The 144,179-nt window shown below is 50.4% G+C and overlaps 2 protein-coding genes and 1 long non-coding RNA gene across 17 annotated transcripts; 1 reads left to right on the forward strand and 2 right to left on the reverse strand.

Annotated features, from left to right (window-relative positions):
* Positions 1 to 3,269: 3,269 nt before the first annotated feature.
* On the reverse strand, positions 3,270 to 35,065 carry LOC130541816 (glycoprotein Xg-like). 12 transcript variants are annotated; one of them, XM_057315798.1, is made up of 12 exons: positions 34,972 to 35,065; positions 25,148 to 25,189; positions 23,269 to 23,292; positions 21,651 to 21,713; positions 18,334 to 18,396; positions 17,657 to 17,719; positions 14,985 to 15,047; positions 12,624 to 12,671; positions 9,738 to 9,779; positions 8,549 to 8,584; positions 7,047 to 7,163; positions 3,270 to 4,855 (listed from the first exon to the last, which is right to left on the reverse strand). In XM_057315798.1, exons 1-12 carry the CDS (start codon positions 35,030 to 35,032, stop codon positions 4,839 to 4,841), a joined length of 639 nt encoding a protein of 212 aa, XP_057171781.1. In that variant the 5' UTR covers positions 35,033 to 35,065; the 3' UTR covers positions 3,270 to 4,838. The 12 variants fall into 12 exon arrangements, with proteins under 12 accessions (XP_057171781.1, XP_057171779.1, XP_057171784.1 ...); XM_057315796.1 differs by having other exon boundaries at positions 12,624 to 12,674; XM_057315801.1 differs by lacking the exon at positions 9,738 to 9,779.
* Positions 35,066 to 35,095: 30 nt separating this feature from the next.
* Positions 35,096 to 55,437, forward strand: LOC130544373 (uncharacterized). Its single transcript, XR_008960598.1, has 2 exons — positions 35,096 to 35,514; positions 52,659 to 55,437. It is a non-coding gene; the product is annotated as an uncharacterized LOC130544373 (long non-coding RNA).
* LOC113240782 (CD99 antigen) lies at positions 43,250 to 79,360 on the reverse strand. 4 transcript variants are annotated; one of them, XM_026478199.4, is made up of 10 exons: positions 79,190 to 79,357; positions 61,598 to 61,630; positions 61,141 to 61,185; positions 59,979 to 60,026; positions 59,276 to 59,344; positions 55,977 to 56,021; positions 54,576 to 54,629; positions 53,551 to 53,664; positions 46,907 to 46,963; positions 43,250 to 45,467 (listed from the first exon to the last, which is right to left on the reverse strand). In XM_026478199.4, exons 1-10 carry the CDS (start codon positions 79,254 to 79,256, stop codon positions 45,442 to 45,444), a joined length of 558 nt encoding a protein of 185 aa, XP_026333984.2. In that variant the 5' UTR covers positions 79,257 to 79,357; the 3' UTR covers positions 43,250 to 45,441. The 4 variants fall into 4 exon arrangements, with proteins under 4 accessions (XP_026333984.2, XP_048069144.1, XP_048069145.1 ...); XM_048213187.2 differs by lacking the exon at positions 54,576 to 54,629 and having other exon boundaries at positions 79,190 to 79,349; XM_048213188.2 differs by lacking the exons at positions 43,250 to 45,467; positions 46,907 to 46,963 and adding an exon at positions 47,357 to 50,062.
* Between the last annotated feature and the right edge of the window lie 64,819 nt (positions 79,361 to 144,179).

The following is a 144,179-nucleotide window of genomic DNA, read 5'->3' on the forward strand; positions in this document are numbered from 1 at the left end:
TCGAGCCCCACATCGGGCTCCTCTGCTGGGAGCCTGCTTCTTCCTCTCCCACTCCCCCTGCTTGTGTTCCCTCTCTCACTGGCTGTCTCTCTCTGTGTCAAATAAATAAATAAAATCTTTAAAAAAAAAAAAAGTCTCCAAAACGGACAAGCTTCATTGCAGTCAGGGGGAAAAAAAAATGCAATTTGAAAGTCAGATTCCAGAACACGCATGGAATGCGTATGCATTCCACGCATAGCCAAATGTCAGCGCAAATGGAAAGCCGTTAGTGAACCGGATTCATGTGGATATAAAATTATATATAATGTATATATGTATTTATATACACACACGTGTTTTCTGTATATTCATTTTATACAGTTTATATTGTATCATGTATTCACATATAAATACATTGTGTATACATATCGTATACTGTATATATGTAATTCTATACATGTCGTGAATTATCACGGAATATTGCATTTATAGTGCATCCGCTATGCAAAGAAACAGGAGCATCTTTCCAAAGACACTACAAGCCAGATCTAGGCTTGGGGACCCCTGTACGCTCCCAGCAAAACTGCTTGCGGGAAGATGAGAACTGGTTTTTTTGGCGCGCACCGTGAGGATTCGACAGATTTCGACATGACAATGGGATTACCAACATCATGTTAGCCAACGCCTCCCTCCTGGCACGCAATTATCCGCTCTCTCGGCGACTTGCCCATGCACCGTGCAGAATAGTTACCTAAGTGACCATCCTGATGCCCCAGGACTTTTTGGTCTTATCCCTGGAAGCTTGTGCCCTTTTGTTTGGTAGGGTGTGGGGACCCACAGGAGAAGGGTCCCTCCATCAGGACAACCGGGTCGTGACACAGCAGCCCCTCCCCAAAACCAAACTCCTGATGGGCCTCAGGACGACAGGTGCTAGTCTGGGAGAAACAGGAGGGTCCTGCAGCCCCAGAAATCAAGGTGGCATGCCATTGGCCAGAGCTGTCACATGACCATAACGACCTGCAAAGGTTGCTGGGAAGTGTAGTTCAGCTGGGAAACCTTGCACCTAGCTGGAGTGTTATAGATTCAGAAAACAGAAAGAACAGGTTTGGGGGAGGGAAACCTGCATTCTCGAACACTCTGTGCTTTTAGTTAGTGTCTGTGGTTTTAATTTCATGGTCTCAACTTCTCACCTGACTCTAACAAATATCCTATTTATTGCAATGAGCCTAATTCTATTTATATTAAGAAAAAAAACTTCATTTGTGTTTTTTTTTCCTCCGTCCCACCTGCAGCCCTCGCTACCTACCAGGGCCGACTGCGAACGCCTGTCACATATGAGCTCATTGACCTTCACCATTTGGGGGAAGCAGAGCCCATTCTTAGGCTCATTCTTCAGATGACAAAACTGAAGCCCAGAGAGGTCGTTTAACTTGCCGAAAGTTGCACAGCTCGAAATGCAGAAGGCAGCCTGTGAACCCATGACTTGGGCTCGGCATCCGGAGATGAATCCTGACTGGCCTCACGGCTACACCCCAAGAGGAGCTCAGTGAGTTCCCCATCCTTTCCTCTAAATTAGGAACACATGTACCGAACATGTAGGGATGTAGAGATGAGTTTCTTCGGGCTGCCGTAACCAAGTCCTACAGACTCAGGGCTTCAACGACAGACGTTTATTCTCTCTCTCTCTCTCAGTTCTGTAGGTAAGATGCGTGGGATCTGGCCAGGGCTGGGATTATAGGGCCCCACCCCCAGCGTCTGGTGGGTCCTCGGCTAGTGGTCCCTCTGCTCTGAGCAATGCACGATATTCTCCCTGTGTGCGTGTCTGTGTCCACATTCCGCTCTCGCACGGACACCAGTCCTATGGGGTTAGAGCCCACCGTCCTCCGGGATGACCTGAGCTCATGACCTCTGCAAACACTACTTCCAAATAAGGTCACATTCTAGCAGCTTCGAGCTACAACTGCAACATATTAACTTGGGTCTGTGTGTGTGTGTGTGTGTGTGTGTGTGTGTGATTTCTTCTCCCCACTTTACAAGTCACACGGCAATCGGCGTAACCATGCCTCCCCCTGCTACTGCAAAGCGTTGCATCTCGCCATGGATACTGGGTTGGAGAAGGGAGCGGGAGTTCTTCCCAAGCGCATGCAGGAAAATGGAAATAAATCTACAGCTCCCGTGGGGGTCACCATCCCCTCGACCCGCCTAAAATTTGATTTCATGTTTCTCTCCATTGCAACGTGAAGATGTTCCTCCAGGCCTGGACCCCCCAGGCACACTCGATCTCCCAGGAAGAGGAGAGGAGTGTTGCTTTTTACACAATACAGTCAACACCATCCTTTCTTTCCTTCACGGGCACGCAGAGTGCAGCTAATTGCAATATTTGTCCTTTTTGTAGCAGGAAAGCATGCCATCCTGGTGGCCCTGGGTGAGTCCGTAAGAACGTATGCTCTCCACCTGAAACTAATGTAACACTCTGGGTCAACCATACTTCAGTCATCAGTCAATCAATCAATCAACTGCTTCTGCTGTGTAATCCCTACCCTCCAAAAAAGATATGCATCCCAGTGCCCATGATTCAAATATTCTTATTCTAACTAGGTTGAACATTAACCGGTTTCCACTTGTCGCTTACATGATTTCCTTTCCCTTTCCTCCCTCCCTTCCTTTCCCTTTCTCTTTCTTTCTTTCCCTTTGTTTTCTTTCTTTTCTTTCTTTCTTCCTTCCTCTTTGTTTTCTTTCTTTCTTCCTTTCTTTCTTTCTTTCTTTCTTTCTTTCCTTTCTTTCTTTTTCTTTCTTTAAGATTTCATTTATTTATTTGAGAGAGAATGCACAAGCTGGGGGAGGGAGAGGGAGAAGCAGACTCCCCACTGAGCAGGGAGCCCGATGCAGGACTCGATCCCAGGACCCTGGAATCATGACCGGAGCCGAAGGCAGACACTTAACCACCTGAGCCACCCAGGCGTCCCACACTTGAGTGATTTTCATCCCCAATTCTGTAACTACACTTCAGTGTCCCCCATCCACCATATTCCAAATGGTGCCAATGACAACACATCTTCCTCGGGAAGGCGACAGGTGCCCATGTGCTCCCCAAACACCTGCCATGACCCTCGGAACGGAGCAGACATCATGCCGGAGGCAAGCCCACACCCAACGGACACCCAAGCCCGCTCAGGACTGAATCTATTCGATGCCCGTAAAGCTTCATAGATAGCTTTGTCAGTCAGAGACCTATCCCATGATGCCTCCTCGTTTTAGGTGGAAACGACAGAAACCAAGAACACAGCAACTCAAGCCGGGTATTCTTTTCTCTTTTACACGTATTGGCAATGGTGGAAATTGATGTAGGACAGTGACAGAAAAAGAAAAAAACAACCAGATGGATGTATGTCTGTATACATGCTTCTGTTGTGTCCAGGTCTGTATGCAAAGGTGAAAATGCGTGTGTCCACGCACACGTGCACACACACATTCACACGCGCTTCTAACCAGAGTCAAAAGACACTCACGCGGAAACTCACACGCAGAAAACGTGCGGCCACCACGCGGCTTCGTCCCCCAGGGCCAACAGCTGAGACATGGCTAGAACATTTCCGTCCCAACAGGAACTGCGGCCGCCGTCTTGGAATGGCTCAAGTCGTACACGGATCCCTGACGTGAGACGCCCCATGGGGAGTCTCAGCTGCGACCTCCTTTTTGCATTTGGGGAGCTCTTTCTAGGGCTTTCTGCGTTCCGCATCCCCTGTTTGGAGACAGAGCTCTCCATCCATCACGGTGAGCATGAAGCATGCATATTTAGGACTTCTGCAGGTCCTCTTCATGAGTCCCACATGGCAATAATTGTCTCTATTCTGATATTTGGGGTGAAGTGCCAAAGTTCTATAAGCAGGTACCTAAGTCGAATGAAACTATACCAATAAACCCAAAGGGTCCTTTTTCCTTGCCCTGAAAATGATATGAACATAGAAGCAAATAGGTAGTATGCATTTCAGATGCGTGAGCATTTAAGGTTCTCTACTACGGGTCTAGAACAAAGCATCAACTAAGAAAAAGGATGGCATTGCTCGAACAGAGACCTACAGAGCATCAGATGGAAACTAATACGAGAACAGTCAAGAGACACACATCGCGATCGCCGTGCCCTAGTTTCCCAGAAATCCCCAAACCGTAAGATGTCACGGGGAAAGGAAAAGCATCCCCACGCTGCCTCCCCCCACTCCCACCCCACCCCCAAGACGGCTTGCATTCGAACGACTGTGCATGCACAATCCCAAAACCCAGCCTCCATGTGTGCAAGTTGGGGACAGGGGAGGGAGGGCTGGAGAAAGCCGGCCCCGAGTGGCAGGAATTCCTGTATCCGCCAGACCGGTGGGCACTGGCTCCCTGATGAACCCTCAGCCCGGGTCAAGCTTCTCCCCAGAGCTTGCTGCAAACCCCCCACCCCCAGTGGCATTCCCAATACCCCCAAAGAAGACAGCACCCCTGCCCACGACCCCATGCCCTGGGACCCCCACTGGGCTTTGGGGCGACACACCCAAGGGTCACCCAGGTGCACGTCCCAAACCGTGAGGTAGTGCTGGGAACCCAAGACACACTCGGCATCTATCCACATCCACGATCGAACCAACAGATGAAGCAATCATCTTTGTAGGACACAAGGAGGAGCCCAGTTATCCTCATGCACGCACCCCATGCAGTGGACGGGGGATGCTTTCGTTGACAGGTCATCTGTGCCAAACAGAAAAAACACTTCGGGGCGGCGGGGGACATCAGCAACGGAAGGAGGTGTCCCAGGAGCGGCCGAAGGGGTTCTGGTCCACACCGAGCTTCTCCCGCAGCGACTGCTGAATCTCGAACCCTCACACGTGCACTGGTTCTGGAAGGGAACATGGAGAACCACACGTCTTGACTACGAAAGAAAAAAAATCCTGTCTCGATGGATTTTAACCCATAAGTGTCCTTTCTGATGGTTTGCCATTTTTTTTAGGGCTTCGAACATCATCAGTGAATTGACCGACGACGTCTTTTTGGTCGCAGCTGATACTTGTGCAAACCCCCTTTTACGGATGTGGTTTCATTAACCCTCACACCCCCGAAAGCGGGAGCTTTTATGACTTGCAGTTTACAAAATAAAGCCGAAGCATCATGCTTTAACAGTCCACCTGTCACCCTGTAACAGGCTCCATCCCCAGAAGTGTGTCCCCAAGAAGGTGTGGCAGCTTCAAGGTGGGGCTGTTGCACCTGTCCAGTTCCGCAGGTTGCGCACTGCAAACTCATCCCCCTACCACTTCCCAAGATAGCGTTGTCAGCCGTCCTTCAGCAGACAGCTGACTTCCCGGACCCAACTGCACAGCCGGGCAGCGTCAGTGTGAGCGTGGAGCCAGGCTCGCTGCAATGCTGAGACCCCCACCCCCACCTCCTCCGCACCCTGGGTCTCGGATGAAACCCTACATGGGTTCACATGGTCCTACTTGTTAGATGGTTTGCAGATTTGGCAACGGACAAGACCAGGTAGCCCCAGGATGAGCCCTGCCCACCTTGGGAGGGTCCCCTCGTGCTGTGAGAGAGAGCGTGCCCTCTTGAGGTCTGAGGGCCCTAGCTTTAGCAGAAGGGCAGGCAAACGCGGTCCCCACTGGATCCGGTGACGTGATCCCTCAAGAATAGCTAACGGAGGGGCACCTGCGGGGCTTATTCCGTGAAGCATCAGGTCAGGATCTCAGGGACCTGGGATCGAGTCCTGCATCGAGCTCCTTGCTCAGCGGGGAGCCTGCTTCTCCCTCTGGCTGCCCCTCCCCCAGCTCACGCTCACTCTCTCTCTCTCAAATAAATAAAGAAAATCTTTAAAAAAAAAAAGAATAATTGAAAAACTAGTTGGGTTATTAAGTCTCCAAAAAACCAAAAGAGCTTCCAGGCAGGAAAACCCAACCCAAACCAAACAAAAAAAGGGCTTTGTCTCAGATAAACAGGGAGACCATGACCCACATTTAAAACAAAACAAAATTTTAAAAAAGATTCCATCTGTTGCAGAAAGAAAGTCAGGTAAGGTGAGGCTTTGGGTGCAAAATTCTGGCAGGCACTAGAAAAAAACCCAACTCAGGTCTACACCGATGGGTTCTGAAATGCCCATGTATCCACGCAGAAGGCGGAATCCAAAGTCACGGTCGGTGCGTCTGCAAGGATCATGGGAGCTGCCAGCCACAGGAGGGGTTTTTCAGAGACTCGGTTCCCCACCAAGCTTTTCCGGGGGCGGGGGGCAGGTGTGGTGTAGACCTGAGCTCCCGGGTGTCTGGATTTGGTCAGTACTGCCCGTCTGCCAGCAGAGGGAGGCCCCGGGCAGGTTTTGGGATTTTGCAATCCTACCTAAAACACCCTTCCTGCAGGCTTCCGTCCTTAGGGCCACAAAGGAGATGTGGGCACCCTGCAAAACCCAGATGGAGTCCAATGTGGGTGCTTGCTGTGTAGACCACCCCTCAACACACCCTCAGCTTGCTTGTGCAATAGAGCCCCCCTCTCTGTGCCCGGACCCTCCCTGCAGACAGGTCCTCAGGGTCGGCCACTGCCTAGCACCCACCACCTCTGCCCCCAAGAATAGCCAACCACACCCGAATTCTCCAAACCCAGGAGCCTACGCCCCCCCGGAAAAATCCTGAACTAGAAAGCCGCAGCAGCCCCGCACCCATTTCTCTGAGGTCCGTGCACAAATTCAACAGAAAACCTTCCGATTCTGTCCTTCCATACTTTTGTTTTTGGAGAGGAATACAAACACGGCAGGTTCAAACCCAAACGCTTTCCGAGTCTCTTATGATCCATCGACATGGTATCAGCCCAGCCGATTGCAACCCTGAGCTGATAAGGTTTTAGTCTATGTGAGTTACTGGCAGGAACACACACTTTTGCAGGTCACAAAGCTACTTAAAAATATGGAGAAAAAAAAAAAGGAAAAGCATCCTCCGTGAGGACCCAACTTAAAACCACTTCCTTAGGCAAGGCCGCTCGAGGGGACGTACCCAGAAAGAACCCTGCCCAGTGACAGACTCCAGGAAGTATTTTTAGAGCCAGAAACTTGCCATTTGCCCTGAAACAGTTTCTTCTTCTGTTCCGTTGGCAATAACCAGCCGCCGCCCCCACCAGCGTGACCACCAGCACAGACACGATGGGAGACACAATTTTCGCTACTGTGTTACCTGTGGGATCGAGAAACCAAAGAGGGTCTCAGAAAACAAACACATGGCCAGCAAGAACGCTGTTCGTTGTAAATCATCCCACAGTGTCACCTTGGGCCCTTCCCACCCTCAAATGCACGGAAAAATAAATAAATAAATAAAAAAAAGAGCAAATCAGAACAAGGAGCCAGAGGAAAGGATTCTGCTTCTATCCCACATTGAGATTATTGGTGACGTCTTACCCATTGAGGACATTCAAGGCAGAGTATTGCAAATAAATACTCGATTTGTTTTTTGTGCATATGTTGAATTTGAAGGATTTGTACCTTTTTCGAAGCACAATGTTTAAACCCATGCAAAAAATAACTATTCCACGCACACATGCTCTGATATGCTTGCCCACAGAGCTCTGGACACAGGCACACACCTGCCCCTTTGAGATGAACTCACTGCGAACGGTTTGACTTTTTCTGCGTGGGACCTTGCGGGACAAAAATCAACGCTTCCGAGAAACAAGAAACCATCGCTTCCATGGGCGAGAACCACCTGTGTCTCCTATCAGAGTGGGTCAGGCAGCTGGTGTGTTGTTGGGATGGATACGTGACCCCCATGGGACCCTGGCTTGGATACCGAAGCATCGCCTGCCCTCTCCCCACCCCAGTTTGGCATCAGTCCCTGTGTCTGGATGCAGGACCCCATACGTTCCATGCAACCACGTGTGTCCCACCTTGATTTTTTCTTGGGCTTCGCCCCTGCAGCCCCCGGATTGTGTCCCAGAGGAGAACAGAAGGGATGGATGTCCTAAGGGCACCAACACACCCACCCATCAAGCTGCAACCCCGAGGCTCTGCACACACATGGGGACGCAGGGGCTGGAAAGCCCTTCCATGCGTCCTTCTCCTGGAGTATCTATGACTCACAGAAGCCTGGCATGGGGGGTGGAGTGCATTCATCCTCAACGTGAATGCCGGATTGCTAAGAGGGGCACGACCAGCGTGGGCCTTCTGGACTCCACCCCTGCCTGGTCTGACCTGCTCTGGGGCGTGCAGTGCACTTCTAGGGGGCTTCTCTAGGGCAGAATGTCCACACCCTTCTTCCGGTTCTCCTTCTTGGCTTCCCGTTCCGGCGCTTGCTCAAAGACCCGGGAGCCATTCGTGGCCCTGGAACAGGTGCAGAGCCCTACCCCGCGGTCAAAACCACGAGACATCCTCCAGTCTGAGACCCACCCTCCTCCCTCCTTCTCTGAGCTCCCAGGGAGCTGAGCGCCCTGGAGAGGTAGACAGCGCTGCTCGGGAGCTTGTTTCCAAATGGAAGAGCTGCTTCTCCATGAAAGCCCAGGTGGGCCCTCCCACAATGCTACGCAAGAGCGTGTTTTTATTAAAGACGGGATGGCTCAGATCCATTACCCTGTGCGTTCCCGTAGGTCGAGTATCCGTCTCCGTCTGTAAAGAGGAAGGCACATGGTCATGGGTTTATTCAGCAGAGTTTCCACCGCCGGGCGCTGCAGAGACGCGGGGCGTGCAGCTGGAAGCACTGCGGCCGGGGATCTCCGTGTGCAGGGAGCTCACCTTCTCCCGGAGGACGGGGCGGACCCCCAGCCTCAGGAGGGGGTGTGGACGCTACATCCAATGCTGGAGAGTGCGAGGGGGCAAGGGATGGACACGGCAACGCGTCTTTCATTCCAGGCGCAGTGGATATACACACACATTTACAGGTGCGACACGCCTGTGCACGCAGCCACGTTCACGCATGGGCACACATGCACAGGTGCGTACACGCGCGCCACCCATACGCACGAGCACACACTCGCATTCATGCTCGTGCACACGTGAACGGATGCGTATATGCTCACCGCCACGCATGCGCACTCCGCCAGCCACACGCGCCCTGCCACCCACGTGCGCCCGCGTCCTCCCATGCCCACGAGCACACACTCACACTCATGCACACACACTCGTGGACAGGTGCATACCCAGGCCGCCACCCATGCGCACACAGCCGCGCATGCCCGCTTCTCTACCCATGCGTGCCCTCCACCCATGTCCATGCCTCCACACATGCGCGCGTGCACACGTCCACACAGAATACACGCTAACAGACCTGCAGGCACGCGCACACGCCACACCCATATACACGTGCACACCTCCACCTGCACACGCACTGTGCGCACACAGAGACACATGGACGTCTAGATGCAGATCCTTGTGCACAGACGCACGCCCCCAGAGGGACACGTGTGCACAGGCGAAATACAAACCCACGGGCATTAGCACCCTTCTGTACTCACTCACACACGCACACGCACAGGTGAACACTAACGCACACACACAAGCTTGTACACACACACACACACACACACACACACACAGAAATCAAACGTAAGCAGGGCTGACTTTCTTCCTTGCAAGAAAGTAAGGCTGTAACGCAGGCAAAGGAACTTTGCTGACCGCTGAGCACACAGATTAGTCCCAGCGGGTCAGTTAGTTTACACGCAGGGGACAATAGGACAAGCTTCCCGCCAGCGCCCGGACGGGGTGTTAGTTCTCCCCAAGGACAGTCTCTCTGCACACAGCTCATAAGAAATAATTCCTTTACCGTAATTATTTCCGTAAGAGTTGGGTCTAGAGCGCCCTCCTCCTGCAGGACAGAAAGACCACATGAAACGGAAGAGACCCCTCCAGAAGTTTCGGGGACACCGCTCAGAAAACCAGCACACCCGAAGCGAGATGCTGCGTGAGGCTGCGGAGATTTCCAGGCCACACTCCCCGTGCAAAGGGAAGGGGCACGGTCACCACGGGGTGGCCTCTGACCACACAGGGAGCGGCTGCTGACGTCAGCCTGCACAATGCACAGCTTCCCCTGACGCCCTCTGGAGCACATGGCGACGGGGGCACATGCCACGCTCATCCCCAAAGACCGGGGGCTTGCCTTAGCTCACGTGCAAACACGCTTTTTGTGAGGTCAACCTCTGGAGGGCCGTGGGCACAGACTCTAGCCATCCCAGCAGGTGGAACAGAAATATTTCTGGTAACTTCTTCTGATGTCTGGAGACCAATTTCTCAACCAAGGTATGAGATGACAAACGAACCGCTTGATGCTAATTTTGTTAATTTGGAACCGGGAGTGTTTTTGTGGGCGCTGTTTGCACACTGATGGGTCATTTGATCAACTGTCTCTTCCAACTGGGTGATGGGGGTTATAGGCTGAGCCATGTCCCCCTCCCCAAAATTCATATGTTGAAGTCCTAGCTCCCCAGGACCTCAGAACAGGACCGCACTTGGAGGTGGGGACTTTAAAGGTAGCAACGTTCAAAAGTAAGGTAAAACGAGGTCACTAGGAGGCGGTCACTAATCTGTTAGGACTGGTGCCATCTGTGCAGGAGGAAGGGACGGTGCCCAACGCGTTCTGCCACCTGCATGGAGAAGCTGGGTGGCCTGGTCCCCTGTTGCATGAACCCAATCCTCAGTGCTAATCGGAGAGCAGATTCACAGCCTGGTGCAGCTCAGTGCCATGAAACAGGGGTCCTCACATGGACGGGGCCGGATGCTCTTGCCAAGAGCCTCACACGCCGGTGACTGTGGCCCCCCGGAAAACTGTGAACGTCAGCCGGGCTTTGTCCTGCAGCTCTCTGCGCTTGACCCCGGCCCCGCCAGAGAGCACGGGCTGTTTTGCAGACATTTTGCCCGTGGGGTGAATAATCATCCTAATGAGTCTGCTTTTCTGCACGCAGCAGGGAGACAGGTCTCCAAGAAATGGTGGCCTGTGATCAGAGTCCTGACTAATTTCCTGGGGAAAAAATGTAGGCATCCTTAGGGCTCCCGAGAGCACTGCTAGATGAGCCATTTCTTTCCCGTTTATGAATCCGGCAAAGAATAAAACAAGAGGCTCTGGAAAGGATCCTCGTGGAGGGAGAACCTTCAGAGACACACGCATGGGGTAAACGCATCTCGGAATCGGGATACCTCCCTGGCCTGGAGGAATGTGGGGGCGTCATCTGACCCTACGACGTTCGACCCCTCTCAACTAGGACCCTTTACATGCCACCTGTCCCATATAAGCAATTTGTGCACCTTGGAGGGAGCGTTATGGGGATGGGGCCATCTATAGCATGACAGATATCTGTCCCTTAAAGCAGACTGTTTGAGCACCGTGCTTCACCTTTATGTTGGAAAACAGGATAGAAAAGAATAATTTGCCCTTCAGAGGTTAGGGACCTTACTGGGACCACATCTCCAAAAGGACCTTGCACACGCACCATACAAATATCCGTTTCAACCAGAAGATAAATCACTCAATTCACGTATGATGCAGAAAACCCTTAACAGGTGGCAAACAGAGAAGAAAAATAATGCTTTGAAATCAATCCATAAATCTATTGATGGGAGAAGGGGAGTCAAAGATAGAAACGAGACGTTACAGGATAAGTCCTGGGACATCACGTAGAGCATGGGGTCCGTAGTTAGCAATCCTGTAGCCTATATTTAAAAGTTGCTAAGGGATAATCTTTAAGGTTCTCAATTTACAATAAAAAAACAAAATGTGTGGGCTGCCTGGGTGGCTCCGTCGGTGAAGCGTCTGCCTTCAGCTCAGGTCATGATCCTGGGGTCCTGGGATCGAGCCCCGTGTAGGGGCTCGGCTTCTCCCTCTCCCTCTCCCTCTGCTGCTCTCCCTGCTTGTGCTTGCTCTCTCTCTGTCAAATAAGTAAATAAAATCTTTGAAAAAATTTTAAAAATAAAATTTATAACTACATGTGCCAATGTACAAAAAAAATTGTGCGTGGTGATGGGCACAAAAAATAAAATTTGTAACTGTGTGTGCCAACGGACACAAAAAAATAAAGTTTATAACTACGTATGTTGATGGACACTTCCCAGACTTAGAGCCGTGATTCCTTTGCGACATATAATAAACGTTGAATCACTGTGTCGCACACCGGAATGAATACAATGTTACAAGTCAATTGTATCTCAATCCAAAGAAAAAAAAAAAAATCAACCCGTAGCATTTTGTGTTCCCAGTGATGACGTTTTGTTCTCAGTCTTCCCTTGCGGAAGCAGAGAGCGTCTGAGGGCTTCAAGATCCGCTGATCCATTTACGAACAGCTCAGTGTAGACAAGAACCCCTCGAATCACCAGTGGACATTTCTATCCGTTCTTGGCGGAATCTGACACCCCGAAGCGTTTTCTGTTGGCACTAGGTCAGCCGCGTAAGAAAAAGTGCCCGATGTGTTGGATGGTCTCCCCCTGGAGACTGTGGCTACCTGCCTGTCTGTTTCCTGCTACCTGGACACCAGGACCGTGGACGGCAGGACGTGGCCAAGCCAGACGGGCAGTGCAGAGAAGGCTCGGAACCCCGGACGCCAGCAGACAGAGTGCCAACACCCAAGACCCCAGGAGGAGGCTGTTATAGGGATGCAAGGGGGAGCCCCTGCAAAGACGACCCCCACCCCACTGCCCACCGGGGTCCAGGTGCTGGGCGTACCGTGCGTGTTTCCGGACCCGTCATGGCTGGGGTAGTAACTGCCACCACCTGCTGCAAGAGAGAAGGTCCATGTCAGGGATGCTCTTCTGGGAAGTGCGGGGTTCCTGGCGACGGCACAAAGCCATGCCCAGGACTCACCCCAAAGAAAGCCCCACGTGCTGGCAAAGAGCGGGGGCCACCAGGGCACATCCAAGGCTGCCCCCCTAATGCCACAACTTTCTGGTAGGAACACTCACGCCAAGACAGACCCCCTATGGAAAGCTCGGTGACTTCAGAGAGCACACAGGGACCCTGAGAGCTCCCCGTGACGCAGGGGCATCCTCCTCCTGCAGAGACCTCTGAGCGGAACTGGACACCTTCATACAGAAGCACCTTTACGAGACGAGACGACTAGGAAAGCAAACCCCATCATGAACGTTCTTTATCAGGGGCCAGGCATGGTGACCGTTGGCCGATGGTGACCGTCACAACCTTGAAGACAAAGCTGTTTGCTCACGGTGCTGAACATCGCAGAAAGAAGGTGCACCTGTACCCTGCCTGCCCAGGAGACCCATGTGCCCCTTGGCAAAGTATCGGGGCGGAGGCCTTACCTCTTCCGAAACACATTGGACGATGAAACAGGGGAGAAACCTCGCCTACATGACTAAAGCCTCACGCCCTGCACCCTGGAGCCCAGGACTGTCTAGAGCTCTGTCCCCTACCGCCATGCTTTTGCGTCCATAGGAAAATTCTCTGCAGGTGTTCCCGTTGCAGTGATAGAGAGAGCATCACATAAAAGCTTTATATATACGTGTGTGTGTGTGAGTAAACTTATATCTCTATGCAAAGGTATATACACACATATGCACAAATAAAGGTACATATAGATCTGTAAAAGTACATATATAAAGACACATGTGCATATAAAAGCATAGATATATATATAAGTATATACATAAAGATATATCTACACATATAAATATGTAGAGATGCATATATAATGATATGTATACTCAAAATGTATGCACACATATAACGCTGTCTCAATGTGCATATATAAATGTATATATGCATATATAAAGATACATCTCTACATATATAAAGGTATATGGATGTGCAGTATCATGAACGTATATGTATAAACATGCAAATGGAGACATATATACATATTCAGAGGTGTGTATGCATATAAAAATATAGAAATATAAAGGTCCATCGAAATACACATATAAATATTTATATACACTATATATAAACATATATGTGTACATAATGGTATGTAATTCCTATGTCGAGAAATATATATATACACACATATATACACACACAGACGAACGAAGAGATACAGAGATTCATACTTATAAAAGGTTATATGTAAACAGAGACATGTAAATAAGTACAGACGTATATAAAGGGATATATACATAAATAAATATGGAGACTTATGTATATACAGGTGCATATGTAAATGAGTATAAAGGGATCCATACATAAATATAAAGATATATAAATATGTATATCCATATAAAAGGGATGAATACCTAAGTAAAGATCTATGGAGACGTATGCATATAAAGATGATTATATAAATGTGTATAAGGGACATATGCATAAGTAACGATGTCCAGAGACCTGTGTACAGAGACAGGTGCGTATGTAAATGTCTGTAAAGGGATCTGTGCATAAGTATAAACACATATAAATATGTACATCCATATAAAAGGTATAAATACCTAAGTAAAGATCTATGGAGACGTATGCATATAAAGATGTTTATATAAATGTGTATAAGGGACATAGGCATAAGTGAAGCTAGACAGAGACCTGCGTCCGTACAGGCGCATGTGTAAATGTCTGTAAAGGGATCCATACATAATATAAAGATATATAAATATATACATCTCTCTATAAGGGATATACGCATACGTGAAGTTGTCCAGAGACACGCGTACACACAGGTGCACATGTAAAGGTCTGTAAAGGGATCCACACGTGAACGTACAGATGCGTGCAGGGCTGCATGTCCGTAAAGCCATACACACATGAAGCCTTGCGGGATACCAACACGTACAGAAGTGTCGTGAGAAAGGCACGTGTACAGGTGTGAGCAGAGCTATAAAGGAACTGCACACACAGGTGCACACAGACACACACATGCACACACGTGTGCACAGGCACAACCACCCCTTGTACGTGCAATCTGCCCCGTGGCCAGTGTCGCCCACGACTCAAACCCCCAGGGGGGACAGGTGCACAGAGCACGGCCTGCATTGCGGCATGGGACGCGGACGGCCCGTGCACCGTATCTTACGCTCGGGGCCGACTCTGCACCCAGGCCTCCCCGACACCTCGCCAGCAGAGTGAGAGAAGCCACGGGCTTACCTGCGGGCGGCTTGGGTCTGGGCGGGTAGCGGCCGTCATCCCGGTCGGTGTTGCCGAAGTAACCTGAGGGGTGGAGCAGAGACCCTCCTTCAGACCCTATGCAGACGGCGCTCCATAAGCCCCAGCCCGTGGGTAGCTTATGGAGGGCACGACAGACCCCTTCCAGGATGCCAGGACACCGGGACCAAACCACAGGTGTTCCCATTGCTGTGCAGGTGGGACACCATCCTTCCTGCGGGGAGAGCGTACGGGGGACCCGGCAGCCCAGGGAAGGCACATGCTGGGACGGGCCCCTTATGATCTGAGAGCTGATGGAAACTGCAGAATGCACAGGAAGACAGTGATCCACCCTCTCTCAGACCCCCAGGCCCCAGGACCTTTGCACGTGTCCTCTGCACTGAATGCAAGCTTCCCTTCCCTTCCTGCCTCAGCCCCTGTGCTAAGACCACCTCCACCCTGGGTGGGACCCCAAAGGCCCCACACTGACCCATCCTTTAGTTCCATAGTGCGGGGGGGACACCGTATGCGTGGTCACTGCTGCACCCCCCTGCCCAGAACCAGCCTTGGCACTCAGTATACACTCCCATAAACACTTTGGGATTCCTCAAGCTCAAACTACTGAAACTCTTGGAATTTCCCAAGTCATAAGGTTGAGAAACACACCTGAGCTGACTTAAAGGAAGCCCCAAAAGACGGATGCTGGTTGCCAGGGAAACCAAGCCCCCCGTGATTGTGATGACCTGGTCATAAATTGCAATCCCGTCCCCTGACTTCAGGGGACGGGGAAGGCTCCACAGGTTGAGTTAATCCCCGGGATGACCCATGATTTAATCAGTCATGTTTATGTAATTGAAGCCTGCCTGAAACCCAAAAGGACGGGGTCCAGTGAGGTTCGAGGTTGGTGAACACATCCATATGCCGGAGGGGGACACAACGCCGCTCCCCGGGAACACGTGCTTCTGCACTTGGGACCCCTCCAGACCTCACCCCACGTACCTGTTCCCCCAATAGCTCGTGCGTATCCTTTATCACATCCTGTACGAAAAACTGGCCCCCGTATTTCCCCGCATCTGTCCGCCCCTCTAGAAAATTAACGGAGCCCAGGGAGAGGGTCCTGGGAACCTCCGATCTCTATAGCCAGATGTTCAGAAGCTCAGGGGACCACCTGCCTTTGCAACTCTTGTCTCAACTGGGGACGGTGTCCTCGGACGGAGCCCGTACCCTGTGGGATCCGGTGCTATTTTCGGGCAAGAGCATCCAAAGCGAGTTAACTGCTCGGTGGTGTTAGCAAACGGATACACCAAGCACGTTCCCGTGTGGGAACCTAGAATATGGTGATGCATGCCTTCCAAAATTTCCCTGCCCTCTTCTGAATAAACTTGCTTACTCCCAGAGCTGGGTTTTGTGGGTTTTTCTTTTCCTTTTCTGTTTTGCTCAAAATAGAATGAAATTTACTGTGCACTTGGGTCCCCACCGCTCACTTTGGGGTTCAGTGATTGCCTTTGTTAACATTCTCCTAGGCACCAAATGTCCCGACCGTTTTCTGGGGATGCTGATATATGAAGCCTGCTGAGGGGTTCTGAGCTGCCCCCTGGGGTCTTGGGGGGACCTTTGTGTTTGCAATCAGAATAAACCTGGGGGCCTTGAGAGGCGGGGGGCCCACCTGTCTGCAGAGCCTGGGTGCAGGATGTGAGTTGCATTGGGATGCCGGGATGCTAAGGGGGTGTCGGGAAACAGTAGTATCACCCGTGGGCACTGATCGCGTCCCAGATAGGAAAGCTGTGTGTATTGTCTACTGCCCTGGCCACAAGCCACAGGCTGCCCACCTCCAGCTGCCTCCTGCACCCACAGGGAGCTAGGTCCTAGCAGAGACCCCAGCCCTCACGTCGGAGCTGGCCAGTCGTCAATGCCATGCAGACACAGGCAGCCAACCTCACCGTTGGGAGATGTGCACGCAACAGAAAACCCCAGAGAAGGCGTCCCCTTGCTCTCTGCTCCCAGATGCCCGAAGCCTGCATGCTGCCTCCCCAAGAGCCAAAACATGGCCCCAAAGATGCATGTACAGGGGCTTAAGACGCCCTAAGCATCGTCAGCAAAATCCATCTGCGTAAAACTGCAAAATGCAAAATCAGTCAGTGACCTGATTTCTTTCAGCAAAAATTGCTCTGTCACAGACGCCTGCCCAGAGCCGCAGGGACGCCCGGAAAAGGAGTTTCCGAAACCTGTCCTGCCATGCAGTAAGGGTCAGCCGTCGAAGACATGGCGGCATCTTCAAGAGGCTGAGTCTCGACGCTCTGGAGAGCTCATGATTTCTCATTAATTTTGCTTCAAGGAGCGTCTCTGGAAACATCTCTGAGCCGTGACCAGCGTCAGTCAGGACCCCTCATTAACATTTTGGAGGACACTGAATGTCAAGGTGAGGGATTTTGGGGAGGGCACAGGGGGCTGTGTAGAGAGAGCACTGCAGGAAACGGAGCTGAGGGTGTGCACCCCAATGGAGGGATTTAGGGCTGGGTCCTCCAACCCTGACATTGGCGTGCGTGCCTCGTAAAACAGCCTCTGGGCTTTCGAAAACCACTGTCATTTCACCATCGAGGACTGAATTTCGAGAGGGTCACTGTGAACGGTGGATCCATCCCCCACGCTTCTGAATCCCGTCGTAATGGGCTTACCTCCCCCGCTGTCTGAACCACCGGGCTGCGGGCGAGGGGGTGGCCTCGGCCTGGGGTAGATACCTGTCGGAAAATAGCAGGGGGACTTTAGGAAAGTCACGGCGGCTTTCGGCCACGGGCCAGCCCCCAAAACGAAGCAAGCACAGACTTAGCCCAGCCTCACGGGGCTCTACCAGGTTTAGGGTTTTCAGGCTGTTGGATTGAGAAGGACGTTACTGACAATGTTTTCTTTTCCTTCTCTTTTTTGTTTTGTTTTGTTTTAAAGAATCTATGGGAACAGCGTCTGCCAGGTTTTTGAAGCCAAGGAGACCCAGAGGGTACATGACTTGCGATGCACAGGGCACGCAGGTGGGCTTTTTGAACGGGACGTGATTGGGAACCCTGCAAACGAGCGGGCAAGGAACTTGTCCTCAGCCTAATTAAAAATCCATCCCAAGAACGTACAATACCCCCTGAGCACGTGGTATCTTCCAGCGCTCAGAGCAACGGGAAATAAAGTGAGCCATGTCAGTTCAACCTTCTGGCTCCCCCTGCTTAGGACCGTGACTCAGTTTCCAGCAGAGGGAGCTGCTCCTTATTTCAAAAGCAGCCCGATGACAGCCCCCTCCCCCCAATAAAGACAAAGTGGGCTTCAGGAAACCAGGTTGGAAAGGAACCCAAAGGCGGAGAATTCTTACTTCCACTGTCGTCCGACATCCCGGGCTGGGGGCGGTACGGGGGTTTCGGCTTTGGGTAGATATCTGCGGGGAAATGACATTGCATTTTCAGCGGAGAGAAATAGCCTTCTGTCTCAAGCAGCCTAGGAAACAAGGACTATAGATTTTCTATCTCATTCACACTGGGCTGCTCGCGGTGGTACAGATGACCATCGACCCCCTGGACACGACTGAGTCCATAGACGTAAAATCTCAAAACTACAATTTAGAGAAAAAAACCCACAGGTGGGCGTGCACACACACACACACACACACACACACACACAGACACACAACCTGTTCCTAGAAGCTCGCTTTCCTGCAAGAGGGTGCTAGGACCCCAGGTTGCTGGCAGGTGCCAGCTTAATTAAGATGTCCAGCGTGCAACTAAAAAAAAAAAAGGCAAAGAATTCTCCTGGTGTATTTTTACATTGATGTCAATACTTTCTTACTAAACATTTCTTCTTCTGGTTGTTGGTTCTGTCTCTCTCCCTTTCTTTTATTTTAACTATATTATTTACGTATATATATCATATCATATGATATGATACCAAATAATATCACATCACATATCATATAATATCAAATAATATCACATCATATGATATAATATCAAATAATATATCAAATATCATACATGATACGTATTACATATGCTATATTATATATAACATGTTAAATTTTATGTTATATAAATATATTATCTATTTTATATATAATTTAATAATGTAGATGATACATATATATTACATGTGTATAATATATGTACTCTATGATATATAATTATATACCATTTAATATAAATATATCATTTATTTTATATATAGTATATATGGTACATACTATATTACATATGCTACATTATAAATAATTACATATCATATCTTACTGTTTAAATGTTATTTGCTTTACATGTATATTATATATGCCGTATTATATATCTTGTCTATTGTATATAATTCTATATTGTCTTTTATTATGTGGTGTATAAATATGTTAGTATTTCATATATAATTTAAGAATGTATATTGCATGTGACCTACATACGTGCTCTATAATTATAATACATATGTGGTATAAATCATGAGGTATAATTGACATATAAGATTATATGAGTTTCAGGTGTACAGCCTGATGACTGGGTATTTCTCCATATTTCAGAATCTAATTAATATCCATCATCATAGATACCAGCTACAAAATATTATTTTTTTCTTGTAGGGAGAACTTCTCAGATCTGCCCTCTGAGCAGTCTTCCAACACACAATGAGATGTTATTAACTGTGCCGTGAGCCGTCCTCATTGTGATGCACGTGGACTCTGCGTTCATACCCACGGCTCTGTGGCCCGCCTCTCACAACCACCCCACTGATGGACACTTAGGTGGTGTTTTGTATCTCAACGAAGAGGATTCTTTCTACCCTGAGCTCATGAGACATGTCCCTCTATTTTTCCAACACTTGCAAAGTGTTCCTTTGCACATTAAGGCTTGTAATCCACCTCGACTTTATTTTTAAATATTGCACGAGGTTGAGAGTGAATTAGCTATTATCCACGAGAACAGCCACTCGCCCTGGCCCTGCTTACGGGACGTGCTCCCTTCCCACTGTTTGCTGGCTCCGACCTCTCTCAGGTACCGAGACGTAATTTGGTCCCTGAGCTGCCACCCTACCCCTGGTCACGCCTCAGCCTTCCACCCTCCCTGGGCTCTGTGTCTGGGCTTTCTTGTCTAGACCCCTGGTCAAGAATGTGTCCACCCCTGTAGAAGTAACAGGCTGTCCTCATCCCTAAATCATCCTGGGCTTCATGAAGGTCTACTTCCGAGCTAGAAAGCTCAAACATAATAAAAACTAAAGAATATATTGTCATGGTGACATATCATCTTGCACCTGTTGGCTATCATGAAAAACACAAGAAACAACAGATGTTGGTGAGGATGTGGAGAAAAGGAACCCTCTTGGTGGGAATGCAAGCTGGTGCAGCCACTGTGCGAAACAGTAGGGAGGTTCCTCAACATATTAAAAGCAGAAATACCCTGTGATCCAGTAATTCCACTACCGGCTGTTTATCTAAAGGAAACAAAATTACTCTCTTGAAAAGATATCTGCACCCCCACGTTCACTAAGCATTATTCATAACAATCAACAGATAGAAGCACCCCAAGTGTCCATTGGTAGATGAACGGATAAAGAGAATGTAATATATATGTTGCAATATAATGGATATATATAAATATATTCTATCTATATGTAATAGGTATAAAAGAGAATGCAATATATATTGCAATGTAATACAAATATTATATTGTATCTATATGTAACAAGTATGTTGCAATGTAATGTATATATTGCAACATATACAGATAGAGATATATTGTATCTGTATGCAATATGTATATTGCAATGTAGTGTATATATTGCAACATATGCACATAGAGATATGTTATATCTGTATATAATATGTATATTACAATGTAATGTATATATTGCAACATATACAGATAGAAATATGTTGTATCTATATGTAATACGTCTATTGCAATGTAATGTATACATTACAATATACACGGGAAATCCAAATGACGCAAAGTGAGGGAACTAATGTATAGAAAATTCAGAATCATGTTGAACCCCGATGGGGAGACAGGGAGATAGGAAGGGAGCTCACAGGTAGACGTATCCTATCGCCAAGTGCCATTTCTTGAATTCAACATGAAATCACCTAAAATACAGAAGGCTCTCCTTGAACAGAGACAACAAAGGGACATAAAACAAGGATCACGATTCATTCAAATTCTGTGCAGGTTTAAGGTTTTGGGCACTGTTGGATTGCTAAGGACTTTATTGACAATGTTTCCTTTTATTTTATTTATTTATGTTTTTAAAGAAATCTATGGGAACCGCGTCTGCCAGGTTTTTGAAGCCAAGGAGACCCAGAGGGTAAATGACTTGCAACGCACAGGGCATGCAGGTGGGCTTTTTGAACGGGACGTGATCTGGAACTCTGCAAACGAGCGGGCAAGGAACTTGTCCTCAGCCTAATTAAAAATCCATCCCAAGAACGTACAATACCCCCTGAGCACGTGGTATCTTCCAGGGCTCAGAGCAACGGGAAATAAAGTGAGTGATGTCGGTTCAAACTTCTGGCTCCCCCTGCTTAGGACCGTGACTCAGTTTCCAGCAGAGGGAGCTGCTCCTTATTTCAAAAGCAGCCCGATGACAGCCCCCTCCCCCCAATAAAGACAAAGTGGGCTTCAGGAAACCAGGTTGGAAAGGAACCCAAAGGCGGAGAATTCTTACTTCCACTGTCGTCCGACATCCCGGGCTGGGGGCGGTACGGGGGTTTCGGCTTTGGGTAGATATCTGCGGGGAAAGTGACATTGCATTTTCAGTGGAGAGAAATAGCCTTCTGTCTCAAGCAGCCTAGGAAACAAGGACTATAGATTTTCTATCTCATTCACATGGGCTGCTCGCGGTGGTACAGATGACCATCGACCCCCTGGGCACGACTGAGTCCATAGACGTAAAATCTCAAAACTACAATTTAGAGAAAAAAACCCACAGGTGGGCGTGCACACACACACACACACACAGACACACAGACACACAACCTGTTCCTAGAAGCTCGCTTTCCTGCAAGAGGGTGCTATGACCCCAGGTTGCTGGCAGGTGCCAGCTTAATTAAGATGTCCAGCGTGCAACTAAAAAGAAAAAAGGCAGAAAAATTCTCCTGGTGTATTTTTAAATTGATGTCAGTGCTTTCTTACTAAACATATTCTTCTCTTGGCTGTTGGTTATCTCTCTCTTTCTTTCATTTTAACTATACTATTTATTTATATATAATATGTATCATACTATCATATATGTTATTATATACAAGTATAAATTTTATTGTTATAAAATATATGAAATATATTATTTATTTTATACATAATTTAATAATGTATATACTACATGTAATATATATTATGTGTGTTATACATGTACCATATACTATATAATTATATACCATATAATATAAATATATTATTTATTTATATAGTATATATGCTATATAATATATATGCTAAATTATATAAAATTACAGATTATATTTTATTATATATTATTTATTTTACATGTATATCATATGGCTATATTATATACTACATAATGTATATAATTATATATTTCATTATATGGTATATAAACATATTATTTATTTATATACAGTTTTTTTATGTTTGGAAAGATTTTACTTGCTTATTTATTTTAGACAGAGAGAGAGCGAGCAGGGGAGGAGCGGAGGGGGAGGGAGCGGAAGGGAGAAAGAATCTCAAGCCGACTCTGCACTGAGTGTGGACCCAGACGCTGGGCTCGACCTCACAACCCTGAGATCATGACCTGAGCCAAAACCAAGAGTCGGATGCTTAACCGACGGAGGCTCCCAGGCGCCCCTTATATATAATTTAATAATGTGCGTGCCGTGTATAACTTATGGTATGTGTGCTATATTTGTGCTACATAATATATATAATCCTATATTATATTTTATTACATGGTGTATATGTTATTTATTTTATATACAATTTAAGAATGCGTATTGCATGTGACCTACATATGTGCGATATAATTATATATTATATTATAATACACATGTGATAAAAATTATGCCTGTATTACTGAGGTATCATTGGCATAGAGGATGACATTCGTTTCAGGCATACATGGTGGCGATTGGGTATTTCTCCCCCTTTCTGAATCCAGTTATCACCCATCCCCATCGATACCGGTTACCACACATTCCTTTCTTCCTGTGGGGAGCACTCTCCACATCGACTCCCGGAGCACTCTTCCATTTGGCATTATTTACCCTGCCGCTCCTGCTGGCGGGCCGTCCTCATTGGGATGCCCGTGGACACCGTGCGTTCACACTCACCTGAGCTTGGCTTCTTGGTGGGTTCTGCGCACAAAGAGAGACAAGAAATCCGATCAGCATCAAAGACTTGTCCCCGGCTCACAGAAAGAACCGTGAACAGCCTTACAAAACGTGAAAATATCAAGGCACTGCGTAGAGCGTATTTCGAACACGCATCCCGTCGTGTATTTAGGGGGGAAAGAAAAGAAAGAAAACATGCTTGGAATGCATACCTACCAGTCTTCCCCGGCTGCTGTGCAGGGTTGGGGTGGGTTGGGGGAAATTCGGTGAGGTGGTCCCCTGGGCTCATGAGCACGTAAGTTAGAGCAAAGCCTTTCCAGAGGCGAGGAAGAGATACTTTGCACAAAGGTTGACCTAGCCGAGAGCATCCAGGGCAGGTGGGCGCGTGCCTGGTGCCAAGTGTACCAGGAAGGGGGCCGTGTGTCCGGTGGGAAGAGGTAGGAGAGGAAAAGACGAGCATACAGAGACACTCCCTGCTCCCACCATGCTGCTTCTTTCTGTATAGTTCACGTATGTGTTTATTCATTCAACAAACGCTGACTTTCCACAGATGCTGGGGGGGGTGTGTAACGGGGACGCACACGGCCCCCCAAGCGATTGCTCGAGGGCGTGGACATCAAGGGGACAGAGCTCAGGGTGCTGAGCACAGTCTGGGAGAGCCTGGGTGTGGGGTCTGGGAGGGCAGACGGGAGCAACAGGAGCTCAGCGGAGGGAGGATGGACAAGGCTGAGGGAGCATGGATGGGACGGCCTCGGTGCACAAAGCCCGGGGTCCTCCAAGCAGAGGAGACCACATGCTTGGACTCCCTTTCCGCAGTTAGCATCACGTGTCCTCACGGTCCATCCACAGGGTGACAGGTGTCAGCGCTCCTCCCTTTCCAGGGCTGAGTCAGATTCCTTCCGTGCATGGACCGTGTCCGTGCATCTTGTGGCTACTGTGAGGAGCCCTCTGTCCACGTGCATGCACACGTGGATGTTTGGGTCCTCGCGCGTCCTTGTCTTGTGCATCTCCCTGGGACGGGAACGGCTGGGTCCTCTGCCAGTGCTGTTTCCAACGAGCTACGGCCTCACCCCCTCCCCCAGCCTTGTGGCCCTTCCCCGTGCATCCCATCCCCTCGTGCCCACCGCTCAGACTGACTTTCGGAGGATGCCGCCCCATGGCCTCGACGGCGGGCCACAACCATCTGCCCTGGGGCTACCCTGACCTTGCAGCTGTGCAAAGCGGGGACCGTGAAGCCTGAGGACCCCCACTGCAGCCTGACGGGGGAAACGGAGTTTCCACGTCGACGTGCGTCCACCATTAGCTTCTCCAACTGCACGGACCGTCATCCCCTATCCGCTCTGCTGTGGTTCATATCCGCAAAAGCCTCCGTGCACGGGGAAAATCAGGACAGGTGCTTTTGTATCAGGGTGTCTGTCCTTTGTAGGGTAGGGGTCTCCCACCCCGTCTTCATTGCTTCTGCCCCTTGTCTGTCTGCATTGAGTGACTGCTGATTGCTGCTGCATCCAGAACCCGCTGACGGTCTTGCTCAGAGCAGAAATGCGTTTGTCTTTCTTTCCAAAGAAGACCCTCCATCCGGCCCTGTGTGCGTGCCGCCCACCACACCCCTTCCTCCCAGCTAGACCTGAACCCAGACCCTCCTGTGAGGTCCAGGAGCTGAATATTCAGGTTTTTGGCAGCACGAACGTCAAGCTGGGCTCAAGGCTGCTGCAGAGAGGGCGTGGGGGTCTCTCCAATCCCACGCCCTGTTTCCAGGGAAAGCGAGCAGCCCCATTCATGGATGTGGATGGAGAACCCGCCGGGAGGGAGGCACCCCAGACCCCCAAGCAACCACCAAGCCGGTACAGAAGCAAAGAGCCCACGAAATAAGGTCACTCACCGGGGTCATCAAGAGCATCCGCCAAGTCGAAGTCACGCTGACCTGTGGGGGGCACAGAGGGCGTCAGTGGCACGGACAGGAGGCGTCAGGGGTCCTGGCTCCTGGCTGCTCCCCTCTGCCCCGTCTGCCCGTGCTAAGCCAGGCGCAAAGGTCGGCCCACCGCAAGAGCTCAGCGCAGGGTCGGAGTGTCTCGACCTCCCCCTGTGTTTGTTAAACAAGTATCTCGTCTTTCCCAGCAGCCAGTGCCCCTCACCCAAGACGCATCTTACAGGAAGTTATACCGTATCGCTGTCTCAAAGGAGGAAGGAATCCCCCTAGGATCTCAACTCCTTCTAGCTCCCGAGCAGAACACGGGCATGTTTCCAAAACGCCAAGCATCCACGCATCCTGCAAGCACCGCTGGGAGCTGGGCGTGTGCCAGTGAACCCCCAAGCCCTGGTTCCCAGCTTTTTCAGGGGTCAGATGCATGAGCACCCCGCCTAGGGGACCAAAAACGAGGCAGCGTGCAATTGCTCCTCTTGTGTGAGCACACCTGGAGGTCTTCCCGGAGGAGTGTGAGCTGTTTCAAAGGTGCCCGTTTACTCAAGAGAACGAAACACCCCAATCATCAGACAGCAGCACCAAGAGACGAGATAAGTCCCCTCACGTCCAGCGAGAGAAACTAATATTTTTAATCGGGCTGAGTGGGCACAAAACCAGTCGGCAGAGCCCACACAGAAGGCAACGAGATTTGCACAAAGAGCTTTGCAACTTACTGTGCCAAGCGGCGGCCACGGCCTCAAGCTGACAGCAGGAATAGCGAGCTGCACCCTGCTTGTCCCTCTGCTCCCCAAGCCACCGTTGGGGACGTGTTTCTGCCCAACCATGGCTCTTTTCCCCTATTTAACCCCGGGCCCCAGCCTCCCCCTGCCGAGCAAGCCAGCCTGGTGTTACTTTCGTTTTGCAAACTGCTACTTTGGCTTTGCACACTGCGCCTGACAACAAAGCCTTCCCTGATCTCTGACCGAGTCCTTGCCCTGCAGGAATTTGGGGAAACACGCCCCAGGAGCCGGCCCCGACCCCCGTTTCTAGCTTTGGGAATGCTCCCGGGAAATGCATGTGCAGAATTCTGGGCTATTTTCCTTTCTGCGCTCAGACCCACGGGTGTGCCATGCCGGCTGGCCACACACCACCCCCTCGCTCTCTGCCATCGCCCTTCCCCCGGAAGCCTCCAGGCCCTCCTCCCTGAGCTCAGAAATGCCTGCGGCTTTCTGGCATCTGGGGAGGAGCTGAGACCCTAGTTCTGCTTTTTTGCTGGCTCATCTCAGAGACACTGTCCGTGCATCAACGTGCATGGGGGAGGCAGGGAGTGTGGGCTCTCCAGCTCTGGGGACCGGGTCCCCCTTGTCTGGGCAGACGGCTCAGAGGCTCTCCAATCCCAGGGTGCTGGTGCTTGGTACCCCCTCCCACATTTACCAAAATTTCTCCGTCTGATATGCTCCCCTGGAGACCCTTATCCATATGCATTTTCTCTAAAAAAACAAAAAACCCAAAATGTTTTAAATCAGCTGAGGGTGGCCAGGGCTGCCCCGAGTTTCTCTCCTGCTCGTTCAGACTCTCCTTCCCAAGCGGCTTTGCCCCTCTTGCTGCTTCCAAAATTACGAAACGTCCTCAAAGGATGCTTCCGAGTCTGCCCATTTGAATCCCCTCTTTGGCTAACTTTTTTTTTTTTTCCCAAACAGCTTCACGGAGATCGAATTCGCCATGCAGACGATTCGCCCACGTAATGCACACACTTGGGCGCCCAGAGCAAGTTCCCCCGGGGGGGGGGGGGGATTGCAACTCCCACCTGCCTCTGTTTCCAGAACATTCCCCTGTCTGCAAAGGAGAGCCACTCGCAACCCGTCTCCAGCCCCCTCCCCAGACGCTGGTGACCACGAATGGGCTTCTGCATCTGCAGAGTGGCCTGTGTGGAAATCACAGGGGTCTGGGATCTCCCACGGAGCACGCATCTGAGGTTTGTCTACGGAGTGGCATGGCCCAGTCTGCAGTTCCCCATTTGCACGGGGCAGGCCTTCCGCCCACGCCGGAATGGCTACCGTGCACAGACCAGGAGCGTGTTTCATGCACAGACCAGGAGCAGGTTTCGTGCACAGACCAGGAGCGCGTTTCCGGGGGCGTTACGGGCAGAGTCCGAATTCACGCTGGACCCTCAGGCAGCCTCCTTCGCAGCCCCGCGCTCCGGGAAGGAGTCTGGGCGTCGCGGAACAAGGTGATCCCTGGACGCTGGGTGGCTTCCCTTGCAGCAAGCTTAGCTGGCCAAGCACAGACCTGTGAGGGTGGGGGACACGGAGGCCAGGAAGCACGCAGCAACAGCCCTGCGGTCCACGCGGGAGGCCCCGGAGGACGCGCCCCCTTCCAGAGCCAATCGCAGAGAGCCGCTTCTGACTGTATGAGGCTCCACGTCGCTCGGGAAGCCTGCCTGCCTGGCCAGGGTCTGCGTTACTCCAGCCTCTGCCTGTTCCTGGTGCGGAAACAGCCTGGGCCTCGTGTGCTGCCCCAGGGGCTCTCTCTGGCCACCCTCCTCCAGGGCAGACGCATAGGACTCCGCGCAGCCTGGCTGCTCAGACGGGTCACGAGGCAGCCACATGTGCAAACGTGGGGTTTGCACTGCATGAGCTGGTGTGTGAGCAGGACACATGCGTGCAAGGAGGGGAGGGTCCCCGGGACCTCTGGCATCAGCTGGAGACTCTGGCCAGCATCAGGTGCCTGTGTGGGGACCGTCCAGTCCTGCAAGGCAGGTGGAATGGGCCAGGCGCCCAGTGCTCTCCGGAGAGGCAATGGTCCACCCGTGGCAGGGGTCCCCCTGCATTTCACATCCTGCTGGGCGGGGAGCTCTCTCGGGCTGCCGAGGCTGTTCCTGGGGCTCCGTCCCTGGAGACACCCAGGGAGGGAGGGTGCTCACGAGGCCAGTGCTGTCACCAGCATTATTTTCCACTCGGAGCACATGACGCGGCTCGTGTCCCAAGACCTGTTTCTGATCTGGTCTCTCCTTTTGCTTAGCGAGCTCGGGGACTTTTAATCAAACCCACATGTTTTGGATCCGTGACCCGGGGAGAAAGCAACGTCCTGCGTCCTGGGGTCGTGACACTGGCAATCCCACTGAGATCCCTGGGATGTCGGCTTACGGTGGCTCGTGCTGGTGCGGGGCTGACGGTCAGCATTATACACAAGACCCCCCTCCCTCCACCCAAGAAAAAAAAAAAAAAGAAGCTATTTGCGGTCTTGTTCTGTCATCTCTAGGAACCAAACCCAGAGCACTAGCCCCTCGACCCCCACGAGACTCCCATCGGCTTCCTACTGCACTTTTCACGCCCTGAATTTCTCAGCTACGGTGGGGACCCTCGAGTCGACGCGACACAGGGCAATCTGCAAACTACTGAATTACTGACTCTGATCTAAAGGAGAGAATCAGCCCCGGGTAACCTCGGAGTAAAGGAAAGAGAAAACAAAACAAAACAAAACAAACCCGAAAACCGAACCACAGCATGATTATTATGTGACCACGTCCATCACGAGACCCATCACTCACTCATGAATGCAGACAAGCTCTGAGTTGCTATTATTCCGACCAACATTGCCCTGTGCTCCATTGTTCTTAAAAAAAAAAATGTATATATATATATATATATACACATATATATATATATATATACACATATATAAATGTACAGAACGCATATTTTCAGGGCTCTTACCCAGGATAGAGAAAATTAACAGTGCACCAAGGTGAGCCGTTAAGCTTTGCACAGACAGTGACAAGGAGCCCCGGGGTGGCGTGCCCAGGTGGGTGTGGGTGCATGGCAGCTGGGCTCCGCATTCTTCCGCTGGAACAGCCGTGCATAAGTCGGTAAGAGTCTCGGGGTGCTCGTGAGGTTTCTGTTTCCAGCAGCAGCAAGGGTTATGCAAGAGGGCTGGGTTCTCATCTTGCACACCTCAGCATGCATGTATGGGGACACCACGAGGGACACTCTTCCCAGGGGCAGCAGTGCAGACCCTCCGTGGAGCCCAGCAGGTGGCCCCTGGGCACTGGCTGCTCCTGGAGCCCCACCCCATCCTGCTTGCCCAGCAGCAGACTGCCAGTGAGCCTCACCCTGCAAGGTCAACCAGTTGTCCCGGTTCCTAGCGTCCTCAGGTCCCCTTTCGATGAAAGCCCTCCCCCCTGATGACGTGCACAGTCCTGGGAGGGGAAGTACTTGGTCACAAAGGACTAAGGGATGGTCATTCATCATAAAAGCCAAGACACCTGTCATGAAATGCAGATCGTTCAACAAAGCAGGGTTGGAGTCTGTGTCCTAAACCTTCCCAGAGTGACATGTGCATTTGGACCCCCGGGGATGTGGGTGAAACACAGCCTGTGCCAAGATAGCTCTGGGTGTGCCCGAGAGGCTGTGTTTCTCTCCAGCTCCTGGGGGAGACTGAGGCTGTGGGCTGTGGACTTCACTTTGCAGGGGAAGGGCTTTGTATTCCCTCCTGGTCCTGGAGGCTGGGAGTCTGAGATCCAGGCGGGGCTGAGGCTGGTTCCTCCTGAGGCCTCTTTCCTTGGCGTGTAGACCCTGTGTCCTCCCTGTGTCCTCACATGTTCGTCCCTCCGTGCCTGTCCTCATCCCCTCTTCTTCTAAGGACTCCAGTCCTATGGGATCAGGGCCCACGCTCGTGACCTCATTTTCACCGTAATCCCGTCTCGAAAGACCCCCATCTTCAAACCCAGCCCCATTCTGAGATCTTGGGGTTAGGGCTTCATCCTGTGAATTTTGAAGGGACACATTCAGCCCACAACAGATTTACACCAGTAGGAGAAGCTGAACCACCAAGGAATCACCACCAGACACTCTGGTGGGAGAGAAGGGAGGCCCTCACCCGGCCCCAGGACTCGGAGGAAAGGGAAGGAGATTTTTGGCAGAGCTGCACGAGGACAAGCCACGCAGGGAGTGCTGGGTCCACACCAGCACTGTTCCTCAGCCTCAGGACTTCTGCCTCCGTGCCTCTCAGACCCTCGAGGGCTTGTGGATCAGCCCATAATCAGCTTATTAGCAGATTGTGGGTTGGCAGGTCTGGGTGAGGCCAAGACTGCCTTTCTCAGCTGCTCCCACGGGGTGTTGGTGCTGCTGTCCTGGGGACCCCACTCTACATGTTCACCGTGTGAACAGGAAAGACATCCTTCCTCCCTGCTCTATCCAGTTCACCGAACCCCTCAGGATCCAAGAGGTCCTCACCCCCTTCAAAATAAGAGCCAAAGAAGAACCCCAGCCTGCTTCCTCCCATGAGCAGGAGAGAAGACAGCTTTGCACCCACCGTGGGGACCTCCGTCCATGCAGAGTGCAAATATGCCAAGTCGATGCCCCTTGGACCACCTTCAGGGCAGCTCTGTCAGTAACTCTAGGAAACTCCAAGGGACGGTCATGGGTCTTGAGTAGAGACAGCTCTGTTCTCGTGCAAAAGGAAACCCACTGCCTTTCGGGTATGGCTTGCATGCATACGGGACATTGCTGCTTCCCCAGAGACCCCTGAATACGGTGAATCTGGCCTCATATTCACCCAGAGTCTTAACAACTAGAGAGGCTGATGGACGTCATCTGGGGCGGGGACACTAGATGCTTCCCACATGCCCTAGAAAAGAGGCAGGGGCTCCCCGAATTGTCGACATGGGAGGACCACCTGCAAAGTTCAGAAAGCACCCAGAGTGGGGCTCCAGGAATGGGCGGTGGAGCCCAGGACTGTGCATCTTGACCCTGTCCCCCAGCCATCCTGACGCCCACCGCCCAGAAAAGTTTCCCAACAACCTCCCCTGAGTATTAGCACTTTGTCCAGATCATATATTTTTTTTTGCAATCCACAAGAATAAAAACAAAATATTGGCAGAAAAGTTCTGAAAACTCTTGAGAATGGTCTGTTCCAGGGCTGCCTGGGAAAGCTGTCTGAATGCTCACAGCAGAAGTGCACAGCTTTGCACTCTTTGCACACTTTGCCCCTTCCATTCTCAAGAATATGACAATTTCTGCAGCAGCCGTGCTCCCCACAGAGACACCCCCTTCAAGGGCGTAGCTCAAGGTCATAGGGAAACTGGGGATGATGAAGGATTTAACAGCCCTGGCTCCACTCCAGACCTCCAGCAGAAACACACACAGGAGTATTTCTGACTATGCAGCCGTGGGAGCCCAGGTGCTGAGAACAGGCACAAAGACCGTGGAACCCTCCGGAAAACCTGCAGAATTGGCATCTCAAGCAGTGGAAGTGGAAACATAAACACATCCCAGACGGTTCATATTTTGTGTCAATGTGGCCAGGCTTCAGTGCCCAGGTGTTTGGTCAAATGCTAGTGTGCTGTCACTGTACCAGTCAATGGGATTGCCATCTGCAGTCACGTGCCGGGAAAGCACATCACCCTCGGTAATGTGGGTGGGCCTCCCCTGATCTGCTGAAGGCCTTAAATGTAATAAGTGACGTTTCCAGGAGAAGAAGGGAGTCAGACTCAACACAGCAGGCTTGCATCGTAGCTGAGTTTCTAGCTTGCCCTCAAGGTTTTGGACTTGCCAGCCCCATAGTACTGTGGGGCAATTACTTAAAATAAATTTGAGTCTATGGATTGACGATGATAATGACAATGATGATAGATAGATAGATAGATAGATAGATAGATAGATAGATGGATGGATAGATACATGATGGATGGATAGATGAATGGATGGATGGATGAATGCAGGAATGGATGGATAGATAGATATATGATGGATGGATAGATGGATGGATGGATGGATGGGTGGATGAATGGATGGATGGATAGATGGGTAGGTGGATGGGTGGATAGGTAGGTAGGTAGGTAGATAGATAAATGATGAATGGATGGATAGATGGATGGATGGATGGATGGATGGGTAAATAGATAAATGATGGATGGATTGATAGATGAATGGATGGATGGATGAATGGATGGATGGATAGATGGATGGGTGGATGGGTGGATAGGTAGGTAGGTAGTTAGGTAGATAAATGATGAATGGATGGATAGATAGATGGATGGATGACGGAAGGATGGATGGATGGGTGGGTGGATGGATGGATGGGTAAATAGATAAATGATGGATGGATTGATAGATGAATGGATGAATGGATGGATGGATGGATGGATGAATGGATGGATGGATAGATGGAAGGATGGTTAGATGGGTGGATAACTGGTTGGGTGGGTGGATGGATGGGTGAGTAGATAGATGAATGATGACTCGCTGGCTGGCTGGATGGATGGCTGGTTAGATGAATAGATGGATGGATAGATGGGTGGATGGATGGATGGATGGATGGAAGAATAGATGGATGAATACATAAATGATGGATGGATGGATAGATGGATAGATAGATGATGGATAGATGGACAGACAGATAGATGTACGTATGTATAGGTGGACAGATAGTAGATGGATAATATTTAGATACATAGGTCAGACACACAGGCAGATGGAGTCTCCCGTGCTAACATAAGTTTTCTCAAGCTGAGCGCCAGCAACATTTCGGGCTGGATCCCTCTCTGACATGTGCGGCAGACATTGCCCCTACCCATTTGAGGACACCCACCCACCTACTCACAGTTCTGACAGCCAAACACGACTCCAGTCCCCTGGGGGCAAAGTGGTCCCTAGTTGAGAATGGCGGACTGCAGCCTGTCTACCTAGACAATGTCCCTTCTGGCCTGGCCATGCTGGGTGATGATGCATCACTGAATGGGGAACCCCAGAGCACCCACCCCCTAGTGCCACGATGCATGAGTCTCCACCCAAGGATAAACCAGATGGCCCGATGCTTACTCATCATCCCTCTGAGGGAGCCCTGACTCTGCAGGGCATGACTCTGGGTGCTTCTGAACCTACAGGTCCCAAGCCCCACCCACATACCACACAAGCATCTCGAGGGGCGGGGTCTGGCGTGGCACCTTTAATCCAGCTCCCTCCCAGGTGACTCTGCATACCAAGGATTGAGAACCACTGCCCTACATAGCTGGGCAGGTTCAGCCCCACCGATGGGCATGGTGACAAAACAGGCTTAAATGACCCACCTGGGGCTTGGCCTTCACACCCACAGATTGGCTAGATCCAACGTGGTTTGGGGGCCACGAGGAAAGAGGCAGAATCAAGGGAGACTCTTGATTGGTTCTGGGGTGCTGCCAGTGTGGACTGGAGTCCCGTGGCCCAGCGTGGCCTGGCCTGTTGCGTTGGGCACATATCCCATCCTCCGCGCATCACCAAAGCACTATGCCCCGCACAGCCGAATGCAGCCCATGATTAAATAAGTAATAATACATTACAATAATATATATACACAAGATAATATATATCTGGGGGCATAAGGATAGATAGATATAGATATTTCCTTTTTTCTCAACAGACCCAAACCACACGCTGGCCTTGGCAAGTTTCATTTCTGCTTCTGCTTCCTCACTGTGACCTCAAGCACCTGATGGAACACCACCCCATGCCTCAGTTTACCCATCTATAAGGCGGCGGCCAGCACGGCACCATCATCGGGCTGCGTGAGAATCAGCTGGGAAGCTGATGTGTGCGTGGGGTGCAGGACGCATTGCCGTCGCAGAAAGAATTTGGTGCCTGTGGGCTGGGGCCGGGGCCTCGCCAAGGACACCTGCTAAACACCCAGGGGACGTTCCCATGGACGCCCGAGGAACCGTGTGGCTGCTGAAGGACTTTGCCTCTCTTGTCCCTAAAGCATCAAATGGACAGCACTGTGCGGGTCTGTTGTCCTGAGCGGGCATGCTCGACCTCCCGTTGTCCCTGCACGGTGACGAGAGTCAACTCTGGGACACGCTTTCCTGGAGGAGGGGCTGGGTTTGCAGCTGGACGTCTCTACGTGAAACCCGGAGCTCTGCCCTCTGGCTCCTGGGTGGGTCAATGTGGGGACTGGCCTCTCCCTGCACACAGGAGCTCCTGAATGCATTTCATGCTGGGTGAGATATCCAGGGGACCCTCCACATCCCATCGGCCCCGAGACAACCGACGCCTCGTCCCTGAACACACCTTGAACAGGACAAACAGGACGCACTTCTACAAGGACATCTGACCACCGTCCCGCCATTCCTAACCAACACCACTTCCCAAGCTTCCTTCCCACCCAGCCTACCATGCTTGCAATGAGAACGTTAAAATGACCAGAGGGGCTGTTTTGGTCCTGTATCTCATAGCCTCCTGCCCCACCCTCCAACAAACCAAACAACCCCCACCCCCACCCCACCCCAGCATCTGGGAGACAGCCCGTGAGCTCCAGCTGCAGCTTTGGGCATAAACAAGTCACACGATTTCCCTCTGCCACAGGGAAGGATGACATTTATCCAAAAAGTTGCTGAATCCAAACAAAGCCCACCCCCCTCAAGCAACACAGCCCCAGGAAGGCCGTCCCCCAGAAACAACCCGTGTGCCAACTCTGCGTTGCCCCCACGAAAACGGGCAGAACTCATGTTTTCCATCAGCAACAAGGAATGTAAAGGACCCGTCGTACCCTGTCGAGCTTAAAACACGGAGTAGGACAGGCCGTGTCGGACACGCAGAGCAGAAAAGCAGAGAAACCCTCTTGCTTCCAAATGCGGTTAGCCCGCGTTCTGCGGTTCCCGGTCCAGTTTCCGGGCTCTGAAGTGGCCCCCTGTCCCCTCTGCACCACTCCTGTCTCTCCTGACCCCGCCTGGCAACTTCTCGCCGTTTGTGTGGTTGAAGCTGCGTTGGAAGGAGTTTCGAGAGGGAACCAGACAGCACGCGGCTCCCCCTCGGGACCGAGACGCCTCTTACCTTGTACGTGCATCAGGAAGCCCAGCACCGTGACACAGAGGAGGCCCCACCGGCTCTCCATCCTTGGCAGCCGCAGGAAGGAGCCCCCGTGCAGGCCACAGCCCAGCGGCTCGTGAGATCCGGCCTCCCGGACCCCACCCTCCGTGTGTTGACTTCCTGTCTCCCAGCTGGGAAGGAAGGGAGGCGACGTTGCAAGCGGAAAGTATGAACCAAGCTGCAATCCCCTTGCCAAAAGCTAATGGGCCCCGTGCGCAGATTCCAAACCCCACAGCCTGGAGCCGATGAGGCAAGTGCATGCACGCTGAAGGCCGACCTGGGCCTCCCCCAGCGGTGCTCGCCGGCCAGCTCTCAGCACGGCAGGGAAACAGGCGTCACCTGGCATCAGTGGGCATCTTCCGCTTCGGGAAGCCGGCACACCTGCTCGGCTGCTCTGCTCCCTGCAGGCGTGGGAGGCGCCTCGAGATCAAAGCTTTGCCAACCCTGGGCGCAGGGAGGACACGCTCTCTGCCCACACATCTGGAGACTGCCGGCGTGCTGCTTCAGGTCAGTTCACATCTGTTCTGAGCCAGGCCCACGCTGGGTGCCGGGGTTGAAAAACGAGTCGTTGTTTACAAAGAGGAGGGGACCCCGAAAGTTAAACCAGACGATGGCAGTGTGACCTTGCATAACTCAGGGGCGCACACCGAGGTCTTGGGCAGGAGGGGGATACCTGGCAGAGTCTGAACTCAGCCGGGTGTCGGAAAGACCTTCTGGAGAGGGTTGTAGCCTCGAGATGATTTTAAAAGCTGAGTAGGAAGGACGCAAGATGGGAAGGACAGAGCGTTCGGGCAAGTTGTGGGGTAAAGGCACTCAGTAGGAAACAGGAAGCCCAGAGCCACTGTGGGGAACAACTCTAGGGGGCGCTGTGTACATGGCCAACTGTTACAGACTAAAGGTTTGGTCCCCCCAGATTCATACACTGCAGCCCTGTCTTCCAATGGGATGGAGTTGGAGGTGGGCCCTTTGGGACTGATTACGTTGAGATCAGGTCATGATGGTGGACACCATGATGGGATTCATGTCCTTATAAGAAGAGATAGAGACCTCATAGCTCTCTCCGTCCACCACGTGAGGACACAGAGAGAACATGGTGTCTACACCCCAAGGAGAGAGGCCTCGGGAGGAACCAGTCTTGGCCCCGCCTGGATCTCACACTCCAGCCTCAGCCCGGCCTGGATCTCAGACTCCCAGCCTCCAGGATAGTGAGAAATAAGTGTCTATTGTTTGAGCCGTCCCGTCCTTGGTATCTTGTCATACCAGCCCAAGCGGACAACCATGCCAACTAGGACGAATGATCGAGAGGTGAACAGTAGCCATTATTTGCCTCTTTCCGTATTGACCTAGAGTGTGACTTAGCTCATGTCCATGTGACAGCATCTGATAGAGAATTTATGAGATTCTGTACAACCTGGAGATGATACTTTCTCTGCTAAGCCATTCCTTGTCCATGTAGGTTTGGGGGTGTGGCATTCAGATATCAATGGTGTTGCACTGTTGACACTGGGACCTGACATTCATTGCTTTGTGGGCCATCAGAATAGAGAATGCATTTGCCCCCATATTTATGGACTTTGTCAGACTCGACGTTTATGGATAGCGCACATTCCAAATTATGTTGAAAGCAGCCCAAGTTCCATTGTCTATTGTGTCTCATTTTGTCCCGTAGCAAAGGGAGGTAATGACCATGTGAAATGGAGACACAGGACCTATTGAAAGTTATCTTATGGCTGTTCCTTCCTTCCCCCCAAAAATCAGGACCATGAAACATCTGAGTTGGGCCTTCAAGCGCAAGTACAAATCTGATGAAGGGAAAGGGAAGGGAGAACATTCTGGGCAAGCAAATCTGGAGGTGTGGACCTCTGTGCTCTTGAGTTTGGTCTTGATAATAAGGTCTGTGCTGGGTCCCTTGAGGATTAAAATGACGACCGGCCAGGTCTTGACTTTGCTAGTCCTGAATGCTATTTAAAGATCTCGGTTCTGCAGGCAGAGGGGACCACACTGCACTTGTGATCAGGGGAGGATGGAGATGGGGACCTCATGGGAAGAGAAGCCCACTAGTGGCCAGGAGATGAGTTACAGATGGGGCTGAATTTGACACAAGGAGGTCACAAAAGACATGGCTGTCATGCTGGGGGAGGTGACATCAGCAGAGGTGGGCAAACTTAATGGTCATGGGGGGCAGCGGGTTTCAAGCATTCTTTGGAGAGAGAACCAATGGAAACATGGCTCCCATATTCAATCACATATGGACCTTCAAAATACTCTTCTATGGATCTGGAGAAATTTCAGTCACTAGCATATGGCAGAGCTAGGATTCAAAACCAGGCAGCCTGGGGGCACCTGGGTGGCTCGGTCAGTTAAGCGTCTGACTCTTGATTTTGGCTCAGGTCATGCTCTCAGGGTCATCAGATTGAGCCCGGCGTGGGGCTTCCTTCTTCACTGGGAGTATACTAGAGAATCTTCTCTCCCTCTACACTTCCACCTGCTCATGCACTCTCTCCTCCCTCTCAAATAAATAAATCTTTAAAAAGCATGGCAACCTGAGTCCAAGGCTTGTCCGTGCTTAACCTGTCCTGATGATGGCTGGCCCAAAGCACACGTTCAAAAATCACCCGTTAAGTTACACTGAGGGGAATTCGGATGAAGGTGGCTGGTGAAGGGAATGGAGGTGACCATCCAGCCATCCGTCTTTGGTCCAGAGTGGGTCGGGTTGACCCCCAAATGAGGGAGCAAAGTCAAGAGTGACATTCAGTGCTTGCCATCAGGAGAGAACTCTTGCTCAAGATGGCTTGGCTTTTCGGTAAGGAGGGCGTCTGTTTCCCTGGTTTCATGAGTATTCTTCACATCTCAAAGACTCAAGTCTGTCACCCACCAACTATTTGGCAATTCCCTGCTCGGTGTCAAGCCCAGAGGTGGGATGTGACGCTGAGCTTACTCAAAAGATACCCTGCTCTCGGGAGATGCACAAATCCGTTTTTGGCTGAATTGTGTCTCTTCAAAAAGATGTGTTATGGTCCTAATGGCCAGGAACTCAAAATGGGACCTTATTTGGGAAGAGGTTCATTGCAAATGTAATTAATTAAGATGATCCAGGTGGGTTCAGAGACAGAGGAGGAGATACAGACACAGAGGAGAAGCCACGTGAAGACAGAGGCAGAGAAGGGAGGGACGCGACCACCAGCCAGGGACGCCTGGGGCTCCAGAAGCTGGAATAGGCAGGAAGGACCCTCCCTACAGCCTCCTGAGGGAGCACAGCCCTGCCCCGCCTGGATCTCAGCAGCCCCACCCCGCCTGGATCTCAGACATCTGGTCTCCAGAGCTGGGAGGAGATGAATCTCTGTGGTTTAAGCCACCTGATTGGTAATTCTTTGTCACAGTAGGAATGGGACATTCACAGATGTTCCTTTCTTTGAAAGAAAAGAACAAAAAAGTACTAAGCATTAGCATTTTTCTTCTAGCTCAGAAATAACCCCCCAAGCCCTCACATGCTATGCATCAGGGAACCATCACCACTGCCACGATGTCAATGCCACGTCATGTCAATCAGCACCGTTGCACGGAACGACACATGGACCTCTTCTGTGTTGAGGGGTTGTTTTTCTTTCTTTCCCCCTCCTTCCATCACCACTTGGATTCGGACGCAACGTCATAATTCCGAGAAAGGGTTGGAGCCGGACCGAATGCATTTCCAAAGTGCCCATCAGTCCTTCCTGACACGCTGACCCACGTGAAACACGCAGGCACTCACCTTAAGAGCAATTTTCGGGACACAGAGCCCAGCTTTTTCGTGGCCACCCCAAGCTGGAGAAGGCATGGGAGAAAAAAGCGGGGCTAGGGCTCCAGATAAATACCGCCATCAGTCGCTGTCATTACCACTGGAGAGGCTCTCAGTTGTCGGGAAGAGGGTCTGAGATGTTATTTGCAGTAATTACCTGCTCTGCCCCCTCTGGGACCCACGGTGCCATCCAGGATGGAAACCGAGGGCCGGAGCTTTCAAGCTCCATCTAACTTTGCAAAATTTCCCCTTTTGTCTCTCTCTCTTTTTTTTTTTACCTCGTTCCCCACAAAAGGCATATGGATCAGTGCACATCATGGATGTCGGAAGCATTTTATGGAAGCACCAAATTCTTTACATCTTGTGTTGGGAATCTGTCTGCAGAAGACATAAATATAGCCGGGTGGCAAATCCCCCCCCCCATTTCCCCAGAATTTATTAGGTTTACTCTGTAAGGCTCTGTGATTGTGTCTCTCTTATCCACACACACAGACGTTGACTGACCCTTGTTGGCTGCCTGCCTCCGTGTGCCGGGGAAAAATACAAACTCACCATCTCCAAAAGGCTTTGAACCCATCTGAGAAACGGCATTCGTGCACAAGAAAGAAAAAAAAAGTAATAAATCCTGGTGGTGAAAGTTGTTTCTATAGCACCCTCTCCCACCCCCAAAAGCTGGATTTAGGCTAAACAGATGTGAAAGGGGAAATGAATCCTGACTTTTTTTTCGGCACCTAGAAACGTGTCCTTTGAGTGTCTGCTGTTCGGTTCAGCTTCTCTCCACGGAGCATTGTTATAAAGCGACGTTAGATACTCAGATCCGATTGGGGTGCACGCAGGTGTTTCTTTCTAAAGAAACCTGCATTTGCAACCCCAGACTCTCCGTGGGACAGTCAAGAGCAGCACGTGACGCGTTCGGAAAGACATTTTCTCCCCGTTTCCGCGATGACGAAAAGGAACGGAGGTCTGGCACACACACGTACACACCGCGATGTGGATAAACTTTCAAGAGTGTACGTTCAGGGGCAGAAAACAGACACCGAAGGCCACGTCGTGGGTGAGTGAGTCCGTGTCCACCAACTGTCCAGAACGCAGCTGGGTGGTTGCCCCGGGGTATGCAATCGAATCGTGGCCCCCTTACCTCTCCCCCAAAATCCTACGTTGCAGTCGTCACTGGTCGTCCTGCAGAACACGACCTTTGTTGCACATCGGGTGGGTGTAAATGGAATTGCTTAGGATGGGGTCACCCTGGAGTCAGGTGGGACAGGACCATATGCCTATGTTTCTGCTTATGTCGTTGGCCGTCTGCAGCAGACGACGGGCTCCAACGACCCCCATCCTAACCTGCTGAGGCAGGGGGGCTCCCACGTGCATGAAGGGGTGTCCACAGCCTCCCTCGACCCCATACGGTTGCGTATAAAGATAAAAAGGTGCACAGAATATAAAACACCTGTTTCAATTGCCCCAGGTTAACTAGGAGAGAGCAAGGGATGCAGGGCTCAGGTGACGTGCCGACAGCCAGTAAAGAAAGCACAGGGAGGCAGAGAAGCCCACAGCTGTCTGGGGGGGATGCCGACCTCCAGAATGGGACCTCCGACCACGTTGCTCCTGCCTGCAGGTAATCATCCAGGATGCAGGGCACAGATGCCACGTTGGTTCCCAGGACCAGAGGGGGAGGGAGCCCATGCATTTGCTACCCCTGCAACCTGCCACGTGCCCGGGAAGGTGGGTATGACAACAGAAGGGGATGGGCAGAACAGGAAAGGAGCAGCCAGCCCCCGGAAAGCCGGCTTGAGCAAACCGGGCTGTATGCAGCAGTCATGTCTGGCCATACGTGGGCGTCCTCTGAGCAGCAGAGCGGTGCATGCCGATTCCCTTGTCAGGCACTCGTGGCCGGAGATGCTAGCAATGAACCGGGCACGGCCGAGCTCAGAAGTCCCTGCAGGTGCCGTAAAGCGGCGGACTCATAGCGGACCCGGGCATCATGCCCAAGGCAAGCAAGACACAGTTTCGAGCATTTCGCGTGAAGTCAGACAGCTGTCAGCAACTGTGTGCCCTACGGAGCCCGAGAGCCACTGTGTCCGTCTTTGCAAGCCACGCACACGGGCTCTGCGGAAACCACTCCATTTGGCCATTACAGGTGGGAGGCAGCCACGAGCAATCCGAAAACAGTAGGTCCGTGCGTCCATCACACGCGATCAATGGACACGAGATTTCGAATGCCACATTATCACGTGTCACAAAATACGCCTGTTCTTACGAGATTTTAAAACCGCCTAGAGTTGGGGGGCCTGGGGGGCTCCGTCGGTGAACTGTCTGCCTTCAGCTCAGGTTATGATCTCGGGGTCCCAGGATCGAGACCCGCGTCGGGCTCCCTGCTCGGCGGGGTGTCTGCTTCTCTCTCTCTGCCTGCCCGCCCCCCGCTCGTGCTCTCTGTCTCTCAAATAAATTAATTAACAAAATCTTTCTAAGACATAAATTAAAAATAACAAAACGACATAGAACGTTCGCATCGTCTAACGCCGGGAGACTGGTAACCACGTCCAAGAAAGCAGAGAACACAAAAATATCACGCGGTCATTAAAAAAACAAAACAAAAAACTCTCAAAATCCTTGAGTTGACGAGCAAGAAAAAACACCGGGAAATGGAGACTCTCTGGAAAATAGGAATCAGAATGATCTGGGTCTACCCTTGAGCTCCGTTGAAAAGCCGGAGCCTGGAATATTTATGATATTCAATACGAAACGTTGAGAAATCGTGGAAATTAGCGTTCGATTCAAGGCGCGTCTGCATGGACGGCAGGTAAACCCAAAGAACGCCAGTGACAGGGGTCACAAGCGCAAACCGCAGAAATGGCGAAGCTTATCATCCAACCATTATTCGAGAACCGAAACCGAAGTCATAAGGATGAAGGGTTCCCCGTGGACCCAGAGAATATGGAACAATTAGGAGGAACTTCTGTGTTCAAATTTATGCGGAGGTGTTTTGAACGCTCAGGAAACGTGGATGATTTTCCAATGAAAAAGTGGAAATAAAGCTTTTTTTTTTTTTTAATTTAAATCTCTGTTTCCCTAAGAGAGGAACGAAAGACAGGAATCAATTATCCCGTCTACACACACACACACACACACACACACACACACACACACACACCAGGCTCAGGTGGCTGCAGCCAAACCAATATCTCAGGATGAAAAGGAGAAAGTCCATCAGAATCTGCAGAAATTATGCAAACACAGAACACTGAGCGAGGTCACTCTCGGATACGGACACAAAAGCCCTACCCCAAGTGACCAGCCCACCACCAACGAAGACCCAGGTCAAGGACAAGAGGATGCTTCTGCATGGAATCGTATCGAATCCATCATATTAGCAGAATAAACTGGAAAACCCTACGACCATCCCCACAGACTCTGCAGAAGCACTTAATTCGATACCCACTCCTGACGAAAGCTCTAAAGAGGGATATTCTGTTTTTTTAGACATCAAGAGGGATATTCTTCCATGATTACACATATATATGGAATATTGGGTACACGGTTTGGGAATAATGGCATGATACCCTACACAGAGGGTGGAGGGGGGAAACCGCATAACAGAATCTCTTCCTCCTTCCTATACAAACATGCATTTCTAGGGGATCGAGTATTTTAATGTAAAATAACCCACATTAACGTGTTGGAACAGAGTTTGAGGTTTTGCGGGGTTTTTTTTGTTTTTTGTTTTTTTACAGATTTTATTTTTGAGTAAATGTCCACATCCAACATGGGACTTGAACTCACAACTCTGAGATCAAGAGTCTCGTGTTCCACCAACTAAACCACCTATTTGCCCCCGATGTTTAAAAGAAAAAAAAATGTTAGTAAGATTGATGTTTTTCTAACTCTAACAGCCTGCCCAGAAACCATTAAGTAATTTCACTACATAAAAATGATAACAATGAATGGAGAAAACATCACTTCAGTTAAAAGGCTAAAAATAAAGTGAAAAAAGTTTTTGGCTACCTATTTCAGGGTCAGAAACCAGCACTGTCTTTAATATGTAAAGAGTTCCCACAGATCACTAACAATAGGAACAAAGACACATGTAAAAATGGGCAAAGGGTGCGTTCAAATGGCTCCCCCACAAAGGGAGCACACATGGATTTTCCACACGCACATTCTCCATCCCACCTGTGTTGAGACAGACACAATGTAAACCATTGATTTGATACCATGTTTTCAACGGGTTGGCAAAGTCCATCATGTTTGCAGAGCTATTTGAGGACAGCTGAGACATCACGGGGAGCACCATGAATTTGCACAACCTTCTTGGAGGACGGTTAGGGAGTGCCCATCAACAATTACACACACACACACACACACACACACACACATCGTAACAAAGCTGACCTCAGACAATAAATACATTATGACCCAGGTTTAAACCCTCCAACTGTGTTTCCGTCTCCCGCCAGCCTACATAAATTTTCTTTCTTTTTTTTTTAAGGATTTTTAAAAAAGATTTTATTTACTTATTTGTCACAGAGAGAGAGGGAGCACAAGCAGGGGGAGAAGCAGAAGCCGAGGGAGAAGCAATCTCCCCGCTGAGCAGGGAGCCTGACGCAGGACTCGATCCCAGGACCCCGGGATCACGACCTGAGCCAAAGGCAGACGCTTCACCGACTGAGCCACCCGGGCGTCCCTCTACATAAATTTTCTAATCCTGATTTCAAAAACGTGACACTATGACGTCTTCATACAAAAGCTGAGAAATAATTAAACAAAGTCATTTTCGTCAAGAAGGAAGAGTATGCTTTCAGTTCATTTCAAGTTGTTAGGAAACACAGCAGGAGCTCCTCTGCCATAAAGCAGTTTTGCCCCAAAGTTAAAGCAAGCTCTCACACCAAAGCAGTTAAGACACTTTGTAAAGACATGACAGTCAACAAATTTCCACAAAAAACCGACATGGAGGAAGAGGGTAGTGTCTGAATGCAGGGCGATATCTGATGGAAGGGGGTATCTGAAATGAAAAGGAGTATCTGATTCAGGCGAGTAGCTGAACTGCAGAGGAGTATTTGATTCTGAGGAGTATCTGAAATGAAAAGGAGTATCTTATTCAGAGGAGTAGTTGAACTGCAGAGGAGTATCTGATTCTGGGGAGTATCTGAAATGCAAGGGAGTATCCGATTCAGGGGAGCAGCTGAACTGCAGAGGAGTATCTGATGCAGGGAAGTATCTGAATGCAAGGGAGTATCTCAATATAGAGAACTATCTAATGCAGGGGAGTATCTGAATATAGACAAGTATGTAATACAAGGGAGTACCCTCATGTACAGGAGTATCTGATGCAGGGGAGTATGTGAATGCAAGGGAGTATCTCAATATAAAGAAGTGTCTAATGCAGGGGTGTATCTGAATATAGAGAAGTATATAATACAGGGGAGTACCTGAATGTACAGGAGTATCTGATGCAGGGGAGTATGTGAATGCAAGGGAGTATCTCAGTATAGAGAAGTGTCTAATGCAGGGGTGTATCTGAATATAGAGAAGTATATAATACAGGGGAGTACCTGAATGTACAGGAGTATCTGAATGCAAGGGAGTATCTAAATGCAAGGGAGTATCTCAATATAGAGAAGTGTCTAATGCAGGGGAGTATCTGAATACAGAGAAGTATGTAATACAGGGGAGTACCCTCATGTACAGGAGTATCTGATGCAGGGGAGTATGTGAATGCAAGGGAGTATCTCAATATAGAGAAGTGTCTAATGCAGGGGAGTATCTGAATATAGAGAAGTATGTAATACAGAGGATTATTTGAATGTACAGAAGTATCTGGTGCAGGGGAGTATCTGAATGCAAGGGAGTATCTGAATGCAAGGGAGTATCTGGATGCAGGGGAGTATCTGGATACAGAGAAGTATGCAACACAGGGGAGTATCTGAATGCTGAGAAGTCCTTGTCCCCGATGTACCAAGGCCAGTGGAGGCAAGTAGGCAGAGAAAGAAAAATCCCGAAAATGCAGAGATACACTTGGGTTGAGCGTTTGTCTCAGAGCCCCAGAAAAGAGACCACGGGGTCCATTCCACTACTTTCCACAGCCTTTCTTAAACGTTACCCCATGGTAAAACATTTAAGTAAAAAGTACTTGGTTTCTTATTTCTTTTTTATTAGTCTGGTGTGAAAAAAAAAAAATCCTACCCAATGAAGGAAATTTTGAGGACACTAATGGAAGGCTTATCTCACTGTATCCGAGGGTCGTCGCCAGGGAAGGTTCGGTTTAATTCACACGTTAATGGGTCGACGGCCCAGAGTTCCGGGTGGGGGAACTTCAGTGGGGTCGGTGTTGGCACGACTTTGTGATGGACAATCGGCCTTTCACACCCCACAGGGAAACCCCTCACGGCCACGGGCAGGGTGAGCGCAATTCCCCTCTGGGTGCAAGACGCGGCGTTAGTATCCCTCGTCTACCCAGCATGGTGCAAACGGGCACAACGCATCTCAAGGTCAAAACAAAGAGTCTCATTTTGAGCAGAGGCGTGGTCAGGATGGGGCTGGATCCCGGCTTGGAGGTCGCTGCCCTGGTGCATGTGTTTTTCGGGAAGACACGGAAGGTGAGTCTTGTCTTCCTCCTGGGAACGTCGTTGCAGGAAGCTGCAAAAATTGCAGCGAAGCTGCTATTTTTCCAGAAGACTCCACTGAACTGGCAAGGACAAACAGACAAAGAAAGACGTCACAAGGCGTTCCCAGCTCCCCCCAAAACCCGCACGTCACGGTCTGGTTCTTAAAAATTTCAGACGCAGGTGACTCCCTTGCTATGGAAGATAAACGAGCACGAAACGCATCGTCCACAGAAAGCAAAAACCAACTCTACTGCTCGGGGGGGGGGGGGGGGTGGCGGGGAATTCAACAAATTTCAGAGTACGATCAACTCTAGCTAGAAAAAGAAAAATACATACTCTAGGAAAAACAAATAGGAGAAGGCATTTTCTCCTAGAAAAACAAAAACAAAAATAAAACCCAGAAAAATGCACTCCAGGAAAAATAGGAAAAAGAATACAGAAAGCATTATTTTCCCTAGGAAAAAAGTACATATTCTAGGAAAAATAGGAACAAGAAATAGGAGAAGGCATTTTCTCCTAGAAAAACAAAAACAAAAATAAAACCCAGAAAAACGTACTCCAAGAAAAATAGGAAAAAGAATATAGAAGGCATTTTTTTCCTAGGGAAAAAAGTACATACTCCAGGAAAAGAAGGAAAAAGAAATAGGAGAAGGCATTTTCTCCTAGAAAAAAAAAACCCAAAACTCCAGGAAAAATAGGAATGAAACACAGAAGGCATATTTTCCTAGGAAAAAAAAAATACCCAGGAAAAGTAGGGGAAAAAAATCCGAGCAGGCATTTTCTTCTAGTGACTTTTCTAACGCAGCCCAAAATGTCCGTGATCCCCCAAATCTCACCATACGTAATTTCCATAATCCGGTTCCGTGGTTTTTATTGCTTTAAAGTGATTTGGGGTTAAGATTTTGCTCACCGACTCATTTACGGATTAGAGGTCTCTTGTGCATTTTGGGCGCCTAAACACGCTAGCTCGTTTTACACACGTGTCCCCAATCTGAGGCAACAGCGAGACACACCCGTCCTCAAAGTGTCTATTTTTAGAATTCCGAGGACGTTACAATTTCATGAAACATTTCTGTCAATTCCATACGCGTCCCATTCAGCACAGGCTGCCTCTCTCTGGGCAAACAGGTAGCGGTCCCCATGGCACCTCGTCGAGTCTTGCTATTAATTTTTTTTTTAATAGCAGACGATTCCCCTCATTTAAAAAAACCCACCTTCTCCACGTGGTCGGAAGGACGTGGCACAAGGAACCACAAGATCACGATACAAAGTTGTGTCTCGGGAGAGATGCATTTCACCGTTCGCCGCACACCCACCGCCTGACCGCCCGGCCAGCTCAGTGTGCACGCGGGGGGTGCCGCTGGGAACGTACGGCCATTGACACGGAAAGAGGGACAAAAGTGGGTGTCGTTGGAAGCCTCAAGCCCTGGAGGGTTTATACGGCGTCCCCTGGACACGTCCCGTGGGAGGGACCTCATGCAGAGACATACATGGTGAGGGCCGGCGGCCCGTGGCTCACCTGTTTGGTCCGCGCTCGTGCTTTCCTGGTTCTTGGGGCTGGGCTCACCCTGGTCGGCTGAAAGGAAGCACAAAAGATTCCCCAAGGGGGTGAATACACAGAAGGCCCCCTAAGGTCACCGGCAAGCGGAATCTGCCCATCCTCCACCCTACCCGCCAAAATCAACGGGACCTGGAGGGATGGAGACAGAGACGCCCCCCCTACCCATCCTGCCCCAGGGCAACTCCGTGCACAGGGAATCGAAGGCTGAGGGGGTCTCGCGGGGTCCCATCAGCTTGATTTCGGGTTTTCTTGTTCTCGGTCAATTAAAATATTTTTGGGGGAAATCTCTATTTGGAAATGTGAGCACTATGCATCAGAGCAGACATGACCACGGCCCCCGCCGCCCCCACTCGCCCCCCTCCCGAGATACACGGCACACGTGGATGGAATTCAAGACAAGCGAGAGAGTCACAGGCAAAAGAGGTTTATTTCTTGACGATGTTGGTGTCTCAGGAGCGCCGGCCACAAAGGGGCCCCAGAGAACCACATCGAGACTGTGCACAGAGCTCGAAAGTTTATACAGAGTGCATTGCCAGGGCGAGAATACCGTCCCACGAGAACACGCCACGCGCATTCTGCTGCAGGTCACGGACGAACGGGTCCCGATGCAAGGAAGCCCAGCATCGGTCGCCCTGTCCCCCCAGCCCCAAACGCAGACCCCTGCCGGAGACCCAGAGTTGCAAGAGAACCGTCACCGCTCAAATGTCGCGTCTTCTGCAGGAAGGGGGCAGGTGGCTGTCGTGGGCGCATACGGGTTTTCGAGCAGATTGCAGCTGGACAGCTTATCCGGCCACACATAAGAGCAAAGTGCAACACAGCCACTTGGCGCAAGGAAGCATCGTCACGGCCACAGCCGTGTGGGGACAACACGCAGAAGGGCATCTTCCCTGCTGATGCTTTTTGACGTTACCGTCACACACTGCCGGCTTTTGGAGAACCTTCCAAAGGCAACGATGTCACGGCTGCACTTTGGACGAAGCAAGACCCCTGAATCTGCATGCACGGGGAGCACAGTGGACGCTGCATGGCCCAGGATAGGTGTCTGTCCTCTGGGGAACAGGACCCCAGAATCCCCATGCAAGGGGAGCAGAGTGGACGCTGCATGGCCCAGGATAGGTGTCTGTCCTCTGGGGAACAGGACCCCAGAATCCCCATGCAAGGGGAGCAGAGTGGACGCTGCATGGCCCAGGATAGGTGTTTGTCCTCTGGGGAGCAGGACCCCAGAATCCCCACGCACGGGGAGCAGAGTGGACGCTGCATGGCCCAGGATAGGTGTTTGTCCTCTGGGGAGCAGGACCCCAGAATCTGCATGCATGGGGAGCACAGTGGACGCTGCATGGCCCAGGACAGGTGTCTGTCCTCTGGGGAGCAGGACACAACCCCTGCTCCCCAGAATCCGCATGCACGGGGCATGCAGCACGAACACCAGCACCGTTGGTGCTGGCTGGCTGTGATTCCGACGGGGCTTTGTCCCCCGGCCGCTTCTCCCAGATCCTGCTGGCAACGTGTTTTGCAGGAGTTGCACACAGCCCTTGGCGGAGGCTGACACTTCAAAGGGAGGCCAAGCTTTGTGCGCACCAGGGACCCAACAGCCAGATTCCCCATCTCCCAAAGCGGCCTATGCGAGCCCCAGAGACACCATGCACCTGTGCCCCATCGTGCCACAGACCCCTCAGGGGACACCGTGTTCCACAGGACGCACCCTGACTCCCATCCACTTTGCCCTGCCTTCGAAACAGAAAAGGCCACGCACAGCACATCCCAAAATAAACAAAAGCAAGGCATATGCTTTTCGTCTGCACTAGGGACTGCTTGTCGCTGGTAGAACCGTCATGGAAATGGCAGCTTTAGCAGGTGTCTGTGCCTGGGGACTATTTACGTACACACACAACATGCATTTGGAGCCAGGACCACAGCCCTGGGGGACCACTGACCAGCAGTGCCTGACTTTAGGCTACACCGAGGACTTGCTTTTTGGGGGCACAGACACACTGGACTCAAACCCACCCCTTTGCTAACTGGGGAACAAGCTTCATTATTTATAAGAACCGAGAAACCTGCAGGGACCTCCTCCAACAGGCCAGGTGGGGGCCAAGGTGACCACGGAGGGGGGCCAGACCCATGAGAAAAGCATTTAGAGCGCCCACGACAGCTCCCCTCCCCATTAACCACCAATGCTAACTAACCCCACAACCCACCCGCGACCCAGCCCTCACATCACCACCACCCCGCCGCCCCACCCCCGGGGCCGGACATCCCGCGGCAGCTCGGCACGAGGTCCAAATGAGAAGAGCGATTTTTACGCTCAAGGAAAGGAGATGCCCGGACGTGCACAGGGGGAGGAAACATCCCCGGATGATTTCACGTTTGCGGGAAGATCCAGGACGTGCGGATTCTCGAGTGTTGGCGAGGACCACCCCGTGCTCCACGGACTTTAAAATGCTAAGATCATGAGATTTTCATTTTTCCTAAATAAGTGGGTGTTTTTTCCTTTCCCACCTGGAGAAGTGGGTCAAGTGGGACACACACCTATTTTTTAAAAATGTAACACTGGTCAGAGAGACAGCTAGGACCGGCTTCGTGGGACTTGGGGTGGGCAACCCATCAAAGAACTACAGAAGGGGGGAAATCGGACGTGGAAAATGGCACTGCGAGGCAAAACCATACGACCAGGTGGGCTTTGCCTCGGGACCCTCTGTCTAGCCCAATTCACCGGCAAACGTGAACCTGACAGACGGTCGTGAACGGGATGAATGCATACAAGCGCCCCCCACTCCCCCCACCTGCTACCCCTCCCACCGTGATTTGTTCCCCTCGGATTTCAGTTTACAAGAAAATATTTGCATTCCTCTCCATGTCCTGAAGCTTCCCGCCCGTTAATACGATATAATAGTATGAGCTTCGTGCATGTACAAGCGGGTGGGTAGGGGGGTGGGGGAAACACAGAATCCGGTCTGGGAGGCATGCCATCACCATGGCAACTGACTAGCCATAGGGAGCAGGGCACATGCCGGGCTTGGCTTTAGACTTTGCGTCTCTAGCGGACACGGATCGCACAGGGGCAGCTCCAGGCGCGCGCACGGTTTCCCGCTCGTCCCTACATCCTCGGCTCATCTGAAACGAAAGGTCGAGAAATGAGCACAAACAACAAAACCACGCAAAAACCAAAAAGGTACGGTTCGGAGACAGGTGCAGGCACGTCCGAGTGACAAAGACACTCATCGCGCTCAAGAGTAGACCAGGATTTTTTTTTTTTTTAAGCGATGCTTAAAGCCCAAGGTGCAATGGGAGGCGTGGCTCAGAGACCGAAGCAAAATCAAGGAGGAGAGGGAGGTGGAGGAGGGAGGACGAAAGCAGGGAGGGAGGGAAGGACAAGGGACACGCCAGCCGCTCAGCCCAGCAACGCCTCAAGCATCTGCTGGAAACGGCAGGCGGACACGCGTGTGAGCACACGAATCAGCCACCACGCCCACGGAAGGACAGCCTCGTGCATACCAAGTGACAGCCGCCTGAAGCTGCACTCTGTGCCAGCAGGTCACCTTCCATGCCATTTGCCGCTCAAACCCGTCCCTTGAAGCCAGCACAGCAAACCACGAAAATACACACCGGCCACGAGCCCACGCCCGAAACGGCTCTTACAAGACCAGCATGAGCCGTGTGCAAGAAAACCACATTAAACTCATCCAAACATGTCCCGATCTCCAGCAATGGAAAGGACCGATCTACCAAATTTCGTTGGCCACGGACACTGTTCCGCATCTCAGCTCAAAATATGACACTAAAAAGCACTTGAGTAAGACTAACCTTCATGCCCAACTCAACACACCCTACAACAGTCAACGCAATGACAAGATCCTGGGAAAAACCACCCACTACAAAAACAGCCACGCTTGTAGCGCAGTGGTTTTCCCCCCAGAAAATGGTCTCTTCAAGCGCTGGGACGCGCTGTGGCCACATGCTTCTTAGGAAACGTCCAAGCTCACAACTACACGTGGATATGTGCTTCTTTACACCACCGCCCCTACAAGAAAACCCATAAGCGGTAATGCAGACTCCCCAAATGTTCTAGGATGTTCATGAACCCAATGCCTGGACCCAACGCGTCAATTCTATGTCTGTTCATGAAAATGCGTCATGGAGGGGCGCCTGGGTGGCACAGCGGTTAAGCGTCTGCCTTCGGCTCAGGGCGTGATCCCGGCGTTATGGGATCGAGCCCCACATCAGGCTCTTCCGCTATGAGCCTGCTTCTTCCTCTCCTACTCCCCCTGCTTGTGTCCCCTCTCTCACTGGCTGTCTCTATCTCTGTCGAATAAATAAATAAAATCTTTAAAAAAAAAAAAAAAGAAAATGCGTCATGGAGACAAACACGGAGTTCACCTGCCAATGTAGGTCGAAAACACCAAAATGTCTCTTCACAGACTCGGAAGAGATACTCACTCTCCTGTGTTAGCGTCCTGGGATTTAGAGAAAAAGAGCACCTAATTTTCTTTGACTTAGCACTGGGCATTTTATGGCCCCAGACAAAGGCACGTCGTGACTAAAATCGAAACCACCAGCTTCCTTCCCTTGTTGGCTTTTTTTTTTTTTTTTTTTTTTACATTTTCTTTGTGCATCTACACCAGCAAAGAGCATAAACCCCATAAAAACCAGAAAGCAAATCCAGATTGTGAAGTCGCCCCCAGTGTCCTCTTGGCTCATGCAGAATGAAGAACTGTACGAAATTCTGGATAAATGAATTTAGCTGGCTGCTCAGAGCATACGTTGAGTCCCAGGCTGTCCTCAGCCCACTCTTCAGGAAGGACGCTGTTATTTTTGAAATTTGTGACTTCAACAGTTCCTACCTGGGGAACTTTCTGTTTTCTACCCCTTTAGGAACGTAATGTTTCAAAGAAAGACCAAGACCCAGGAATGGCGTTCAGGGGGATGGAGACCATTGGTTTTCCAAGTTCATGAAACCATTCCAAGTACGAGACAATGTCAAGTCCACTAAGGTTCTTGGGTCCTTCCCCAAATCCCTGTGCCTCGGCATACGAATGTCCAATCGGCATCATAGCATCCAAGGGGGCCATATATCCCAAACACACGGTGACAGAAATGCTTTGCAACTCCAGAATCCGACTGGATTGGAAATCCAAATTGGATTCGAAAGTCACCTACAGATTTTCAGAAAATCGTTGTGCCCGGGCTTCCCAAGCATCCTTCCTTAGCGGGCATGCCTTCCTCCTCTCCTGGCTGGACGTCATGCTCTGAGCTCAGCATGTCTTCAGAGCGGGGGGCAGAAATGAAGTCCATTTGGGCACGTCCTTGACCTCGGTCATCTCTCCATTTGGGCACGTCCTTGACCTCAGTCATCTGTCCATTTGGGCGTGTCCTTGACCTTGGTCATCTGTGCATTTGGACGTGCTGGATGGTCAACATTCAGGCAACTGAGCACAGTTTCCTGAGCGCCCCTGATGGAAGGCGCCTGGTCACATATGGGAAATAGATATAATCAGGCACCCTTCCCCTTCACTGCAAAAAGAAGGATGCCAAACAGCAGCTTATGTTACATCTCTAAACCCACAAGCTGTTTGAGACTTTTAATTTTGGGCTCCAAACAGAATCTGTGAATCTAAAAATCTAGAATGATGAGAGATTAAGGGCAGACTCCCTCCCTATAGTCAAATTTTGTATCACCATCTATTCAAATCTTTTGTGAATTTCCCTACAGTCCTCAGTCGGTGGTCCTTGAGGATGGAGGTCAACGGCTAAGTGTGAATCTGGTCTTGAAACCACAGGTAGGTTGAGAAGTTCAGACATCATGAGGCTCCATCCACAGACCACGGGACCCCTAAAGACACATCAGAGTCCAACCCCCATGTTCATCTTGCAAGAGAGAAGCCAAGACTTAGAGCAACCCAGAGACGCATGAACATGAGTTATGTTCAAAAGACAATTTACGGACATCAGGGAAAATCCTATGTAATTCAAAGACTCTTGCCTAGGCAGTCCCCAAACACCCAAAACGATGGAGTTCCAATCCCTATGTGGGCAGGCATGACATCCTCCACATTCGCCTGTAAATTTTATATCCCACCCAAGAACCCTCCCAAGCACCTGTTGGTATGAGGTGGTACCAGAAAGGGAATCAGCCACCCTGTGTTTTGAGTTTAATTCCCTTGGTTGGAGAAAACAATATGGCGGCTCCCTCAGCCATCGCTCTTGTCCTAAAGGTTATGAGGATGACAGCAATTTTAAATAGGATGAATAAACATTTCCAAGAGCTAATATTTCTTCAACCAACCTGTCAAGACTTACACACACAGCCCTATAGATCCTCACAAAAGTCCTATGGTGTGCAGACGATCATTTCCCCCCTTTAGAGACAGAAAACCCAAAGACGGGGGTGGTTAGTGACTTGCAAACTTTGCACAACTCCACATGGGCAGTGCTGGAATGGAAGCTACAAAGTCCGATCCCACTATTCCAGCGATCTCTTGAACAATCATCCACCTCACACGTGTCTCATGCCAACGGGACTTCCGGTTTGTTTTAGTTTTGAGAAAGCACAGCTTTCAAGTTAGTAGGGCACGAAGGACAGGAAGCGGCCGCAAACACCTTACCGTTTTCTTTGAAGCACAACTTTTTCTTCTGGTAGGCGATGAAGCTGGAGATGGCTCCGGCCACGGCCACCACGACGGCCCCGATGATGCCAGGGACTACCCCAGGGGAGTCAGCTGAGGGAAGAAGCACACGGCACCGTGACTGGGAACACTCGTGGAGATCAGACCACGCCCAGGACATGTGGCTGGAGGCACTGCCCACAGGAACAAGGTGGGATTGAGCGTTAAGACACAGGGCCCCAGGGTGACCGTGGAGGAAACCCCACTCTAGAACCTTGCCCAACTCCAAACGCCGCCTCCAATCCATTTGCATGACACAAAGGACTGCTCCCCAAAAGTCCCACCTGGAATTGGAATTCATGTGACTACACATACCGCTTCCAATGCAAAACGGGTTTCCGGTGGACGACACACCCTCCCTCCTCCCATCCCTATGGCCAGCGCAGGGGTCCTAACAGTTGGAGGTCTTCGTCTGCCCTTGCACACGGGCACTCCTAGTTCTTGGGATCTGAGACTCAGGTGTGGACTTGCACGCCCAGCTTTCCTGTTCCCAGTCCTGGGGCCTAGGACTGAACCACACCAGTGCCTCTCCCGGGCCTCCAGCTCGCCGTCAACAGATCACAGGAATTCCCAGCCTCCGTAACCATGTGGGACAATTCCTTATAATCAATCTCTTTCTGGATATCTACACCTACATGTATATCTAGATAGATCCCAATGGTTCTGTTTCTAGGGGGGACCCCAGGGAATGTAGACGGTATTCCTTCCTACGGTGGGAAGATGAATGAACTTAACCTGTGGGCCCCATCAGTACCCCGTTGCTGAGTCTATTCAAGAACATCAACCAGCTACTTGAGCAGGGTGCTTGGGACACCCACAGCGCAAAGTACCGCACTTTGATGCTTTGCGCCATCAGCTTTAGGATGACACAGCGAACACGACACGTTTGGTCTTGACCGCTGCATTCCATTTCTCTCAACAGTGCACGTAAGAAACCCAAGATGTCAGAAACCATGTGTACATACCCTGCTCCCCTCCATCAGGCTTTTGGCCTCCTCCACCGCCACCACCACCGCCTCCTACAGGGGAGAAACAGGCTTGCAGACAAGTTGCATTGGGAAGATTTTTGGTAAAGAAAATCTCATCCCAAAGATCAACTCCTGGGACCTTGAGCTGTGAAGGAACTCACAGAGTCCTTTCCCTTTGTTGAGTCCTTGCTTTGCCCATTGTATCATCGGACTTGCTCCCATTTACCTGACACCCAGGCTCAGCTCCTGACTCAAAGCTCCCCTCCCATGGTGGGCTGGCTGCAGGAGAGCCAGTAAGTCCTGGGTGCCTCATGGATTCTGACCCCTCTTGCTGGGCTCGGGGAGAATCCCAGCCGGGGCTTTGGAGCCCGTCTGAGACCCGGCCCATGGCTACAGGGTGATCCAAGGCACATTCCTGTTGACTCCCAGGACATGTACCTGTGACCTTTGAATAACGCAAGATGATAAGGAGAGCCAAACCCCGGTACAGTCAAAAATCCACAAACAACTTCTGATTCCCCAAAAACTTAATTCCTTACTAATAGCCTACGGTTGAGTGGGACGCTTACTGATAACACAAATACTCGATAACACATATGTTGTACGTTCTATGTGTTATATACTGCACTCTTACGATAAAGAAAGCTAGGAAAAGAACACGTGATTAAGAAAATCATAAGAAAAAGAAAGAAAGAAAATCATCAGGGAGAGAAAATACATTTACAGGATTATACCGCATTTATTGAAATAAATGGACCCGGGCAGACCTAACTCGTGTTGTTTAAGGGAAACAGTGAGTGCATATTACGATGAGCTACCCGTAACTATAATAAATCAATATTAATATATTCAACTACTATGAACACATGTATTATTATATTTATTGTATACTTATATTTTTACTTATTTATACAAGACGTGTTATAGCTAAGTACTGCTTTGGACCCTACTCTAAAACATAAGATTTTAAAGAGAGAGGTAGATAATTGGCTTTTCCAGTTGTAACTCTACCAACAAGGGTCCCATGACTTCATTCTCAGGGCTTTCATTTCTACGTTCAATAATAGAACACACGTCATTGGTAACACCCAACAGTCACCAAAAAAACCAGGTGATTGGGAAATTCAGGAGATGTCTGAGAAATGCCCAATATGCTGGCCTCGAGCCCCATGCATATGGCGGGGAGCTCCCCGACCCATTAACCCAGCTCCCAGGGACCAGCCTCTGTGCGGCAGGCCCGACAGTCTACGTCTTTGATGCATCTACAAATGGAGGAGATGGGAAGAGATCTCCAAGCAGCCGACTGTGATTTCGCCGAGGGCTAGGACTGTAGACCCTGGTGTCGTTGTGTGCAGCAGGTGGGTGATAGGGGGAAAAGAGAAGAAGTAGTAAGAATACCTCCATCTGCAGCCCCGTCGATGAGATCGGAATCTGAAAACCCACCTAGGAGACAAAAACACAGTGTCAGCTCCCATATTGGGACTGTCAGGAGGGTCTCGATGTCTTGGAATGAAGGAAAACACCATCAGACTCAAAAGCAGATCTGGGGCAGGCAGGGGCAATCCAACAAGGGCTCTCCTTTATCGGAGAACCCCTTCAAATATGCAATGACAATTGAATTCCCAATTCTGTTTTTCTACGATTAGTCTCACCAAACATTCTGCTGGGAATTCTGAAAAAGACACCAAAAGAAATGGAAAGCATACACCAACCTTTTGGATGAATGTAAATTGGTCGGGTATAGATTCAACCCACGAACGGCCCTAAGTTTTCACTCTCCCCATTACACGTGGCACGTTCTGCTCACTTCTCGACTCTGCACCCGGCCACGAGACGTACTTTGGACAACGGTAAGTTGGCAAAATGGGAGCCAGGTCAATATTTTAAGATAGTCTCCGTTGGGGCTGATGCTCTTGCCCCTTGAAAGGGGCTCATCAAAGCTAGTGGCAGGGTGTGGGAGACACATAAGAGAACCCTTAGTCATCCCAGCTGAGGTCATCCGGACAAGCCAACCCCATAAGACCCACCAGCTGACCACAGACTCGTGACAGCCGTGCCTGGTCCAGACTCATGACACACAACACATCTTTTAAACAAGATTTTATTTATGTATTTTGGAGACCGAGAGAGCAAGAGAGAGTGGGCAGGGAGAGGTGCAGAGGGCGAGGGAGGAGAGTGTCAAGCAGACTCCATGTTGAGTGCAAGCCTGATGTGAGGCTTGCTCTCGTGACCCTGAGATCAGAACCTGAACCGAAACCAAGAGTCAGACGCTCAACAGACTGAGCCACCCCGGTGCCCCAAAACATAACAATTTTAAAAATTTTAAACCACATTGGGTTTGGGTATATTTTGTTTTTCAGCAATAGCTAGGTGATAATATCAGATTTAACCCATCGATTTAACAACACCTATCATGACTCAGTACAGTTTATTCCAGAAAGTCAAGGATGAATTTTGCAGAAAGACAGGCTTCATTATACCTTGTCATATTCACGGGTTAAAAGAAAAAAAAATATGCTCGTATGCATTGATAAGGACATGCACCTGATGAAATGTAATATGGGTTTTCCAGCCAAGGCAAAATGATTCAAATACAAGAAAACTGGAAAGACGAAACATAAGCATAAAAAGATATACAGATTTGATTTAAAAATCATTTTGCAAATAATGTGATAACTACACAACGAAGGGAAACGTATTAACAGGTAGCAAGGATTCATCGTGACGTGGCTGGTGAGGAAAGAGGCACGGAATTCGCTTCCGTATCACGGAAATAAGCAGAAAAATAATGGGCGTGCAATGTATTCACAGACACGAATACCAACAGGCAAAAGCCATTGAGGAATGATGTTTATAGGAACAACAATGAGAAAGCAGGACAGAACACTGAATCCGAAGCAAAAAAGCTCAATTTTGCAAACGGTCAGCACTCTCCAAATCGATTCCTCGTTGGAAAGCATTCAAATGACAATACAAGGAGGGTTGTCTTTCTCCCGAGAGGGATCAGAGACAATGACTAAGTGAGTGTTAAATTAAAAGGAAAAACCGGAGAGCCGCAAAGACGCAGGGAAACCGTGCAAACATAAAAGACCTCACGGGGAAACACACACACGCACACACACACACACACACACATTTAAAGACTCACTTACCAAAAAAGCAGTGTGAAAAATACCCAAAGGCTAAAATAAGGGGGGGGGAATGTTTTCATCATAAATGATGGCAAAGAGCATCTGTACGTGAATGAAGCAAGCTTCTCGATCCGGAAGGAGATGCCGGTTATCCTCGAATGTAACCCAGAACCAGAGACACCAGCGAGCAATGCCCAAAAGAGAAACCAGACATGTCCAACTGACACGTCGAATTAACTTCCTGTAATTTCCGAACTAAAGACGTGAAATTAGGGCCGAGGACCGTGCAACCTTTCACTCCATATGTCTGGCAAATGTTTCCAGGTGATAACAACGAGTCCCGGAGACGGTGTGCAGGAGAGACACACACTTGCACCAACAGGTGGACTGGGGTGCACTGGTATAATTTTGACGGCAATTTAAAAAAAAAAAGTCAAAAACAGTAGCACACACGGACCTAAACTGTTTGACTCCCACCATCTCTTTTAAGAAATAAGAAAGGGAAGGTATGAAGGTTTCTTATTTTTTTTTAAAGATTTTACTTATTTATTTGACAGAGAGAGACAGCCACCGAGAGAGGGAACACAAGCAGGGGGAGTGGGAGAGGAAGAAGCAGGCTCCCAGCGGAGGAGCCTGATGTGGGGCTCGATCCCAGAACGCCGGGATCACGCCCTGAGCCGAAGGCAGATGCCTAACAACTGCGCCACCCAGGAGCCCCTGAAGGTTTCTTAAGTTTGCTTTGCAAATCAGACTTCTCCAGCGTCAGAAGAAACACAGCATTTTTGACATTAAGACGCACGATGAAAACGACCAAATGGACTAAAAAAGGTTTATGAAATATTAATAAGCTCGACATGAGGTTAGGACAGTAGGAATGAAAGACCGCCATCGGCTCTTAGGGATTCTGCTCATTTCAATTTACGTCTAAAACACTGGGGAACATAACCGCCGAAATGTTGACGGTGGCATAATATGGAGACATTTATGTTTTCATGTGTAAAAAATTAAACCAATCTAAAGCAAGAAACCCACTCACTAAGCATCTAAAGGCTTCACACAGCCGTGCAATTCAGAAAACAGGTGCCAGTTGGGTTATTCTAAATATACTGGAATGTGTCGGAAAAAGGAAAAAGGCTGAAAATCCAACAGCTTCCCTCGAGGGAAACCACAAGCTGATACTTTTCTCCAAATCCGTTCTATACATTTAGGGATGCCTGGGTGGCTCAGTCGGTTGGGTGTCTCTTGATTCTGGCTCAGGTCACGAGCTGGGGGTCGTGGGATCGTGCCCTGTGTCGGACTCTGTGCTCAGCACAGACTCTGCTTGGGATTCTCCCTGTCCTTCTGCCCCACCCCTGCTCACGCTCTCTCTCTCCGTCAAAAAAAAAAAATTAATAAAAAAGAAATACGTAAACTATTCCATTGCATTTTTGGAAGGATTATGTAAAACCTTGGAATGGAACCCCAGCAAATCAAAAAGTCAATTCCAAACCAAAAATATCTTTTAGAAAACCTGTACTACCATACTCTCAGAAATGCACAGAACACCTACAGGGTAGGGGGTCTTACCAGAAGATCCAGGCTGGTTGGGGTTTGGATGCGGCTTTGGTTTGGGTGGATTGGGTGGTACTGGGTCGTCTGTTGGTAAAACATAAGCGTTGCGTTGGTGAGCACTCAGCAAAAAACTCCCCAAAAAACAAAACCCATCAGTTTGCCTACAGATAGTTTCCCAAACTGCTAGAAAGTGGAGCATAGCTTCCCAAACACAGCCACCTGCCCATTCCTTTCCGTCATCATCCAGCTGCCCTACTTACCTTCGAGAGAACTGAACACTTCAAATACTTCCATAAATTTCCGTTAGAAACTAAGGCAGGTGTCTGGACCAGCTGCAGAATGTGTGGGATCCAGTGCGAAACGAAGATGCAGGGCCCCTCATTCAAACCACATTGAGAATTTCAATATGGCGGCATCAAACCATCCCAGCAAGGCTGGGGCTCCTGGTGAGTGCGTGAGTGCGGGTTACTGGCCCAGGCAAGGGTGTTCACATTGACCTTATGCCATTCCAAAGGCTGCAAGCCCGTTTTTAAAAATAAAAGCAAAAGCAGACAGGTGACAATGAGAAACCCAACAAGGGTCAACGACAACACACCATTCCCTACGTGTTTGTGGTAACAGCTCGTTCTGACTTCAGAGGGACAAGACTCTTGGGAACGATGATAATTTGGAGATCATAGCAAGTCAGCCAGCCAGCAGACTTCTCAAAGGTACTTACTGTTTCCTCCCCCGCCGAGGGCATCTTCTAGACTGAACCCATCATCGTCTGCAAGGGAAACAGGCTGTTAACACCGAGGATCCAGGAAGGAGTTCAGCTCCCTAAACAAACAGAGGAATCCCTGCATCCCCGCCTCCCCAAACACATCTCCGAATACCAGTCTGATCCAGGTCCAGACAGAAGAGCCAAATTCCTGACCTCTCGGAGGAAAGAAGCAAGAGAGAAAACAAAACCCACAAAATGGAGCTCTCCAATCCATGGCGCTACAGGGACCGAGCTGAGATGCCAACTCTGCCCGCCGAGAATCCCTTGCTGTCGCCCTTCCATTCGAAACCACCCCTCCCGCGTGGCCAGGGCCCTCTGTAAGGCAGACACGACGTGGTGGGTGAAGCAATGAGGCACCAGATTCGGGCTGGTGTGCACCGACACTGGGGTTCCCTCAATGAAATGATGGGACCCCTGCTGGTGGCATCGCGGGTTGCCTGGGTTTTATGAACCCTTTTCAAGGTCCAGCTACGTCTGGGGACGTTGGCAAATCTGCCCGATGCAAGGCACTGAACTACCATAAACATTCAGGTTCTCAACAATCTCTTATCCAGCGTCCCCTGCACGCCCGTGCTGCGCAAGGATGTGGATTTGAATGCAACAGGTGCCATCCCTTCACCCCTGACGGGACATTCTGGCCGGGAAGCCCTATCCTTAAACCTATTCAGTTAAACACAAATTTAAAAAACAACAGCGGTAAGACCTCCATGATTTTCGCATCATTTTTTTGTCTGGGTGGCTTAGGAGCAATGGATGAGACCCTGTTCCTGATTCCTGACTTTCATTCGAAAGGAATCCCTCCAAGAATGGGCGGGTGTGTCCCAGCGGCTGGCGACTGGGTTCGCTCATGGGTTCTACCGGCATCTCAGCCCCAAAACTTGCTTCTCCTACACAACGCATATCCAAAACCAGAGCAAAAGCGTCTGGATGCGCTGTCCCAGAAAGCATCCCCCAGACCCATCAGCCCAGAGTCTTGCCCAAAAAACATGGCGCCCTGTGGCCGACGTCCCAACATCGCTCCAGTAGGAACCAGTCTGCGTGCAGAGCCTCCGAAACCACTCGTGTCTATGCTAGTCTGTGTCTCCACCAGTTCTTGGGGTGAACAGGAGCTTCTTACCAGCGCTGGGTCTCTTGGGCGGTGCCGTGGGCTTCTTGTCATTGTCTAGAGAGAAAAGACATCAAATCAGCAAGACCTGCGGTGAGAAACCGTGCCAACTCTTGGGGATGCCTTATGCGCTTTTTAAAAAAGTCGGAGAATGTCCAAAGCACCTGGTCGCTCAGGTGGCAGTGGCCAAGGGTTCGAGCGTGAATTCTGAGCCCACCAGGATTCCCACGGACAGGTGCACAGGCTCATGTTGGCCATGGTTTCTGGTGAGACCAAGAGCATGGAGGTCTCGGTTTACGTCCCCTACCCAGAGCGTCTGGCTGTTCCTCCTCCCGCGTGAGTCCCTTTACCCCCATACACGCTTCGATATCCTTACTACGTTCAGACAAAACACTCATCATCCGTTTCACGTCAACATTCTAATATTCCATCTTTCACCTTACAAATATTAAATCTTAAGAGTACTCACCACCAAGGGCATCTGACAAATCGAAATCTTGACCTACGGGGACAAAGAGACCAGTTAGAAATTGGGGAGATAAAAATGTAAGCATTAAGAAGACAATACAAAAAAGGGGGGGAGGCTGAAATTTTTCTGGATTTCACGATGTCTGTGGCAGTTAGCCGCTTTCTAAAACGTATAACGAGCCAGAACTTCTCATTTCTTCCACCTGCTCACGTTTACGCCGAAAAGTAAGATGATAGTTAACGTTCGAAGCAGCTGGTGATCCTAAAATTTAGTTGCAGTTACGGCAGTAGGAAAACAGGGTAATTTCGCCCGTGCATCATTCATGAACAGCAGACCCTTTGCGATAATGACTAACGATGTCCCGTACGTGATGGAAAACACGCACAGACAGAAAAATCCCCTTTCACGACCAACCTCTCTGACTACGCACCCAACCTACATTTCTTGCAGAATTTCTAGACAAGCGAGAAACACACAGAAATTGTTTTTCAGTCTCCTGGGATTGCAGAGGACGGGGCATCTGCTGAGCTGTTCCTTGTTCTTCTCTCCGGTCCGGCTGTTTTCACTGAAACCGTGTCCATGCCGCTGCTGACTGCCCATTTCCGATGGGCTGCAGAGAAGGCACCGTAAGGAAACTCTGGAGAAGCCAGCGTGGACTGCGTGGTCAGCGGTGAGGAGACTGACCGCAGGTGGGACAGGACTGTAAGGTCCAGAAACTACGGGGACACCTGCCCCACCTCGGAAAGTGCTGGGTGATCAACGGTCCATGAACACGCGTGGGAGCTGCCTCAGTGAAGGCATGAGCTCAGCGTACGAACGTCTCACACAGGCGACGCTCTGTAATTGTGTCCTCCCTCCTGTGTGCGTGGGGCATGCGTGTGCGTGTGCGCATAGATATAAGTGTGTGTGTGCGGTATGTGGGTGTGGTTGTGCACACGTGTGCACGGTTTGCATGTGGGCCCGTGTGTAAGTGTGTGTAGCCTGTGTGTGCATATCTGTGTAGGTCTGTGTGTGGTCTCTGTATGTGCATAGGTCTGTATGTCTCTATGTCTAGTTTGGGTGTATTTGTCTCTGTGTGTGCACATGTCTGTATGCGTGTGTCTGTGTGTGCGTGTTTGTACGTGTGTACTAAGAACAGGTGCAGAAGCAGGTGCTCTCAGGCACAGCGTGCATGGGGCCCCCAGCAGCACCACAATGGGGCTGCATTCATGATCTCAAACCCTGGAGTGACCATGTCTACACCGCGTGGTCCAGACACAACAAATGCAGTAATACCTAGTCCCGTGTGCAGCAGGTTTCGCTGAGGGAGCAGGTGGGGATTTTACCAACACCAAAGACCCCACTGGGCGCGTGCATAAACCTGCATGTCTATACACACCTGCCGTCGTGTGTATTTACAGAAACCCGCACCTGTCCACTCCCCTCACATACGCTTCGCCTGACATCACCGTGCAGAGAGCTTTCTCAGACGTCCATCTCCCCTCGCATGAGAATGTGTGCACGTGGGCGTGTTAGCCGTGTGTAAGCATGAACATGGGTGTGTGATAGGCGTGTGTATGCACTGCACGTGGGCACGTGTCTGTGTGCACCAGAACCACTGACCGAGAACTCACTCTCCCGCTGCCTCTTGCCCTGCCCAACCTGCCCCGCCACTGCTGTGAGGAGATCACGGGTCCCCTGCATGCCCCTTCCGCTGACCCCCACGTGGTCCCCACAGAAACCGAGTAGGAGCAGACTGAGCAGGGGTGGGGGAGGACTCTCCAACCACCCTCCAGCCCCCCACACCCCCAGACTGCCCCTGTCTGCTGTTGATCTCATCCAGGGCTCTCTGCTTCAGATCACGGCAATGCCCCCATCCAGTCACCAAAATCAACCTGGAGCTTACTGCTCCCAGGACCCCAAGGTCAACCACAGGCAGGTCTGACAGTGGACGGGCAAAGGAAGAATGTCCCCTTCCCAGCCTCCTTCCCAACCCCCCAGCGTGCCCCAGGAGAATGCACTTGGCCCCAGAGCGAGAGCTTGGCTTCCAGTTTGACCTCTAGGCTGGGACCCCTGCAAGATTGCCACGGGCTGAGGACAACACGCAAGACCTGCAAGCATTCAGCTGAGACCATTTCACCCTGGATCCCATGTCTCAGGGCTCTCCCTGCCTTCTGTACCCTGGGGACCTCCTGTCTCCTGGTCACAAAGCCACACCCTCACCATGGGTGACAGAATGCAAAGGACTGCCCCCCGGGAGTCCTTCCCATACACAGCTGCACAGAAATTCAGGGGCACAGAGGGGCCAGCTCCCATGGAAATCCCCCCTTAACTCAATCATGAACACGCCAGCTGTTCCAAGATTGTGCCGATGTTTGCAAAAAGGATGCACACACATTATAACCAGCTGGAACCCCCACGGGAACGGTCAGGAAATGCAATGATTCAACACCCAGCAGCACTGACCAGCAGTAACCCCTCCCAACCTCCTTCTAACCTAATCTATCCCTCTACACCACGGGTCTACCAGTTCCAAGCCAACACTGCTGACTCTGTGTCATCACGGGCGGCCACGTCAGGGGGCTCCCGGCTCCCGGCAGAAATTCTCGTCTGCTGGCTACTCTCTGGGGCCAACTGCCGATCGGGGCTGCCAGACCAGGAGTCTAGACTCCATGTCCAACATTCAAGGTAGGCAGCCCTTGGTCCCGGCTGCAAGTGGACCACTGTGCATGGAAGCCTGTCCAGCCCTGTAGGCTCCAACCCCCCTCAAAGCTGCAGATGTTCAGGGGAAGTCAGGGGTGAGTCACGCAGGGCGAGGCTGCCCCTGGCCAGAGGGAGAGACACATGAGTCACACTGATGGCACCATGCCTCCAGCAGCCCCTCCCACCCTGTATCAGCTAGTCATGCCGGGACACAGGAAGAGCCATGTGCATTCCCCAAAACCCCTGGGCAGGCAGGCGGGTGGGTGGGCGGCTCCTCCTGAGTGTGGATGCCGCCCTGCCCAGATCTCCATGCCCTCCTGGATCTCCATCCCCTCCTGGATCTCCAAACCCCTGGATCTCCATCCCCCCCGGGTCTCCATCCCCACCGGGTCTCCATCCCCCCCGGGTCTCCATCCCCACCGGGTCTCTATCCCCCCTGGGTCTCCATCCCCCCTTGGATCTCCATCCCTGCCTAAGTCTCCATCCCCTCCCAGATCTCCAAACCCCTGGATCTCCATCCCCCCCAGGTCTCCATCCCCCCTGGGTCTCCATCCCCCCTGAGTCTCCATCCCCGCCTGAGTCTCCATCCCCGCCTGGATCTCCAAACCCCTGGATCTCCATCCCCCCCGGGTCTCCATCCCCATCGGGTCTCTATCCCCCCTGGGTCTCCATCCCCCCCGGGTCTCCATCCCACCTGGGTCTCCATCCCCCCTTGGGTCTCCATCCCCACCTGGGTCTCCATCCCCCTGGACCTCCAAACCCCCTGGGTCTCCATCCCCCCCGGGTCTCCATCCCACCTGGGTCTCCATCCCCCCCGGGTCTCCATCCCACCTGGGTCTCCATCCTGCCAACCCAGGCAGAATCGGGTTTCTCTGAAATGCTAACACGACGCTGGACCATTGCAGAAATACAAAGCAGGACAGAGATAGCATAATACTAAATGACAGAAAGGACAAATGACAGGATTCATACGGGGAACATAACTTATATGAACACACAATAGAAATAAATTATAGATGTATATTCAGAATTACTTATGTATATTTACGTCTATAGAATATAGAATTCTATATAGAATATGGAATAAATCATAGATATATAATTAAAATAACATATATTTACATATATAGAATGTAGAATTCTATATAGTATACGGAATAAATTATAGATATATATTTAGAATAAGTAATATATATTTACATATATAGAATATAGTATTCTACATAGAATATGGAACAAATTATACATACATGGAATAAAATATATTTTTTCATACATAGAGAATATAAAATTCTATATAGAATATGGAATAAATTACAGATATATATGGAATACATTATACACATTTCCATATATACAGAATATAGAATTCTATACAGAATATGGAATAAATATAGACATATATTTAGAATAAATTATATATTTAAATATATAGAATATAGAATTGTACATAGACTATGGAATAAATTATAGACATATATTCGGAATAAATTATATATATTACACACATATGTAGAATATGGAATAAATTGTAATATAAATTTAGACTAAATTACATATGTAATACTGTTATATAAGTTATATAATGTTATAATAAAGATGATAGAAATTGCAAATCATATAACTTATACACAGACTTTATAAAATCAACAGATAAATTATATTAAAAGTAAAAGTAAGTTATATAAATTAAATTAGAATAGGAACCAAATATATTGATGAATTATAGAAACTGTAAATTACGTAATTTATAATTACACACAGAACTTATAAATTATATAAATAAACACATAAGATAAAACACAAATGAGTTATGGAAATAAAACCGGAATGGGGGTGCCTGGGTGGCACAGCGGTTAAGCGTCTGCCTTCGGCTCAGGGCGTGATCCCGGCGTTATGGGATCGAGCCCCACATCAGGCTCCTTCGCTAGGAGCCTGCTTCTTCCTCTCCCACTCCCCCTGCTTGTGTTCCCTCTCTCGCTGGCTGTCTCTAACACTGTCAAATAAATAAATAAAATCTTAAAAAAAAATAAAGAAATAAAACTAGAATGGAAATGAAATGTAATCATAACAAATTATGGAAATTACAAATTATGTAATGCATAATTTATACACACATAAACTTATAAACCCTATAAACAAAAGTCGTAAGTCACAGGACTTAAGAAATAAGTCACAGGACTAAAATAGGATTATTTGTGATAATGTATAGATGTTTGTTATACATACTTACACATCACAATTTATACAGAGCTTATAAACTATATAAACATATGAATAGAATTACAGAAATACAATGAGAATAGAAAGAAATGACACCTATTCCCAATAAATTACACAAATTGCCCATCTTATAATTTGTACCCGTAAATCACAGAGACAAATACATACATAAGTAAAATAAATTGGGGAACGATGAGAAGAGAGAAATGCCAAGGAGGCAGTGAAGGCACTGCACAGAAGACAGGAGGAGTGCAGACCCCCAAGGCGCCCGGGGTCCCCCCCAGCAGAACCACCTGCACATGACACGGAGCCCTGGGGGCCGTGCATGCTCTGTGCCACGTCTGCTGCCACCAGGCAAAGGCTTTTCGTGAAAGAGACCCCCGGTCACATCGCATGCCTTGAGCACCCAGCGTCTAGCTTCCTGGGGGCCGGGAGGCAGGGTCCCCTCCACCCAACGGGGCTCCCCGGCACAAAGCCCGGGGCACGGAGACCCACACAGGTGTCGACGACACCCCGAGCTCTGCAGGTCAGGGGGACGCTGGACGTGGTGACCATGAGTGGCATTCGACTGCATTTTATGTTTCCATATTGAGAACGTCCTGTGTTTCCTGCCGCGAGACGTGCATTGCTTAGAAATACCTCTCTGCGTCCTGCAGACGTGTCATTGAACAGTCGGCCCTACAGATGGTAAGATTTATTTTTGTGAGACAGAGAGGGAGCGTGCATGAGCGAGAGGGGTGGACAAGACAGAGAGAGAGAGAATCTCAAGCAGACGCGGGACTCGACCCTGAGATCGCAACTTGTGCTGAAACCAAGAGTCTGAGGCTAAAAGGACTTTGCCACCCAGGCGCCCCTGCCCATCAGATTTTTTGAGTCCTGGTCCCGGGTCCAGCTTCCCAAAGACACACGACGTCCTAACAACAGGTGAGGAGCTGTGCACAAAAATGCAGTCAGCGGCTTGGGGACAGGCGAGCAACAAAGACCAAGCCGGCGGAATTTCACCACCACTCCAGCAGCGGGAGCCAAGCTGGCGAGCTGCACACGCGTGGCCGTGAGCACATGGCACGGCGGTCCCCCCAGGGAACACTCTTGGCTACAAAAAGGAACCAAGCTCAGGGGCACGGCAGTCTAGGGTGTCGTGAAGACCCCAACGGCTCACGTCAACTCTGGTCCATGTTTCCATCCCACGTGGATTGTCGACCTGACCCCGATTCTGTGTGTGGCTGCAGGTGAAAAGCAGCCAGTCCGGTTCATCATCCCCGGGACGAAAGCGCTCCGGGGCTGGGATGAGCCGGGTCCTTTTATGTAAGTTTACAACACGCTGGAGGAGGAGGGGAAAGGTCTTTCTCGAGTCATTCTGGGGACAGCCCTGGCAGGTATCCCAAGTTGTGCACAAAACCCAGGAATCTGGTGAGGCCGTGGGTGGGGTGTTGGGGACCGTCATGGTCCCCGGGGGTGCCTGTGCCAATGCATTCCTGATAGACCAAGCTGCCATCTGTGCACCTTTCTATCACCCTCTAGCCAGGACCCTCTGCTCTGTGCCCGCTGCTGCATGGGGCTCCTTCCAGGCCCCCCAGGGACATCCGGTCTCTCCCCTGCAGGAAGCAAAGGCATTACTCCCTGCAGGGCGAGCTCCAAAACCAGACTAGCAGCCCACACTCCAACCCCAGCCACCTCCCCAACTGTGCTCCTTTCACACAGGACCCCACCCTGCCCACCTGGGCTGGCCCCAAAAGACCCATTAGACGGCCCCACACTTTGTCAGCTCACGGAGCCCTTTGCGGCTCTGGAAACTGGCCCAAGGTCCCCAAACAGACTCGACCATTTTGTTTATTAATTACAGTCAATTCTCATGCGTCATGGAAGTTACATTCTATGAACTGTCGGGAATGCTGAATGCACGGATACTCCGTCTTCCCTCCTAGGGACGTATGGGCTTAGGACCCCACAGCCTGGGGCCAACGAGTCAACGCATGCCCTTGTGTTCTGCGTGTTTCTGCCTAAGCAGAGCTTACTGGATCTGTGCTGTTTATTTGTCAGCATTGCCAAGCACGGGACACAAAAATGCACGGCTTGTGTGCCTGGACAGACCATGAAAAGGACACTTGTTGACAACCTGGAGGCTGGACGGTGACTCAGACACTTTGCACTTTTGCGCCCTCCCTGAACACGGGCGCTATTCACCCAGGAGTTCCAAGGAAATGTTAGCAGGGGGCGAATGCACAAATATGGAAACTGACTGTGGAGAGTGCACCACACTTCGGTTCAAACAACGTACCCCCAGGAGTTCCTGCGGTGTCTAACACATGTGGCTGTGTGTTCCTACAATCTTCATTCGGATCCTCTCCTTGCCCATACATGGGAATCCCTTCTTTCCATACCAAGAGCACTCCTATTCATACCTCAAAGCCCCGAGAAAAGGCTGCCTCCTCTGAGAAGCCCTCTGTCACTCCTTTTGGGCACAATGAAGCATTTCCTCACCAACGCTTGCAAAGATTGCTTCTCAACTCTAGCCATGGCTGATTTCTTAAGTCTGGAGGCTCAGCTCATGCTCCCGGCGAATTAAATCAGAAATTTTGAGGGCTGGGATTAAGGGACCAGTGTCTGCAAGCCTTACCGACATGATGCCGATGTGTGGCCAGCATTGCAGGTTTTTAATTCGCTGATCCAGGCTCTACCAACCACCTCTGCCCCTCCAACCTGCTCCCCGTGCTGTTTACCTCTCTTGCAGGTAAGTGCGAACACATACCTTGCTGCTCAAAACCCCCCAGGTGAGTTTCAAAACCACATCCTGGCAACCGGGGCCACCCATCACGTATCCCCTTGCAGGTAAGTCTGCAGCTAGAAATAAACTACTTTCTTTCAGCATTAATCACTGCTTCTGCCTTCTCTTCTCATCCTCCAGAGACTCACAATCTCACACACTTAGGTTTGCCTTTTGCAAGCCCCGCCCCCAGCCTGAAAAGCCCTCTCCCTGCTTTGTCAGGCTTCCACCGCTATGAAGTTCTGTCTATTCATGAAAACTCGGTGTCCACAGAGGTTCCCATCTGTGAGGAGCTCCCTCTGACCCCTGGGGGAGAGTGGTCTCTGCTCCCCTTCACTGCACCCCTTCTACACACTGCACCAGAAGGGATACCTTGCTTGTCTCTCTCCTGGCAGAGAAGAGAGGATGGGGGTCAGGTATTTCTTGTCTGGACCCCCAGCACACAGCAGGGAGAGAATACAGATACCACTGGGAATTCAATCTATGCTGGCCGAAGGCATGCATGAGAGCCAGTGGCTGGGTGTGTGGGTAAAAGCACAGATGGATAGGTGAGTTGGTATGTGGGTAGATAGATGAGTGGATGGATGGACAGACAGTAGACAGATACACAAACCTAGATAAAAGAAAAAAGTGGTGTTAGTTATAAACAAATGATGGGGGATAGATGCAGTATGAGTGGACAGATAAACCAATGGATGGACAGATAGATGGGTGGATGGTTGGATGAAGGGACAGATAGATGGCTGGACAGATAGATGGGTGCATGTATGGATGGATGGATGAATACATATAAGGGTGGGTGGGTGGGTGGATGGATGGATGGATGGATGGATAGGTAGGTAGGTTGGTTGATGAAGAATTGGACAAGAGGACAGATGGACAGGTAGACGGGTGGATTAATGGATGTGTAGATGGATGAACTTATGGATAAATGGATGGATGGATGGATGGATGGATGGATGGATGGATGGATGGATGGACGGATGGATGGATAGATGGATGGATGGATGGACGGACGGATGGATGGATGGATGGATGGATGGATGGATGGATAGATGTGTGGATGGATAGATGGATGGATGGATGGATGGATGGATGGATGGATGGATGGATGCATAGATGTGTGGATGGGTGGATGGATAGATGGATGGATGGATGGATGGATGGATGGATAGATGGATGGGTGGATGGATAGATGGATGGATGGATGGATGGACGGACGGACGGACGGACGGATGGATGGATGGATGAACTGATGGATAGATGGGTGGATGCATGCATGCATAGGGAGTTGGAAAGTGGGTAGATGAACAGATGGACGGGTGGACAGAACATGGAATCCATGAGGAGTTGAAGAGGCCTCAGTGACTGATCTTGGATATGTTTGCTATCAGGATTCAGTGGAGTTCTCGTCCATGTGGAGTTAAGTTTCACTAAATGTAGGGCAATCCCCTGTATTTCCCTGTCAAGCCACATTACTGAGAGAGGCATCTCCCTCTGTGGTCTACACAGCGACACCTGGAGAGCTTGGTGCAACTGTCAAATGACTGAGCCCAGTGGCCCCAAGGCCCAGGTCTTGTAATCCAACATAAATCTGATGACACAGGTAAGCCTGGGCAAGAGTGATTTCTCCAAGCTCCTGGGGGACCCTGTTGTGGGGCCAGGCCCAAGAATCTTGGATCTGGACCTCCACTGGCCACTGAGGGTTCCTGAGCAGCTGTGCAATTACAATCATCACTCAGACATCAGGACAGAGAGCAGAGAAGGCAAGCAAGTGGAAGAATGAACAGCCCTGAGCCTGGGATCTTCTCCACCCAAACAGCAAATAATTGGTTTAATATAACCTCTGCAGTGTTACATGTTTTATCTTGTGCATTAAAGCATGAAGTACTCTGAGAAGCAGTCCTCACCGAGCCTCCTAAAAAAGCCTCAGAAGTCCAGGGAAGAAGTCCAGTTAAGGGCTCTTCCATCCATCTGAGAAAAATGTCAGGGTTAGGGGTGCAAGTCTGAAAAAGAAAAGAAGAGAGAAGAGAAGAGAAGAGAAGAGGAGAGGAGAGGAGAGGAGAGGAGAGGAGAGGAGAGGAGAAGAGAAGAGAAGAGAAGAGAAGAGAAGAGAAGAGAAGAGAAGAGAAGAGAAGAGAAAAAAGAAAAGAAAAAAAAGAAAGGAGGGAGGGAAGGAAGGAAGGAAAGAAGGAAGAAAGGAAATAAAAGGAAAGACCAAAAAAAGGCAGAAATAGATAAAGGAGCATGAGTCAAGAAAGAATCAGAAGATCCAGTGAACAGAATTTGGTAATAGATGAAATATGGGAGGAAGGAGCCGGCAGGAATGAAGGGTGGTTCTTCTGTCTAAGAGTCTGGGCAAATGGCCATATCACAAAAGATAGGAATGAAGGAGGAGACGTAAGCTGAGGAGAAAATAATGAGAAGTTCCAGATACAGAGCATTGGAGACACCATGGGTGCAACCAGATGGACTTCGTTTAGAAGCTGTTACCTACATTAAGCTTAACTTGGAGATATATTCAGGGCTGGTACCTCAGGGGAGGGAGAACGGGCATCCCAAGAGTTGCACAGAGAAGCTTCCTGCCCTGTGGCCAGACACAGGGTGCCAGGCTAAGGCTCCTCTTCCTCTCTGTCATCCCACTCCCCAGTCCTTTCCCCAACTCCATACCAGCTTCCTCTTGTCAGAATCCAGAGATTCTGACCCATTTGTCACCTGGTGATATGCTTATGATGCTCTGTGATGAGTCCAGCAGCTTTCCGAGCAAGGAGACATGTACACCCCACCTGGAAGCCACTTGGGACAGGTTGGGGTGTCTCTCTCAGCTACATGCCTATCACCTGGATAGCTACCTGTCCATCCATTCTGTCTGCTTTCCTGTCTATGTATCTATGTAGCTACGTGTCTATGTGTCTACCTATTTATCACCCATCCATTCTTTCTATCTATCTATCTATCTATCTATCTATCTATCTATCTATCTATCTATATCTATCTATATCTATCTATCTATCTATCTATCTATCTATCTATCTATCTAATTAATCTATCCATCCATCCATCTAAACATCCATCTGTCATATCTATCTATCCATCCATCCATCTGTACATCTATCTATGTATCTATCCAACCATCCATCCATCATATCTACTGTATATCTATCTATCTATCTATCTATCTATCTATCTATCTATCTATCTACCTATCCATCCTCCAACCATCCATCCACCCATCTACCCAAACATCCATCCATCCATCTCTACATCTATGTACCTATCTATCCATCCATCCATGATATCTATCTATCTATCTATCTATCTATCTATCTATCTATCTATCTTTCTGTCATTCGTCCATCCATCCATCATTCCATCCATCCATCATATCTACTGTGTATCTATCTATCCATCTATCCATCCTCCATCCATCCATCCATCCACCCATCTACCCAAACATCCATCCATCCATCCATCTCTGCATCTATCTCTGTAGCTATCTATCCATCCACCCATCCATCCATCATATCTATCTAGCCATCCAGCCAGCCATTCTATCTATCTATCTATCTATCTATCTATCTATCTATCTATCTATCTAATATATCCATTCATCCTCCATCTAAACATCCATCCATCATATCTATCCATCCATCCATCTGTACATCTATCTATGTATCTATCCATCCGTCCATCCATCATATCTACTGTGTATCTATCTATCTATCTATCTATCTATCTATCTATCTATCATTCGTCCATCCATCCATCCATCCATCCATCCATCATTCAATCCATTCATCATATCTATCTACCTATTTATCTATCTACGCATCCATCCATCTTTATAACTGTTTATCCATTCCTCTATCTATCTATCTATCTATCATCTATCATCATCTATGTATTATCAACGTATCCATCCATCCATCATGTGTACTATATCTATCATTTATCATCTACCTGTCAGTCATCAATCAATCAACACTTTATCTCACCCTCCAAGTGCTACCTCAGTCTAGCAGGCCATGAGTCCTCAAGCAAGCTCCCCAGCAGGAAGGGGCCACGGCCCCGTCTTTCATGCAGCATCCAGCCGGGATCTGAGCAAGAGTCAGCTGTTCTCATCCACGTCCTGCTCAGTGAAACCCCACCACGTCCTTCCTTTCCTGCGACACCGTGTTGCTCTGCCTCAGATAGCTGGCGGTTCCCCTTCCCGTCTCCTTTCATCCTGCTGGAGTACACTGGGGTACACTCTGTGCTGAGTTTGGGGCAAACGCCACAGTTTCCGTTCACGTTGAGCACAGAACCCACGTCCTCCTCTAAGAGAAGACAGCTAACAGTCTCAGAAGGAAACTGGCAATAGAAGGGTTCTTGCACTATTTACAAAATCGACGTGTCTCCAAGACCCTGTGCCCCCCAGACAGCATCACCTATTACCTTGTCTGCATATAACACCAGTCCACGGTGCATCCCAGTGCACTCTGCAACCCTTACGCTTACCAGGGAGCAATCAGACCAGCACACAGGGGCCGTGGCAAAGGCAGCCGTGAACAGAAGCAGCCAGAAATCTCTGGCCCCGATGTCTCGGGATGAGTAATGCCTTCCAAAGCCTCGGAATGCAGCCACTCTGCTACTTCAGCCGCCTTCTCTGGGACAGCAGTTCATTTAAGGACTTAAAATTATTATGTTGTTTCCAAAAGCACTCTCTTGGAGCAATTATGTGGCTCTTTGCAAAGTTCCTGATACAATGCAATGTGAAGGCACCTCTCCAAAACCAAGGGGACCCATCCAAAACTTCCAAAACAAAGGGGACCTATGCAAAACTTTCAAACCAAGAGGACCTATCCAAAACTTCCAAAACCAAGGGGACGTATCCAAAACTTGCAAAACCAAGGGGACCTCTGCAAAACTTCCAAAACCAAGGGAACCCATCCAAAACTTGCAAAACCAAGGGGACCTCTGCAAAATTTGGAAAAACAAGGGGACCTCTGCAAAACTTCCAAAACCAAGGGGACCTCTGCAAAACTTCCAAAACCAAGGGGACCCATCCAAAACTTGCAAAACCAAGGGGACCTCTGCAAAATTTGGAAAACCAAGGGGACCTCTGCAAAACTTCCAAAACCAAGAGGACCTATCCAAAGCTTTCACGTGGAGAAAGGAACGTGATTTGCTGGGGCTTTGGAGCTGCAAGTGTGTTGAAACCCTCTGCCTGCCACCCGGGGCAACAGATCCATTTTATATCCTGGCCCAGCCCACCGCGACGCGCAGAAACAGAACAAAAGCCTCACGGGTGCTCACTCCGCCAGGCTCCTGGCGGAACACACGGCTGCTTAAACCTCTAGTGAATTTTCTACTTGTCAACGCTGCCGGCCGCACACGGAACTCTCAGCCCATCAGTGGGTCCCAAGCTGCCGTTGGAGAAACACACCGGTTTGCAGGCTTGCGACTGACGCGGGGGCGGGGGGAGGAAAAAGGAAGTGTCTGGTTTCCTGTTTAAGGGATTTTAATAACACGGCTAGCGAGCGAGAGCGCACGAGGGGTAGTGGCAGCGTTGAGTCATTCGAGAATCACACCCATGTGTTATCTCCCCAAACTGGTCTAACAACCAGGCCGGCAGCGAAGAGCAAGAAATTCGAGAAAGGGAGGTGTTGTGTCTCTGGATGGGTGGGACATAATACGAATCCCCCAATACAACTAGGACTGGGTGAGTCACCATCGCTCACCCCCAGACATTGGCACACACAGCAAAGAGCAGCAGGGGTTGGACGGTGGGCCATGCGGCCAAGCGACATGGTGGCACCAAGACCGCCGAGGGTCCCTGTGGCCTCCCCCACCGCGGGGCGCATCACCAATCCTCACAGCTGCTAACTGGGTGGAAACGCGCCGTGTTGACGCGGGTCCCTGGACTGCAAGGTTTCAGGGCGACTATTAATTAAAAGGAAGAGTCCTCGTTGAAAATATGGGAGAAACATTAGGGAAGGCCTGCCCTTCCTTGCAGACGCTCTCCGCGTTTGTCCAACGTAGGGAAATGATTGCAACAGCTCAACACGTCACTCGCGTATATGACGGGCTGTCTGCACACAGCCACGTGCACGCGGGAGGCCTTGCTGTGTCCCCCACCCCAGCGGATGGGACGCGGCATTGGGGTTTCGTGCATATTCCGTCCTAGCACCGCGTTCTGCCCCTTCTACGTCTGCAGAAAAGCCGTCTGCGTGGGGAGAAGAGGTTGCGTGTGATTACCACCCCCAACAACACCCTTCCTGTCCCCATGCAGATGTCCCCGCTAAATAACACCACCGGGAAATAATCGGCTGGACCGGGTTCCGTAAGTTCCGAGTGGATGATGACGCTTGCTGGAGGCAATCCCGCTCGTTCTCCAGGGTGTGTCCTTCTCAGATGTTTAGAAAATGCGCCTCTATCTGGAGACAGCATTTCCCGAACCACTGTATCCCCCGTGCCCCTAAAAGGACTTTTGGAGATCCCTCCCTAAGCACACGCTGCGTCATCCATCACAAGAATCGGCAAAGGACCAAAGCATGTCCCAGAGCGGTCTCTGCTGATTCACTTGGGACGGACGCCCAGGCGTTAAAACAAAGCACGTGAAGACACACGGACATGTCCCGTGTGCCGTGTGTCTCTCCGACCCCCGCAAAGCCTGGGCATCCTATAAAACACTCCTCCAGTCTCTGGGCATCCGAATGAATCCACATAGAGCGACAATGTTGACGAATTTTTTTTTAAGGGGGGAGGGGGCTCCAACTCACGATCCCGAAATCAAGATGTGATTTGAGATCAAGAGTCAGACGCTTCATAGACTGAGCCCCCCAGGCGCCCCCGCCCCCGGAATGCTGAGTAATTCTGAGCCTCCAAATACAGCATCCGTCTTAGAGCCCTACCCTGTCTGTAAGTCACAAGACACGTACCGATTCTTCCCCCTAAAAGAGGCCACCGCGCGCTGGAAAATCTCAGGAGGTGGAAATAGCATGACGGCCACGTGTGGGCTGCTCGGGGTCCCGCGGGGAAGACATCCACCAGACAAAAAGCCAGATTCTGTCCACGAAGTCCTGCCGGGGCCCCTCCACGTTCAATTGGGTAAAACGCTCTATTAGCTACATTCTTTTCTAAATGAGACCAGGCAGCCAAGATGTCATCCAGATGGAAGGAAAAAAGTCTACCAAAATCAAGCATTTTCCTATCTCGTCATGCACAAAAAACAAAGCATTAGCCTCATAAACTGAGAACAGAAAAAAAAAGCTCCAAAGCACAGAGGTCAACAAGGCGCAATTAAGTTTTATCAGAGCCCAAAGGGCAGGCGGTCCATGCAGACAAACAGGCGGAAGCTGTTTCCTCTGCCAGAGGGAGGCAGAGAACGAGACGCCTGCCCGGGGCAGAGACCAGAGCCACTGTCAGGAAACTGGAGACCCCAAGCCCACACTCGCGTGTGACATTTGGGGCTGGATGACTGTCTGGGGTGGGGCGTCCTGTGCAAGGTGCGGTGTCGAGCAGAGTCTCTGGTCTCCACCCACCACCTGCCTGTGGCACCCCTTTCCCCAGGCGTCACAGCTCAAAAAAAAAAAAAAAAAAAAATCCCCAGGCATTTCCCAAGTGTCCCCAGGGTAGGGAAAACCCAACTCTTGGAAAGGTGAAATGCATCTTTACTACCTCTCCTCCATCCATCCCTCCATTCCCACGGGAATCTCAGAAGAAAGCCAGGAAACGGGGGTGGGGGGGGGGGTGGGGGGGTGGCTGGGTCCTGAGCACTTTAAAATGCGCCCCATGCTATTAAAAGCAAAGGTCTGTCCCCAGGCTCAATGGGGTTTTATAGCCATTGTGCAAACCACAGCAAACACATATTTCTATAGGAAAGTGTGTTCTGACCTTGGCCAACTGGAAAGCACTTTCCTGATTAAAAAAACCCATTTGTATCTTTGGAACAGCTGGTTCCTGCCCCCCCACCCCCACCCCAGAAGGATCAAGTACGGACGGGTGTGGGGGGGGGGGCGTGCATTCTTAAAAAGATGAACACTTACTAAAGCTCCATCCTTCCAACCTTTCTGGGCTGTTTTGGGGCGAGGCCAGCTCCCCTCGCCTCCCTGCCCCCACCCCACTGCCACCAGTAATTTTCGTAAAATCATCCCCCGTGTTCGAGTTGCCCGGCACCATCTGTACAGAAATCGGATAATTCCCGGAGAATTGCACTGTGGGGTTCTCTAAGAAAAAAAAAACAACAACATCACAACAGGACTTGTGTGGGGTCCCAAGAACAGAAGGCTGTCCCAGCTCTGTGAGCAGAACTGGGAGCAGAGGGAGCCCCCCATGCGGCTCGCCACGATGTCCCACGTCACCGCACTGAGTTCTTGAATGATAAGACGGTCACCGTTCTGGCAGCCCCCATTCCCCAGAGGACAGTCCCGTCGTGAGGGACCAGAACCACTCCTCATCCATTTCCCTGGACCCCAGCCCTGGGGAGGTGCTGAAGGCAAAGTGCAGAAACACACCCACAGGGATCTACAGAAAGCCCTCCAAGCAGGTATGCAAGCAAACTCAGGAAGACAACCCCAGGGGGGGACAAACCCATAGAAATGGAGCAGCCTGAGCCGAAAGAAAAAGGACCTTTATTCCGGAAGAAAGAGAAAACCTGGAAAGCCATGCCAGGCCCTCTCCGGCAGGCTCTAAAATGTTCCAACAGGTTCCCCCATAGACCAGGCTTAATGTCCCCTGAAGCCACCAGAGGCCACGGGGCCCCATTTACAAGGCGCCCACAGCAATTCACAAATCCTCCCCTAAAACAACCGGGGTGCCAAGGACTCTAAAGTCAAGCGCTTAGCCCGGAACTGGAGGTCCTCCAACAACAGGGAAAACGCCCAGCACCGTGCAGGCCTTGGGGTCATGATTCCTGTTTGCAAAATGTATCCACCTCGGAGCACCCGGGTCCTGAAACTCTGCAGCCGTGGGCCCCGCTGCCCCCTTACCAGTCTCGCCACAGTCCCCGCGTGGGTCCCGGAGGCCGAGGGCAATAACCGTGAGGTAGGGGGAAGCTTTCAAAACGCCATGCCCAGCAAAAAATCCGAGCTTTGGAAAGGACGGAGAGAGGGAAACAGGATGGCAAGTTTCCCTTGAAACGGAGAGGGACAGCAAAACAGGCCACAGCCAGAAACAGGCCTGGGCTGCGAGGGCGGAACGGGGGGTGCGGGGGTGGGCTCCCCGGCCTCCCCTTCTCCTGACACCTTTTCTGTGTTTTCTGAATTCTCCACTGGAGCACACGAGCAGTCTGCTGCGAACACCGTTCTTTTCAGCGCGCTCAGCGAGCGCCCCAGTCCCCAGGCGTGGGCGCTCGGTGCTTCTGAACGTGCCCAGCTCTCCAAGTTGTTCAGGACTACCCCCACCCCCGCTCCGCCGGCTCGCAGGCGGCACAGCCCAGGCCAAATTTAGGCCCCGGGACGCAGGGCGTGGCTCCGCGCGCACCAACAAAGACAGGGGCCCCGGGGCGCGCCAGGGGGGGACCCCGACCGCTGCGGGGGTGCACACGCGGATGGGGGCATCTAAGAAGTCTCCCGCGTGCCGGCACCCAGGGCCGGCGGCTCGCGCGAGTGCCTCCAGCTATCGGAGTTTGTGATTTTGAAAACACACGGTGCATTTCCCCTCTGGAGTAAGTCCAAACCCGCCCAGGAAAAAAGTTGGAGGGCCGTGCGGCCGCCTCCTTGGGGCGTTGGCTACCCGCTGGCAAGGCGCGTCCTGCCCGGCGGGGAGGAGGGCCCGGGGGTCCTCGCTGCCCCCTCCCAGGCCCGCCTCCTGCAGGACGTCCCCGCGGCCCTCCCTGGGGTCCCGGCGCGCGCGTCCCCATGCGGGTCCCCGGGTGGGCCCGTGCCCCCGGGTCACTCCGCCCGCCCCGCCCTCCAAGCCCCCCAAATCCCCATATCGCTCACCGTGGGCGGGCACCAGGGTGCTGAGCAGGCCGACCAGCAGCAGCGCGAGGGCGGCCCGGCGAGCCATGGTGCTCGGGGCGCCGCGCAGGAAGCGTCCCGGGAGTGGGGCCCGCGGGTGGCGGTGGCGGCTGCGGCGGCTGGAGTGCCCACGGGGCGGGGCCCAGGGCGGGAGAGGTGGAGGGGCGCCCCGTGGCCCCGCCCTGGCCTCAGCTCGCCCCGCCCGCTGCCCGGGACACCCCAGCGCGGGCCTGGCGCAGGGGAGGGGACGAGCGGGGGAGGCCTGGTTACTCACTGCGGCCAGAAGGGAGCAAGTGGCCCCCTCTATTTGGAAAGTGGGGGCCTTCTACGCGCCCTTAATGACCCCAGGGCGGCCCAGACGGGAGCAAGTGACCCCCTTCTCCCTGCTCGGAAAGTGGGGGCCGCTTACCCTCCCCTAACGACCCCAGGGCGGCCCGGAAGGGAGCAAATAACCCCCTCCCCACCCAGAAAGTGGGGCCCCTCCTTGTGTCCACAGCCCCTAACGGGGTCCACGCCCCCAAGAACGCCCAAGTGACTAACGCGAAACCACCCGCGGAGCCCCTTCCCTGCTCCTATCTCCTAACGGGGACACGAGCAACCCGAAGTGGGGGCAAAGGGAAATGCTCTCCTTTCCCGGAACTGTATGTAGTTCCCTGGCCCCGGGGCAGCCCCCAGTCCCATCCCAAAGTCCATTCTGAACGGACAGAGCTTGCAGCAGGGGTGGGAGCTTTGGGGATGCACAGCAGCCCCCTACTCCCCAGCCTCAACCAGGACCTCCCTGGGAGGGGCTTCCGGAAGCCTCACCCCACCCCAGGCTGGGCGGTGGGCGCTCACACAGAGGGGGAGAGGCAGGAAACCCCTCCTGTTCCCCTTGGGAGGTGGCTGGCGCCCTGGTGGGTCTCTGGCTACGGCGGTGCAGACCCCCGTCTTGGGGCTGGTCTCCGTCCCAGACTATCAATATTTTTTTTTTTTTTTGAAATGTTAGCTTAATATTCTCTCCGTGTTCCTTCAGGGTACAGAACGTCTCAGAAGGGGAAAAAATCCCTGAGTCAGATTCCTGCATTGCACCCTGCACACCCTACCTCCCTACTGGCCAGCTCCAGTCCAGGGCGCTCTCCTCACCCCTGCAGGAGTTAGGGCCCCTCCTCCCAGGGCATCTGGACATCTGTCCAGGTGCTCTTACCTACCTCCACCTACCAGGCTCAGACAGACACAAGGCAGGCCAGGCGCACTGGACTACACCCCTGGGGCCCAGCCAGAGACCACCTGCCCTCAGTCCCCGTGCACCTGCTGTATACATCTTTCTCTACTCGTCCCCCGTGCAGCCTTGACTCATCCCCCATGCAGCCCATTTGCACTTCCCCTTTCCCCAGCCACAGCCTCAGGGCCAGTGCAGCATGTGGACCCTGGGCCTGGGCACACAGGAGGTTCTTCTTGGGCAGCAAAGGGATGTTGGTGCTGCTGCAGCCATTCTGGCACCTTGAGGTTAAGTCAGCAGTGTGAAAGAAACCAAGTGTACTTTGGGCCAGACTCAAAATGCAAAGGCCCCTCTCCCACCCACGGACTGTTCCGGTTCAGCCCTGTCACCCCTTCAAAATCAAACCTCAACCTGGACAATCTTTAACTTCGGTCCCTTGGGCTGCCCCGCGGTTGAAACTTCCCTGTCCACGCCACCCTAAGCGTTCCAGCCCATTCTACAGGCTAGGCTCGCATTTTTATCCCCGAGGGGCTAGGTTCCCCATCGTCAGCTATCATCAGTATGTATTGTCACTTGCACCAAAAGCCAGGCTTTCCCTTTTATTTATTTTTTAAAATGTATCTTCCTACCGGCAGGCATATTGAACACCTCTCTTAACTAATCTGTGAAGTTGACTTTGCCTTTTTCTTTCCTTTTTTTTTTTTTTTTAACTGCCACCTTCCTTGGCCCAAAGTGAACATTTCCCTCATATTTTGCAGATGCTGTGGCGTTGAGACGTTCTAAGCTCCAGAATAAAAATTAAATTAATTGAAGAAGGCTCCTGAGTTGTATCCAAGCGCCACTGGAAAGAGCTTTGAAGGGCATACGTTAAGACCTAGAGAGGGAGGAGGGAGGAAGGTCCTTTTGGAGCAGGATTCTAGCTCTGCGTGCATTATCCCGGTTGGAACGCAGGACGGGAGGGAGGTCTGGGCGTGTTTGACAGTCCCTGTAACGCACACATGCGTGCACACACCTACGGACTAGTCCTTCTCCCACCTTTCAGAGAGCATCCTTTGTTGACCACTGGGCTTTGTCTGTTGACCTGGAAAATGGGTCTCAACATGGGCCCCAAGAACCCAAAGGACAGAGAAAAAAGTAAACTTATAAGGCAGAAGAGAAAAGACCGTAGCCATGGGGGGCACTGGGGTGGCAGACAACCTCAGCTTTTGGAAGAAAAGTTTGCAGAACAGAAAATCTGTATGGGGGGACATTCCAAGAGGCTTTCCAGGTTGCAGCAGATGGGGGACTGTCCCCATCTCCTGGGGAAAATTCTGTCCCCAGTGCAACCCAACGCTGGGGTCGCCTCTTTGTGGCCCTGGAGCCCAAAGACACAACCAAACCAAAGAACGGGAAAAGGAAGGGTTTTCCTTGCAATTTCCCAAAGCAGTGTCTTCTCCGAACCACAAAACGGGGGGGAGTTTGAAGCTCGGGGTGCACGCATGATCACAAGGGGGCTTGCAAGGTGGGGGACCCGGGGCAGAAGTCCTCTTAAGGTGACAGAGTCCAGATCCTAGCTGATGGACCTCACAAGGGTCAGCGAGGCTCAGTGTTGTCAATACTCTGGCTCCGGCCGGTCTGCTGTTTGGGGAGCTCACAGGGGTTTGCAGTCCTGCCGAAGGGACTCCGGAATGTGCACCAGGTCCACCTCGAGCCTTCACGCAGTGAGGGGAGTTGTACGCCTGGTTTCCTGTGTCTGATTCCGTCAGGCTGGCCCCGGGCTGGGTAGAGACTGTTTGTTTTTCCATCCCTTCGTTCTCCTAAAAAAAAAAGAAAAAAATCATTAACTGCTGAGCTTTGTGTATATTTTTGTCATGATGACGTCGTAGGAAGTTCTGCAAGAAGTGTGCAGGGGCGAGTAGAGGCGATCGGCGGTAGATCACAAAATGCTTGGGGGGGACCTAAAATGACCTGTCTTCTGTTTCTTTGGGGTGGTTTTTTTTTTTAAGATTTTATGTATTTGTTTGAGAGGGAGACAGAGAGTGCACAAGCAGGGGCAGCAGCAGAGGGAGAAGCAGGCTCCCCGCTGAGCAGGGAGCCCCACGCAGGACTCGATCCCAGGACCCTGAGATCGTGACTTGAGCTGAAGGCAGATGCTCCACCGACTGAGCCCCCCAGGTGCCCTATGATGTGTCTTCTGTCCAGAAAGCTGTGCCTGGTATTTCTTTCCCGGGGGACCCCTCACCAGGAAACGGATCAGGGAAGCAGCGGGGAGCCCAGCACGAGACCAGGTGCTTGGAATCGGATGCACAGCCCTGCCCCGGCTGGCCCAGGACTTTGGCATCCACCCCCATGACCCCAGGCCCTGTTTACCCAGCTGGAGAGAGCTGAGAACAAGACTCCGTTCTGGTTCTGGGTAGGGGCACAGTCAAGCTGGCACAGGCTGCCATTATTCCAAAACACCACAGACATCCGTCCTGTCACCTGTCACGTTCCCCACCCGCTGATACCCTCCCACTGGGCTCAGGGCTTCTGCACTTGAATTTCTGGAGGGATGCAAACATTCACTCCCTAGCAACCTCCGCTTACAAGGGTATTATTTACGACAGCAGAAGAGCAGAAATGCACAAACATCCCACAACACAAGCGTCAAGGCACAGACGCAACAGGTAATCCACATACGCCAGGAAACAGCAGCGTTTTGAAAGCATTACGGGGGGCGCCTGGGTGGCACAGCAGTTAAGCATCTGCCTTCAGCTCAGGGCGTGATCCCAGCGTTATGGGATCGAGCCCCACGTCAGGCTCCTCCTCTATGAGCCTGCTTCTTCCTCTCCCACTCCCCCTGCTTGTGTTCCCTCTCTCGCTGGCTGTCTCTATCTCTGTCGAATAAATAAATAAAATCTTTAAAAAAAAAAAAAAGAAAAAAAAAAAAGAAAAAGAAAAAGAAAGCATTACGGTACGTTGAAGGATTTGCAAGTCCTCGTAAATGAAAAAAGCACAGCCTAAACCCATACACATTGCCTAGAAACGCTCTCCGGGGTCTAAGAGAACGTCGCGGGATACACGCCAAACCTGTGGCCCTGATTATTTCTTGTAACGCAAGGGATGTCTTTGTCATCTGTACTTGCTAAACTCTCCGTGCTGAATCTGCCTTATTTTCTAACTCAGAGGTGAACGTGTTTTAAAACTGTAAGAGTGAAAATGTGGGGGAATGTCCCCAGAGTGTGGCCCTAACTTCAAGAAGGAGCTAGCTCCTGGAATATGATGATGGCCACTGGATAAGATGGAGGCTGATTACCCTCTCAGCTCGCCTCTGGACAAGTAAGCAGGGAGATGGATGATGGATGCATAGTTAGTGGGTGGATGGATGGATGAGGGATGGGTGGGTGGATGGATGTTCTTAGCTCCTGGTCACACCAAATCTTGTTAGCCAGACTTTCTCCTGATGCCTGAATTATTCTTGGATCGTCAGTGAAAACTGACACATTTGCGATCTGTATATATAACCAGTGCGTTACCCTGACTCAGATCAGCTCCACTGCTCTTTCAAGGTTCAGGTTTTGTTCTTTAAGCCTGGGCAGCACTAGACCTTTTGGCCAGGATGTCTTCACCAGGGCAAAGCCCCCCAGCACTTCCCTCCTCTGAGTCCCCACCTACCCAGCTCCTGCTCCCTCTCCTCAGCCTTGTCTTCCTCAAGTTCCTTGGGATCCCTCTTCTCCGTGACTACTCAGCATGCTCAGCCACTCAACAGCTGCCCGAGGGCCCACTCTGGAATACAGCAGTGAAATCAAGCAGCCATAGCCCTGCGTCGGAGAGCAGTGTTTAGTTTTAATAGCCCTAGATTTACATGTATTTATTTGTGTTTATCTGAGTCTCCCTGAAGTCTTTGAGCAGTCACATTTTTTATTCTATCTCAGCACCTGGCTGAGAGCCCAACACACAGAGACTGCCTTTCAGATGCTTAATTAATCCACTGAATGCAAGCAAAACAAAAATAAGCTTGCCATGAAAAGCTGAGCATTTAGATAATGAAGCTTTCTTATCATTACCTTTGGCCTATAAGGGCACACACATGCACACGCAGAGACACGAACATAGATATACATGTATATAAATGTCCACACTTACCCTTACATGTAAATCTCCAACCATCCATCCATCCATCCAAACATCCATCCATCCATCCAACCATCCATCCATCCATCCAAACATCCATACATCCAAACATCCATCCATCCAAACATCCATCCATCCATCCATCCATCCATCCATCCATCCATCCAAACATCCATCCATCCATCCATCCATCCATCCATCCATCCATCCAAACATCCATCCATCCATCCATCCATCCATCCATCCATCCATCCATCCAAACATCCATCCAACCATCCATCTTGTGTACATGCAAGACTACACATTGTCCATCTCATATCCTTTCTACCTTCTTTCATACTAAGGGACTTTGATTTAATGGATGTTGGCAATATGACAGCTAAAAGACCATTTCCTCAGTCTCCCTTGCAGCAAGGTATAACCAAAAAGTAAGTTCTGGTCAATAAAATAAACGTAAGCAGAAATTGTTGGAGAAGACTTGTGAAGCATTCCTTAAAAGGTGGGTGGATGGACGGCAAGGGGCCCTTTGAGCCTTCTCCCTGCTTTGTCTTGTGCTTGCCTAGAATACCAAGGTGATGCCTGGAGCCCCAGCAGCCAGCCTGGAGAAGGAGGTAAACCAGAGGATGGGAGCTACTCTTGAAGGACGACTGAACATAGAGAGAAAACCAGTTTTGGTGTTGGTGGCATGGCAGAATGGCCATATCAGCCCTAATCTGACCCTCTGGACTTCGTTTATGGGAGAGGGAAGTAAAATTTTTATCTTATTTTTTTTAAAGTCAGATTTGCTTCAGTCTTATTTAAACCACTTTTCTTTCTGGTCTTTGTTAACAGAGGTGAGGTGCAGTTTATACTAGAGACCTGCTGTGAATTCCTTATGGGCAGTCCAAATAGCTAAGAGGCATCTGGCCATTATACATGGTGCCTGTTGAACAGATGTTGAAGAGAAATTTCCTGAGTCAGTAGAATGGTAGGTGGAAAGATGGGTAGATGGATGTGTCAGTGGATATGTGGGTGGATAGATGGGTGGGTGGATGGATGGATGGGTGGGTGGATGGATGGGTGGGTGGGTGGATGGATGGGTGGGTGGATGGATGGGTGGGTGGATGGATGGATGGATGGATGGATGGATGGATGGATGGATGGTAGGGTGGATGGATGGATAGGTAGATAGATAGATAGATGATTGATAGATGAGTGGATGGATGGATGGATGGATGGATGGATAGATACATAGAAAAATAGATAGATAGATAGATAGATAGATAGATAGATAGATAAGTGAATGAATGGACAAACAAACAAGTGAACGTTTTACCAGACATCGTTGTGCCATATTTAACTGATGCCCATGTTGGGAAACAGCTATAAAATAGGGGTATTGGACTGACTAGCCCATTCTGTTGATGAGGAAACTTCCTGAGCCCATGGAGCTCTTGAGTGGTGGGCTGGGATTAGAACCAAGACTTTCTTTATTCTGAGTCCAGGCTGTTTGTACCTCACTGCCTCTTGACTGCCTCCAAACCACCGGCATTTTCCTCAGAGCGCTCGCAGCAACCAAAGATAAAAAGTGTGTTGTAAACTAGAGTTTTTACATTGGAAACTTCATGGTCTGTGCCTGTCAGTGGTCCAGTGTATTTCAAAAACAGTAATTTAATTGATTTAGCAAAAAGTCCATGTGTGTGTATATATTTTTCCCCTCTTAAATGTAATGTGGGTTGGGTCCCCTGCAGAAATCAAAAGACGTCATGGAGGTGTGTAACATACAAACGACTACTTTGTTTAAGGAGCTAAAGTTCGTGGTTAGTCTGGCTTAGAATCAAGAGCAAATCAATTTTCCAGGGTACAGGAGTCCCCCTTTCATCCTTACGGAACATGTTCCAAGGCTCCAAGTGCATGCCTGAAACTACAGATGGTACCAAGCACTGTATATACTATATTTCCCCCTAAACACGCATACCTTTGGTAAAGTTTATTTTATCAACCGGGCTCAGCCTGAGATTAACAATAACTACTCAGGGGCACCTGGGTGACTCCGTCGGTTAAACATCCAACTCTTGATCTCAGCTCAGGTTTCACGGTCTTGATCGCAGGGTCTCGATCTCAGGGTCGTAAGTTCAAGCCCTGTGTTGGGCTCCACGCTCTGCATGCAGCCTACTTAAAAACAAACACGCGAAGGGAAAAAAACCCAATAACTAATCATAAAATAGAAAAATTAGAGCAATACACTGTAATAAAAGTTAAGAGAATGCGGTCTCTGTCTCCCTCAAAATATCTTATTGTTCTGCACTCATCCTTCTTCTTCTTGTGTTGACTTGAAATGATAAAATGTCCACGTGACGAGATGAAGTGAGGTGGGTGACGTAGGCATTGTGACCTCACGTTGGGCTACTGCTGACCTTCCGGTGATCCCTCAGGAGGATTATCTCTTTCCCATACTGCAGATAAGGGGAGCCAACGGAACTGTATTTGAAACATGAATCCTCTCTGTCTCTACGTCTGCAGTCTGTGTGGGCTGCTAGCACTGTGGCCAGGACCCAGAGTGGGGTCTTCTCCATGACAAACGTTGGCCATGATGGTCATGGTGATGGACCAGAGGGAGTTGTCCTATGGTTTCCCAAAACACAGAACATGGAACAAGATCTGTTTGAATTTATTTCTGTTTATTTGTGTGTAGCTAAGTCTGTGAGCAGTCTCAGTGCTGTTTCTAGTTCAGCGCCTGGGTGAAAGCCCAACACAGACACACACGTTGCACTTTGGAGGTGACGTTACTCCACTGAACGCATCAAACCAAAACTGAGCTCACCACAAACGGCTATGCATTGAGATGATGAAGCTCCTGGTCCTCTTCTTTATCCTACAGGGACACACACACAGACACACAGACACAGAGAACATGTGTGAATATATACATACGCAAAGGGTATATATTTGTAAAACTCCATGAAAATGGCAAAAGCTAACATACGTATTAATTCTAAGATGTGTCACGGTTCCAGTTTTGTGTCACATACTGCCCAAACCTTAGTGGTTTAAGGCAGCCACACATGCATTTTGCTAAAAAAAAAATCTGCAACCTGGCAGGGGCTAGGCCAACTTTGGCCCCTTGTCCAAACGTCATTAAGAATTTCAAGATGGCGGCAACGGAGCATTAAGCCAAGCACGGAGCCCCCTTCTGAGAGAAGGCCCAACTGCACAGATCGCCAGCCCATGAAGTCAGCCCCAGCTGAGACGTTTGGTGAAACAGAACACCTCCCAGCGGCTTGGGCTTCCTCACATCACGATGGCTGGATTCCCACAGTGACCTTCCAGAAGGAGAGAGAGAAAACCAAGTCAGCCCTTATGCAGTGTCTCTTCCTCAAAGCACCCACAAATATGCGGCCAATTTCAAGAGATGGGAATGGTAAGACTCTAGAAGTGGACATGACACAGAAATATCCACGGTATGTGAGGCACAGCTGTCCCAAGCATGTTCCGGCATGGGGCTCTAACGCAAGACCATGTGAAATTAGGTTCATATATCCAGCACACTTTTATTTAGCATATGGTATGCCCAGGATCTTGACCTAGGTACTGAGCATGGGAAGGTGAATAAATCATTTCACCTGTTAGCAAATAGCCCATTGGATCTCTTGAGGGATACTAGAAAACGCTCTACAGTCTACACACTATGATGGTGAGCAGAGAGCCATGGGGAGGAAGAGAAATCAGAGACCATGCCCGAGGGCTTGGAAATGTTTCACCAAGGACATTACATTTAAACCATGTCTTGGAAGACTCTTACGGGGTTTCCAGATAGAGAGAGGGTGGGGATGCATTCTAGAGGGTTTTCCTGCATGAGCAATGATGCGGACGCTGGGGAAAAACATCCTTGGCATGCAACGAGTAGGGGAAAGCGTAGGGAGGTCTGGCTGGGAAGGTAGCCTGGAACCGGATCGGGATGGAGTTGCATGTTTACCAAGTAGTGTCATCTCATCCAGAGACGAATGGAAACCCCAGAAACACTGTAAGGTGGATGACTGTAGGCTGAGATTTGGTTCAGACAGGTAGCTCACTGAAGGCTGACTAAAGGGATGGTTTCATGGGGCAGATGTGGGGGAACAAGAGGAAATCTGGGAAGCCCCCTGGTCTCTGCAGAGAGAGATTTTGAGAACCTTAACGTGCAGTGTGGAGAGAAGGGGATCCTTTCCAGAGAACTTGGGAAGGGAGGAATTTATTATTTCTTGTTCAGATCAGGGTTATTTATGAGCCAAGTAAAGAATATATTTCCAACTTTTTGGAACATTTACTTCCTCTCCCCAGACACTAAAATCCCCATTTCTTCCTGCCAGTGTTCCTGGCTTTTCCAGGGCTCACCAAAGCAATCTGCCTGGGATCGACGTATGTCCGGTTAGGGATGACGGCTGGCGGGAGCCGCCGGTTGTTGGTTGGAAGACCCTTCTACACCACAGGACGGCCATAAATCATTGACTTTTGGCCAAGAGTGGGCGGTTTCCTGTGATGTGCCTTGTGGGCAGGAAGGTTTCCATATGCGTGCACGGGGAAAAACACCCCATTCTCTCTCCTTCTAACGGTCCTCCTCTGAAGTGTTCCTGGCTCGGGGATACGAAGACCACACTGCATCCTCTTACCATCTCAGTAATAGGCTCAGAAGAGTAAAGCCAGTAGCTTACACGAGATAAAGTTCACGCCGCCACGGCAAAAGGCTGATCCCTGCACAGAGGGGTCTGACGCTATTTTAACAGAGCACTAAGAAATGCAAAGCACAGTTCATTTTGCAAATGCAAAGTAGGGCCCAGGCTGGGGAGTCCTCAACACACGCTGTGGGTGAGCGACATTCCCTCAGGCATTGACTGTTGCGAAGATTGTTTGCAAAAGTGAGTGCAATTAATTCCCTCCCCGTGTCAGCATTTTCTGCAGGGTGACTTTGCAGCTTGTGCTACGGACAGGTGGAGCCCATGCTCCCAGCACGGATGCTGTCACTTGCTTTGGTCAATGGAATGCAGCAGACGGAACAGCAACATTGCTGAGTGTCTGAGCTCCCTGCTTTGGAAACCTGCCTGGCCGCCATATGCTCACGTCCGAGAGGGTCCGTGGAGCCCAGGTGCGCTGTCCTGGCTGAGCCACAAATCGGCCCTGCCTCATCCACCAAGCAGCTGACCGCTGACTCATGAGTGAGTCCAGCTGACCCCAGGAGAACTGCCCAGCTGACCCCAGCCCCAAGTGCCAAGACACAGAATCATGAATGAAACCAATGTTGGTTGTTTTAAGACATCAGATTTTGGAGGGCTTCGTCCTGCTGCAAAAACTGACAGCTGCACACATTGGAGTTCCTCGGGCATCATCTCCTCCCAACAAGACGTCTGCACCTTCTTAACTATTCACCAAGGCCTCAACCTTCTTCCTATCACCTCCAGGGGCTCAAAATAACATCCTCAAGGAGTTTGCAATCCCTTTGGTTTTGGAGGAAGGGGAAGTATACAAGATGTTCCGTTCATAAATGGAAACCAGCTCTCCAGCTGTTGCTTTCCATAATTAATTCTTGCTGGAGGTCAAGGTCAAGTGAGTTGGTCTGTGGTTGATAGGTTCCTCCCAGATCTCCAGAGGATTCCTGTAGTTGGTCTACACTGGCTGTCTATGTGCAGAAGAAACCCAAAGGGATTCAGTAAACATTTACTTGAATATAAGCCACATATTCCTCTTTTCCTATTGTATTGGCCATACCAAGTGGGGTGATGGCCAGCTCTACATCTGGAGTGCTTTTGTGATCTTTTGAGGAAATTAACACCCTTATTATAAAATCAAGGAAACGGACCCAAGGCTGTTGACTTGTAACGTGACATTGAAAGACCTCATTTCTGCATGCACATCTCCTGGAGAGTCAGGGCGCCTGGACCTTCTGCTTCTGTGTTCTTTCCATCAGCGAGTCAATAAATGGCAATTCCATCCATGTGTTCTGCTGTGTGTGTGTGCGTCTGTGTTTACACACCCATTACTTTATTCTGATCTCATCAGGGATTCTGGTGAATGGTTAACCCTGCTTTCAAAGAAACAGGAAACTCACTGCGCTACACGTCACTCTGAAACTGCCTCTCTTCTACAACCAATCACGCCAAACCGACTTCAAAGATACACACGCGGTACTTTTTGGTGACGGACCCACTATTTCACGATTCCAAAGGGAATTTAGATTCTGCAGTACACCACAAAATATAAAACATACCACTTTTCCAAACTGTTTTCAGTGCGATTAAATACACACACACACACACACACACACACACACACACAAAACACAGTACTTCCCGTTTTTGAAATAATTATGGGCTCACGGAAAATGGCAGGGACTCAAGATTAGCACCGGTCGTCCTGTGTCAGCCAGCTGCCCGTCAATGGAACACTTTACCATGAAGCTACACCATGAAATCCAAACCAAGACATCAAGACTAGCGCACTCCTACTCAAGAAACAGCAGCCACGGCCAACTCAACACTCAGCCATTCAACCCACTGGGACGCGTTTGCGTTTCCACCAACTCCTATATCCATGAAGCGTGGCAGACAGGTTATCGTGTATCAGCCAACCAAGAGACATTTATGGAACGCCAGCTCTATACTAAGTTCTGGGAGAAATATGCAACAAATACTGGGTATGTTCATGGTCCCCAATTTCCCATGGTGCTGGTTGAATGAGCTCTTTCAGATTGATACCACAGCGTCTTCTTGCTTCATTACCACAGAGGGTGGGAATCCCCGCGCTGTCTTTCCAGGAATTCTTGAGGGAGGAGAAGGGCTTCCATTGCTTTGAGTTATGCCTGGCTGCTGGGTCCAGTTCATTTATAGGATCAGAAAATGAAAGTGGATGTGAAAGCACTGAAGGCATCAAGCTGGCCCCATCAGAAACACCACACACCTGAGGAACTGGTGTTAAGAATGCAGGTCCCCAGGAAGGAGACAGGCCAGACCAGGTAGCAGGAAACGCATGGTCTATCAGCTACCCTGGTGGGGATGAGATAGAGGGAACACAGCCAAGAGCCCCAGGTGTGAGCAGGGCTAGAAGAAGCCATGCAAGGATGGGGAAGCCAGGGATGGGCACCCCCCGGGCTGTTTCCTGGAGCTGTAGACCCCTGAGCCAGAGTGGCTGCAGGGGACTGGGCTCTGGGTCAGGAACTGTGGCTGATAGTGGGGAGAAGGCAGCAGCCTGAGGTCTCAGGGAAGAGAGCAGATTATAGTTGAACTTTCTCAGGCAGCTGTGACAATTATCACAAACTGGGGACTTACAATGACAGGAATTCATGCTCCTCCAGCTCTGGAGACCAGACGTCTGAGATCCAGACGGGGCAGGGCTGCTGAGATCCAGGTGGGGCAGGGCTGTGCTCCCTCCTGAGACTTCAGGGAAGGGTCCTTCCTGCCTCTTCCAGCTTCTGGGGCTCCAGGCGTCCCTGGGCTGGTGGCTGTGTCCCTCTCATCCCTGCCTCTGTCCTCATGTGGCTTCTCCTCTGTGTCTGTGTCTCCTCTCCTGTGTCTTACAGGGACACCTGTCATTGGATTTAGGGCCACTGTGATCCAGGATGAGCTCATCTCAGATCCTTCACTTATTATACCTGCAAAGACCCATTTTTAAACAAGATCCCATTCACAGGTGTTAGATATTTGACATATATATAAAGCACTTATTTCTTGTCCCAATTCATACAATGTTGCTATTTTTTCCTTAAAAAAAAAAAGTCAAACTAAAAGCATTCCTTCTGGAAGTCTTCTCAGATCCTTTGTGGAATCCATGGGGAAGGAAAAAATAAATAAAACATGATGCGAGCAGCGGGCGTACTACCCTTCAAGTTATGCTCAGGAGCAGTGAACACAAAACACGGACAAGAATTTGGGGAAGTATTTCCCGCTCCCCCCCCTCCACCCCGGTGAGGTTTCAGTGATTGAGCTATTTCCCAACGGCAAGGGAATTTGATGTAAAAACCCACAACTTGATTTGTTGAAGCTCAGTGCTTCCTGACGCTAGCAGTCCCTTCCTCCCCACCTCTCTGCGGTGGAGCTGGTGTAGTAAACGTTACTTCTGGAAAAATCGAGCTTTTAAAAAAACCCATGTGGATGAGTGTTCGAAATATTCTGTAATTATATCTGAAACATTTGGTTTCTCTCCGTGTGAAGACAGTGTTGTAGGAACTCATTTTGCTGGGGACGCCTGGGTGGCTCAGTCATTAAGCGTCTGCCTTTGGCTCAGGGCATGATCCCAGGGTCCTGGGATCGAGCCCCACATCAGTCTCCTCCGCTGGGAGCCTGCTTCTTCCTCTCCCACTCCCCCTGCTTGTGTTCCCTTTCTCCCTGGCTCTCTCTCTCTGTCAAATAAATAAATAAAAACTTTAAAAACAAAAAACAAAAAACCCCCCATAAAAAACCACACGGATGGGGCGCCTGGGTAGCGCAGTCGTTAAAGCGTCTGCCTTCGGCTCAGGGCGTGATCCTGGCGTACCGGGATCGAGTCCCACATCGGGCTCCTCTGCTGTGAGCCTCCTTCTTCCTCTCCCACTCCCCCTGCTGTGTTCCCTCTCTCTCTGGCTGTCTCTCTGTCACATAAATAAATAAAATCTTTAAAAAAAAAAAAAAAAAACCACACGGCCCACCTTGGCGTGGGTGGGCCTCACCTAATCAGGTGAGGGTCAGCATAGCTCCCCCCCCCCCCCCAAAGGCAGTGTAGGAACCGGGATTTGGCATCTCTCTGTGCTGCAACAGACATGTTAATCTTGTCCTGCCCTCGCGCATGGAGCTCCACGTTCTCAGGCCTCTGGACTCACAGCAAATAACACCACCAGCTTTCCGGATTTTCCGGATTCTGCGTACAGGTGGTTTCGCTGGTCGACCTCCATCATCACGTGAGCCGACTCCTATCGTCAACGCTCTCTTGGATGCAGTTAGATGCCGTCTTGGTGCTGTTTTCCGTGCAGAGCACTGACCTAGGGGTGCAGAACACCTCTCGGATCAGACAGGTGGTCTCTGAGCCCACATGAATGGAGCAGAGCCCGCCGGGTGGACGTATCCTCCCCGAGAACCTCCGGAGTGCCTCTGCCCAGCAGATTCCTCTATGTCAGACTCTGCTTGCCAGCCCTCAGGCAGAATAAATTTCCACTGTCTTGAGAGGCACCCCCAGCCCCAGTTTGTGATCCTGGGTAACAGACACAAGATACAAGTGGAAAACAACATCCCCTCTGCACCCACATCGTTTTCTTCCCGTCACGGATCCTTTTGTGCAAGGAGGTGGGGAGGCAGGGGTGGGCCAGCAGCACCGTCTAAGGGAGCACCCACGTTGTTTCCGCTCACCTTTCTGCAATGCGGAGTCCTTTGGCACCCATCACCTTTCGTACGTGCAAGCAACTACAGAATTCGGAATGAGTCTGCAAAACAAACAAAAAAACCCTATTCTCCGTTAAAAGGATATTCGGGTGGTGTCGGAATTGCGAAGACCTGGTGAGGTGCACCGAGATCAAGAGTGTGGGTGCCCTCTGCTCGCGGGCAGGACCCGACACCCGCGTCTGATCAACACAGCATGTGCGGGGACGGGAAGCCACGGCCACGCCTGCACGGGCGCCTCCCGGTTGGGCCGGTTCTCAGTTCTATAGCCCTGCGAGTGCAATTTCAGTGTCCCTTAACTAAAGTGTGCAAGGAGCTCGGCCACACCCGCCCGTTTCTGTGCTGGCCCCGGGGCGGCTTTGCTGAGTCATTGCAACAGATGGACCACACAGCCTAGCGGTCCCCTTGCACGCTGGACCGCTCCCTATATGCAGGACCGGATCCCGCCCTCTTGCCCACTGACCCGGGGGCAGGGGGCTGGCATTTACGGACTCTTTCCAAGGAAGAGAAGCAGACGTCTGCTGATCCCTTGTCCAACCACGACACCAACTTGTATCGTGTAAAAAGTGCATAGTGTTGGCGTGTCCTCACTCCAGCCTCGCAGCTGAGCTCGGAAAACCCTCCACGGTCCTAAGTGCTGACAGTCCTAACGCTCTTCTGCTGTGTGAATGGGGTGACTTTGGGGGAAACCCCATAAGGATGGGAGCTGGTTGGCCTGTGATGGGAGGGTTGCAACTTCCAGTCCCGCCCCCTGACTGGCTTGGTTGGATCCATCCCCAATGGGCAGTGATTTCACCCATTGTGCCTGTGCAATGAAGCCTCCCTAAAAAAATACCCAAAAGGAGGGTGTTCGGAGAGCATCGGGGTTGGCCTACATGTGGAGGCTTGGGGATAGGGGTGCGTGCTTCCCCACACCTGGCCCTCTGCATCTCATCATCTGGCTGTTCCCGAGCTACATCTTATTTTAATCGACCAGCGATCCAGTGCGTGACATGCTTCCCCGAGCTCTGTGAGCCGCTCTAGCAGATTAATGGGACCCAAGGAGGGGGATGTCGTGGGACCTCCCCTGATCTGCGGCTGTTGGCTCAGCAGCACAGGTGACCAGCTGGATTGGTGATTGGCGTCTGGAATTTCAAGAGGGACGTCTTGCAGGGCTGAGCCCCCGACCCTGTGGGATCTGCTCTACCAGCTGCTATGACCTCTGGCCCGTCCAGTCCCCGTGGATCCTTTCCAGGTTTCTGAGCTCCATGACATTGGGGTGCTTTCCTGGCCGGACCTGTGACTGTCCCCAGGGAGGTAGGTGTTACTGGACCCAGGATCACGTCACCTGCTCTGGGGGCAGCCCAATGCCGCCGCTGGGAGGAGGGTCTGACGAGCTCCAAGGTGTGACTCATCTTCCAGGGCTCACTATGGGTCAGTCCCCAGCTCACAGGATGGCCTCGCTTGAGGTCAGACCCCAAGTCTGCTTTGGGGGAACCACACCCAAAATACCTCCTCCCTTCTAGCTCTAGAGAGCTAGACCTTGTTGGGGTGTGTGCAGCCCTGCTGGGCCCCGGAGGACACGTCCGCATGGCCAACTCACCCAGCTCGCCCCCGTTTCCTTCCCCTCGTTCTGATGACTCACAGGGTGTGCACTCCCCAAAGAGCACACCCTCTCCAATTTCACACCCCGTTCCCCTTCCCATTTTCCTGTCTCTCCCTGTGCCCTCCCACAAAGTCCAGCCAGACATCCCACAACACAAAACTCCTTGGTTGAGTCCTCAAATCAGTGAGCGACTCTCCGGGGAAACCCTGTCCTTCCTCTTTCTTCTGCAACCTCAGGGGGGAGTGAGGATGCCGCATTGGTGGATATAGGACAAGCATCCTCCCGAAGGGGGTGGGGGTGGGTAGGACCAGGGGAGACAGGCTTGTGGGGGTTTTGCTGGTTTGCTGCACTACCTTCTGCTAAAACACACACGTCAGGCAGTGAAGTGACCCCCAAAGCAGGAGCACCCCCACCCGGGATGTGTCCCCAGTGGGCCCCCTCCAAGCCGCCCACTCCGCAGGGCTCACAGCTTTTCCGCTGGCTCTGGTTTCTGCGGCTTTTCTTTCCGCCTTCCCCATGGAGACATTAGTCTGCTGATGCTGTGCACCAGGCTTCTTCAACCACAAAGAACGAGGTGCTGACGACCAGTGAGACTGCAGCTTCTGTAAAAACAAACGGTCACGGAACTGAAACTCAAACAGGTGTTTTCTCTGCAATGCAGATTTTTAAAGGAACAAAGGCGACTCGCTGGGCAAAGAGAAGCCGTCTGCGTGTCTAAGCCCGAGCCAGCCGCAGCCGTGGAGACCGCTCTATGTCTACCGGACCATCTTTACCCCGTTGCCCCGCGTGAGGTCAGGATAAGCAATGCATAGTCCTAAGGGCACCGTCCTCCAATAGACAGGACACGCTCCAGATTGGAAGGGTCTCTGAGTCTTCACACCCACATCTCAAACAAAGAGGAGCCTCAACAAACCGAGACACACTCCAGGACCGTGTGGGGGATCAGGACAAATCACGGGGTGGCCAACTTTCATGGGTTCAGGAATCCCCGGGGACAGCGTGCTCACATGCAGCCTCCAGTGTAGACCATCTGGCAGGTGGGGCCGATGCGGCATCTTCAACAAGCCCCCGGGGGATGCAGAGGCTGCTGGAGCCAGGAGCACACCTGGGGGAGCAATGTCGAGAAGATGGAACCCAAGAGCCCAGGTGATGGGGGTCTGAACGTGCCCAGGAGCAGGGAGGCTGGATGAGTCAAAACACTGAGGATGGTAGAGTTACCCGCCTGGAACATTAGACAATGGCTTTCGCCTTCCTGCTCCTGCCTGTCTGCCAGTGGACGGGCTGGTCCTGCTGGCCACCTGTGCACACTATACTCACGTCAAAGCAGAACTGCATGTGCAAAGAAGAGAGATCATCGTGTTTGTTTGCCAGTGTCCTCACCGTGAATAAAGTCTTGCATCTCCAGATGAGCAGTGGGCTCTGCAAACCATGCACGCACAGATAGACCCGAAAAGTTGACTCCAGTGAGTTTGCTAGAAGGCCTCCGCTGAGCTGTTTGCATGGAGAGAGCATGGACAGAACCCAACTGGTTGGGTGTCGCGAGCTGGCCACCTGCACCCAGCTCCTATCTTGGTGGTGCCAGGAGCTCCCCTTGGCTCTGATGCCAAGATTTCGTCAGCCAGGTATCTGTCCCAGCAGGAGGCTCTGTGGTCCCCTCCCACATGAGGCTATGATTCAGTTGACAAACATGGCCCTTGGTGATTTCCATTGCCATGCACTGGGTCCTGCTATTTTGTGAGGATTGTGTCCCTTATCACTTCACACTCTCCAGTCCTCCAAAGAGGAACAGAAACCAGCTGCCTGAGAGGTTTGGAATCTTCCTCTGTGAGGTGGGTCTGGTCCCTGACCCTCGCTCTGTCAACCATGCTCATTCTGTCCCTCTCCTGCTCAGATCACGCACCATGACCAAAGTCAATAGGCGAAGGGAATTCCTTGTGAGCGTCTGCTGTAGATGCTCTTAGTTGCGTCCCATCCCTGCACCTTCCACGGACAAGATTTCTCTGCAGGTGTGCAGGGCTCCACCCCCGACACAGAGATAAGACCCTGGCTTCTCACTTGGGCTGAGAAATTGGGACCACCCACAGAGTTCCTGATTAACATACCCACAAGACACTATACCTGTGAGTGGTACCCCTGCAAAATGGGTGACTGGCAGCCTCCACCTGTGGGCGAAACGGAGCTGGACCATCCATCCCCGAAGCCCACAGTGCTTGACAACCATCCAGAGAACAACAGATCATCCTCACAATATAGAAAATCCCCATTTCCATCATGCATGGCTGCCAGATTAACGATAAACCACTGGGAGAATCAGAGATGCTCCGGGAAGGTGGGATGCCCGCATTCTGACCACGGAAGCGTACAGGTTAAGCTGAAGTGAGCTCAGCAATGCATTTCTGTCTTCTTCCAGTGATTTATCATTCCAGGTAAGGGGCGTGGATACGCAACTGTGGGCAGAGAGAAAAATCAAACAGATTTGGGGCAGGATTTAGGCCGTTCCTATTTTTTTGCATAGGGCTGTGTTTCTTTTAGTTGACACACGATGTTACATGAATTTCAGGCACACAACATAGTGATTCAACTTCTCTTATGTTAAGGCTAGGGTCAACACAAGTGTAACCACCATTTGTCACCAAACAACACAATTATATCATTGCCCACTTTCTCTATGCTGTGCCATACATTCCCGTGACTTACTCCGTAATTGGAAACCTGTGCCTCCCACTCCCTCCCACCCATTCTCCCCATTCCCCAATCTGTCTCCCCTCTGGCAACTATCACTTTGTTCTTTGCACTTAAGGGTCTGTTTCTGCTTGTTTGTTTATTCATTGTTTTTTTTTTTTTTTTTTTTTAGATTCCGCGTAAGAGTGAAATGATATGGTATTTGTCCTTCTCTGTCTGACTTATTTCACGTAGCATAATACCCTCTAGGTCCATCCATGTTGTCTCAAATGGCAAAATTTCATCCCTTTTTATGGCTGAGTAATATTCCATTGTGTATATATACACACCCCATTTTCTTTATCCATTCATCTATGGATGGACACTTAGGTTGCTTCCATATCTTGTATTTCTGATTCACAGGTAATCAATTGCATTTCTTAATCAAATGGGTATCCTTTATGAAGTAGAACGTAAGATGCTCAGATAGGTTTCTAATTTCTCAGAAGTGGTCCGTTTGCGAACACAGTTTCAAGAACACCATCTCCACGTTTGTGCTGAGGTAAAGCAGCTCTTCACAAAAGGCAATTCTGTTTTCAGTGTATTTTAATCAGTACTTGAATTCATGCTGGCTTGTCCCCCTCAGGCCCAGCTGGATAGTCCTGGGTCTGTTGAGACTTTGGGTCAGTGAAGAGTATTGATTCTTCAATTGTGAAACAGCACATTAGCGCCTCTTAGGAAATGATATAAGAATAAAGCAGAGGTGTAGAAATTGCAAAAGAAAGACCCAATACTTCAATTTTTCCTATAGTTTAACTGAATATAGCAAAGAATTGCAAATTTTCACCCATATCCACACAAATTTACACGAACTCCTTACCAAGACTATACATGTTCTGCCCCAACATAAGATCCGTCCACTGCTGGAAACCCACCTGGTGTGTTAAAACCAACCCTACAGCCGAAAATCTCCCACGGAAGTGCGTCCTCTAAAAACCCGATAGCAAATCCTACCGGATCAACTCCCACGTGTAAAACGACTTGTAAAAATCACGAATGACCTGTTCCAGCTGTCAGAAGTGATTCCATTCTCCTGGGCAATTGCTAAGTCATTACTTTATCTGGTGTCCGGCAAACAGTGCAATGCATGCAGATAGCCATCAAATCAAAGGATCCAGACGCAGGTCTCCTGGTGATTTCCGGTAACTTTTAGATGAGGAGGAGAACCTGTGGCGTTTTAAGATATTTGCAGGGTCATGAACAAAACTTCCAGCACCGAGTAGGCAAACAAGGGACAGGCTAGTAGCCATGTTCTTTTCGAACGAGTATTGAAAATGCCGTTAGTCCACATCGATGGTGGGATGATTCGCTCCATCTTAGAACTCCTGGTCCAGCTGAACTTGGCTTAGTTTCTTTCCCCTTTTTTTATTTTTTATTTTTATTTTTTTTCAATTTTTTCCTTGGAAGAGCACCGTTCTGTGTGCATCCAAGGGCAGGGGTGAAATAAAACTTATTGTAAGGAGCATGTGGCTGGGGCAACAAGAATGTGGCCGTATCTCTTGCTCCATTGGAATCAAAATCACATGGAAGAAACAGCTGTAGATGGATTGTTCTCTATGGAAAACGATTAAGATTATCACTCCAAATGTGGTCCATACCTCTTCTTTATGTTTTCTGAGTACCGATGTGTTACGGGTCAAGAGAGTCAACACCATGACGTCTGGGTTGGAACAAGAGCAAACCAGAGTACGAGTTGTGCGGAAAGTTAAGTTCCTACCATTGCAGCCCGCCAGTGGTTAGAGACAGCTTCTTCCAGAAGATTCCAGAAAGTTCTGGAAGGTAACGGGTGGCAGAGGAAGGTAGGGGCTTTAGGTCATGGATAATTCCCTGGAGAAGCTTCTAGGGAAGAGACGAGCAGAGAAAAGCCATGAATGGCTCTAGGGCGGTGGAGACTAAGGTGTGGGGCTGGGCACAGTGAGAATGACAGGCCAGCACCTTCAGGACAAAGCCTTCAATGTCCTGCAAGCAAATGGCCTTTACCAGGCATGTTGCTGATTACGAGCATGGCTCCACAGAGCTAGGGAGGGGCTGAGTCTGCCATGCATCTGACTTGTAAGTGGACATGTCCAGGTGTTAGGATCTCTTCTTTATTGGGATAAGATTCCCATAATGTGACATGCGTCCTTTTCAAGTGCACGATTGAGGGCCTTTAGCACATTCACCATGTCATGCAACCCCCACCTCTATCTGGTTCCAGAACATTCTCATCCTCCTAAAGAGAGACGCTGTCTCCATGAGCAGTCCCTCCCGTTCCCCTACAGCAGCCCCTGGGAACCACTAACCTGCTTTCTCTCTGTGGACTCACCTGTCCTGGATGAGTCATATAAACAGAGTCACATAGGTAGCAGATGTCAGAGCTCCATTCCTTCTCATGGATGAGTAATATTCCTCGCATGGGGGAAAAACACATTTTAGCTCATGCATTCATCCACTGATGGACACCTGTGTTGTTTCCACTTCTGTTTGTTATGAACAGTGCTGTGAACATGGATGTAGAGGTATTTATGTGAACACCTGTTTTTTGTTCCTTTGAGTTAACACATGTAGGAGTGGGATGATGGGATCGCAAGGATCATAAGGTAATTCTATGCTTCCCACAGTGGCTGCACCATAAGACCTGCCCACCAGCACAGCAGGAGGGCTCTGCTTTCTCCACAGCGTCGCCTACAACTCTTCCTTTCCCTCTTCTTTACACATTAAAGCCACCCTGGGGACACGTTAAAGTCTTAAAACTTGCTCGTGACTCTGGTCCTGTGCATCTGCAGGGGTAGAAAATGAAATTCAGCTTTTATTTCTATTTTTTAAATTGGTTATAGTGTAATGGCTGAAAACATTGCATTACCACCTAATGGTGGAAAGTATTTTTCTTGGCAAATTTATACACCATGTTAACGTGCAACCCAAAGCACTTGCCGGGCAGGACGAGACTGGTACCCCGGGTTCGCAGTTAGCCTGAAGAAAGGCTCGTTCGAACATAAAGAGAAAGACCCCACAGTTAGCAATCTACACTTTATCACACTTTTACGAGCATGTCCACAGATGGTGCATCCATAACCTTTGAAATTACAAGGCAGACAAGCAGACAAATCCAATAATGAGGGCATGATTTCTGCCACTACCTCTGTAGGGAGATCCTTATTGCCATTGATCCTACCGCTCTTATTATATTTCTTTCAACGATGGGCACCGTTGGGGAAAAGAACACACCTCTGGCCAAAACTGCTGGTTCTCCTAGTCCATGTACCGTCTTTGTCAGTGCGAGGTGGGGCGATGCCCTGGGGACCAGCTGGAGGCAAATACACCCCACTGCCCACCAGGAAAGGGAAAAGAACCAGGGTACTCCAGGAGAACCAGGTCATGAAAATGCCATCCACTGGGGCAGGAAGATGGCACCCAGTCCCCAACTATCCCCGTCCTTATTGCCTTGGGTGCCAGCTCAGCTTCCCTGCTGATCAGTCCAAGAATCAGCTGGCTGTGGCCCCGAGCGCCAACTATCTGGCTTCTAGGAGACACCAAAAACCTTGACCCTCTTGTTTGAGGGGGGGCATGTCTCCGGCTGCCCCGTAGAAAGCATACACAGCCTTCCCACTGTGGCAGTAAAAAGGTCAAGAAGGCATGTGCCCAATGGGGAGGAGGGAATGTGTGAATGCGTTTGCAGACAGGATGTAAAAGACCAAGAATTTGCATGACTTTTGGAAAAAATGCCCTATAGTCGTTTGTGCCCAGCTGGGTTCCCACTCAGGAGACAGTGCCTACTCAGCAAGCCCTGAACAAGGGCTCCTGTGTCAGGGAGTCACTGCTGCTGACCCGGGGTGGCTCACTGGGCAGGAAAGACAGAATGGTGAGGAAAGAATGGTGAGAGAAGGCATTTGTGGAGTGGGGGTTACCACAAATGGCCCCACCAGAGGAACCTGAGCACATTCTGAGGGTTCCAGCATGGCCCCAAGAGGCTTCGATTGCCAGCTGGATGCTGGAGGACCACATATCATAGAGAAGGAGAAGTCTGGAAGGTGCTGGTTGACAAAAGAGGGAACAGAGATCCAGGACAGTTCAAGGATTTGGTAAAGGTCACCTTGCCGAAGAGGCAGCTGGGCTCAATGCCTAGGACTGCCCTACATCTGCACTGGGGTTTTCTCTGGACACCAGGACACTGAGAGGAGGGCCCACCCTGACTGAAATGACACAGGGCTGGGGATATAATTCTCCCTTTCTGACCCAAAGAAGAAATCCTAGTTGTCATTTTCATAAACTTACCTTTCTCTCTCTATGTATCCATCCATGCATCCATCCAACCATCCACTCAAACATCTACCTACTCAAACAATCATCCAGCCACCCACCCATCCATCAATCTACCTACTCAGCCACCCACCCATCCACTCAAACAACCTCCATCCATTGATCCATCCATCCATCCATCCATCCATCCATCCATCCATCCACCTGTTCTTCCATCCATCCATCCATCCATCCATCCATCCATCCATCCATTTATGTGTCCGTCCATCCACCTACCCACCTACCCAGCCACCCATCCATCCACTCAAACATCCATCCATCTGTTGATCCATCCATCCATCCATCCATCCATCCATCCATCCATCCATCCACCTAGCCATCTATCCACCCACGCATCCATCCACTCAAATTATCCATCCATCCACTCAAACATGTATCCATCCATCCACCCATCCATCCATCCCTCCCTCCATCCATGTGCTTGCTGCTGCTTATTCTTTTTTGTAATTTAGAAAGCATGACAGTCCAAAGCAGACCAGCTGGAATGGTGCATGGGCTGTCCCCAGCACAACAGAGAGGCTGATGAAGCATGTCTCCTTCATTTCAGACCTAGGAGAGCAAGAGGTGGGAGGTCTTTAGATTCCACCAAGAAGAATCCAGTCACCCAAGAAAGGGAGCTTAGAGGGTATGAAGTCTATGCAAGGGTACCAGGAAGGTAAACTGAGGCTGGCTCACCACCAGGATATCCTGGTTGCAAGCACAGACTTTGGAAACATCAATGAGGAGAACCCTTGGTATTGATTCCTGCTTCTGCCTTCAAAAAAAAAAATCATGCCATTGGAGAAGCCCTGGGAATAACAAGCTACACACCCACTTTGCCCATGTCTCTGTCTGATAAACATCACACTCCAACAGTCTTAATCCGGATGAAATTCTCAGTAGGCTCGGCTCATGCCATTCACCCACAACAGACCCTGTAAGGCAGTTGGAGGTCTTGCATGATTTCAGGGTCCGTGATGAACGCTCCTGACATTCACACTGACAGGTCCTGGCACAACACCTTCAGGGCAGAGAAGAAGACGGACAAACATCCAGCTATAGCTCTCGGCTTCTCTCCACACCCCAGGTTGCTTCTGCTCCTTTTGCCAATGCTGAACCACGTTCCCTCCTCAAGAAACACACCTGGGTCACTTCTCTGTGCCACCTCAAGACCTCATCTGGTCACATATCCTTCGCCAACACCTGTCACACCTACGTGGTCCCCCAGCCTTTGGGGTCCCATTCTGGGGGGTCCTGAACACTGACTCAGAGCAGATCTCATCAAGAAGTCAACAGAGATGATTTGCAAAATTCAGCGGGCAGAGTTCCAGACACCTGTGGTAGGCAGGATAATGAAATCACAGTAATGACGGAAATAATAATGTTGACACAAACAACAGCTTGTTCTACCTAATTAAGGGGGTGGGAGAAAAGACACCCATTCACGGGACTGTAGCAGGCTGAATAATGCCCCCCTAGAGTGTGCCATGCGATGGAGTCAAGGTGAGCAGAACGAGGCCACGGCCAGTCCTCAATCCTGAGAATGTCCCTTCGGCTGTCCCCAGAGGCCATCCTTGCCTTCCATTATGATTGCCTTTCCCCCATGTCCTCCCTGGGAGCTCTTTCCTGCCCCCAGCTGCCCATCTCCCTCCCTCTGGCTTAGGCTCTCACACGGCTGCTCACGTCCCCATTGCTAACGCCCTTCCCTGGACCCTTGAAGAGCAAAGTTCATTTTCCCATCATGAAAGCAGTCTCTGCTCACTGCAGATGACCAGGACAACCAAAAGACGATGGTGGATGGAGAAATAACACTGCTATTTGCTCGTGGAAGGAATCCAGTGATGCTGCTGGCACCCAGCATCCTAAGGGTAACTTCTCCATCGTGATCCTACTGTAGATACAGGGCATACCTTTCCCTTCCCATGTGGACGTTGCCCTTGTTGGTTGGAAACTCCCAAGTCCTCTCCCCAATCTCCCCAGTGCCTTTTGAAGGCAGAAGAAGGGTCTACCAACCAAGGAAGGCAGGTGGCTTCTGGACACTTCAAAAGGCACAGCATGGCTTCTTTACCAGCATTCGCCCTGCCAACAACCTATTCTGACCTACTAAAACCTAGTCCCTACTTCTGGCCCCCAGAAATGCTGGACCATACATTCCCATCGTTTTACGCATTTAAGCAGGGCTGGGAGTGACCGTGGCCCAAGCTGACAAAAATTTACAGAATCTTTGTCAGATTTGCAAGAATAGTTGAAGTCGCCAAGGTCAGCCCTGACCTGGGAGCCTAAAATTATAGCAGCCCGCAATCACACCTGCTGATTTCCAGCTGTATGCATCGTTGGCTCCTTATAAAAGGTGGGACTCCTGGGGCAGGTAGGGTTTGGTTTTCATTTCAGTTCTGTTAGGAATTGACTGCCATGTCTGTTGAGCTCCTATGTGACCCCAGGATCCTCTAAGCTCCTGCAAGGAGCAGCAGGGAGGGTGCATGGTTCCTCCACAGTTAGACTTCCAGCAAGATTTCATTGGGACACAATGATAGATCCACCTCGGTTTGCTCACCGCTTCTGCTATTCCAAAGGGGAATGTGGGTTTCTTAAAAAGTGCAAAAGAGAAAGATGGAAGCAAGGATGGAAGGATGGAAGGGAGGGAAGGAAAGAAGGAAGGAAGGAAGGAAGGAAGGAAGGAAGGAAGGAAGGAAGGAGGGAAGGGAGGGAGGAAGGAAGGAAGAAAGAGAAAGAAAGAGGCAGGAAGGAAGGATAGATGGAAAGAAGGAAAAAGTTTAAATTAATGAAAAAAGTAAGACAAAGAAATGAGGTACATCAAGGTCCATCGGGACGAGGTGAGCTATGCAGTAAATGCCATGGGACCCTTCCACTCACACCCACGAGGGACCATGTCATGGAAAGCATTCCCAGTTTGCTCCCCTTAAGCTCACCATGTCCTCTATCGTGAGATTGCCCAGAGCAGTCTTCTACCATTGTATCTGCTATGGTCTCTCATCTCTCCAGAAATTGAAGTTTGGCCAACTCAAAGATGTGAATATTGGCTTTAAATGATTACAAATGAATATAGTGGGAGGGGTCTCATTTCAGCAAAGGATGCTAAGAAAAAAAAAATGTCTTCTCCAGCTGATGGGAGAAAATACCTTACAATAACACAAATGTGTCGTCAAGGAAATTTTGCACGTTTATATCAGCCTGGACTATGGTCACTCCCAGCCCTGTCTGCTTTTGACAGAATCATCTGGGGAGCTTGAAAAACGCCAAAGCTGGGGCCACTCCCTGCCCAGGGACGTAGATGTATTTGGTCTTGGGTGCAGCTTGTTTACAAAATCCCCAGGGATGGGATGTGTGAAACTTGGGAATGAAACTCTGCTTATAATCCGTGTCCTGAGTCAACTGACATTGGGGCTTGGTTGCCATGCAGGCCATTAAGGATCAAATATTGGCTAATGTCAGGGTGCAAAGAAATCTCTCCATTTTAGGGCCATGCTTCCTCCAGGAGCCTGTGTCCATACTGTTCACCAGTTGCATGTGGCTAAAGGAGTGGGAACGTTGCATCCAGAAGAAGGTGGTACTCAACCTTCATAATGAGCCGTCAGAGTCTAACATGTTGGTGGTGGGGACAGCTAAGCTAAGGGAAGTCCAACAAGATAGTGGTGGGGACAGTGGTCAGATTTGTCCGCTCACTGTCTTCATGTACCTGAATGACTTGACCAGGTAATTGCCCCTCCCAGTGGACCATGGATTCTGACTCGATGATTTTGAAAGACTTTGCTTAACCTCTTGAACTTTTGGTGTGTCTTACAAGGGACATAGCTGTGGCAATCTCGGGGCATTTGGGGAGGATTCCACGCAATCTGTGTGAAGAGCCTGGTACTCTGATGACTTGTTACGAACGCCAAGTATCACCCTTCCCTGCGTGCAGTATTCCCACTCCGTGAGCTGATGTCCTGAAGGTGAACCTGATTTATCTTCCTACTTACACAATGAGGATGCACCACCTTGATTCCCTTGCAAAGGACATGTCACAAACATCACATAATTCTGAAAATTCTTGACCACTGTCACAGTGTTGAGTGAGAGATGAGAAATATATATGTTCCCAATGCCCTCCTCCTTCTTTTACTGGGGACAGTACTAGTCCAGTCCTTGACATTTTCTGACGTGTACCCCCAAAATGTATCTCCTTAAGGATTCCCATTTAATTCCGCTGGGACCTGTGATCTACACTTTAATTTTAACCATTATTAAATCTACATATCTACCTATGTATTTATCTATTATCTATCATCCATCCATCCATCATCTATCCATCCATCCATCCATCCACCTATCCATTTATCTATCATCTATTTATCCATCCATCATCTATCTATCCATCTATTCATCCATTATCTATCTATATCTATATCTATCATCTTTCTATCAGTTTATCCATCCATCCACCCATCCATCTATCCATCCATCTACCCACTTATCTATCATCTACCTATCCATCTGTCCATCATCTAACTATTCATCCATCCTATCTGTAATATATTTATCATCTACCATCTTTCTATCATCTACCTATCCATCATATCTATCTATCTATCTATCTATCTATCTACCCAAACATCTATTGATATTTATTTATATATTGACCACAAATAACACAGGCAGGATTCACTCACACATTTTCTGAGGCACATCTCAAGTTGTTCCCTTGCAGGTGGCTGTCAGAAAAAAGAAAGAGGGTCTGAAGCAAAAATGAGGAAGAAAGAACTTCTCTCTTTTGATGAGAGACCACAGGGCAGGGCAAAGCATGTCAGAGCACAAGCACCACAGGGCAGGAGACAGTCCCTGTGGTCAAGGCAAGGAGGCAGCAAGAGCATTGGCTTACCAGGAGATCCTCAAGTCACTTCACTGAGCATGGCGTCTTTGTGGTCCAATGTTCTCCACACCTGCTGATCTTTGAAGGGTTACAGCCACAATCTCATCCCAGACAAATGGAATGAGCATGTTCCATGAAGTTCCTGTGTGTGAGCTGCCCATGGGACAGTTTAATTGGGTTCCTCCCCAGTAGACTACCCAACCACTCCAAACACTCAACTGCCCAAAGCCAGGGCTGAATATGAATTTCACCATTTACTTAATATATTACTTGAACACTTTAAAAATAAAATTCAATCAACCGCCAGCCATCCCGGCCAGAGGCAAGCCAAACCACCTTCTGTCTCGTTTGCTCCCCCAGATGCGTCTCTTCCAAGTTTGTGTTTTTAATATAATGGAAATTATAACCATATTTCTAGAGGCTAATGAGAAGTCAAGAGTTTCTTTATATTTTTCATTTAAAAAGGAACATTCTCTGCCCCTGGGAAGATATTTATGAGAGACGTAACTGAGTGAAGGATCAGCTTTCCGTTCTATTTTCCTTCCGCATCGCAGATTCTCCTGTTTGTTCGGAGAACTAATTAAATATTTAAAGCAGTCATCCCATGGAGATTCATCTTCATAACGCGTGTCCGTAGGCTTGGAAAAACTGGAGGTTGGGTTGCTACCTTCCACAAATCCATGGGGGAAGGACGTCTGCTCGGATTAGGGGTACTTTGATGTGGCTGGCTACACAGTAGTGAGAAAACACGTGAGTCTACAGGTGGATAACGTCCAGCTGCACCTGCTGCTGGCTTCCCTGGGAGAGCTCACCCGAGCAGGTCCTGATTCTTGCACGTGACCAAGGAGGCCCCTGCCATGCACCGAGGAAGGGAAGATGGCGCCACCTTCTTCACTGTCGACCACATGTTTCTCATCCACGTTTCCTTCAGGTGGCTCAGAATGTCGTGGACAGCTGACCCGAAAATGTTAAAGATTCTTCCCAGGAACACGGACAGTCGACTTCCATAGATCCCGACTCAAGAGTCACGTGCAGCACGGAGATGCAAGAGCACATCTCCCCCGCACAGCTTCCAAGAAGTGGCGGCCAGGCTCCCTGCAAAGCCTCCCTGCCCAGAGACGCCGGGAATGGCCAGCACTCCCCGGACCGATGGATGAAAGATGACTCCGGACTTTGCTGTGAAAGAGAGCAGGCAAGGGGGGTCCACGCTCAGAGACAAAGACCCTTTGCTCTTCTTTGCTCTCGCCTTGATTCGTCCTTCAGGACAATCATAAATCTTTATTACTCTGTTTTTCACGCATGTGATTGTGACAAGGGGTCTTACAGAAAATAGAATTCTGAGTCTGCTTACGGGAATGAAACCACGTGCGGATCAGCGTGGTCTTTGAGGTCCGCTAAACATAGCTTAGGGGACAATGCCTATATCTCTTAGATCACAGGGCAGCTGTTTGGGCTAAGAAAGCATCCGGGGAGGCAACTCCCCGTGCATTCCAACGGCAGGGTGCTCACGCAGGCCTCGGCATTCCAAAGGCCAAGCCCTTCCCCCAAACCTTCCCTGGCCTCCGGCAGCCTCCGCGTTACATTTCAGCAAGAGATGGTATGATGGGTGATTTCAGGCTCTACATTAACCCCAACACAGAGAAAACACGGAATTGCTTCTTCCAACGGATGAGGTTTAAAAATACAAAACTAAAAAACTAGAACGACTTATGTGACCTTCCTTCAAACCCCTATGGTAGGAAACACTCTTGCTTTGGGTGGTTGGTCGAGGCGTTCAGAGAGAGACTGGCGTTTCCCTCTTCCCCGAGGACACCTGGCTAGCACTGGGGACCTTCTGTGCGTCCTCAGGACAGAGAGCTGGAAATACAGGGACAGCCCAGATCAGAGCTGCCTGTCCTGCCCCGCTGACACCCACAAGAGGAGCAGGGATCTGACGGGTAGGTGGGCGTTTAGCCCATGGGGGAGGTTGCTTGGCGAAGTGCATCCCTGGGAGCCTTCCACCAAAGAACATTCCAGAATGCAGATCCTGTATACCAGAGACAAACCCCTCACCTCCTCCCCGAACAAAACCTGGTTCATTCCGTCCTTCACAGTTTATGCACATTCCTCTTTCTGACCACGTCCACAAGAGGAGACCCCTCCCTCCATGTGTAAGACGCCATACAGAGACCTCCATGCCGTGGCATGGGGGGAGACGTCGTGGTCCACATTGAGAGCAAAGAATGGTCGAGGGGGCCTCCTTTTTTCACAGGCAAACGAAGCCGGCGCACACCAGCACTGGAGACATTCCAGCACCTCCCACAGACAAGAAACCCTCTGGAGAAGGGCACAGAGAGCCTCATTCTATTTGGCTGAAACCAAACTGTCCTTGGAGCTTGTGGCCTGGAGCCTCTGAGACACTGTCCACTTAAGACACCTGCTAGCTCATCCAGGCACTGAGAAGGTATGCTGACACGTTCTCCTCTCACAGACCTAAGTCCTGAGGGAACAAGGAACATATGTGCATTTCCTAGGGCTGCCCAAAGTAACAAGGGACCCCAAACTGGGTAGCTTGGAACCTCAGAGATCCATCCTGTCTCACTGCTGAAGACCAGAAGTCTGAGATCCAATCGGGGCAGGACCACTGAGATCCAGGTGGGGCAGGGGTGCTGAGATCCAGGCGGGGCAGGACCCCTGAGATCCAGGCGGGGCAGGACCCCTGAGATCCAGGTGGGACAGGACCACTGAGATCTAGGCGGGGCAGGGCCGTGCTCCCTCCAGAGGCTCCAGGAGGGGTCCTTCCTGTCCTTTCCAGCTTCTGGGACTGCAGGCGTCCCTGGGCTGGTGGCTGCGTCCCTCCCATCTCTGTCTCTGTCCTCACGTGGCTTCTCCTCTGTGTCTGTGTCTCCTCTTCTGTCTCTTACAAGGACACCTGTCACTGCATTTAGGGCCACCCCGATCCAGGACGAGCTCATCTCAGATCCCTTACTCACATCTGCAAAGACCTCATTTCCAAATAAGGTCCAGACCACAGGCATCCCCCACGTAACCTCATTGCACCTGCATCCTAGACTTCGGGTCTGCCTTGTGGGGGAAGGAAAACGACGACTCCTTTCCCTCTTCTGGAAAGTTCTGTTGGGCAGTCACTTTTAAGAGGCACAGAATGACTCACAACATGTCCTGGCAACATCTTCCCTTTCCCCGCTGGGTCTTTGCCCTTGGGCAGTGCAGACGCGTGACTAAGAAAGAGTAAAACCGTGCCCCATAGGGTTAATGAGGTTGAAATGAGCAAAAGAAAAAAAAAAGCTTGTTTTTCAAAGAATTGTGTCTCCTTCATCAGCTATCGTATCTTCTCAGGCCCCGCTAACAAACCCTCTGGCTGGCTCTGCAGAAGCCTGCATCCAAGGTGGACTGATAGGGTTGTAGCCTACGAACATTCCTCACCAGAGATAAGGAGCCCAAGACCCCATCTGGCTTATCCCAGTTCTGGGAGCACGCCCAGAGCCCGTTCTCCTTGTCCTAAGATAAACTCTTGATGCAGGGGCTAACTTTTGCCTCCTTGGGGGGTTACCCGTCCACCCCACACTGAACACGGGATGTATGTTACATATATGTTTGCCCCCTGCACATCCTCCATGCGTCCTCATGAGTCATCATACATTTTCCTGCCCTTTTCATCTAAACGTGTGCAGTCTCAACCCCTCTGATCATAAAACACTTGTCCTTTGCCCCTTCAGGGAAGTGGAGTTAAGGCTTGCCCCTCCACCCTCCCAGCTGCTCATCTGTCTACCTCTTGAGTAAGCCCTTGGCTTGCTTCAAATCTGATCTCTCAGTGATTGGCTTTCACTTCCACCGGACAGATGGACTTGGGTTAGCAAAAACCATGTGTTTCTACCTCCAAGTCACCTGCCCACCTCCCCACCTGGGCAGCACAGAGCAAAGTCATGCACATGCTTGGATATCAAGCTCCACGTGGCTCCCAGCAGACCGGCCGGGGGTGTCCCCAGCGGACACATTGCTCTGACCTCAAATCTACACTCTGGAAAAAAAAGGCAGGGGACCAGCTCCTTGCACTCTTGACTTTGCATGCTTGCGGGAAACATGGAAGTGCCTGGAGATCGGGGAGCTGGGCACCGAAGTGCAGGTTTCCCAGCTCCTTAACTCAGTCAGCGCCACCAGGGGCAGCATGGGAGAGATCCCACAGCTCAGCACATAAGTACTTATCCCCCAACGGGACAGACGCCCGTTCTTTTGAAGATAGAGTTAACAGACTCCTTTCTGTTGGAGGCTCAGAATGATTTGCTCAAAACAGCAGGATTGTCACTCCTTTCAGTTCCTATAGGGAAGAGGGAAGTGAATCTGGTGACAAATAGTCCCCTCCCCAACAAAAACAGAACATCTCAGGACTATGGGGATTATACGGAAACGGAGGGCTGAGTTTCAATTGTTTCTTGATGTCCAACTCATGGGGTGTATTGGTCACCGAAGGAACAGAACACCTGCCTTACGAGTCACATCCTTGCTGGGTGGTGGAACCCACAGGAATGCGCCACCCCAGGAAAACAGGCGATATCTGGAGGCATGTGCACAGGGCTGCTCTTCAGCTCAATCCCCCAGGAGCAGGAACATGAGGTCCGGACTTTGGAAGGAGAAGCGCAGAATTCCAAAGTGGTGGCTACGGGCGGAGGAAGAGGCAGGGAGGACACAGGATGCTGTAGGAACACAGCAGGCACCGACCACCCCCTATCGTGCAACATGAGTAAGCACAGGAGACCCGGAGGGGTGGGGCCCCCAAACTGCCAGACGCGCAGAATCAGGAAAGCATACCACGTGGCCAGGAAAGGTAGGTGGCAATGACCACAGGAGCCCATGGGAAACCTCCCATCCAAGAGTCCTGATGGAACATGCCAAGGGACATCTAAATTCCAGGCGATTGTCGGGGAACCCAAAGGGCATGGACACCGAGTGCAGGAGCCGAATTCCAGGATGACTCAAGCCAGAGAGTAGAGGCTGGAAGTGCCAATTGGACAAGTGGACATGGGCATTTGGTGGGCATTTAGCCTATGGTGGGCACTTGGCCGATGACATGAGGGGTGTGAAATAAATCGGGTCTCAGGACCTGTCACAGTCGTGGAGATGTCCTGACGGTGACTACGGGTTCTTTTAAGGCCACTAAGGGAAGATTTCCCTTGTTCCAAACTGACATTCTCAGCAAGGGCAGAAGACAGGCCCCCTTGTTTTCGATGCTGACCTGAAAATAGGTCAAGACAGGGTCCAAGGAGGCCGTGCCCTCAAACAAAGGGGACTGCCGGAGTTACTATCTTTAGGGACAAGTGGAAATTAGGTAGAAGATGGTCCAGAAATTGCCAAGAGTTCCACTGAGTCAGTTCCCAAAAATCCTAGATCTATGGTTACTATAGCAGTTTCCTGGGGTAGCCATAACAAAGTCTGATAAACCCAGCAGCTGAAGATAACTCACATCTATCCAGCTCTGGAGGACAAGAAGTCTGAGATCCAGGCGGGGCAGGGCTGCTGAGATCCAGGCGGGGCAGGGTCTCTGAGATCCAGGCGGGGCAGGACCATACTCCCTCCCGAGGCTCCAGGAAAGGGTTCTTCCTGCCTCTTCTGTGTCTCTCCTCCTCCGTCTCTCATACACACCTATCACTGGATTTAGGGCCAACCTGATCCGGGATGCTCTCATCTCAGATCCTTCACTTCATGGCGTCTTTGGCCACATCTTTTATCCATAAAAGGTCACATATACAGGTCAAGGGATGAAGATGTGGACCTAATTTTGAGCAACCTACTACTAATTCAGCCTACTACAAGGGCTTTCGACACATAGGAGGGATCAAACCCACTATTCTATTATTTTATTATTTCCTATGTGAACCACACATCTTAACAGGAACAATTAAACATTTATGGAACAGTTCTTAAGCCCCACTTACCAAGTCTTTCCCGTGAGCTTATTTTATTTTCACTACAGCCTTACGAAGTTGGTCCTTTATCTCTACGATGTAGACAGAATGTGTGTGTCCTTCCAACATCCCTGTGTGGGATACTGAATGCCCCGTGGGATGGGATTAGGAGGTAGGACCTGGGTCCACCCCTGGTGGGAAGGGATTAGCTCATGAGTTTGGAGCCCCATGATGGCATTAGTATTCTCACAAAAGAGACCCCAAAGAGACCCCTCATCCCTTCATCCATGTCAGGACACAATGGGAAGACGTCTGTCTGTGAACCAAGAAGGTGGTTTACACCACACATTGAATCTGCAGGTGCCTTGATCTTGGATATCCAGCCTCCACAACTACCAGAACTAAATGTCTGTTATTTATAAGACCGTCAGTCTGTGGTGTCCTGCTACAGCATCCCCAACAGCCTGAGACAGTCCATTTTATAGGTAGGAATAGAAGGAAAAAATGAGCCCTATGGGATTTGGGTTCTGTCTCCAAAGTGCATGAAGTTAACCATTCCTGGATCCCTCTGCCCTCCTCCCAGGACTCAGTTGTATGTCTCCAGCTCCCAGTTGTATGTCTACAGCTCAGTTGTGTGTCTACAGCTCAGTTGTATGTCTCTAGCTCCTTTGGAGTTATCTTAGGGCCCATGACAATGCTGACTTTATGGTCATCATGTCCCTGAGTAATCAACTTCAGCTGTCACCATGACCACAATCTAAACCCCACGTTACAACAATAATTGTGAGTCCCACCCAGTCTGCAATCCTTCGGACATCGCCAATTAGTTGATTCCCTCCCCCGCCCCATGAAAACGATTCTCGAGAAATAAATTAGCAGTTCTGTAAAACTCATCGGAAGAGCAACACTCGGAAAAAAATGTTTTTCCCCCAGGCTAAACCCAGTTTTGAGATGTTAAAGTTGCTAATGATTTCTACCATTTTGCTATAATCCGCTGCATGCACAAGCGTAATGAAGCTGGGGGAAGGTGGGGGGTGGTGGGCTATTCTGGAAGACAAACGGTGGGTCAGGATCCATTGGGAGCCATGCTGTAGCCAGGTTGGGAAAGCATTTGGTGTTTTGTTACGGGCACCATTCCACTCTCTGTTAGCGTAATAGAGACGGACTCTACACTGTTGTTGGAAGTTGGTAAACCATAAGCAAGGGAAACTGGTCCTTTACCCATCACTACAATGAACCCTCAGAAACCCCTGGCGCTACACTGTCATGAAGTAGGTGAAGACCTCGGCCAAGCCACTTGGTTTTCCCAGACATCACCCTTCTCATCTGCACAGTAAAGATGAACTCTGAGCTCTCAGAGCTCCTTCCAGGTCTAAAGGACCAAATGAACTTTGATTTCTTTTTGCCCATTGGGCCCCCTCCAGCTGTGGACAGAAGGTGTCCCTGGGTTGCCTCGTTGACAATCCACGTGTCATCTGCAGTGTGATGGGAACTCGGGTGGCCACTTACTCAGCCAGAAATGAGACCCTTGGTCCACCCCCAGGACACGTTCTCATTCACAGTATGAAAAGGGAGCTGGTTTGTGGCCGTGATGAAAGAAGACACATCCACAGCAGGAAAGAAGGAAGGAGAGGGAAGGAGGGAAGGAGAGAAGGAGGGAGGGAAAGAAGGAAGGGAGGAAGGAAGGGAGGGAAAAGGAGGGAAGGGAAGGAAGGGTTAGAAGGAAGGGAAAAAGGAAGGATAGAGGGAAGGAAGGAAGGAAAGAAAGAAGGAAGGAAGGAAGGAAAAGGAAGGAAGGAAGGAGGGAAGGAAGGAAGGAGGGAGGGAAGGAAGGAGGGAAGGAAGGAAGGAAGGAAGGAAGGAAAATGCTAACTATGGTGACTATGGTGATGGAGTGTTAATTCACTTATGATCATTTCAGAATGTGTATGACTCTGTGTCGAGACTAGACACCCAGGACCATGGACACGTGCAGCGGGGCTAGCTGGTTGGGCACCAGACCACGTGCAGGCTTTCCTAGGTGCAGAGCCGTTGGCGCTGGGAGCTGGCCACCCAGTCGCCTTAGTCTCCCGACCGACTGGGGGCCCCTGCACTGGACACTTTGGGAAGTGAGAAGCAAACGTCTAGCATGTAAAGCCATGAAAGCTTCTAGGTTACGGCAACTCATTTCATACTGAGAGGTGTAGCAGAGAGGTACAAGCGATGCCATGTTGTTCTTCTTGGATTGCGGGGCAAGACCTCCATGTGTCCCCCAACCCCTTCATCCCCTCAAGATCCCACCGCAACATCATCAGACAGTTCACTTTATTATAGAAGCTTAAATGCTGAAATTCTGCCGGGACGACCCACCTCTCCAAACTGGAAACCCCACCTGAACAGAGAGGAAATGGCCTCCTTTGCAGGTGGCCTCCAAGACAGCCTCCCCCCACCAGCCCCTCTGGGGACCAAACGGAAGAGGCAGGCAGCCCACGCCCTTCAGGACCGCTAGGTGGAGCCATCAGACAGGCATAAACCCAACTGAGACTCTGGCGCTGCCATCACCACCGGCAAAGGGGGACGGGTCCCATTCACATGAGCCTCTGCAGAAGACCCTCCACCCTGGGGTCTCCGTCAGTGCCAAACCCTCCTGCTGATGATTTTGCAGAACCGTCTCCCTTACCATCTTTCCCATCCCCAAAAGGAACCCAAACGACGGTGTTGCCAACCAGCCAGACAAACGCCCGGGGAGGAGGCAGACATCCTCCAAACATCAAAGGATGAGTAAAGAATGACTAGATGACCCCGGACATCATGGAAAATATACAACACTGGCACCGCTGCGTTTTCGGATACCCCCAAATGAGCATCAGAGTCTGCTTTGCGACGTGCAAATTTAGAATTTGTGTTGAAGACAGAAGGGTTTTCAAAAATCACACTTCTGTTCTGACCCACATCTCATGCCTTTTGGAAACTAGAACATAATAATCTAGTAACCCTGAATTACTTCTACGATCGGCCACCCAAGTGATGGCAGGGTTCAAATCCCACAGGTGACTCTTGTCCTGCTGCCCCCCAGCTCTCTGGTTGGAGGAGGGGGACGATACCGCCTACCTCAAAGGGATTGGCTTTACAGGAAATATTTTAACACACACGAAACACCACGAAAGGGTAATTGATTAATGTAATATCTGCTTGTATCTCCAATCCCCCAGACCCTCATTTCCCCGCTACTGGCACGTCTCCCACCTTCCCTTACATCCCGTCAGATGCTCGGGGATGTTGACCACGTGCGGATTCCTACATCAGGCATGGGATGTTTGCAAAGAATGGGAACTTGCTTCTTCAACACCAGATTGACAAAACCCCGAGGTGGACCCTCTAGGCTCACCTGGGTTGTCCTGGTTTCTCTGGAAGGGCGGGGGTGCGGAGCTCATCACAAACGTGGGCACCTCTCCCTTTGCTTTCCCCACATGCCATTTTTATACAAGCTGCCCATGGGACAATTATGCGGGACAGTGTTCTCTATTTGCAGGATTTCCCCTGATTTTCAGTATCAATCATTTTACAGTCATGAGATATTACAAAAATACATTGATATTATGATTTCCTATATAATCTTTTCAGAAAGCAACGTGATGCGTCATAGGCATGGCGGTCGACCCCCTCTCCCCCATTCCTCCAACGACTCTGAAACAGATTGTCCATTTCTCCCAACACCCCTACTCGGTGGGAAGCAAGAATCCCCATTTAGTAAGGGCAGCACCATAAAATGTGGATTGAAACCCCTTCTTGACATGTCATACTTGAAGAGCATTGCAAATGTTCATCGGGACGCTACCAGTCCATATGCCCACGGTTAACAGATTCCGCATTCTGCACACGGCATCCTGGTGCATGATATGGGATTGATTATTACCAATGCCGTTTACACGTTTTAAAAAATGGAGACAGGGGCTGCTGCCTGGCTCAGTCCATTGAATGACTAACTCTTGATCGCAGGTCAGGCCATGATGCATGGACTCTCCTTGTCCCTCTCCCTCTCCTCTTCCTCCTCCTGGCTTACAAATAAATAAATCAATAACATCTTTAAAAAACCAAACCACGGAGACGATAAATCCAGCCAGCCGCATTACAATGCCTGACTTCAAAGCATCACACTTAGCTGGGTGCTCAGATAAATGAGTCGATGGTCAAGGTGCGTCTTCTCTAAATTGAACGCAAGCACCGTGCTCTGTGGATTCCCAAAGTGGCGTAAAGAAATAGGTCAGAATAACTCATTCTTCCCACAGTGGAAAGTCCCCTCGCATCCAAGACGTGGAAACACAGACAAATAGTAACTTATTTTCAACGCACATGTCAAGAACCCACCACTTCCAAAAAACATCCCACGGCCCTTAACAAAACATTGCAAAAAAAAGAGAGAGAGATGGCAGCCTAATTTTGAAACCTTGGAATCATCATACGACACCTGGTCAGACTTTGCGTGTATTCCCCAGCTCTGTCAATTTCCAGATTTTTTTTTCACCTATGAACCACATGAAAGTGAAAACAGAGTTTACAATGAAGACAGACGATAAAGGCACGTTTCCTTGTGAACCTGGCCCATCCTTAAAGACAGAAGGGCTACCTCTGCTTCCCTGCAAATGAAAATCTTTCTAGTGTCTGGCTTGTTTTCCCTTCATATGAAAATGCAACCCATCAAGCCCGTGAGATTATACATTTACCAAGAGCCTCTCCATACAACCTTCACTCTCGTCTGCGGGGTGGCCCCGTGTCAGCTTTGAGTTCCCAGATCGGAGGGGGAAGAGACAAGCTGGCACCACGAACCACCAAGGCCAAATGCTCCCCGGGCCTCCAGGTGACATCCCGACATCCCGCTACTGTGCAAACAACCTCCTTCCCTTCACGGACTTGTGTTGGTTTTTACCATTTGCTTTATGTTTTGGCCTGAAATACCAAGTCTGTTTGCACCTGAGTCACCACCTAGACTTCACCTAACCCATCCTTCTCCTCATCCTCATCATCACACACACAAATCAACCAAGGACTATAACCCTAATTTTAATATCCTTACCACACCCCACCGACCCCAATACACTCAGATTCAAGTACAAACCAGCCGTTTACAAATCCAGTGTTTTGTAAATGAACTGCGGAGCCAGGAGCTGGAACCACCCCCTCCCCAAATATCGAGGATGCTGAATGTTGGCCGACAGGGCGTGCAGACCCCCCCGGGGACGAGGCTCCAAGATCAGCTGCTCTCCAAAACACTATCGGCGTTGTGCAGAATTTGGGCAAGCTTTCTATGATTAAAAAAAAAATAATACACATTCTTCTTGTGTTCAAAGGGAAGCTCGGGGAGAAGCAATTATTACTGGATTACTTTAGGAAATTGAGGCAAGCGAGAGTGTCCAAAAATGCTTGGGAAAGATGTCCAAGCTGCTCTATAAAATGCTGGACCTGTCCCAACTTCCTCCAGGATCAGCCCCAAGACTTGTAAGATATTCAGGAAAACACTCACGTTGCTTCAACGCACGGACGTGAACATCGCCGTTGGCCTGGGGTCTGCACCCCAGTCTGGCTGGCCCGGGGCCAGTGCGTGCACGGCCAGTCACAAACGAAGACGTCCTTTAGCTGCTTCCCCAGTCATGCCAGAGACTCTGGTCCCAGGGGGGACCTCCCCTGCCCCAGCCTGCCTACCCCAAACCCAGGGATCTCGGCACCCACGAGTTTCTAAAGCCTATCAACCAAGAAGATAAGATAAAAACCATCCCAGGAGGCTGGTCTGCCTTCCTCTCTCACAGAGAGACCCAACATTCTTTGATCACTTTGCTTGACCAAGAACATCTCTTGGTTCCATTGCACCCAAAGGAAAGTGAATGGCCTGGCTCCTCGACCCCCCATCCCTGAATGTCTACACCTCTTGATGCCTCAGCCGCTATGCTCTGCAAACACTTTCGACTTCCAAGAGCTCGCCGCACGTAGCCCCTTCTGCTCTTCTAAAATCCATTGGATTAAAAGAAAAAAAAATCTCATCACGTCTACAATCCCCTAATTGGTCGTGACCCAGAGTTTCAGGAACGTTTCCAAAGCAGGATGGTGGCACATGCATTGAGCTACACCAGCTTTGCAATGTTCACGGTACCCTGCAGGGTCTGACCTGGATTTTCTGGGGAATTTACATACTTAGGGCAAAGAGGTGCTCCAGCTGTAAGGACGGGAAACCCTCATCGCTCAGAGTGGGATCAACAGACTCCCGTCCCCGTCTGGAGGCCTGCAGTGCACACACACAACAATACCATCCGGCCGGCTGCACATTGAGAGAGGGTGTCTGTGCTTTACGAACCAAGCATTTATCGGATTCCTAAGTAATTCCCTGCAGGGAGAGCCAATTTCCCTGGAATGCTGGCTTCCTGCAGGACAGGGTTCAGGAAGGAGCTCATGGACGTAGAACACACCAAGCGCGTGTCCGAGCGCAGGATAACGTAGCGGCTGAGCCCAAAGGAGGCCTGGATGCGTGAATCGCTTAGGAGGAAGGTGGCACAGAGCGGGCTGGACCCGAGGGTGACCGACCCACGTTGTGCATTTTAAGGGCTGGTGGTGGGCAGTGGTCCATCGTCACTGCTCTCCTTGGTATGCATGGCATGATCTCCCAAACTAAGGCTGCCCCTGGAATTCGCTTTCACGACACACATGCTCGGCACGTCACAGACAGCCACCGACCAGAATGCACGGCGGTGCGGCCGGGATCTGGTCCACGAGGGGAGCTCCTCATGTTACATGAAGACTCAAACGCCATCGCGTATGCAAGCGATGGAGATGCATTTCCTCGGACACCTGCCTCTACCTTTCCACCTGGATGTCCTTTCTCGCCCTGGGCTCTGCCGTGGGTGTCTTGCACATTCTGCAGACGGAACCAAGTTTCACGCACAATGTCAGGAGCTCAGGGTCTCCTCCCTTAGCGTACCCCTGAGAATAGGAACTGTGTGTGTGCATGTGAGACAGAGACATGGGGGAAGGGGTATATACACTCAATGATCCTTCTTCTTTCAACCAATGAGCACAGACACGGGGAGAATGCAGGTGGTTTTCAGACTGAGAAGCTGGAGCTCTGGGAAAAGCACAGGATGGCTTCGAGTCCCACACTTCAGGGCTGATGCCAGCAGGTCATTGGACATGCATATAGAGATATTCATATATGGCATTGAAAAGCCCCCCAATGAGAAATCCTATTGCTGGCTCATTGCACTTGCAAGGACCTTCCTTCAACTCCCGTTTCTGCCTGTGTCCCCTTTCACAGACCACAGAGCCCAAGAAAAACCCTTGCATCAGCCGTCCTGGCTGCTGTAAGCCAGTGATGGGGGGTTCCCTCTTTATTCCCAGCAGGAAGGAGGTACCCTCCTTCCTATGCCATCCTGGGGAGAGAGCAGTTGCTGGGGTGCATGCATTGACCAGCAGGGTAGGGAGCCGGACTGCAGGGCCAGCGTGGAGCCCGCTGTGGATGTATTCCTTCCCGCGCCGGACCAGTGCAGCCCCCAGCATCCAGGCACCTTCTCCTGCATCCCTGCTCAGCTGCTATCTGAGGGGATGCCCTTTGCACCTGGGTCCTCCCTTGTCGTCTTTATGTGAGGCTCTGAAGGTCAGGGATGATGCCGGTACTTGTAGGCAGCCCGGGGCTCCGACAAAGACTACAACCCCTGGCTCTCGTCCCGCCTTCCTTGGGAATCAGGGGTGGGGTCGCTCCCTGTAGGTCCTTGGACTCTCTCTGGCCTCTGCCCACCATTCGCACATGACAACTTCTGTCCAGCACGGTGGACCAGTCCCCGGTCCCTGGTGTTGGGGGCCGGAGGTGGTGGAGACAGGACTCGGAGCAAGCTGGGCCTGAACGCCGCGTCCTACGTAGGGCACTGGGGTTCTTCTGCTCATGTGTACATGGATTCCTCCCCAAGGTCCCGTGTCCTGCACCCCCAGCTCGCGGCATCCACATGCGGAACAGGGCAGAGTCTTCCCAGCTGGGTGGATACCAGCTGTTTTGTCCAAGAGTTCTGCGTCAGCCTTTTTTAGGGGCTGCTTCGGCCTCCTCTGTCTACTCACTGCCCTGGTAAAGTGCCCACCAGGCATCAGCCCTAAATGCAGCCCAGACCGCAGGACAGGTGTGTGTGTGTGTGTGTGTGTGTGTGTGTGTGTGTGTGTCAGAGAGAGAGAGAGAGAGAGCGTGCGCGCTGGGGGCGAGGTCCCTCCTCTCATTGGCATGCCCCGGGACGGCAGGGTGGGAGACAACTGTATGTGTGTGGATGGGGAGGGGGCTTCCTGTGAGGCTCAGGAGCCTGGATCTCCGTTGCTGGAGGTCCACTCCCATCCCCCCTTAGGCTGCTCATCTATTCATCACAGAACAGTGAGCCCCCTTCCCCTTATGTAAGCCCTGCGTCTGGGGTCTGCGTCTGGACTCCCCCTGCTCCCGGGCCCCACGCCCCTCACACCCTCTCCTGCCCAGCAGCGTCAGCGAGCAGTTAGTTGGACACTACCCCGCAGCCCCCTCCCCAGGAAAGAGAAGGAAGGGGTGCGCCTTTCCACCAGCGCCCCCCCCCCCCAACCCCGCCATTCCTCTGTAATGACAGCGCAGCGCGCCAGCGGCGGCGCGAGGGGAGGGGGCTCCGGAAAGACGAAAGAAGGGGCCTCTCGGAGGGCTGGCGCTGGGAGAGGGACGCGGGAGCCACCCCAAAGCTGCCATGGCGCCAGGGCTCGGGGCGGCGCGGGGCGCAGGGGTCGCGCGCAGGAGCCCCGCGCAGCAGCGCACACACACACACACACACACACACACACACACACACACACCCGCCGCGCTCGCCCCCGCGCCCCCCGCCGCCCGCGTTCGGCCGCGCGCTGCGCCCCGCGGGGCCGGGCTTGCACCTGTCACCGCGCGCCCGCCGCCTCGCCGCCGCCCAACTTCTCGGGGACTTGGCGGGCGCGCCGCCTCCCGCTCCCCGCCCGCGTCCGCGTCCTCGCCCATGGCCGCCGCCCCCGCCCGCCCGCCGCCCGCGCCCCCCGCGCCGCCCGCCCAGCCCCGCGGCCGCCGGGCCCGGTGAGCCAGCAGCGCGGCCGAGCGCGGGCGCCAGTCCCCGGCACGGAGCACTGCGGATGCGGCGCGGGGCCGGCGCGGGGCTCCGGGCGCGCTCGGGGGTCGTGAGCGCCGCGCCCCGCGCCCCCGCGCGCCCCCCGCCCGCCCGCGCGCCCCGCCGGGGCCATGCAGTCGCTCATCTCGCCGGTGACCAAGGCGATCTTGGTGGCCCTCTTCATCTTCGCCATCCTGCTCATTCTGTACGTGATCCTTTGGTACATTTGCCGCGATGTGGACTGCGACCACGGCATATGAGCCCCGCGGCGCCCGGGCCCCGCCGCACGGAGGGCGCCCCGCCCCGAGGGCTGCCACGCCGGGCATGGGGGCCGCGCGCCCCCCGCCCCGGGCCCCGCCGCACGCCCGCAGCCGCCGCCGCCGGGCCGTGACCTTCAGGGACGGAGCGCGGAGAGCGGGTGAGTGCACGCGGGCGGGGAGCCGCAACTTCGCCAGGGCGCGGGGTGCGGGCGCGGGACTGTCCCCGGGTGGGCGTTGTGCCCGGACTCCCCGCGGGACTCCAGGGGGCCCTTCCCGGCGGGTCCCGCCAGCGCCTGGGGTCCGAGGACGCGGGACGCGCCAGCCTCGGGGCGCCACCTGCGCCGCGTGGGAGTGGGCTCGCGGGGGACCCGGGGCGTGCCGCGAGCTGCCCGCTCCCCAGGGCCTCGCCCGAGGACGCGGGGCCTCGGGCGCTCAGGTCCCCCTCAGCCAGCCCCGCACGGCTGAGCGGCCAGGCAAGCGCGGCGCGGGGGGCCCCGCGATCGCCGACCGCCGCCGCCAAGGGGCACCTCCGACGAGCAATTGCAAACAAAACTGAAAACAGGTCGGAAGGTTGGTGCGCCCCGCTCACACGGCCCCGGGGAGGCCCGCCGAGGGTGTCGAAAGCTCAGGAAGGGGGTTCGCTTTCCAGTCCCCGCACCCCTGCCCCGGAGACGAGCGACAGATGGGACAAAAATGAAGGTTTGCCCTCCACCAAGTGCGCCGAGCAAGTTTGTGACTTAAATAAATAGCTCGTTAGCGAGAAAAATGCCTTCCTTTGAAGCTGGTTTGCCAATGCAACCTGTGAGGAAAAACACCGAGTTTAAACAGACTGCCAATTTATGCGTCTGCAGAGACGGGGATGTCTTCCTGGGTAATCAGGGCAGGCAGGGGATGTGGGTCCCGGCTCTGCTGCGGGAGCTGTCCCCCTCCCACCCCACACCGGGGCTTGGGGCTTGCCAAATCCTGCTTTGTGCCATGCACACTCTCCTCATTCTTTTCCTATCCCCCACGTCCAGCCACTTGAGGGTTAAGGAGACAGAAAAACGCAGAGACTCCTTGTCCCCGGAACCTTCTTCGGAAGCCAAGGGGGACCAGACTGTCTGATGCGGTGTGTTTGGGGCGGCTGGAGGGAGGATGAGGGCTGGTGTCAGTGTGGTTTTTCTCCTGTAGTTAACGCTGGTGTGGAGAGGCTGAGTGATCTTGCAACGGGGGAAGGCATGTTTCCAGGTTCCTCTGTGGGAGGAGGACGAGGACAAGAGGACGGGAGGCCCATTTTCAAGATAAGGAACAGTATTTGAGAGGATGCGGAAAGGTTTGCAGAGACCCCCCACCGCACGTAGAAATGCATTCCTAAGGTGTTCTGTGGAGCTGGCCACGTAGAGCTCTTGAGATGGACAGTGTGCATATTTACAAGGCCCTGCCTGGAACCCAGGATCTCCCCAGGGTCCCCCGCCACAGGCACACATACACACTTCCAGCTCGAATACCCAAAGACCACCTCCGTCCTCCACAAGCCCCTGGTACCAGGGTGGACAGAGCATCTGTGATAGATTTTGGAGGCAGCCCCGTGCCCCAGGTAGCAGATGAAATGAGCTGGCAGGCAGAGCCTGGAAGCTTGGCGACCACATTCCAGAATGCGGGGCCCTGGCACGATTCCCGCAGAGGAGGAAAGGCCAGTGGAGCTCCGCACGTCTGCATCCCACGCTCAGCACGTGAATCAGGATCCAAAATTATACCAAACACATACCCTGTAGGCTCGTCAGTCGGGAAACGGGAGGCAAGGACCGACATCGGATGCCTGGCTCTGGGGTGAGCCTCCCGGGAGGAAACTGTGATGGAGGGGGCGTGCGGGGAGCTTGGGCACCACCGGGAGGGACATGAAAACACAGTGACAATTAAAATAGTCCGAAATTACATAACCGACACCCGCCAGGATTTTTCCATGCGGCCGGGTGGTCTGTCCACACGGCTACTTATGCCCACCCCACCACACACACAGTAGTTGATGCTGTGTTTAAATCCAGGGATTTCTTTGATGTGTCCATCACGCCCCCTCCCCTTGATGATTTTTCCCATATGTAATTTCCATGCCCACAGAGCAGTGTTTACTCGGTTTCCCAGAGAATGCCTCCCCATCCATTAGGGACTCGTCGTAGGCATATATGGGAACCATGCACAATGAAGTGAAATGTCCCGACCTCATACTCAGGACCAGCCACGCTGACAGGTGTATCGCACAGTGACAGCCACGTAGAATTGCAGAGTTCACACTGCAAGGCGTACGGGATCATGGGTGCTCGAATCCCCACCATGCACAGATCCCAAGTCGCCCACCATAGGATCAGGACCCTGTAGGCAAAACGGATCAGAATCATGCACGTTCACTGAGCCCCTCTGGGGTCTGCAGAAGCCCTTCTCAGATGGTGTCCCTTTCGAGGTATGTCACGGTCCCGGGAAGAAGCCAGGGCATTGCACACAGTTCCCCATCTCAGATGCAGAAACCGAGGCAGGTGGAGTGCTTTCCTGCCCAAGGTCACAAAGCTGGGACGTGCAGGGTCGTCCCTGGGCAATGACAGATTCCCACCAGCAGCTTCGGGCTGGAGATGGGGGTGCATTTCTTTCTCACGTGAGACCTCTCTCTGCCTGGTTCCCTGTGGTGTGCCGTCCGGGGACATTCAGGTCCGTCGGCTGTCCCAGGGAAACTCGAGATCATGGTGACCATTTGGGGAATCTCACACCAAAAACAAATTTAAACAGGGAAGGTCCATCCATATCAAAGCACTCAACGTCCTTAAAAAAGCAGTCTTGGGTCCCGTACCATGAACCCGGAATCAAAGCAGAAGGGTGATGCTGGAAAAAGCCGGGAACAGTGTGTCAAGACAGAAATATCTGTTCAATGTCTCACCTTCCTCATTGTCTATGGGCAACGAGATACAGAGTGGATTGCACACTGCCAAAAAAACAAAGCACGGTTTTCCTATAAATAACAATTGTATCTCATGCTTCGGAGGGAGGAACTGAGTACCAGACGCGAGGTTAAAAGGGTGCGATGTACACGGCATTTCGTCGTCCTCGCAGCAACAGTAATGTCATTATTATCCCAATTACACAGAGTGGAAACGTGAGACCACAGGAGAAAGGTCATGTAACTTCCCCAAGATCGCAGGAAAATCAATCCACGGTCGTCTCCGGGCTGTGGACCTGCACGCACGTGTGTGTGTGTGTGTGTGTGTGTGTGTGTGTCAATAAAATCTCACATCCATTGCCTTTCCAAAAGAGTTTTAAATTCTGTTTCTATGTTCAGCTGCTCTTTGGGGTTTAGCAATCATATTGCTCTTTTAAGTTTTTTTTTTTAAGGGATTACAAAATACTGTGTATTTTGTAGTGCACACTACAGGTAGTGTAGTACAGACACAGGTTTCAGGTGAAAAAATAAACTACTTCCCACCTATTTCTGCATTCATATGAATGACCGGGAAAAAATGAATTTAAGAGTGTGCCCCGTGTTTTGGAAGCTGGCGGTCGTGCTCCCGGTGCAAGGAAAAAACACGTGTTTTAGGACAGTGTTGAAATACTCTTCATGTATTTGAAACTGAGAATATGTGTAGGAGCCTTGAATGGATTGGGCTTTGGATTCTGTCGCGTGTAGGGACCCTTCCCCAAACTGAAGGGTCGTGTGGCTAGGGCTTCCTTCCCCAACTGGAGGGTCTCCAATGGGGCGACCTGGGATCCTTAGCTTCTTTGGGAGAATAATTAGTAGAAATAAGTATATTCGGTCTGCTTAGAAGCATCCGATGAGAGAAAGAACGTGCAAAATCCAGCACCAGGGGGATGTGGACGGCATTTACAAGAGACTGGTGGTCCATCCGATGAGAGCCAATGTCCTCAAGGTTGTCATCGAGGAAGAGACCACTGGTCCGCGTACCAGAACCGCGCGTCCCCTATAGACAGGCTTCTCTGGCAGAAGTGAACATTTTTAAAATTCAAGCTAAGTGATGTTGGGGGGAAAAGAATAGGCAGGCACTCTGATATTCGCTTCCACACCTATGTTCGGTTTACACGAGTCAGGCAAGCCTGCCAGGTGATTCCCGGAGACCTGTCACTGTGGCAAGATCCTGTCGTGTCTTCCCGCGCCCAGGCCCACGCCACAGATGTCCACGTTTCAGCTGGGCTGCATTGCAGATGCGTCTAACAAATGCAGGCTTGCAGAAAGGTCACAGAGAGCTCGAAGGTGCTTGGCAGGGGACAGGAGCCCGTATGCGTCTCAGCTCCCAGTTGCTCCTCTGTGTCAAAGTCTTGAGAACGTGGAATAGAACGTGGACATAGGTCTGACCCTGGAAGGGGGCTGCAGGGCATGGGAGGTGTCCCCGGCGGGGACGCGCCCACGCCTGGGTCTCTGGCACGCCGGGGGGCTCCCCTCTCTGAATTTGTGCGGTGGCAGCTTTCAAGCCATGCCAGCCCTGCTGTGAGTCCCCATGCACGGGCACGCGTGCGGTGCCTTCCAGGCGCGTTGGAAACACTGAAGCCTCCCTCCTTCAGAGCCAAGCCGGGGAGAGGAATGAGTTTGGAAGCCAATTTAATAAATGCAGCTTTTCAGCTCCAAAGACTGTGAGCGTAAGGGAAGGGCTAGGCAGGGCTCGGAGGCCATTCCAAAAGAGTTCCCACAATACCATGAAGCATTCACGCTCCTTTGAATCTGTGGGCAGTCCCGGAGGTAAAGGTCAAGCACACTTGTTTTGTAAATTCTCCATTCACACGTTCCGTCCACGTAGGGCCTGTGGGGCATGGATGGAGCACCTCCTGTGGGATGAAGACTATTTCCCATCATTCGTACACACACGCGCTGGGGGGTGCTGTCAGGTTTTGCTGAAACCCCAGCCCAACCCCCATGATAAGGAGCTATGTCCTATGGGGTCTGGAGGCCAGGCCAACAGGGGTCTGCAATGGCTCTTTGCACACCATTGTGCACCACTCACAGACTAAACCTTGCATTCCATCCACCTTTGCCTCTGGGGGACCCACTATATGAGTAAGCACACCCATGGAGCAGTGGTGTTTGCACAAACACAGTGATGGGTGCCATAGATAGACTATCCCCCAGAGACATCACAGAGCGCCAGCAGAAAAAATGGACAGACGCCATCAAGGGGAAACCCATCCTTGACCTCTCCCAACGCAGGATGGCCTGCACGCAGCACATGGGCGTGTCACTCTTTCTTCCTATGTTACCACCATGTTTGGGGCATGCAAATACAACCCCTATGACAACTAAATGACTTCGTCTCCTAATAGCTCATCATTTACGGTTTTGACACCCATAGAGTGAGTCTCGCGGGGATGACAACAACGGGAAAGTCAGACGTCATCACCTGTCAGCAAAAAACTCCAAGACAACAATAACAACAAGAAAAAACAAAAGGGTCGATCGAATAAGGTGGTAGAGGCAGACAGGTAATGAATCCTTCTCAAAGCAGATATTTGAAAGGGGGTGTGGAGTGTAGACTTTTGTCGTAGGGAGTGGAAAGGTAAGAAACCAACATATAAGGTTGCCTCTGAGTGGTCAGGAAAGAGGCAGTGAGCATGCTGGAGTATTTGTGTTTGCTCGTATGCGGTTAATCGGCAAGAAATAGTGCGGGAACCCAGACAGTGACACCCAGTTGGACTGAGCCAAACACACATGTGCACACCGATGTCTGTTATGGTAAATTTTGTCGATTCTGGACCACCTGCCCCTCCCCTTCATGGTGACAAGCTGAAACCCTCCAGATGTCCAACCGCACAAACATGTCCAGGTACACGGCCCCGTTCAAGGCGGTGCTCCTGCGTCTCTTACACAGTGAGTATTCGCAGATCTACCCTACCCCTTGCTGAGATTCCCATTTCTTTATTCCCATACTTTGGTGACAAATTTCTCAGGTGGTGTTACCCTAATGCCGTATCCCTGTAAACTCTCTGGTATTTATTTTGGATTCACATGACACCGTGATTTCAAGGAACATACATGTTGTCTTATTGCAGAATGGACCGACCCTAGACATTTTCCTTTGTGTTTCTTTATTTTCTTTTAGTTTTCTGCTTTTTTCTTTAGGCAGGTTGGCCAGGGCCACAAATTCTCAGGCTCCAGGGAAACTAAACTCTCACTGTGAAAAACAGGAATTAGCAGCTTGAGGTTTTCCCTCTGTCTGGTGGTTCTCTCTCTTCTTTGTCATTTCCTTGTGTTTCTAGGGTGCAGAGCCATGAGGAGGGGCTGTCTTATACCAAAGGAATTATATTTAGGAAATAATTATTCTTCTCCTGGAATAAAAAAAGTCCCCTAGGCCGCGTCTCCTGGACTCGCAGTTTTATTTAGTCCAGCGTGCTATAAAGAGAAGCTGCTTTCTCTCCGAGCCGGGTGACCTGTTTTGGGGCCTACATTTCCCCACTCCTGGCGGCATCCCCAGTGGAGGGAACTTCAGCCAACCGTGTCTCTGTCTGCGAACAAAGCAAAAACGAGGGAGGTCCAGATACTAACCTAGAAATCATCTGGGGTGCCCCGTTTAGTCATTAGTTGGATTCCGGAATGATGGCTTCTCTCTTGATCCCATTGGACATTTCCCGGGGTATAATTTTGGCTGGTGATTTAGCGGGCTCAGGGAGTAAGACGTGCGATGGCAGTCTTCAACCAAAGTTTCATTCTCTGCAGGAATACTGATCATTTTCACCCAGGGGCACTGTGTGTGTGTGTGTGTGTGTGTGTGTGTGTGTGTGTGTACCCCAGTGCTTGCATGTTTGGACAAAGACAAAACAAAATTTGCATATAAGTCAAAGGGGTGAGCATCATATTAAACTTTCTTTTTTTTTTTTTTTTGAAGACTTTGTATTTATTTGTTTGAGAGAGCAAGAGAGCACGAGCAGGGGGGAGGGGTAGAGGGAGAAGCAGAGCAAGGAGCCTGATGTGGGACTCGATTCCAGGACTCTGAGATCGTGACCTGAGCCAAAGGCAGACGCTTCACTGACTGAGCCACCCACATGTTAAACATTCTTATCCAGTTTTGTCCAACAGTTACGCAAGAACTCTGGGTCCCTATGTGAGAGGGCATTGAAATACTTTATCAAGAAAAGAAATCAATGAAACACACAGTTTAGAGGAAATGGTAAAACTGGAAATTAGGAGGTGGGGCCACCTGCTCCAGTGTTTGGGACAGTGGGAAATCATGTCATATTACTGCCCTGGTCTGGGACTTCCCCACTGGAATCAGCACAGCCACAGGTGGGTGGGGTGGGGGAGGGGGATCCCCTTGCCCATATGCAACCCAGATGTTCTCAGGAGGAAGATCTTGCCCCAATTTGAGAGGCTGCTCCAATTCTGAGATGGTGCACTTGAAACAAAGAGGTCAGAACACAGCTGAATGATAAAAAAGAGATATGAACCAGATTTGGTCATTCCCGTAGCCCACCACGATGCCATTCTGCTGTTGCAGACAACCCCAGGCTCCAGGCCTGGCTCTGATATGATAACATCTACCTTCGGTTCCCATGGTTGCCATGAGCTCTCATCACAAATGTAGCACCCTAAAATACCAGAAGTTTATTCACTTGCACTTCTAGAGGCCAGAATTCCAAAGACAGACTTATGGGAATAAAACCAAGGTGTTGGCAGTCCTGGTTCTTTGTGGAGGTTCTAAGAAAGGATCCTTCCTTGCCTCTTCCAGCCTCTGGAGGTGGCTGAATTCCTTGACTCATGACCACACCATCTCTCCTTCCTGTGATGCTCTTGCCTCCCTCTGATAAGGACCCTGGCTGGGACATTGGGACCACCTGGATACCCCAGGATCACCTCCCCATCTCATGTCCTTCACTATATCTGTAGCATATCCCCTTTGCCACATAAGGCAACATCCATGGATTCCAGGAATTAGGACCTCCTATCTTTGGGGGCCATTACGTAACACCGCATTCTGAGGACTTCTATCAAATTAATCCTGTAACGATGCTATTTCTGGCAAAGTGGCAGGTTCCAAAGCATGATGTGTTGGAAGACTTAGCCCTTGATCAGGAAAGCTTCCAGGAAACTAGATGGTCACTTCAAAGTGTGGAAGAATGAGCAAAAGCCAGAAGCTCAGCTAGAAAAATGGTTTCTAGTAGTGAAGTGGTGATCAGCCTTGGCTGATCAGTGGGAGTCCTTGGACTGTTGTAAGAAATACCTTTGTCTTGGTCCCACCCTCCCAGAGTCTGAAGAGCAAAGGTTTATGTGCCCATGGGGAATGTGGTGAGCTCTGAGTGGTGGCCCACACATGGATGGGACTTCATGGGTGGTGCTCCTCCCACCCATGGACAACAGTGTGGACCTGCTTACTTAGCCCCAGCAGGGACAAGACAAACATCATTTCAAGATGGTGCAACCATCCAAGGGCCTCCATCTGGAGACAGCTGGGAGGGGACCACAGGTTCACAAAGGCAGACGAGACAAGCAGAGCTTACTTCAGGGTCAGACAAGAGGAATCCAACCAAGAACAGAATGGGTGAGGAGGGAGAAAACTCTAGACCTGCTCTGTCTGATATGGGAACCACCAGCCACATGGGGCTGCCAAACACTTGGAGGTAGCTACCTTCCGAAGGGCCTGGGTTTTATGATTGTGTTGAATTTTAATTGATTTAAATGCCAATAGTCTCACAGCTAGTGGCTACCATATTGGATAGCAGAGCTAGAATGTTGCTTGAAGTGCTTTTCCATTCAATTGTTGTATGACTCTGCTAGAGATGCCATAATTAAAGTACCATAGACCAGGTGGCTTAAACATTTATTGGTCCCAGTCCTGGAGGCTGGGAGTCTGCAATCCAGGCGGGGCCAAGCCTGGTTTCTCCTGAGGCTTTTCTCCTTGGTGTGTAGATGCTGTCTTCTCCCTGTGTCCTCATGTGGTCGTCCCTCTGTGAGTGTCTGTGTCCTCATCCCTTCTTCTTAAAAGGACCCCCGTCCTATTGGATTAGGATCTATGTCCAGTGACCTAATTTTACCTTAATTCCCTCTTTAAAGACTCCATATCCCAAGATGGTCCCATTCTGAGGTTCCGGGGGTTAGGGCTTCAACATGTGAACTTTTGAAGGGGACCCAATTCAGCCTATAGCAGTCCATTAAACCTTTCCTGAACTCCTTCCATATTCCAGGAGCTATTTGCCAGATGTGGTTCCTACTCTCTGAGTGTAAATTCCCGGCTGGGGAGACTGGAGACAGCAAGGTTATTTGATCATAGTGGTACATTTTGATCCATGCTGGAACAGAAGTCTGGGAAGGATGCCACGGAACACCTGGTAGACAGACCGCTCAGTCTCCATGCTACAGAAACATGGCGTTGGAACCCAAGTAGAACCGGAGCGGGAAGTGACGGGGACGTGTTCTCGGGGGACATGACCCTTGACTGAGCTCTGAAGGGCAAAGAACGGTTCTTCTGAGTGCGTTCCAGGTAGACAAACAGCACACACACACACACACACACACAAACACACACATACACACCCCATGCCTCAGGGCAGGAAGCTCTGCAGTACAGTTTATACTCCACAGATCAGGTCCAGAAGTGACTGAGACTTCATCCTCATGCCCAAGGTAACACCACCTGGAACAAGGAGGAGGCCCCCAGGCACTGGGTCTGGCTTGGTCCCCCATTTTCAGAATAGCCTATCTGGGAAAAAGGTTGTGGCCCTTGCTGCCAAAAGTGGAGAGACCGGTGGTCAATGGGGGTGAGAGTGGGGGCAGCTGTCCGCCTGGCCAAGTGTCCTCAGAGAGCATTATCAACCATCTGGTTGTTTTCTAAATGTGGTATTATTGGCCAAAACTATTCCTGGTTGGGGGACATTCCCCTACAACCTGACTGGGTTTACACACGACCAAAGGATCTGCTTGTTTGATGGATAATTGTTTTTTTGGGTGACCTGAGAGTAGCAGGGACCCAGAGTGCCCCTCTATGTTGCACAGAATGTCTCCTAAAGCTTCAGACACCCCGGATGGCCAGATCTTGGTTCCACTTGGTTCAGCCATATGCAGAATAGAAATAATCCACGAATGGAAAATATTATTTATGAAGACCCATGTCAAGCCTCCTCCTGCCATTTTTGTTAAGGTAAATTCCAAACTTTATTTGGACATCACTAGTTCTTCCCTAATACCCTTGATCTGTCCTAGGAACCCATCCAGGACACCATATTACTTTACTTCTCATGTCTCTTTTGGTTCCTCTTGGCTGTGACATTTCTCAGGCAGTTTCTCAAGGAATTTCTCCAGATTCCTTGTTCTGGATGACCTTCACAGCTTGAGGAAGACTGGTCAGGCATTTTGTAGGATGTCTTCTATGGGAACTGGCCTGTTTTTGCCACAAACAGACTGGGGTGGTTGGTTTTTGAGAGGAAGACCACAGAGATGAACTGCCATTTTCAGCATATTTTATCAAAGGTACCTACTATCCACATGACTTATCACTATCGGTATTGGTCATGGTCACCTGGCTGAGGTGGTATTGGTCCAATTTCTCCCCGTCTTCCCATGCCCTTTGGAAGGAAGTCACGTGTGCAGCACCATGCTCAAGGAATAGGAATTTACCTTCTTGAGAGTGGAGTCCCTACATAAATTATTTGGAGTGCTTTTGCATGGGACATTGATCTCTTCTCCCTCATTTATTGGTATATACGATCATGTATTTACATGAGTATGGACTCATGGGCTATTTATTTCACATGCTGGGTTACAGCCCAATGGCATTTCAAACTGGTCCAGTGTTGGCCATTGGGATCTCTTTCAGGCTGGCTTCTGTGTCCCTTTGACAAGTCCCCAAACTTTTGGGGTTTTGAGCATGTCCTTGCTTTCTAGGACAACAGGAGGCTCCAGGCACAATCTGTGTCTTCCAAGCCCTAGTCCTAGAATTAGCTACTTCTCCAGGGAGCCCCAGTTTCTTTGATTTGAGCATGTATTAGGAACCAAGATGTGGATGCTGGGTAAAGTGGCTTCTCAGTACAATGAAGACATTTAGGTTTTGTCTGCTCACCATTTTTCCCCTTACACTTTTCTTTTCTTTCTTTCTCTTTCTACCTATTTAGGGCCGCTGAAGGGACGGAGAGCTCTGGTGGCTGTGGAGACTTTGTTCACCTGTTCTCCAGGTACGAGCCGAGAGGTTATGAGAACATATCCATCGTGGGCCACCGGCAGGCCAGGACTCCAATGTAGAGGGCCAGATCCCTGGAGGTCACTGCTCAGCCCTCTTCTGGAGACTGCCAGCCAGCATGCCATCCCAGCTGCACTGTGGGGTTGAAGGGTGGGGTGACCACCAATGAGGATGAAGGCCATCCCCCTGTCACTCATCTTGCCAAGCCATTACCAGGCGGTCAGGACTCATGGGCAGTGTCTCCTCTGGGGCCAATGCTGGCATCTGTAACCTCCATCCACCCTTGTGGTCCCATCCAGCCATCCCTGCCCACCCGCCTGGCCCACTCTGTTGTGAAGTTCTCATCAGCCTTCCCCTTGTGCCTAGTCGTAACTCACAGGGGCTCCAACGCCCATAGGGCAGCCCATCGGAAGCGTCTCCTCTTATTCCCAGCTAGAGACGTTCAGAGGACAGTCAGCTTCAGATTATACCACTGATAAGGCAGGCGTAACGGGGGCCTGACTCACGTCATCTCAGAAGCCATCCACGCTGTAAAAAAACATACATGCGCCCAGTGCTTTCTGGCCTTCTCCTGTGTGCAGAGCAAATGCTCCAAGGAGGAGACACAAGGAAGTCCCCATCCTCGCTGTTGACAGATATTTTTGTCACTCTGTTGCAAGGAGAAGAATCCATGTTCTGGAAGACATGAATAACCCCGTAAGACACAGACTGGAGACTTTGCACGTGGAATAAGAGAGTTCCAGAACATTCTAGAAACACACGTAGCATTAGTTACATTTGGACTCCCACAAGGCATCAGGCACTTTCTCCATGGCATGATGTGGCAAGAGTTGCATTGCCTTAGTCCGGCCACCACGAAGGACTTCGAGCTCTTTGTTCCTCTGCTTTGTTTCAAACCTGAGGGAAACACAGTGACAATTCAGGTGGGCCCTGCCACGCGGGGCGTGGACGTCTCCATGAATGTACTCGGCAGTGTGCAACCCAGCAGCGCCCACACTTCCCTCATCCCGTCCGTCCGTATGCACCCTGGTGAGCATTTTATACACTGTCCTCAAACGCGACCATCGTTCTGTTTCGCAGGTGTGATGTATGGCTCCTCCGTGCTGTCCCGTCATAGCTTCTGCCTCCCCACGCGGAGGGAGGCAACAAAGACAAAGCTGAGACATTATGGCTATTCCAGAAAATAAAATATTTTTGAAACCGCATGGCGTCGGTCCGGATCTTTGTCTCATTGTGGTAACAGGGCCGTGGCAGCCATGCTGGCCAGCCCGGTTGCGCTTGGGAGGCACAGAGAATTCACTGTCCCTGCAGACAGGCAAGGACAGGAAGGTGTTTATCACATGAGGTTGGCATCGTCTAGTGTCTGTGTGTTTTGCAGAATGAGACACCTCTCAAATGCTTTTGATAGGTGTGAAAGGGTGTTGTTTCTATTAACACCACCACGACGAAAAAGCAACCGCAAGGACTTGGTTAGGATTTTAACACCAGAGCTCTTCTGAGGTCATTTTCCTAAATGAGCTCTGGTTTCCCCATATCTCAGCAGGGTTCAGGAAGCCCCCCACCCCTGCACTGGAGAACTGCCCAGGCCCGCTACCCTCAGTTTTCATCAGTCCTGTGCCTGATTTTTGACCTGCTTCCCTGGGGGACACATCCCCTACCCCATAAAATGAAAAGTAGGCTCTCGACTGAATCCAGAACAGGGTGGAAGCACTAATGAATGGAGCTGGAAAGGTGCATATAACAAGCACACTTTCAATTGGGTGAAAGAAAAAACAGTAGCTCTTGTGGTTAGAATGCATTTATTTTACTATTAATCCAAAGGAGGAAAATATGAGAGAAGCTGGGCTAAGGGATACTTTCTGTATCTACTCTCATTCCCAACAAAAGGATCCAGTGTGGAAAGGGGCTGGGTGGGGGTCGTCATATTCTCTTTGGAAAGAGGCTTCAGAATCTTGATACGGGGGATGGCTTGTCGAAAGGAGCAGGTGACATGGTCAAGAAGAGGCTTCCTTCGTGGTCCCATAGGGGATTTCTCAGGGACTGAGCGCCCAAGCTTTCGGAGGGATGGAGTCCTGACATAGCCAGCCCTTCCGCCATGTTGTCGGAGTGCGTTATACTAAGATCCCTGGGAGGCCTGAACGTGGAGAATCCTGAGTGGTATCCTATTATGTCATGACCATTATGCAAATCACATTCCCTTACTTTTCATGAGTGTGGGAGAAGGTGGGACGATTCCCCGGGTCAGGGAGTCCTAGCAAAGAGCACGGTGTAGAATCAGGCTTCACTGCCTTACACCCAGCTTTGGGCATCTCATCACTGGGATACCCCAGGGGGCCCAATTTAAAACACGAAGATAGAGGGGTGGGGGAATGGGGTAACTGGACATTAAGGAGGGCACATGCTGGAATGAGCCCTCAGTGTTGTATGCAACGGGTGAATTGCCAAACTCTACCTCTGAAACTAATAATACACCACATGTTAATTGAACTTAAATTTAAAAATTAAAAAAAAACACAAAGATAATAATATGATGTCTACTGCATGGGGCCATTGTGATAAGAATGTTAATATATGCTGAATGTCTTTAACGACTACAGCCCAGTGTAAATTCTCAACACATGCCGGCGATCCTTATTCTGAACGTATTCCATTCACCAAGGAACAACGTTAGAAAAAATAGATGTTTGACCTTGTTGAATTAAGAGGGCAGGATTGTCTCATTAAGTCACGGGCTGTAAGTTTATCCAGGCATGCTAGCTAACAAGATAAGAATTTACACTCCTCTCTGAGACCTTACGTTAGAAAAAAGAGAGAAAGGATCTTAGACCTTGTCTAAAAATCTGAGTGGCAAAGAGATGTTTCTCTTTCTAAATGGAAAAGACTCGATCAGAGGTTGGAGCTGTGTCTGCTGTGGCAGCGGTGATAGGACGGGAAGACGGTTATCTTCGAGATTCACACGGAAACTCTTAGCTACAGTATATTCACTACGCTTGCCGAAAGTTGTAGAAATGATGAAGGTTAAAAGAAACGGTGAAGGTGATTCTTGCTAAGTGTCTAGTGCCCGTATTGGTAGTTGGGAGAAAAATGTTTACGATCAAGAGTATTGGTACATTTTGTAAAAGCTTGGTGTTCTGGGAGAAGCTAAGAGAAAACACGCTAACACATTCCTCGCTTACTTTACAAATGAAGAGGTGGAAGGATCCAGTTTCCGGAATCGATTCTAAGAGAGCCAAGCAAGGCATTAATCCAGCATAAGCATTTCCATTTAGCACAGGCTCTGTTGTAAGACAAAGATACCTAAAAAATACACCATCAACACAGTGTAATAGTCAGCGTTGCTGGGATGAAGGGAACCTCATTGACTCCTTCTCACCCCTGAGCGGGAGGGAGGCATGCTCTTGATCCTTTATAGACTGGGGAACTGATGAATGCAAGTTGCTTGGCTCGGCTAAGCACAAGCTAGGAGCAGGTGTGATTCAAACTCCTGGGTGTCCCACTGCAAGACCCATGTGTGAACCGCCAACACATTGTCACTTCCTTTTTGGTTGGTTTCGTTCACCAGTCTGAGCGGGGAGAGCTCATTGTTCTTGTGTTTGGCACACGGTTATTCATCTCCCCCATTTTGATGGACATATATACTTTTTTTTTTTTTTTTTGGTGGCATGTCTTACCAGATACCTGTGGGTTCTAGTGTCTCACCTTGGATGAGAGGTACGTATAAAATTGCGATCATTGAGTTGAAAACTATAAGTGAATTTACAGAGTTTTCAGTTGGAAAACGACTGTCCTTCTTTTTGAGTTATGTCCTCAAGTACATTTGAGGCGACACAGGTAATGATTACTCTCCCCACTGTGGTATCATGGACTGAGCTCTCACTAGGCCATCTAGACCTAGACTTTCTTTCACAATCTTCAGGACAATCCTGTGAATGGGCACTATGAATCTCTCTGCTTTAAGGATATGACAGTGCAGGAGCAGAGTGGTTGAATTTCATGCCTAAGATAACACAGCCATTACCTGGGGTTCCTGAAATGGCATACCTACTCTTTTAATTTTTTTTTAAGATTTTATTTATTTAACAGAGAGAGACAGCCAGCGAGAGAGGGAACACAGCAGGGGAGTGGGAGAGGAAGAAGCAGGCTCCTAGCAGAGAAGCCTGATGTGGGGCTCGATCCCAGAATGCTGGGATCACGCCCTGAGCCAAAGGCAGACGCCCAACAACTGTGCCACCCAGGCACCCCGGCATACCTACTCTTAACCTCTGCATGGGACCAGCAAACACCTGAAGGATGGAAAGGGCTGGGCAGCAAGCCAGGAAGTTGAGAATCTTTTATCTATTCATCTACCCACTCCTCTACTTACCCAACTATCTATCCAAACATCCATCCATGCATTCATTCATCTACCCACCAATCCATCCACCCACCAATCCATCCACCCACCAATCCATCCATCCATCCATCCATCCATCCATCCACCCACCTTTGCATCCATCATCCATCCATCCATCCATCCACCCACCAATCCATCCATCCATCCATCCATCCACCCACCTTTGCATCCATCATCCATCCATCCATCCATCCATCCATCCATCCATCCATCCATCTTTCCATCCATCCATTCATTCATCCATCTACCCACCAATCCATCCACCCACCATACCATCTCTCTGTCCATCCATCCATCCATCCATCCATCCATCCATTCACCCATCTTTCCATCTATCATCCATCCATCCATCCATCCATCCATCCATCCATCATTTACTTTCTGAAATCAAACATTTACATCCATGTATATTCAGGTCTACTTCAAAACCTGCCATAGCCTGGGGAATCAGTACTCATTAAATAATAAATGCACCCATGAATGAGTGAATTGTCTTAGTCTGGATCATTCTGCAGACAATTTATGGGTGTATTCTTATTTTCACCAAAGAATAAATCCAAAGGAAGGAAACAACTTGGTTGGAAGAGACCTGTGTTCCCAGTTGCTTTGACAGGAATCATATTCCCCTGGAGAGAGAGCCAACCTCATGATGCAAAGAAATCACAAAACATATTTTGCACAATATGTGTTGATCCCTTTACAGTCCTCTCTGCTTAGCTATATGTTCCAGAGGCAATTAGATTCCAAAGAGTTTCTGTGACTTTACACACAAGAGATTAAATTCTAGCCACGTGTAATTGGTTCAAAAGTTATGGTTCATAAATAACACTAAAGAGAGGGATTATACTCTCCTGATGGTTCAGGAAATTGGAAACGGCGGGTTGCAATACTGAATGTTACTCACTGACAAGACGGTGGGTAACCTTCTCAGCCCAGTTCCTAACAACTGAGCACATCCGACTCTAGAAATCTAGAAAGCAGAAGAATCCTGTTTATGCTCCCATGTTGACAAACGTCTGAACGAGTCTGGGATGCTTTATATTTGAAACGCTGCTCATTTGGTAATGCCTGGAAGACCTCATGCTTTCTATTTTATTTCTTATTTATCTTTATATTATCACATCTTTGTGTTTAGAATCTTCACCTTACTGCATCTTTGACCGTGGCTTGCTCTATCCGTTAAAACAAGCAATTATCCGATTAAATTAATTATTCCACACCACTGAGGTGGACAGATGCAAGAAACACAGTGAAAGGTGGCCCTATTAGCATCGACACGCTGGAGAATTCCAGCATCACCCACTGGCGTTGGCAAGCTACCACCTCCAGCCTTTTGCTTTTTAAAGCTGAGTCCTGAGCCCTCTGGGCCTCTGGGCAATGCACTTTGCTCCGTGCAGAATCCAGCTCTGGATATCCTCCGCAGAACTCCGCGGCGAGCACCGCACGCGGACTCTGCCTCTTTCCACAACGGGTTCTAAAAACCGTCAGCTTCGCAAGACTCGTTTTTAAAATTGAATGAAATTTTTAAAATTCCCTTTGTATCTCCGTTTGCTGTTTACATAACACATTACTTAGCCCTGATTTGTTTTGCCTTAAATTTCCTTTCCCTCCATTATTTACTAACCCCCATTTGGTAATTGTTTTCCCCTGGTTGGATCTACGTCAGGGACACGTCACACACAGGCACACAGAAGACGGCGGTAAGATTGTACAGGTGTGTATCGTTGGTGGTTGCTGGGAACAGTAACATGTTTGAGCGATCCATCTGGGGCGTTCACCTTGTCTTCTCCGTGATGCATTGCCTGGCCATGTGCATTTCATACGGTGGGTCATGCAAGTGGCTGTCCCACAATCCATCCCCATCTCCTGAGCTAAGTGGACCCAGGTACCACTCTGCTACAATTTCCAGCCCGGCTTGTTTCCTGCAGTGGGTTTTCACAAATAACCACCTGTATTGTAATAAAGGCTTTGCTCCAGGGAACCGGCCAAGAACACATCAAACTTCTCCACCCCTGAAGTTCCAGCGAACGCACAAATGGCTGGCCCTTCTTGCTGATGCTTGCAGACGCTAAGAAGGGATGTTCAGTGACTGGGCAATGATTCTACCAGAAATAAGTTAGGCAAAGAATATGGGACGGTCCTCCAAAGATCCAGGTTGCTACACAGCTGAGCACCACGCAGCTTTGGACAAGATGTTCCATCACAAACTGGTTTCTTATTTTGTTGGCTAGTTTGTGTTTGCTATTTTGTGAGGTTGGGACATGATATGTTTGCCTGACACTTCACAGCTACCCACATAGGGCTCTTCATTTGACTACCCCATTAATCTTATTTTCTAGACAAAGAAGTGTCCTTATTTCCAGTGGAAAGCATTGTGGCTCAGAGTCTGTAACTCTTACAAGACCAGGTTGAGCTAGGGGAATTCTTTTTTTTTTTTTGTAAGATTTTATGTATTTATGTATTTATTTGTTTATTTGAGAGAACAGGGGAAGGGGCAGTGGGGGAGGGAGAGGGAGAGAGAGAATCTCAAGCAGACTGTATGCTGAGCATGGAGCCGAAGGCGGGGCTCAGTCTCACGACCTTGAGATCATGACCTGAGCCAAAACCAAGAGTTGGATGCCTAACCAACTGAGCCACCCAGGTGCCTAAGAGCTAGGCCGGGTCTCAACCATGATGAGTCCAGGACACACTTCTGAATTTCCAGAACACCTGTTCTAAATTTTGAGGGGCAGAAAATCTTTTGTCCCCTTGTTGTTAACCCAATGTTCTCTCCATACATGGTAGGAAGAATGATGGCCTCCAAAGACGTCCATGTCCTGTTTTCCTCATGGGAGATTAAAAAATGTCCCCCAAAGACAAACATGTTTGAATCCCCATGTGGTAGACAAAATAATGTCCCCAAAGACATCCATGTCTCAATCCCCACATGGCAAACAGACTCATGTCCCCAAACACATTCATGTCCCGATGGTTGTGTAGTGGTCCTGTGATACCGATTTTAAACTTTTGACTTTTTTTTTTAAAGATTTTATTTATTTATTCGACAGAGATAGAGATAGCCAGCGAGAGAGGGAACACAAGCAGGGGGAGTGGGAGAGGAAGAAGCAGGCTCATAGCGGAGGAGCCTGATGTGGGGCTCGATCCCAGAACGCCAGGATCACGCCCTGAGCTGAAGGCAGCCGCTTAACCGCTGCGCCACCCAGGCGCCCCTAAACGTTTGACGTAAGCCACAAAGTTGGTGATCATTTGTTACAGCAGCTGTAGGAGACTAATACACTTCTCTTAAATTTTAACAGATCAGAATAAATATCATTCTAGGGGCCCCCTTTCCAGGTCATAATATGTATGCAAATCACCCAGGGGTCTTGTTAACCATGGAGTCAGCCTGAGCAGATCAGGATGGGACCAAGATGCTATGTTTCTAACCAACTTCCAGGCAATGCTGGGGTTGCTGGTCCAGGGACCGCTATTTGAGCTATAAGGTCAAAGGTAACTTTGACCATGGTTTTAATCCTTCAAAAAGTTGTAGACAGAATCAAGTCTCCCAGGGTTCCTTAAGGCTGGCAGGTCAAGGGAACCCCAATGATAGACTCCAAACTCATTCACAGACACTGGTGAGTTTGTCCAGTTCCTGGAAAATGCTCATCCTTTTCCCGAAACTTCTTGGACAATTTAACCATAAGAGGGTGTGCTCCAGTTCCCTATTAATTGAAATGGTAGATATGCCCTGACAAGCAAAATGATTTGAAAATTAATTATTGGGCATTATCCTTGGCTGAAGCCTACAATTTTCAGAGCGTGTCACACATTCCCAAATTTAATTTCTCCCAAACACAGAGGTGCTGTGGGTTTTCCAATGTCACCTGCATGTCTTCCAGAAATAGTATGCTTAATGCATAATTTCTAAGACCTGCGCGTGGATTTAAAAAACTTCTTCAACCCCCTGTTTCCCCTGTCCTTTAACTTCACTGTTCAGAACTATCTTAAGAGGGGACCACGCTCTTTCTCGTAGGTACTTCCCATAGCACACATTTTCGTCACAAGGCACCAAGTCCGTGCGTCCAGACTTTCTTGGAACTCTGCCAGGTTTCAGCACCACGCGTATAAACATTGGGCGTAAACCTTACGTCACATTCTTAAGTATTCCGGACACACGCAGGACTTCTGGAAAGTCATAAAGACTTTGTTGTAGATGTAAGAGGCTTTTCTTGGAGGAATGAAAGAAAGCCATTACTTCAGGAAAAATATTCTCTGATAACACAAGATTTTAGCATATGAAAAAAGTTCACGTGTGTATTTAAGATGCACGCATATATACATGTGTCTATCGTCTACTTTACCGTAAGGTACTTGGTGTACGTGCATTCCACCTGCAGCTTCCTTGGGAAAGGCATTCTACTCTTGCCCAATTCGTATCAACTCAACTATATGAGCGCTATTATTAGTCTACCAGGTAACAAGCTGAGGATTTTAATGGTGTTAGTCCCTGGGATCCAATCTGATCGAGATGTTGATAACAAGACCCGAGCCAAGAAAGCGTCCTGTAGTCAAGTACGTTGGGGAAAGCCGAGAACGGTACCATAATATCCCTTCCTTGGGGAAGATTTCATTGCATTTTGGCAAATAAGTTTAAAGAATAGGAGACTTTTGCTGAAACGAAGAGCTCACTTCTTGTAGACCAGTGTTTGTTATATATTTTGGTCCACAGAGCCTTTGTTACTCCCTGCTGACACTGCAATTAGCTTCCCAGGTCGTTTGTGTTAGAAGGAATTGCTCGACAGACTTTGGAAAACACCGAAGTCAGTGATAGAGGATAATCTGGTAATTCACACTGGCAGGCATGTAAACTCAACGCTCATTGTTGGCTCCCATTAAAGTGCTTCTTTCCGTAGACCACGTATCTTACCCGATCTAAAACCCCCTGGTGCTAACGAGACTCTTAGCTTTAGGTTCTATAAGTACGTGTTTTTATTTGCAAACATTTCACATGGCCGCCATCAAACATACATGAAAATATTTAATAAACACCCCTCTCTTTTTAAAGCACCCCACCCGTGTGCTTAAGGGTGACTCCTTCCAATACACATGACCCGTGCTTCTTAGAATCATGGACACACCACTGAATCTCTAAATTAATTTTTATACAATCTTAGAGAGTCGCTGAATCCATTTTTATACAATCTTACAGAGTCACTGAATCCCCATATCAAAGTAAGTGCTGTTCTTGTTTTTTTTTTTTTATCTCGCACAAAGCCTTCATATGCCTTTACAGCAGAATGCAATTTCTTCCTTGACACAATTTTCTCACATAATTAGCTTATTAGTCTGGCTGACCAGATATACGGGTTATAGACTAAGGATGACACATTTTCCTCCAAGGAGAATAACATTACAAGGGGAAAAGTGTGTGGGATCCAGAAGCCAATGCACGGTGACAGGTGTGGATGAAGCTTGTCTGTGACTTTATGATGAGACTGGACTCAAGTGACATGCCAGCTCTCAGTCCTGTGACACTTTTGGCACAATTTAGCCACACACACTCTTAAACATCCTTTAGAGGCGCTCATGGGCCACCACCTCTTCAGTCTCATGGAATTTTTCCAGGCAATGTCAGACCTCCTTCCGGTGTTCCAGCTGTATTTTGCATACACAGGTGGCCCCTGGACACAGCACCTTGACTGATTTACCTGTGCTTGCAAGGCGATAGCAATGCTGGACGGCAGCTCTGTGCAGTGCCAGGTGGGAGCTCCATCCAGCCCAGAGAGCATGTCCTGTTCACACTTTCTCCCTCACATCTCCTAATGCCACATGACACTCAGCTTCTCGCTCAACCCAACAGGCATCCCAGGGAGGCTGTGATGCTGGGGGCCACATCTCCTAATGCCACCATGACACTCTGCACCTTCTCACTCAACCCAAGGGGCATCCCAGGAACGCTGTGATGCTGGGGGCCACATCTCCTAATGCCACCATGACATTCCTCAGCTTCTCACTCAACCCAACGGGCATCCTAGGGAGGCTGTGATGCTGGGGGTCACATAGGAGCTCAGAGGGTGACACCCACACTTGCTAGGTGGCTCTGGAATAAATGTACT

This window comes from Ursus arctos, chromosome Y, assembly GCF_023065955.2.
Source record: "Ursus arctos isolate Adak ecotype North America chromosome Y, UrsArc2.0, whole genome shotgun sequence".
Taxonomy (NCBI): domain Eukaryota; kingdom Metazoa; phylum Chordata; class Mammalia; order Carnivora; family Ursidae; genus Ursus; species Ursus arctos.

Excerpts from the sequence above, each read along its gene's own strand:
- LOC113240782 (XM_026478199.4), bottom strand. The coding sequence starts at position 79,256 with ATGGCTCGCCGGGCCGCCCTCGCGCTGCTGCTGGTCGGCCTGCTCAGC. Across the intron at positions 59,345-59,978 it reads CCTCGGCGGGGGAGGAAACA|ACGACCCAGTACCACCCAAT; the intron begins GTAAGTACCTTT and ends TTTTACCAACAG. Across the intron at positions 46,964-53,550 it reads GTTGTGCTTCAAAGAAAACG|CCGACCAGGGTGAGCCCAGC; the intron begins GTAAGGTGTTTG and ends GCTTCCTTTCAG.
- LOC130541816 (XM_057315796.1), bottom strand. The coding sequence starts at position 35,032 with ATGGAGAGCCGGTGGGGCCTCCTCTGTGTCACGGTGCTGGGCTTCCTG. Across the intron at positions 23,293-25,147 it reads GGATGCTCTTGATGACCCCG|AACCCACCAAGAAGCCAAGC; the intron begins GTGAGTGACCTT and ends CTTTGTGCGCAG. Across the intron at positions 15,048-17,656 it reads TGGTTCAGACAGCGGGGGAG|GTTACTTCGGCAACACCGAC; the intron begins GTAAGCCCATTA and ends TCCACCCCTCAG.